This window comes from Macaca nemestrina, chromosome 19 (assembly GCF_043159975.1).
Source record: "Macaca nemestrina isolate mMacNem1 chromosome 19, mMacNem.hap1, whole genome shotgun sequence".
Taxonomy (NCBI): domain Eukaryota; kingdom Metazoa; phylum Chordata; class Mammalia; order Primates; family Cercopithecidae; genus Macaca; species Macaca nemestrina.
In genome coordinates this window covers 80,598,256-80,742,434 of record NC_092143.1, presented here as the reverse complement: position 1 = coordinate 80,742,434, position 144,179 = coordinate 80,598,256, and the positions used below count along the sequence as shown (strand labels likewise).

Genomic DNA, 144,179 nt, shown 5'->3' with positions numbered 1-144,179 from the left:
GCTTCATTTCCAAGTAAGAAGCAATGCTTGCTAAGTGAAAAAGACTTTAAACATCTCCCCATGGCTAGGGAAAAGGAAAAGATGGAAGCTGCTCCCGGGTGGCATAAAGAAAAGACAGCTAGAAAAAGACAAATCAACGAACATATATTCGTTACACACTCCTTAGGGGAATCCAGCATGCAGCCAGGTTGGGAACCTCCAGGTTTGAGCACATGTACTAAAACAAAGAGAATTCTGGCTGTGGTGTGGACTTAGCCATTCTTAACAAATCCTTCTTCTGCCTTCAAAGGACCCTGACTTCCTCATTCTTAATAAGAGAAAATAAAATCCAAAGTATATAAGAGTTACCTATCAGATTCCTCAATTACTAGATTGGCAAAACTTCAAAGATTTGACAAGCCACTCTGGGGAGGGTGTGGGAAAACAAGTGCACTCGTAGATGAGGGTGGAAATGTCAGAATGACAGAACACCTTCCCGGGCAACTTGGCAAATCTAGTATAATTTCACTGACTCTTTGACACGGTAATTCTACTTCTGGGAATTGACCCTACAGAAGTCACTGCACACATACAAAATGGCATATTGACAAAGTTATTCACTGCAGCATTGTTTGCAACAACAAAAGATTGGAAACAACCCGAGTATTCATCTATAGAAGATGGGTTTAATAAATTATGACACTCCTACATAATGAAATACCAGGCAGCTGTTAAGGAACAATGAGGACACAGTTTAAATAGGGATGTGGAAAGGTGTCAAAGACAAGCATAAAAGGAAAGGTGCAGACAGAATGTATTTGCTCATATTGACATCAAGGGACACTGGACTAATATTCAAGAAGCAAATAGAAGTAGTTACCTATAGGGAAGAAGTGATGGGGAGATAGAGAACAGGGTAGAAAAAAAGATGAGTGGTTGTCAGACTTCTCAGTCTGTACCTTTTTATATTTGACTTTTGAATCATGTGATTATATTAACCATTTCTCCTAAAATCATTTTTAAAAAAACCCTGAGGCACTCCCCACCACACACACACAGTGATCAAATACAGATTTTTACACTGGATGAGTCTGTTTTGATGATTACAGTCAAGATTCTGGTACCCAAAAAGTACAAAACAGTCATGAATGACCTTCAGAACTTGAAAAAAAGAAAACATCTTTGTTAAAGAGTATGCTATAAGCCAAGTTTTTTTTTTTTTTAATGGAATAGAAGTATTAAGATTCGTAAGAAGTTTAAGAATCAAAGAAATTTAGAAATCAATTGTCTCACTCATTTCTCCTTCAGATAAGGAAACACCGGTACAGAAGTTTTGGTCACTTGCCCAAGGTCACACGATTAGAGTCAGAGGCAGCCCTAGAATCTAGCCTTCCTGGTCCTAGGTCACTACTCTGTGTTCAGTCCCAGCTCCTCCGGCAATACTGGAGATGAACTCCAAGACCATCCTCAAAATGCTTAAAGCTCTAGACTAGAGACCCTATGAGGAAAGATGAGGCAAGAACTGAAATAGTCATAGTCTGGAGGGGTAAAAAGGGAGAAATGTAATAAAAGTGAACCTTATTTGATGCCTAATAAGTTGGAAGGAAACCATCTGTTTTCCATGTTTAGCGGAGAGGGAACTAGAATTTATACTAGAACGAGGTATGAGATAGAACGAGGAAATTCCTAATTTGTCTGGTTATGGACAAAGATATCAGCAAACAAGGCTCTGATGTTGCCTTCACTAGAGAGTTTTAAAGAAAGGGTTTTATTTCTTATCAGCATTTATTTCTAAATCATGTCTCATTTAACATAGCTTGATAATTTGGGAAGGACCTCAACCTCACCTAAGACACGATTACCCCCTCAATTGCCCAGTGCTGACTCTAGCAGCTATGTCTGCATTTCCAGCTCTTTGGGGGAGAGAGGTAGCGTGCTGTACTGAGAACAGTTCCCTACTAAATTTCTTTTTTTTTTTTTTTGACAGAATATTAAGGTCTTTTTTTTTTTTTCATTTAATAGCAAATATTTATTGAGTGCTTACTATGTGTCAGGTACCGTTCTTAGTAAATATCCCTGTTAGTTTTTTTCTTCTTCTTCTTCTTTTTTTATTATACTTTAAAGTTCTGGGATACATGTGCAGAATGTGTGGTTTGTTACATAGGTATACATGTGCCATGGTGGTTTGCTGCACCCATCATCTAGGGTTTTTGTTTTTGTTTTTGTTGCCCAGGCTGGAGTGCAGTGGTGCAATCTCAGCTCGCTGCAACCTCCGCCTCCCGGGTTTAAGTGGTTCTCCTGCTTCAGCCTCCCGAGTAACTGGGATTACAGGTGCTTGCCACCATGCCTGGCTAATTTTTTGTATTTTTAGTAGAGACGGGGTTTCACTGTGTTAGCCAGGATGGTCTCAATCTCCTGACCTCATGATCCGCCTGCCTCAGGTGTTAAGCCTTGCAAGCATTAGGTATGTCTCCTAATGCTATCCCTCCCCATTTTCCTCCACCCCTTGACAGGCCCCAGTGTGTGATGTTCCCCTCCCTATGTCCATGTGTTCTCATTGTTCACCTCCCACTTATGAGTGAGAACATGTGGTGTTTGGTTTTCTGTTCCTGTGTTAGTTTGCTGAGAATGATGGTTTCCAGCTTCATCCATGTCCCTGCAAAGGACACAAACCCATTCCTTTTTATGGCTGCATAGTATTCCATGGTGTATATGTGCCACATTTTCTTTATCCAGTCTATCATTGATGGTCATTTGGATTGGTTCTAAGTCTTTGCTATTGTAAATAGTGCTGCAATAAGCATACATGTGCATGTGTCTTTATAGTAGAATGATTTATTATCCTTTGGTAATCCCAGTAATGGGATTGCTGGGTCAAATGGTATTTCTAGTTCTAGATCCTTGAGGAATTGCCACACTGTCTTCCACAATGGTTGAACTAATTTACACTCCCACCAACAGTGTAAGAGCATACCTATTTCTCCACATCCTCTCCAGCATCCGTTGTGTCCTGACTTTTTAATGATCGCCATTCTAACTGGTGTGAGATGGTGTCTCACTGCAGTTTTGATCTGCATTTCTCCAATGACCAGTGACAATGAGCTTTTTTTCATATGTTTGTTGGTTGCATAAGTGTTTTCTTTTGAGAAGTGTCTGTTCATATCTTTTACCCACTTTTTGGTGGGATTGTTTTTTCTTGTAAATTTGTTTAAGTTCCTTGTAGATTCTGGATATTAGCCCTTTGTCAGATGGATAGATGGCAAAAATTTTCTCCCATTCTGTAGGTTGCCTGTTCACTCTGATGATCGTTTCTTTTGCTGTGCAGAAGCTCTTTTGTTTAATTAGATCCCATTTGTCAATTTTGGCTTTTGTTGCAATTGCTTTTGGTGTTTTAGTCATGAAGCCTTTGCCTATGTCCTGAATGGTATCGCCGAGGTTTTCTTCTAGGGTTTTTATGGTTTTAGGTCTTATGTTTAAGTCTTTAATCCATCTTGAGTTAATTTGTGTAAAAGGTGTAAGGAAGGGTCCAGTTTCAGTTTTCTGCATATGGCTAGCCAGTTTTCCCAACATCATTTATTAAATAGGGAATCCTTTCCACATTGCTTATTTCTGTCAGGTTTGTCAAAGATCAGATGGTTGTAGATGTGCGGTGTTATTTCTGAGGCCTCTTTTCTATTCCATTGGTCTATGTATCCATTTTGGTGCCAGTACCATACTGTTTTCATTACTGTAGCCTTGTAGTATAGTTTGAAGTCAGGTAGCATGATGCCTCCAGCTTTGTTCTTTTTGCTTAGGATTGTCTTGGCTATATGGGCTCTTTTTTGGTTCCATATGAAATTTAAAGTAGTTTTTTTCTAATTCTGTGAAGAAATTCAATGGTAACTTGATGGGAATAGCATTGAATCTATAAATTACTTTGGGTAGTATGGCCATTTTCATGATATTGATTCTTCCTATCCATGAGCATGTAATGTTTTCCATTTGTTTGTGTCCTGTCTTATTTCCTTGAGTGGTAGTTTGTAGTTCTCCTTGAAGAGGTCCTTCACATCCCTTGTAAGTTGTATTCCTAGGTATTTTATTCTCTTTGTAGCAATTGTGAATGGGAGTTCACGCATGATTTGGCTCTCTGTTTATCTATATTTACCAAGCAAATGGAAAGCAAACAAAAAGCAGGGGTTGCAATCCTAGTCTCTGATAAAAGAGACTTTAAACCAACAAAGATTTAAAAAAAGACAAAGAAAGGCATTACATAATGGTAAAGGGATCAATGTAACAAGAAGAGCTAATTATCCTAAATATATATGCACCCAATACAGGAGCACCCAGATTCATAAAGCAAGTTCTTAAAGACCTGCAAAGAGATTTAGACTCCCACACAATAATAGTGGGAGACTTTAACACCCCACTCTCAATATTAGACAGATCAATGAGACAGAAAATTAACAAGGATATTCAGGACTTGAACTCAGCTCTGGACGAAGCGGATCTAATAGACATCTACAAAACTCTCCACCCCAAATCAACAGAATATACATTCTTCTCAGCACCACATAGCACTCATTCTAAAACTGACCACATAACTGGAAGTAAACCCTCCTCAGCAAATGCAAAATAATGGAAATCATAACAGTCTCTCAGACCACAGTGCAATCAAATTAGAACTCAGGATTAAGAAACTCACTCAAAACCACACAACTACATGGAAACTGAACAACCTGCTCCTGAATGTCCACTGTGTAAATACGAAATTAAGGCAGAAATAAATAAGTTATTTGAAACCAATGAGAACAAAGATACAATATACCAGAATCTTTGGGACACAGATAAAGCAGTGTTTAGAGGTAAATTTATAGCACTAAGTGCCCACATCAGAAAGTGGGAAAGATCTAAAATCGACACCCTAACATCACAATTAAAAGAACTAGGGAAGCAAGAGCAAACAAATCCAAAAGCTAGCAGAAGACAAAAAATAACTAAGGTCAGCAGAACTGAAGGAGATAAAGACACAAAAAAAGGTTTAAAAAATCAATGAATCCAGGAGCCGGTTTTTGGGAGAAGATTAATAAACTAGATAGGCTGCTAACCAGACAATAAAGAAGAAAAGAGAGAAGAATCAAATAGAACAATAAAAAATGATAAAGGAGATATCACCACCGACCCCACAGAAATACAAACTACCATCAGAGAATACTATAAGCCCCTCTACACAAACAAACTAAAAAATCTAGAAGAAATGGATAAATTCCTGGACACATACACCATCCCAAGAGTAAACCAGGGAGAAGTCGAATTCCTGAATAGACCAATAACAAGTTCTGAAATTGAGGTAGTAATTAATAGCCTACCAACTGGAAAAAAAGCCGAAGACCAGACAGATTCACAGCTGAATTCTATTGGAGGTACAAAGAGGAGCTGGTACCATTCCTTCTGAAACTATTCCAAACAATAGAAAAGGAGGGACTCCTCTCTAACTCATTTTATGAGGCCAGCATCATCCTGATACCAAAACCTGGCAGAGACACACACACACAAAATTGCTGTCCAATATCCCTGATGAACATCAATGCAAAAATCCTCAATAAAATACTGGCAAACTGAATCCAGCAGCATATCGAAAAGCTTGTCCACCACGACCAAGTTGGCTTCATCCCTGGGATGCAAGGCTGGTTCAACATAAGCATATCAATAATCATAATCCATCACCCAAACAGTATCAATGCCAAAAACCACATGATTATCTCAATGGAAGCAGAAAAGGCCTTCAATAAAATTCAACACCTGTTCATGCTAAAAACAATAAACTAGGTATTGATAGAACATATTTCAAAATAATAAGAGCTATTTATGACAAACCCACAGCCAATATCATACTGAATGGTGATGAAAGCTGGAAGCATTCCATTTCAGAACCAGCATGAGTCAAGGACGCCCTCTCTCACCACTCCTGTTCAACATAGTATTGGAAGTTCTGGCCAGGGCAATCAGGTAAGAAAGAGAAATAAAGCGTATTCAAATAAGAAGAGAGGAAGTCAAATTGTCTCTACTTGCAGATGACATCATTGTATGTTTAGAAATCTCCATCATCTCAGCCCCAAAACCCCATAAGCTCAGAAGCAACTTCAGCAGAGTCTCAAGATACAAAATCAATGTGCAAAAATTCCTACTACATTTCTGAAGTGGTTAGAGTGTAGAACACAGCCTTCTATATGGTGGTGAAGATGGAACCTCTGGTACATCTGAAATCACACTGCCCCATTCTAACTCAGTTCTGCCACTCTTCAGCTGTGAAGCTGGGACAAGTGACTTAGCTCCCTGTGAAATGCAATAATCGAACCTGCCATGCCAAGCACAGTGCTTGGCACATATTTTGTTTTTTTGTTTGTTTGTTTTTTGAGACAGGGTCTCACTCTGTTGCCCAGGCTGGAGTGCAGTGGTGACATCTCGACTCACTGCAACCTCCACCTCCGGGGCTCAAGTGATTCTCCTGCCTCAGCCTCCTGACTCACTGGGATTACAGGTGTGCACCACCACACCCAGCTAATTTTTGTATTTTGGTAGAGATGGAGTTTTGCTATGTTGACCAGGATGGTCTCAAACTCCTATCCTCAAGTGATCCGCCCACCTCGGCCTCCTGGAATGCTGGGATTACAGGTGTGAGCCACCACACCTGGCCTTGGTTAGCTCTCAAGAAATGCTATGTTCTGTGGCAAAGCCTGCTGTATTCATCAAACTATGTCTCCTCTCCATCGCTGGCACACACTAGACTAGGTGTCCTCACATTTAGGTGGCTTGACCGTGCTTCCCAATGGGAAGTGGGTGGGAGTGATGTGTGATACTAAGCCAGGCCCTTGTAGACTTCCTGCACATCTTCCTTCATGCTCTTTCCCACTCTGGCTTGATGCAGATGAGCCTGGAGAACTTGAAAGCCCAGGAGTTTAAAAGGATGGTGCCATAGGAGGGAAAGGGCTGAAGTCTGAATAATTGCATAGAGGAGAGTTAGTCACTGACCAGGAAAGCCCATTTGGGACTTTCACATGAGAGACAAGTCAACTCCATTCTGAGCCACTGGCATTTCATCTTCACAGCTTATAGCAGTGAGCCTCACCAAAACTTATATAAAGAACTCTTAAGGACAGTGGCCTTGCAGCTTTGCCACAGACATCAGCTGTTTGGATCAGTTCCCTCTAGACCTCCTCTCATCATTGCAGTTGATTCTAAAATCTGAGCAGAACAGGAAAGAAGGAAGAGGGACCAGAAGGTAGACAACTTCAGCTTCTTCTCATTTGTTATTCTATTTCTGCTGATACTTGCTTCAGCCACTCTAAGTAGCTCTCTGGCTTTTAGAGAATCTCTGTGTATTTTCTCACCTTCATATCCAGGGACTCCTTGTGGGTGGTTTCTTTGGTCTAGCCTGAATTGACGTTTCTTTTCACACTCCAGGGTGGACACGAAAATCACTGGCCATTTTCCACATGACGTCAGCCTTGGTGAAGTAGCATGAGGTGCTCCATACAGCACAGAAAAAGTTCTCCTGCTATAAGTAAATATTTGTTGAGTGAATTAATGACCTTTATGCCAACTCTTATTGACATGAAAGGCTATGATTAATTATCTTATGAATAATTTGCCTTGTTTGACATATATTTTACTTGTATTAAATGCTCAATTGAATCAGCTAGTATTTCTTTCTCTGTGCACCATTTCTTATCAAATATTTTGGCATAGAGTTTATTATTAAATTAATAAATACAACAGATATTAACATTGACAAAGAGGTTGGTCTATTAAGTTGAAAATTCCCTTGTTTTCTAGCTGCCAAACCCCTGATTATTTGAGTTTTACAACTTCAGAAGCAATGGTTGAAGATGTGAGAAAGGCTTTTTTTTTTACTTGTTTCCCCTGCCACATGCCTTCTTCATGGTCATACGGCAGTCTCATGGGAAACCCACACTTGACCACTCTCTTTGATGCTCAGGCAGCTCACACATCATGAGCCTTTTTTATTTTCAGCTTTAAGCCAGCTTCTGACTCAATGTTCAACACATGAATCAATCATATGCTGAGCAGGCACGTTGGATTGGGGAGTCTTTGTCCTAATTCCTTGAAATTCATCTCTTTAATGAATATGTCATGCTCTATTTCCTTAAGAGAGTCACTTGTAACTTCCTATAGAACACATTTTTCTAAGACCAATTCAAAGATATCCTTCCCTCAACCCCTTCTCTTAATGATTAATAAATGAATAATTGGATGTTAAGATGAATGGATAGATGGATGTGGGTGAATAGATAGATGGATTCTGGTCTTCCAGTCTCTATACCTACTCTTCAGAAGAACCCTAGAAACCTCAGCATCAATGTGAATCTTTGGATATGGTCCTTCAGGTGCTTAGAATTTAGATCAGGTGGCCTTCCAAGTGGTCAACTGTGTTCCCTTGCCAATATTCTAAGGAGCCATATTGAAAAATTTAAACTACCCAGGCAAAAGCTAAACCATTTAGATCATTTTCTCATAAATATAGAGGTATTGGAAGAAAAATCAAATAATAAATCTTATGCAACTTTTGCCTTTTCTCTTCAGAAAAATCTAATCTGAAATTTAGTTTCCTTAGGTTTTATTAGCATCTTGAGTTTAACTATTATTTTCATGAGGAAAGTACAATTTTTCTACATTTTTTCTTCCCTCTGGCATAGTTACAGACATGTTGCCTGACTCTGCCTGTTTAACACCATTTATGACTGGTCTGTGATTGATTCAGAGAACATGTGCATGGCCTTTCTTAGAAGCAGCAGCATTCAAAGTTAGAATGACATTTGTTCATTCAAGCAGCAAGCTCCGCCAACTGGCAAAGACATCTCTGCAATAAAAATAGGAAGAAACAGCCTTTTTATCATCTAAGGTACCTGTAGCAGATTCACTGAGCAACTTTCTTCACTCTCTTATTCATTCATATTGTGTAGAATGCACTGGATTCTATCTTCTTATAGTCCTGTAGGGAGGAATCATGGTGGCTTTTACCCAGCAAGTCTTGGCAGGCTCCAGCTATACATTGTTATTTGATTAAGGATTTGGCATATGAGCTAAGGTAAGTCTTTTTATGGCATTATCCAGAATCAGCTTCCTAGTAAATGACATACTCCCCAAAGAATGTTTCTAAAGAGGCTGTTGTAAAGCTTTTCTGTGGGTAGAAATTTCACATGTAGCCTGCTTACTTTATTTCATAGACTGGCTAGAATACCACCAACTACTCCAGGATTTCTTAAACTGAAACTTGGAGTCCCTGGATGTGAAGGTGGGAAAATACATGGAGATTCTCTAAAAGCCAGAGAGCTACTTACAGTAATTGAAGCAAGTATCAACAGAAATAGAATAACAAATGAGAAAAAGCAGAAGTTCTCTATCTTCTGCTCCCTTCTCCTTCTTTCCTGTTCTGCCCAGATTTTAGAATCAACTGCAATGATGAGAGGAAGTCTAGAGGGAACTGATCCAAACAGCTGATGTCTGTGCAGGGCTGCAAGAAAAACTAAAAAAAAAAAGCCTTTTAGGGAACACTTATACCCTGCTGGTGGGAGTATAAATTAATTTAGCCATTGTGGAAAGCAGTGTGGTGATTTCTCAAATAACTTAAAACAGAATTACCATTCAACCTAGCAGTCCCACTACTGGGTATACCCACAGGAATATAAATCATTCTACCATAAAGATACACGCACACCTATGTTTGTCACAGTACTATTCACAATAGCAAAGACATGCAGTCAACCTAAATGCCCATCAGTGGTAGACTGGGTAAAGAAAACATGGTACATATACACCATGGAACACTACGGAGCCATTAAAAAGAATGAGATCCTGCCCTCTGCAGCAACATGGATGGAGATGGAGGCCTTTTTGCTAAGCTAACTAACACAGGAACAGAAAACAAAATACCACATGTTCTCACTTATAAATGGGCCCTAAACATTGAGGACACACGAACACAAAGAAGGGAACAACAGGCACTGGGACCTACTTGAGGATGGAGGCTGGGTGGAGGGTGAGGATGGAAAAACTACCTATCAGGTCCTGTGCTTGTTACCTGAGTGACAAAATAATCAGTATACCAAACCCCCAGGACACACAATTGACGTATGTAACAAATCTCCACATAGGCCCCTGAAATGGAAATAAAAGTTAAAAACTAAGATAAAATAACAACAGAAAATAATAAAAGAGCCTTTTGGGAAGTGGACAACTCTAGTGTGATGACAGCTCTGTGAAGTCAGGGGGCCCTGTCTCAAAGGGTACAGTGATGTTTAAGGACTCTGCCTTTCCAAGAGACGGACAAGTCATTTAAGTGGACTGAGTCAGCCCCAATGGTGATGCTCACTCCTTCTTCCAGGAGCCCTTGCTTCCCAGGAGGGTCTCAGTGCAGCCTCCTGAGCCAGTCACTGGAAGAGCCAGAGCCAGAAGACCAAGCTGCGAGTCTTGGCCTAAAACTCAAATCAGCTGGCTCTATTTTCTTTCCACATCTACCTTCACTGCACATTGCCCAAAATAGCTTTTGCATTTCAGTTAAAATGAGCACTGCATTTGAAATGCTCTGGTGATTTTGTTTAAATTTTTTAAATTATTTTTTCTCTCTTAGCTCCATCTTCCTTACCTCCACTTAACCTACACGCTGGCAATGGGAAATGGAGAGAAGAAAATTCATTTTCTGAAATTGTATTTATGAATTTTTGTCCTTGAACGATATTTTCGAAGTTTTGACAGATGGCTCAAGCTTCCCAAATCTCTACACACACACTGACTTGATTTTTAGAGTCACATTGGAAGTGTCCGGCAACAAGAAAGAATGTCTGAAATTAGTGGTATTCCAGCAAATGCAGGTGTGTGGTTTGGGAATTCTCTGCCTCTCATAGCGGTACATGTGGCTGTGGTCAGCCATGGCGTGGGGAAGAAGAACCTTAGCTGCACCTGTCTGCAGGGCACTGAGCACCGCTTCCCTGGGGCTCTCTGTGTCTCTCACCAGCTTTCTACCTGCATCATTTTCCAAATTCTCTGTTCTCTGGAGTGCCTAAAATCCTAGGCGGTGGGGCGATGCTGACCAGCCAGTGACTTTGTGCACTTTGCCTACATTCTCTTAACCTTTGTTTGCCAGGTACATACCAAAATAGCCAGCCACTCCCAGCCATTATGAATTTAGTGTTTCTGTACATTCTAAGCCAAGTGAGATGTAGGCACAGATATCAAAGATGGCAACATGAAAGGATTGTAGGTGAAGCTGGAATGGAGATCAAAGTAAAATTCCCAACTTCTTTTTCTTTTTTGAGATGGGATCTCCCTCTGTCACCCAGGCTGGAGTGCAGAGGCTCCAGCTCTGATTACTGCAACCTCTGCCTCTCCGGTTCAAGCAATTCTCCTGCCTCAGCCTCCCGAGTAGCTGGGATTACAGGTGCGTGCCACCATGCCCGGCTAATTTTTGTTTTGTTTTTAGCAGAGATGGGATGTCACCGCGTTAGCCAGGATGGTCTGGAACTCCTGACCTCGTGATCTGCCCGCCTCGGCCTCCCAAAGTGCTGGGATCACAGGCGTGAGCCACCGCGCCTGGCCAACTTCTTTTTCTTCAGCTGAGACTTTGTGATGCACTCAGGGTGAGGGACGGTGAGGGCTGCAGGACAGTCAGTTCCCCACCAGCCACAAGGACAACCGTGACCCGCCCTACCCCTCATCAAGCATAGAGTTCCCAGGAGCCTAGGAGAGAGGGCACTGAGCCTCCAGACCCTGGCCAGACCCTCCGCGAGGTTTGTCTCCCAGCTGGAAGCAGAGGTGGCAAAGGAAGTCTTATGGCTGGAAAGTATGTTCGAGATGAGAGAGAAAGAAAGAAACCTAGAGAGAGACAGGCAGAGACAGCGAGCACCAGGCCGTGCATAGAGGGGCCACTAACAGGGCAGACGCTCACGGCACAGGTGAGCAGGAGCACAGGGGGCCAGAGACGGGGCCCCTTCCCCTGCTGGCGGCCGTGTTCGCATTCTTGCTGTCTTGTGTGGCTGAGAGTACCCACACAACAGCCCTCAGCCAAGATGGCCTTTCCCTGTCTTCACACAGACGCAGGAACCCCCAGGGATGAGTGCTCAGGACGGGAGTGGACAGCAGAACCCTCCCCAGGATGCGGACCCTCTTAGGCAGGTGGCATTTGTCAGCCCGGGTTTCCTTCCTCCCCACCCTTTCCATCTTTCTCAGGCTCCTCCCAGCCTCTTCCACATTCCTCTCCCAGCCCCGTGCTGACACCCCAGCTGCTCTGGCAAGGATGGGCAGTGACAAGAGGAGCCCCGAGTAGGGAGGCGGCGGCCTGCAGTTCCACGCAGCTGTGAAGTGCACAGGACGGAGTCTGTAAAGTGCGGTGTGAAGCTGCAGCTGAGTCACGTGGGCTGAGGAATGGGAGAGGCGCAGCAGATGGGGCAGAGTCAGCCTCCCCAGGTAGTGCCTTCTCTTCAAAACCGCCTGGGAGGAGTGGGGGGTGCTGATGAGCCCCAGAATAAAATAGACATAAACATGTCAGAAAATGCTTCATTCTCGATGGCAAAGCCTTCTGTCTCAGACTTCTTATGCAGCAGCTAATTCGTCTAACTAATAAAGGAGGCATGGAGAGCAGTTCATGGAGAAGCTCCTGTCCCTCCGTGGTTAGGGGCTGCACCTGCTCTGTGCTCCCCAAATGCCATGCCATGTAGCCGAAAGCTTGCATTCCTCTCTAGAACCCTTCCAAAGCACTCGTTTCTCATTTGGCATCTCTGAGCCTCCGAAATCTCACTCTGAAAGTATCCACTAGGTTGGTTTTTCCCTTTCAAAACAAAAGCTTCTTCAAGCCACTGCAGTCCCACCAGAGGTTTTCTCAAGCGCGTTCCGCTCTGAAAAATAACTCATTGTGAGCCTGCTAGGAGCTTCTGCTTGGGCTGGGAGACGGGGAAGTAGGGAGCAGGCAAGTAGGGGAAGCCTTCAGTCCACACTCCATCTGGGATGAGCGGTTTGCAGGTGTTTTGGAAATCTTGGGCACAGGAAATGTGAATTTTAAAAAACACCACCACCACCACCACCACCACACACACACCCCCCAAACAACAGAAGAAAACGGCATTGTTATCAAAAAGTGACCTGAGTGGAATGGAACCACATGGGTCTTGTGGGCGCACGAGCCCCAGGCTGGCGTCCTTGTGGCTTGGCTGGGCAGTCCGCCCGTCTGTTCTGGCAGCTCTGGGCAGACCTCGCCACAGACCCAGCCCTCAGCCCCCTGGGGCCACCGCCCCTTTGTCCTCCCATCCAAGGAACCATGCGGTCCTGAGAGCCCTCCTTCACCTCACCATCAGTGCACGAGGGGCCTCGAAAGCACGGCTACATCACCCAGGAAAGCCTTAAGCCAGGGGTAGGGTTTGGGCGGGGAGGGGAGGAGCCCAGTTATCAGGCGGAGCAGCAGGTGGTGTTCATGAAAGCCGGAAATGCCCTCTGTAAAGCCAGCCCCTTAGCACTGCGGTATGAGCCTGAAGGGCTTCATCAGATCCTTCCTGTGACCGTCTCCATTCCCCAGTGCAAGCTGCCTCTGAATTTGGAGTCACCACTTTTACTTGGGATACCTGTGCCTGCAGTTCCTGTCTTGTCGCTGCCCTTTCCCAGTGGAATGCTGGAATTACAGACCATTAAAGCTGGGAGGAGCCTTGGACCTCACCAGGCCAGCCTCTCCATCCTACAGACAAGAAACCGCAGTCTGACCTAGGGGACAAATGGCCCTGGCACCGAGACTCTCCCAGGCCCCACCCAGGCACTGTCACTGGGCCCTGCCTCTCTTTGCAGCTGGCTTGCCTGAGTTATTTTCTGCTCCTTCTGTAATGATCCTATTGTCACAATGGGTCTCTCCCAGTAGAGCGCGCCCCACGCATCCCCTGAGGTCACCCATGTTCCCTGCACACAGAGTGCTTAATCAATGAGTCTTGATGGACAGGCGCTGCAGCCTGCAGAGACGTCATCTGTTGTCTCGGTCAGGCCAATCTGCCCTTCCCAGATGACCTTCTCTCCCATCCCTTAAAAGTGTCCTGTGATGCTCCCCAGATGTTCTGCAGAAGCATCCAGGAGAACCGAGCCCCCGGGGCAGAGCGGCAGTGTGCAGGCGCCAGGCCTTGCAAGCCCAGCATCTTGGAACTCTCTTTGCACAGAGTTGCCTTGAGCCAAATACAAGTTTCTAGAATCTGGACACACGACACAGTCTCGGCAAAGCTGATTATGGAGGAGTGTCAGCGAAGTTCTTGGAAAAAATATTTTCAGGAAAAGAGTGTTTGGCAGCTTCCCTGAGGGGTAAACAAGCCAACAGAAATTAAGCAGGAGAATCCAGGGGCACGTACCAGTAAAGCAGGGGCAGCTCATCCCAAAGCATTTGCGTGTTCTGTGTCTTCCTAATACATTAGCCAGGAGGGAGGAAGACCTGCATGCCGGCCAACAGAAACCATTTTGGAAGATAATGTGCGTGGAATCCAACCTCTTCGAAGTGACCTTTTTAGAAAATTTGGCCACTAACATCTCCCATGGAATTCTGAGATATGAAAAAAGCACCAGATGCGGCTGTTTGGCAGAGTCCTGTCCTGGCTATGGGACTCGTTCTGAACTGAAAGCTTCTAGTCAGCCTGTTCTCAGTACTGGCTGGATGAGGCCTGGAGTCAGGAGTCAAAAGCCCAGGTCTAATCAAGATTTGTCTACCTCTCTGTCACCTAAGCAGGATATGTGGCTAGCAGTTCATCTGTGGGTCCTCTCCTTCCTCACCTGTGGAATAGGATTTGCCCTGCCTGTCTCACACGCCTAGTGTGAAGACTGAACGAGGGGCACACGTTCATCAAGGATGAAGCGTGGTCAAATGTCAGGCAATACAATTCTATTAAACTGCACTGCTGATTGAAAAAAGCAACGCTCTCCTTACGTGAAAAATGACTAAACTCTCTTGATCAGCTGGGCTCATTGAGACAAACATACACACCCCTTGACAACTGTTCTAGAAGTTGCTCCTGGCTGACCAGCCATGAATGCTTAGCCCTTGCAAGAGTTTAGTAGCCACACAATTTCCTGTAATGGGGGCCAACCCACAGAAACCACCCCAGATATTTTAAGCAAGTTCTTAATACAGGAAATTGTGTGGCTACTAAACTCTTGCAAGGGCTAAGCGTTCATGGCTGGTCAGCCAGGAGCAACTTCTAGAACACTGCAGAAATGACATAAGAGAGGAGCTTGGGCCCCTGAGGTGCCCCCTGGAGCTCTGCTGCCTGCACCACAATGAACTCTGGGAGACCAGGACCCAGGACGCTGGAACGTGAATGCTGCAAGTGCCACTTGGCAAACACACAGCAAACAAATGCAATCTAATCTCTACTACATTGCTCCTGTTAAACAGCCAAAATGAAGCAGAAAAATAGCTCAGCCTCACTTCTCTCCTCCAAATCTCCCACCAGTACAATAACCTGATGGAATGTAATCCACATCTCGTACCTCAGCTGTAAGCCATAGTAGAAATGTCGTTTTTAGCTTTCCAAGCTCTGTAGCTGGAAGGAAGATGGGATGATGGCTGAGCAAACCAAGCCCCAATATCCACCCTCCTCAATGTTCACACAAACCTTGTACTAGTTGGAGAGCTTTGAAAGCTTAGCTGTGCCCTGTATTATCAGGGCATGAGCTAAGAAAGTTCCCCAAAGTAGTAATCATGAAATTCTCTGCTACCCAGATCACCTCACCTTGTCTTCTCCTGTCTCCTGGGCAAGAGAGGACTGTGTGTACCATGGATCCCTTCAACAGCTGGGAAAAGGCTATGGATCCAATTTCAGAATAATACTTTTAAGTGCATTAAGGTTAAACTCATAAGATTACACAGGAAACCAATGACATTAATAACTGTATTTCAATGAGATTAATTTCCTGTATAATCTTACGTGTTTAATTTTATGTGCTGCTTTACTAGCACATTAACAAGGTGTTGCAGCATGTCTAACAGCAGTTGTAATCTTGAAAATATGATGAGTGTAAACAACATTTCAGGATATTGGCAATAACTGGATTACACCATGAAATTATCTTAATTCTATTGGTGGTAAAAGTCACAGGTTCTGCTAACATCATAAAAGTCTACTGCCTACATCCAAGAATGAAAGAAATGGTAAACTTTAGATAGAGATCAGTGAAAGTAAAGAGGTATTTTTCCCAGCCAAGTTCATGAATGCTCAAAGGAATCCAGGTTAGGAGCCCCTAACTTGCGTGTCATTCCTTTCTGCATGGACGAGGCTGGCTAACAGGAACCTGCCTGACTGGGGCTTCCTTCCCTTCCTTTGAAGGATTGGAGTGACCTGCTCTCTGTACACTTCACTCCCACTCCTATCCTATTGGCCACACCCAGCTCCATGTATGCTGGGAAATGTAGTTTCTATCTGGGCAACCATATGCCCAGAAAAACCTTAGCCCTATTACTAAGAGAACAAAAGGGAGGATGAACATTGGGGAATAATTGGCCATGTATGCCACACTTGCTCACTTCATAAAAGTACAAACAATGAAAAGCTCAAATTAGTTGAACCCCTTTGCATGGGACTTAAGGCAATTTGCCTTCTTTGTTTGGAAAAGACTCTGCTGGCATTTCTCAGACATTCTTTAAAGGTACTAATTATTGAAATAGATCTCTATGGCTCTAGCAGCCAAAGAACAAAGCTCTATTGTGGATTCACGAGGGTCTAGCTGAGGCCTGATTTGGTTTTCTGGCCAACTGAGCTGCCTCCAGCTCTCAAGACTGCTTTGCCATCGGCATCCTAATCCAGACTCTACCGAATAACTTTTACGTTACAGCTGATGGCAAAATTTTCAATCCCCACCTTTTTTGAGACAGGGTCTCACTCTGTCACCCAGGCTGTTCAGTAGCATGATCTTGGCTCACTACAGCCTCGACCTCCTGGGCTCAAGCAATTCTCCTGCCTCAGCCTCCTGAGAGGCTGGGACTGCAGTCGTGCAGCACCATGCCCCACTCATTTTTTATTTATTTTTTGTTGAGATGCAGTCTCACTGTGTTGCCTGGTCTTGAACTCCTGAGTTCAGGTGAGTTCAATTGATCCTCCCACCTCAGCCTCCCAAAGCGCTGGGGTTACAGGTGTGAGACACCATGCTGGGCTTCAGTCCTGTTATTTAAATTCCTCCAGAGAAGAAATGCTCCTTATATGGTCTGATAAATAAGCTGTGATGCTCTGGAGGAAATCCACATTCTCCACCCCTCTGCATGTATCTTTCGGACATGGATACGTGTTGAACCCCTGTGTGTGTTGGATGACTTCATGCATTTTGGGTTCCTCTGTTTTGATGTGGGGGCCCTTCAGAGGCTCAAAGTTAAGCTGCTCACCCCTGTGTTGGTTAGCCGGGCTTCAGGAAGGGAGGGAATTCCAGAGACAGGGATGTGCTCATCTCTATACTTTGATTTTCTTCTATGAAACCTCAACTTTTAATCCAGTCTCCTTAAATGTTACACCCTGTTCTCTGCCATACCACTGGGAATTAAGAAGAGTGTCTGTGCCCATATTCCCCAGAAAGAGGTCAGGTGGGTAACATTCCCTAAGGCCATGATGTGGCCACAGCAATGAGGAGAGAGCTATATAACGGAAGGAGAATCTTGGAGGCATCAACCTCAGAGCTACCACTGCCCCTTCCTTCATAGCCAACCTGGAGGATCTGGGAGAAACTCTTCTAAGATAACCTGAAGGTTTTCGTGTAACCCATTGCACCGCAATGTTTAGCAACATCTCAAAAATCTATGAGTTTAGAAGGAATATTTAATTATTTCTACCATCACTATCACTCCAGAGATTGGAATGACTCGACGCTGCCTCTTGGCTGTGCACATCTTTCATCATAAGCTCAGAAACTCTACGCAATGGCGGGTCACACCGTAAAGTCAAGAAGAGGTTTTACCGAACAGAATTCTTCTAATTTAATGAAAATTCCAAATAAGCACGCAGCTCAGCTTTTGGTCTTGTGTTTTCTTTCTCCTCTTTTCCACAGCTCCATCGTGGATTGCCTTAAAGGACATTCTTCCCATGCTTTGCAAGGGACTCCTGCCAAAGACCCAGTTTTAACTTTGGGAGGTCCAACTCCACCTTCATGGTGTGATTTCTGAGCTTACTGGTCATGTGTTGGTTTGAGGTGCCCTCGATGTATGTGTTCTCTGTGCTTTGTCTGGAAGATGCAGTTGAAATGTTAAATTGTGACTTTCAGCACCTACTCCCCAGGTGCGCTCTGCCAGGGAGCCGGCTCCCCCAGGGCAGACCAAGCACATTTTTAAGATGCCAAGTGTCAGAATCCAAGTCTCTGATAGAGGGTTAGAGAAGGACAGACTTTAGATGACTAATTGTTTTTATTTTTTAAGGACCATATTGGAAAAATCTATTTATTCATGGCTCAAACCACCTAATAACGTTTCCTAGGAGTAATAATGGTAAAGACATTACCCCTGTTATTGGCCAAGCATCGTACTGTGCATTTTATGTGTTTTTTATCAATGCATCCTCGTACTACCCCATGATATATTTTATCCATTTTATAAATGAGGAAAATAAAGTTTAAATGATTTCCCATGGTTTCATAGGTAATAAATGGCAGAGCCAAGATTCCAATCCAGTTCCATCTCATTCTAAGGCCCATGCTCTAATGACTGTTTTTTGTTTTTTGTTGGTTTTTTTTTTGCTTATGAATCTGCACCAACCCCTCTGCTGGTCGATAGTTTGCAAATACAGAGGGCCACCCAGATCAGTCCTGGCTTCACACAGTGTGTTACTTCTCTTTTGTCTGGTTGAGAGTGATGTCTAAGAAAATGTCTCCGAAGATTGGAGGCAAATGAGACAAACCACGTGCTGTACCTAGACCAGTACTCAGCTCAAGCAAGCATCCAGCGGAGCTACTTTTATTATTTATATTATAATTTCAGCCCTCCCAGTAACCCCCAATCCCAACCAATGCCATTTGCAAGGAAGATCGGCCTGCAACAAATGCTGCATGCCTGGCTGTCCTCTTCATGGACTTTCCAAATTGTTTTTTTCTAGCTTTTTTAGAGCAAGATTCTGAGACTCCTAGATGTAAGGTTAAACTGAATTGGGTTTTTAAGAGATGTCCATAATCCGGAGACACAGGAGAATGGAGACATGGGCCACTGTGTGTCACATGCCTCTTGCATTTCTGCATCCTGCTGCCTAACCAGGTGACATTTGTCAGGCTGATGTCCCTGAGGAGATTTCTCTGAGAAGGGCTGGCTGTGAGGCTCACCAATGGGGCCAGAACTTCTACTGAGACACTGAAAATTGTCCCTGTGGGGTTAAGTCCACTGGGTTAAAGCTTAAGTCAAATTTCCAACCTACTTTTTATAGGAAATGGTAGCCATAGGAAAGAGGAAATGCAGAGGATGTCTTTTAAAATTGTAGCTAAATCATTGAGCATGCAAGTATGTGATTAGCCGTGAAGATAAGATTCAAATATGCATTCTCTCAGCTCCCTCCTCTCTCTCTTTTCTCCTCTGCTCCTGTCTACGGAAAGAAGAAAGCCGAAGAGCTGACCAGGCATTGAAAAATGCAGCATGCACACAGAGAAATCATAAAGGATCTTGCTAGCACTGAATAGCTGAGCAGAAATTCAAATGCTGTTGACTTAACAGAAACCAACTGTGTGTTTTTATGAACAAATCTAAATCATACCAGATACTTCAGGGCTGGATTTGCAAAGAGGCTCCAAGACCTTTTTTTTTTGACAGAGTCATGGTTTCTCCATGCACAGGCACAGCCTGCACGGTGTGTTCCTGCCTATGGCTGCCGCCACCCTGCCCCAGAACGCAACACCAGGGCTTGCGTTAAACAGTTCCCCAGGTGTTTGCTTAACGTGTTTTCTTCTTTTGCTCCTCTAAGGAACGAATGCACACTTTAATTTCTGCACTTACCTCAACTGGCTTGGTAGGTCTGGACTGCAGAAACCAGACCAGGTTAGTACTTGTTTGGAAGATACACAGCCAGTGTAGAAAACCCGCGTGGGGCAAAGAGTGGCTGGACTCTCAGGCCCCTGACTCAGGGTCTCCATGGGCCCCGGAACTGTCAGGGCCTAATAGCAGCAAACAGAAAATAGTTACATGGGATGCTGCTCTGGCACGGCTTTCGGGACTGGCAGGTAGCAGTCTATAGGGGTCAGGGGACTAAAGTTGCAGACACACGAAAGGGTCTCATTTCCCCTGAGAACCTTTGGAAGACCTGAAAACAATGTGATTTCCAAGTCTGACACCACAATAGAGGCGTGGTTTTTAGTTCACGCAGAAACAAGCCTAAGGTTGAAACCATTCTAAGAAAGACCTGGCACGGAGCTTGTGACTCATCTCAACTGCACACAAGGTCGAGTGACCAGATACGCTGCCCTCCCACCTGGCAGGGCCGTCTGGCGGCCGGGTCCCGAGAACCTCTCGCAGATTCCACATTCTTTCCAGAGTGGACCGGCCCTGCGTGCTGCTGGGGGAACCTCCTGCTTACCAAACAATCTGACTGTTGCCAGATGTGGGCACCTGGCCAGCTTTTACACAATTCAGGCTTTTCCATGCTCAAGATGGTACAATTTAAAGGAGCCTTAGAAGTTGTGTTTTTATCTCCTCTCTACCTCCTCCCCACCGCCCTTCCTGCTTTTCTTCATCTCAGTCGCAAACTCGCCCAAATATGTGGAAAAACACGATTGCGTGTGGTGTACATCAGTACCTATGGCTGGAGATAACAAGACCATGCATTTCGCTTACGCTTGCTAAAAATAAAAATTAAAATGACTCTGAGGATGGCTGCCTGCCTCCTGCTGCCCGGGCCTTGTCTTCCAGACACGTCTCCCCAGGTTTTCAGTTCTGAAGGAGCCCATCGGGAAGCCCGTGCTCAGGAATGCGAGACGGAGGATGCAGAGCTCAGCACGATGCAAGCTGATAGATTTTCTTGTCATCAGAAGTCATCTTTTATCAGGGAAAGTTACTCTTCTCCTGTAAGAAGATCAAAGCCCTGCACAAGGGCCCAGTCACTGAACACCAATGAATTCATATTTTGAAGCCAGGGCTAAGGTGGGACTTTCTTACTGACAAAACAGGGTCCTAGGTTCTGAGAATTTTAATTCCCATTTAATTTCTTCACTCTTGTGAGGCAATCACGTTGCTTTTCATGTCTTCAAACCATGCCTGCTCTTGTCATCTGGAAGACTGCTGGGCAATGGAAGCAACGGCTAGGCTTTGAGACAGTCACGCTTGCTAGAGCACACATGTTCAGAGATCTTAGCGGATGGCAGACTCAGTCTTTCTCTCTTTCTCACTCTCTTTGATACACACACACACACACACACACACACACACACACACACACCACCCCTACCTGTTGGTTCAGCCTCTCCCAGTTAGAATGAAATGTCAAAACTCCTGTTGTTGCTTCAACTTTCCATCCTTGTAGGTGTCCTCCAGCTGGAAGTAGCCATCAGAATGTGCCACCAATACATGGGAAACAGCCCGTGTGGGGCCCTTGGCTCAGCAGGAAGAGAGAGTCACAGGGCCAGGGGGGGAAGGCTAAGGCATTGGGGGCAGGTGCCCAGAGTGGGGGTGTGGAGAGCAAGGAGCCCAGGTCCCAGCCCCACTTCCGCCTCTCACTGAGCAGATTCCCACCACCCTGCACCCCTCCTCCTGGTCTGCAGGGAATGCCGCTGTTCCTCACAGGGCTGACCCACCATGGTGCTGCTCAGAGGAAAGGGCTTGATAAATACTGCCCTTCTTGTGGCTGCTGGTCATGACCATCGTGGCTGTCTCACCATGGCTCTGCCACTGCTGTTACTGGTTTGGGCAACTCACAACATCCTTCAAGCCTCTCCCTTCTCCTCTAGAAGAGAAGAGTAATAATATGGCCTCAGCCAGTCCTTGTGAGTCTATAATGAGGTCTGGAAGACAGCATGCTTTGCAGGCTCTGAAGTGCTCCCCCCATGCGAGGGAGGGCTCATCATGCTAATCCCAGATGGGCAAACCTGAAGGCCTCTGGCCTCTTCAAAGCATGAGCACACAGTCCGCACTTACCTAGTATGCACCCCACACCTAACACTGGCCATGAACTTTTCTTTGACTTATTTTACTGTTGATAAATAATTGCACTGATAAGTCTGCGTCTCATTGTGACGATTTCCCTCAGTTTGGTCAAGATTAAAACCATCTCTTGACCTTCTTTCAAAAACCCAGGCACATTTTAGGAAGCTGAAGAGTCTTCAGAAAAATTGTCTCTGGGTCTGCGTTTCTGGAGCGTGTGTATCTGAGCATCTACTTCTGGAGCAGGCCTAGAAGCTGGAGGGACAGGCTTCCTTCCAGGGCTTCCAGACTGACCACCAGCGTGAAGGCTGAGGACCAGCCCCAAGATGACTCAGCTTGATTTAACAGGGTAGTTTCAGACTGTATGCAGTGGGGTGTGTTTGCATTCAGGATAATTCTACTATGGAGGTCGATCAAGCACAGGAAGAAAGGAAAAGGATCACGTCCAGAAGCCAGTCCACAGACCGGCCTCAGTCAATGCTGCCATATTGAAAAGCCACAATGGCCACTCCATACTGATAAGCACATTTCCTTAGTCAAATGTCTCCTGTTTACAGATCCAGATTTACCAGAACAAGTGGCCACAAGTGGACACTGTGGTAGGCTCGTGCTCTCTCATTTAACCCTTAGGGCCACCCAGGGAAACTGCAGTGGTTATTTCCCATCTACAGACAGAAGGATGACCTAGCATTGGGCTGGAGGCTTCCTTTAGCAGGTGGGTGTATGTGCCATCCTTCCACGCCTAGCTCCGAGAATGGGGGGGGGGGGCCCTGCTTTCTGGCCCCACTCCTTGCTTCTTCAAAATCACCTTTTGGGAAAGTCTAAGGGAAATTCCAAACTTCTCAAAGTGTGGTGACAATTTCTCCACCATTTCTCCTTGAATCCACCCAAGAGTCCAACCTCTATGCTGAGCCTGGTGTCCAGGGTAACCCTGCGTTAACCTGGAGAGGAAGATTGAGACACGGCTACCTGAAAAGAGAACCTGGATTTGCTTTGCCAACAGAGGCAGAATTTAGATGAAGCAATGCATGCCTCTCTAAAAGCATCTTGGGAGACACAGGGTGTGAGAGAAGGAACGTAGATGTGAGCCCTGGATGGCCTAAGCATTGAGCCTGGGTCACCGCTCACTGACTACACCATCCCGAGCTGCGACCTGTGCAATGCAGATAACACCAACCCCTGAAGCGACTGGAAGGTTTAAAGGTGGTAATGTGTGTAAAGTTCCTGGATCATAATAAGCCATCAAAAATCGTGATTTTTATTACCTATTTTAAAAATACTGGAGGCTGTGGTATGTTATAGTGACTTGAATTTGGGGATTCAGTTTGTTCTAACCAGAAAATACAGGCTGTTTCCATCTTCCATGTGAAAGATGTGTCTAAAATGTATGCATGCTTTTATTTGCCCTCCATAGAACTGAAGAAAATCGAGTTTTTCTGTAATGGTGAAGGATGTTTCTGCAGCCGGGGGCAATCATCCTGAAATTGCAGCATTGTCACAGACCAGCATTCAGAGCACACCTGGGGACCATGTGGACCCAAGGATGGGCATCAACCCCTGCAAGGAAGCAGGTTTTGTTTTAAAGAAATCTCTGATGTCAGAGTATTTTGCTAGGGTTTGCCTTTTACTTATCAAACCAGATCGGAACTCTGTGCAGGGGCTGGCTGGGTTCCCAGTGAGGGGCTGGCTCCCAGGTAATCAAGCTTTGTTTATTCTTCATTTATGAGGCACATTCATCTTCCCCAAGCAGAGGGAAAGCAGTGCCAATGGCAGAAGCCCAACTTCAGCTGAACCCAAGACCAGGTTGGACCTTTGTAATCCGACTGAAGTCAGAATTCCTTAAAGTCATCTGTCTCCCCAAATTTATTTGCAACCCTGAGCACTTGAATTATTCTAAGGGAAATGGAAGTGGAGAGGTAGGAGGGGGTGAAATTAGCCCCTGTTTTTCTCATTAACTCCTTATGAGGATTTAGAGATTTGCCACCAATCTTAGGAAAAATAGATACATTTCGTTGGGTTCAAGACAATACGTTTCTGAGTTTACACATTGAGAGAAGGAGTCTTGGTTTGACTGTGGATGATTAAGCTCTGTGTTAAGACCAGCCCCCAAGTGCCCCACACCTCCCAAAGTTCATGGCAGTGTCCTCAAGTCCCTGGAACACCAGTGGCCCTTAGCAAGCAGCAGTCTGATGAGTGAAGTGTAAAGGAGTCAGAAACATACGGATCGCATTTCCCTGAGAAAATAGATCACTTGAAAAAAGAAGGGGCAAAGTGCTTGGGAAAATACATTATGGATTTTGTCGAGGCCAAAAAAGATGTAAACTACTTCAGATATTCTCTAAATGCCACATGTGAGCAGGCATTTCAAGCAATGCACTCTGTGTGGGAGTGTATATAGGATTGTGCAAGCCTTGGGAACTTCACCAAGACGATGTCCATTTGTGCATCCTCGAAGGCCCTCTAAGTGGTTTTGCAAACAGTCAAAAAGAATATACACAGACAAGACAAGTGCTATTATCAAAGGGGGAAACTGGAATTTCACTCATTGTGCTTTGTAGGAAAGATGCCCTGCCCTTTTTTCTAATGTTCTGAGTTGAAAAATATCAAATGGGACAATCAATGCAAAGGTTTTCTATAGACTTTTGGCTGATTTTTAAAGATGCTTAAAATTGTGTGGCTGCAAACACATCCTGCTTTAATCAGGATGCATTTTAGCAATCTTCCTAAAGATTGTTGTCAAAACGGATGAAAGAAGAGCCCCAAAGCATATTCTTCACAGCCAGCTTGCCCAGACACGAGGAGATGACACAACTTAGCACAGAGACCCCCAGTTCCCCCCAAGGCTGTGCGCCACCTCCCAGCCAGGACTCCCAGAAGCCAGGAAGCCTTCCTGTCAACCTACCAGGCTGGTCCTGACCCAGGCCCTCATCATCTTCTGGGCAGTGAATCACCCACAGCATCATACTCAGGCCTTGGCAGAGCCTACAGGGTGAGGAACCTGGGAAAGCAAACCAGACATGCAGGTGAAGCACAAGCACCTTCAGCCCGCCTGTCCCAGCCAGGTCTTCCCAACCCGCCGGAACAGGTTCACCTGTTCCTATTGCTTGTTCGCCCAGGAAGTCCCATCTCCCTCTGCCCTCTCAATCTCTCTCTACATTTCTCTCTCTCTTTCTCTAACTCTCTCTATCTCTATGTCTCTATATCTTTTCTATCTTTATCTGTCTACATCTCTATCTCTTTCTCTTTATGTCTTTCTGTCTCTCTGTATCTTTATCTCTACCTCTCTTTACTCCTCCTTCTCTCTACTCCTCTCTCTCTCTCTCCTGCCATGCAGTGTGGCCTGAGTCAGGATGGGTGCGGACCTGTTCTAGGAGTCAGTGTGAGGACTCTTCAGCACCTGCTTTGTGGGTAACATAGGTGGCCTTTCATCCTCCGTCAGCTGACTGTCACGTCTCACTCTTCCACTGGATCAAAAATTGGGTAGGAACAAGGGGTAACAATTCATGAGATTCCCTCAAAGGCCCCTGGAATCTTCATCCTTGAAAATCTCAGCTCTACACCCCAAAACCTCCCGAAAAGGCCTCCACTGAGGTTTGCAGCCAATCCTGACTTCTCAAGTCCCTGCTCTTCCCATTCTTTTAGATCACTGATATCCAGTTCTCCTTCTCCCACCGGCACATGTGAAGATGTTGCCTCCCCACACAGTTGAAACTGGGCCTTGGTCATGCACGTCTGCTAGAACGCAAGCAGAGCAGAGCATCTTCTGCGGCGCAGCACACCCCGGCCCCTGCAGCGTGAACGATGCACTGGCAGGAGGGCGGCATGCAGGTGGCACAGAGCAGGAACCACACACTCTTTCTTTAAAGTGCCAGACACTGAAGGTTTTGGGCTTTAGGGTCATCTGGTCTCTGTCACAACCAACCAACTCTGCCATTGCAACGTGAAGGCAGCCATTGACAATGCATGAGCAAAGGAGCATCAGTTCCAATAAAACTGCATTTACAAAAGCAGGCCATGAGGCAGATGGCCCCTGAGATGATTCCTGACATAGGCAGTGGCTGCCCTAGAGTCACCCAGGCCACAGTGGAATTTCCATACATTAGAAAGAAACCCTCACGGCTTTCAGGCACTGAAATCAGGGGGCTGTTTGTTATCACAGCATAACCCAGCCTGTCCTGACTTACACAAATTCCTCTTTTGTCTCACTCAACCCTAAATTTCTGCATTTCAACTCTGGTGTCATTTGTTTAAAATTCACACATCTTTATTTGTTACCTATTTCTTCTCCAGCCTCTCTTGCTCTCTTAAGATCCATTTTTTTTCTTAATTATAGACATGGGTCTATAATTTATGGTTAACGTAAATAAATTGCATTTTTTCCAGTAAAGATCAGAGAACATAATTTGAAGAAGGTAACATTAAACACAGATATAAGAGAAATACTTTATGTACAACATGGTGACTATAGTTAATAATGATGCATTGTATTAATAAAATAATGTTTATTATTAAACATTGCTAAGAGAGTAGACTTTAAGTGTTCTCACCACAACAAAAGGATGTCAGGCAATATTATGTCAATCAGCTCAATTTAGCCATTCCACAATGTATACCTATTTCAAAGCAACATGTTATAGACATTAAACATATGTAATCTTTGTCAACTAAAATAAATAAGAGGCATAAGAACAAAAAATACTTTAAGTCCAAGAGTCTAAAATGCTTTAAGTCTAGAGTAAAGGATAAACAATGTGTTTTTATTCATCTTAGGTATTAGAAGGAAAGGGGTGTTTACAACTGCTTAATAAGTCTGAAATACAAGTCCATGGAAGAGAAGGGTGGACAGATTTCTGAAAGAATTGGAAAGAATACCAAACTATCTGTAGCCTTAAATCTTGAGCTTCTCAATTTGTAAGAAAAGAAATAGGAGGAGAGAAAATACTGTATCTCAGAAGTTATTTTGAAAGTCAGATCTTCCTCTTGAAAACCATACAGCTCAGAAACAAGCGAGAGGTTTCAGGGAAGAAAAAAAATCCCCCTCCTTTTCAATGCAATAACCTTAAATTCCCAGCAGGACACAAACCACATGTTGGTGTCGTGAATAAATTCTGAAAAGCATCTGAGGGTAAGTGTTTAATTATACTTGGCATGGCTACACCTTTTTACTCTCAAGACAGGAAATCCCCGGACTGTTAAGTAGGTTCAACCCCTCGGCAGAACAGATGAGAGACTTTCTGGCTGCCCTTCCAGGATGGTGAGACCCAACTTCATTTCTAGGGCAACAGTAGCACAAGGATCCCAAACATCTAGTTACAGGGTTCCCTGCAGTCCCAGACCAAGTGAGCACCCCAGAAAGTCTTCAACGGCACCAAAAAAGTAAACCTATTTCAGGCCAGGCTCCACATCTGCCTTGGAGTGTTTAAAGCAGCCTAAGATTGCCTGCCCCAGGTTTCCTTCCAGACGTTCTGAAATTCTTCCCTGGGTAACACTGTGGTCTCTGCATGAGAGGCAGGGGGCAATGATTATAGGTCCAGACCCAGGCAGATTATGAAGTAGCTACAACATAGTGTCTCAAATTCTTTTTAACACATGCTTCCTGCATGTGACTCAAAATCTCATTTCCTCCTTCAAAGTGTATCAAAAATCAAAACAAATTTTATGAATAAAAACCCACTCAAGCCATGATAAAGTTCCAATCTGAGTTTTTGGCCACTATCTCACTATCCCGTTCTTGAGAATCACTGAGCTAGAATTTCTGGTTCCTCTCTTATTAATGGTTTTCACTTCATACATCTGTTTTCCAAATCAACCTGTATTGATTCTCACACTGCTACAAAGAACTCTCACACTGCTATGGCGAAGCAGGAGAGAGAGAGCGAGCCAAGGGGAAAGTGCCACACAATTTTAAACCATCAGATCTCATGAGAACTCACTCACTATCATGAGAATAGCGAGGGGGAAATTTGCCCCCGTGATCCAATCACCTCCCACCAGGTCCCATCTCAAATTTGACATGAGATTTGGGTGGGGACACAAATCCAAACCATATCACTACCCATCTATATTATATCCATTTATTCATGCAACAAACAAGTATCAAGTGCCCACCACCTGCTAAGCTGGGTACTAGGTGTTAGGGAGATAAAGAGAGATAAACCATGACCCTTGCTCTAGAAGAATATAAAGAGACAATTTTAATATACTATGGAAGATTCTACGTTGAAGTCATGTGAAGGGTGAGAATCAAGAGAGTCACATGTATCCCAAAAGTGGTGGAGTGGGGTGGGCCTCACCCAAACGAACAAAAGTCCATCCCTCTCTCTACCTCCTATGCAAACTTGCTCACCAACCCCTCATTCAAATAAAAGTAAAAATTCAAAAGTTTCACAAACGCATTGAAGCTTATGTATCTCCATTGTTTAATCCAGTTTACCCAAATTTACAATAGAGAAAGTTGAGGTTTGTAAAGATCAGTAACATGCCCACAATTACATGGCTGCTTCAGTAAAACAGGGATAAAAGAAAGTATGATGGACCGGGCACGGTGGCTCATGCATGTGGTCCCAGCACTTTGAGAGGCTGAGGCGGGCAGATCACTAGGTCAGGAGATCAAGACCATCCTGGCCAACATGGTGAAATCCTGTCTCTACTAAAAATACAAAAATTAGCTGGGTGTGGTGGCACATGCCTGTAATCCCAGCTACTCTGGAGGCTGAGGCAGGAGAGTTGCTTGAACCCAGGAGACAGAGGCTGCAGTGAGCTGAGATTGCACCACTGCACTCCAGCCTGGCGACATAGTGAAACTCTGTCTAAAAAAAAAAAAAGAATATATGCTGAATAACTGCTTTCCCCATTCCAATTATCCTTTCTGCATAACAAACCACCACTTATTTTGCTCATAAATCTGTGATCTGGGCTGCCTGGCAAGAACAGCTTATTTCTAATCTATGTGGTATCAGCTGGGATGACTCACAGGAACTGGTAGAGTCATGTCCCAGACAGCTCCCTCTAATGGCCAGTAAGACTGTGCCTGCTGTTGGCTAGGAAGCTCAGCTGGGGATTTGGGCTGCATGCCTGGGCTCCTCCCCATTTGGGCCGCTCCACAGAGCTTCTTGGGTTTCCTCAAAGCATGGCAGCTGAAATCCACATTCAGATTCATGAGACAGGAAACAGAAGCTGGAAAGTTTCTTAAGGCCTGGTCTCAGAACCAGGCACAGCATCGCTCTTGCTGTATTCTCTATATCAACGCAGCACAAAGATTCACGGTGTAGGAACATAGGCCTCACCTCTCAGTGGGTGGAATGGCGCAAATTCTTTTTTCAATTCACTGCATCTTCCCAAGCAATTTTGCATTTTGATGGACCTCAAAGATTTAGTTCAAAGAAACAGAAATGAAGTGCGGGAATAATGGCCTTTTGCGTCTGTGCTCTGTGTGCTGTGGGCTACTGTAATCTTCTGAGGGGTTTTAGGCAGAAGCCCACTGAGGAAAGCAGAAGTGGAGGGGCAGAAAGAGACGGGCCATTTCCAGTCAATGAAGTCACCCACACACCCCTCAGAGCCGTGGTGCCCACACTTTGCTGCAAATTAGAATAACCTGGCCCCTTCAGGAACATGCAGAAACCCAGAGCCACCCCACATCTGTTAACTCGCCATTCCCAGAGGTGCTCAGGAAACTGTTTTTAAGAAAGCCCCCAGAGGATTGTGAAGCTGCTCTGCAGCCAGCACCTGTCTGCAAATGCAGACTTCGGAACCTGCTCTCAAGATTGCTGGCACTGCACTGAATCTTTTTACAGACATTGAAAAAAAGAAAATTGAGTTCCAGCCCTCTCCCCTCCCCCAGTTATGAATTCCACTGCGGTTGTGGGTAATGGTCATAAGATACAGAACTTACAGAAATGTATGGTTGTTTCTTGTCCAAGAGCTCTGTGGTGGGAAATACCCAGACAATTGAGGCACACTGAGAGCCCAAGAGAGACCAGCACAGATTTGGGCTCCAGGTCCTCTGTGCTCTGTCAGCCTCCTCACTGACCAGGATCTGAGGCCCGGCATGGTAATCCCAGCACACTGGGAAGCTGAGACAAGATGATCACTTGAGGGCAGGCATTCCAGACCAGCCTGGACAACCCAGCAAGACCCTGTTTCTATAAAAAATACAAAAATTAGCTGGGTGCAGTGGTACCCCCTGTAGTCCCAGCTAATTGGGGGGCTGAGGTGGGATGATTACTTAAGCCCAGGAGTTTGAGGCTGCAGTGAGCCATGATCTCATTACTGTACTCCAGCCTGGGCAACAGAGTGAGACCCTGTCTAGGAAGGCAGGCAGGCAGGAAGGAAAGAGTGTCTGACCATCACCTGTCCCTCAACAGTGATAGCTATCATTACACTGTTCTCAAGTGACATGAATTTTTGCCTCTACTTCCCCTGATTTACAACTGCAGCCCCCTCAGCACTTTGCTTCCTTGCCCACGCAGGCAAGGAAGAGCTCTATCCCAGTGTTTCCACCTGAGAAGGTGGAGCAGGCAAGTGCATTTAACCGGGCAAGCTCCATCCCAGTGTTTCCACCTGAGAAGGTGAAGCAGGCAAGTGCACTTAACCAGGCGAGCTCTATCCCAGTGTTTCCACCTGATAAGGTGGGGCAGGCAAGTGCATTTAACCAGGGGAGCTCCATCCCAGTGTTTCCACCTGAGAAGGTGGAGCAGGCAAGTGCGTTTAACCAGGCGAGCGCTATCCCAGCGTTTCCACCTGAGAAGGTGGAGCAGGCAAGTGCATTTAACCAAGCTGAGAACAGCGAATCCCTAAGCAGATCAGAGATAGGATAAGCTGCACTGGTCAGACGCCTCCTTCAGGGATCTGAGGCCAGGAGAAGGCACAAAGGAGTGGTTAGCAGGGCAGGAGGGGACACAGCAGGCAGCCTCCATGGACCCAGGCAAGGGGAGGCTCTGGATGAGGGCTCTTCAGCTTTTGCCAAGGGTCAACACCTTACACAGATGATCATTAAGACAGCTGGGCCCTAGGCCAAGAATTTATAGATGAAGACATGGAAGGAATGTCATATTCCATAAACAGACCATATGTCAATAGCATTTCAAGTTGAGGGACAGAGGAATTATTCAATAACGAATCCTGGGATAACTGGAGAGTCATTTGAAGAAGAAAAAATAACCCTAGTCCCTATACCCAAATAAAGTATAGATCAAACTTTTTTTTTAATTTTTAAATCTTAAATTTTTAAATTTTTTTGAAATGGAGTCTTGCTCCGTCACCCAGGCTGGAGTGCAGTGGTGCCATCTTGGCTCACTGCAACCTCCACTTCAGTTCAAGCGATTCTTCTCCCTCAGCCTCCCAAGTAGCTGGAATTACAGGCATGTGCTACCACGCCCAGCTAATTTTTGTATTTTTAGTAGAGATGAGGTTTCGCCATGTTGGCTAGGCTGGTCTGAAACTCCTGACCTCAGGTGATCCACCTGCCTCAGCCTCCCAAAGTGCTGGGATTACAGGTGTGAGTCACTGCACCAGGCCGAGATCAAAGTTATAAATGTAAAACAAAACCAAACAATGAAGAAAAATGTAGATTTCAAAGTAATTTTGGATTCTGGAAGCGCTTTGTAAGCATAACACAAGGCCTAAAGGCCGTGGAGAGAAACAGTGATAAATAATTTGTACAAAAATGCCAAACATCTGCACAACAAATTATGATGATGGTGACAGTGACTTTAATGCTGAAAACAAAGTGTGAAGAAACTCAACGGGCTGCGAAAATATTTGCAACACCTATGTCAAGGTACTGACTTCCAATAGACGTATGCAAATCTGTATTTTGTAAATACATATAAAATTTGTGAAGGACATAAACAAATATCAACATTAGCAAGTTTTGCTCTTCTGAAAGAGACCAAGAATGAGGTTGAATTTAATGTTTTTTTTTTTTTTTAAATTTCTGTCTTTCCAAACTAACTGCTGATTTTCTGTTACCTCTGTAATTAAAAAACAATAACAAGCAGTTCCCTAAAAGCCTTTAGCTGCTGGAGTAAAGTTGCAGTGGTAACTTTCTAGGCTCCTGGTAGCTGGGTGGGAACAGCATTTTGAAGGAGAGACCACTTTCCCACACTGCTGAAATCACAACTTGTAGGCAATCACACCTTTCCAGCGTCGAAGAAAAAATCCTTTGAAAGACTTCAGGTAACGATTTCATTCAAACACATTGAATGAAAAAACAGCTGGCACAACCTGGAGAAAGATGCGTATTCCAAGGTTTTCAGTCTTCCAGAATTACTTTCTTTTTAAAGCCATCTGAAGCAGCTCAGGTCTCATATGCAGGAACACAGCAGGTCCCACCCTTCTCAAGTCCCATGGCTGTCCCCACTCCAGCTCCTTACTGCCCCAGGACTGTCCCCACCCCCATTCTGGCCTTCTCTCAGATGTCACCCTCTCCCCAGCTGCTCCATAGCCTGGCCACACTCTCCTCTCTGGCGTACAGGGCGCAGGTTACCTGTGATCACCTGTGACTGTGTGCCTTCCCTCACCTCTGCTGGTGATCAAAATCACCCTTGGAACTTTGGAAAATGGAGACCCACTCTCTGGGAGAAAAAAGGAGGTTAAAGGCAAGCCCTTTTTATGATTTATAAACTTTATTTGGGTGTGATTGATGTATAACGAACTGCACGTCTTTAAAGATTATAATTTGATTGATATATACATATGTATATATACACACATATACACACACACACATATACACCCATGAAATTATCACCACAATTGAAGACTTTTTTTTTTTTTTTTTTTATAAAAACACCCTGAGAGTTTCCTTGTGTATTCTCTGTTCTCTGGTCATCTCTGACATGCTTTCCGTCACTATAGATTAGTTTGCATTTACTAGAAATTTACAAAAATGTAACTATCCTCTTTAGCCAGGTCCTTTTCAGTGCCTGGCTTCTCTCTCTGAGCATAATTATTTTGAAATTCATTCACATTGTTGAATAAACCAATCATTCATTCTTTCTTATTGCTGAGCAGCATTTGATGGTATGAGCAGAAAACAATGTGTTTATTTATTCACCCACTGGTGTTGTTCAAGAAATAAAACAATCTGGACAGAAAAAGATCCCTCCATACCAATAGAAGAGGGAAAAAAAGACATTTCATTATTGAGTAAGTATTACCATGTTTACACGTATTTGAGGTAGCCTGAAAATGACTACAAAGCTAGGGTGGGGGCGGTGGAGGGCAGTTAAATCTGGCACTTTTTCTAGAGCAAGTGAGATGAAAGAACAGTAAGTTCTCTTGTCTTCAAGACTAAATGACCACTCTGCACACAGTATCCTGCAGATTTCCTGCAAGAAAGCCTTGAGCTAATTCGCAAGATTCATTTATTTGTCTGGACCTGAGAAGCAGCCTCACATTGAAAACACTGGTGCTGGGGATAGGCCCCCCAATCTGGCCATAAACTGGCCCCAAAACTGGCCATAAACAAAATCTCTGCAGCACTGTGACATGTTCATGATGGCCATGATGCCCACAGTGAAGGTTGTGGGTTTACTGAAATGAAGGCAAGGAACAACTGGCCCACCCAGGGTGGAAAATTGCTTAAAGACATTCCTAAGCCACAAACAATAGCATGAGCGATCTGTGCCTTAAGGACATGCTCCTGCTGCAGATAACTAGCCAGAGCCCATCCCTTTGTTTCCCACAAGGAATACTTTTAGTAAATCTATAATCTATAGAAACAATGCTTATCACTGGCTTGCTGTCAATAAATATGTGGGTAAATCTCTCTTTGGGGTTCTCAGCTCTGAAGGTTGTGAGACCCCTGATTTCCCACTCCATACCCTATACTTCTGTGTGTGTGTCTTTAATTCCTCTAGCACCACTGGGTTAGGCTCTCCATGACTGAGCTGGTCTTGGCACACTGGAGATTGGGCTCAATCCCTAAGAGGTATCTCTCTATTCCAAAGTTCAGAAAAAGGACTCCAGTTCACTATGTCTCCAAGAAGACATTCTAAGAAAAGAAGGGAAAGGAAAGCAGTCTCTTTACATGTTACAAATAGAGAAAATAATTTTCATTTACCCTTACAGAGAACATTTGGGTGACTCCCTATTTGGGGCTACTTCAAGAAAAGCTGCTATGAACATCCATGCCCAAGTCTTTGTCCCAACAGGTTTTTGTTTCTCTTGAAAAGACTTAGGAATGGAAGGACTGGGTGGATCAGATCATAGGGTAGATATTTGTAACTTTTAAAGAAACTGCCACAGTGTTTTCCAAAGCGATTGTACCATTTTACATTTCTACCAGAAGTGCATGAGAGTTCCAGTTGCTCTACACCCTCATCAGCACTTAGCATGCTCAGTTTCTTTCATTGCAGCCAATCTAATGAGTGCTTAGTGGTAGTTCATCTTACATTTCATTGATCTTTACCTGATACAAATTATGTTCAGCATCACCTCATGTGCTTGCTAGGCATCTGTAAGTGTCTTACAAACCTTCTTCTCTAAGTGTCCAGATAGTTTTCTTTTGAGTTGCTTGTATTTTTATAATTGACATACAGGAATTCTAATATATTCTCTACACAAAACCTTTGTTTGATATTTCTCCTACTCTGAAGGAGACTTTTGCATGCCCGTAATAGTGTCTTTGTAAGAAAGAAAATAATGTTGATGAAGTACAATTAGTAAAAATTAAAATTGATATCTAACAATTAAGAAAAATTACATTTTTCTTTGGAAGAAAAAAAGTAATGTTGATGAAGTACAATTAATAAAAATTAAAATTAAACTTCTGACTTCCAGAACTTTGAGAAAATAAATTTCTGTCATTTTAAGCCACCAAGTTTGTGGCAATTTTACAACAGCTGCAGAAATGTAGTACACTGTTACACTAGCCAGTTTGGGTCTGTCCTTTGCATGGGTAGTTCAAGGGTGAGGCTGTGTGGATTTGTACGCAGAATTAGAAGGGGTCCTCTTGGTTTTTTTCCTCTGCAATTATCTGCTCCCTTTTTAATCTTTGGGGGTTCCCTTTTCTAGTTCCTCTAGCAAGAAGGATGGAGTTTCCATTAAAGTTTTAGGGACTCCATGACTGGGACCCACTGCTGTGTGAGGTCATTTCTCCAAGTTTTGACTCCACTCTGCAATCTGCCTGTTCTTGTTTACTTCTCAAAATCCTCAAATCATTGTTTTGTATTTTGCCCAGTTCTTAGTTGTAATTACCAGTTGGGGGCAGGGGTATAGTGGGCTTATCTGCCTGATGGAACAGGAGCCTCCCTCCTCTTTCAGCCTGTCAAGGTGAGCATCTTGCTGTAGAATATGTGCCAGAGTCTGTCTAGAGCAAACCTTTGTGCAAGTTGTTCAGCTCTGCGGCCTTTTTTGAAATTCTTAGCTCGGGAGAGATGAAGAACAAGTGGGGAAAATGTCAGATTCAACCAATGCAATGATAATTATAAGTCCTTTGTTGTTTTTATCAATATGCAATGTACAACAATACTTCTGCTCACAACTGACTAATCAAGAAAATAGCAGACTATTTTGGAGTAAGAATGACTAACCTTGAACAGCAATTCATTCCACAAATCCTGTGCCCCAGGCAGTGTGCTTGGTGCTGAAGATTGAAATGAAAACATGCCATGATCTTTGTCCAAGAAGGGTTTATGATAGAATAAACAAGTTCATATGGAATTCCCTTCCATAATTCCCTGTGATAAAAAGTGATATATAGGAAATGGTCTGGAAACACAGATTAAGGAGAGATTAATTCTTACAGCAGTTGAGGTGAAAAATCCACAGGGAGGAAACATTGTAGATTGACTTTAAAGGATGTTCAAATTTCAACAAATGGAGGGCTGACCAGGGCATTCCAGGTAAAGAGAATAGTGTAAGCAAGGCTCAGAGGTTGACATGCCAGCACAATGCCAGAGGGGCAGCGACCAGGCATGGTGACAGCATAGGATAAGGTACGAACACTCACACAGACCCATCACCAATGCTTCAAATGCCTGGAGTAAGAAGGCCAAGGCTGTAGTTCCACTGCTACCACCCCAACCTGACCCAGCAACAAAATAGCAGCAAGATACCCTTTGAGTCAGGACCCATATGTGGTTCCTCCAAAGACACCTACTCTTCTTTTCCTTTAATACTGAGATTGTAAATGGCAGGCACTGAGCCTGGTTTATTAAGATAGTGCTAAAGAAGGGTTGTCTTAGTTCATTTTGTGTTGCTATAACAGAATGCCTGAGACTGGGTCACTTATAAATAAAAGTGTTCATTTGGCTCATGATTCTGGAGGCTGGGAAGTCCAAGATCAGGCAGCTCATCTATTAGGACCCCATACTGCTTCAACTCGCGGTAGGAGACAGAAGAGGAAGGGGGTGCCTGCCAAGACAGCAAACATGAGAAGGCACAACCCACTCTCACATTAACTAATCCAGTCTCACAAGAGTGAGAACTCACTCCCCAAAAGAGGGCATTACTCTATTCATGCACGATCCACCCTCATGACCCAAACATCTCCCACTATACCCCACCTCCAATGCCACCACACTGGGGATCAAATGTCAACATGAGTTTTGGTGGGGATGAACAACTCATATGTAAACTGTAACAGGGTCTACATAGGCAGAACTATGGATCGACAGGCATCTCTTTCTTCTACCCCACTGCCATTCTGCCTTCTTTCCTCCCTCTCATTTCCCATTTCTCTGTCCAAATTTCTCAACCAGACAAACCGGGGCAGAGTTCTGACACGTGGCAAGTCACCCCAGAGGGAAAAAATGTTTTGCTATAACAAAGAGAAAACAGCATGTGAGGCGCCTGAGTGCCAACTGATGTTTCAAAATAGCAGTAAACACTGCTGGCAATTGTCCACAGCCTAAGACAAGCTTCAGAGTTTGGGCTGATCCATCCCACACAGGGTAAGTGCCCAGCTGTGATTTGCTGGCGCCATGTTCTTGGGCAGTGAAGGGTCTGGGTCACCAGGCTGTTTTGAAACATAATGTGAGCTTACAGCTGCAGCAACATGCTACCGTGAGTTTTGAAAAGAGAGAAAAAAATGAATTAAATGTTCTAGAACTTAATCTTTTGGGTCATCCTATTCACCTACTCAAAAGAAAAGAAAAGATTACCCTTTTGAATATATTCCTAATTCTAGTGGTTTCCAACAGTAATAAATAGTTTAAGCCTTTGGGGACTGGAGACTCAAAGCCATTCTGATCTGATGTGCAATAAAATTGAAGAGAAAATGGTTATTGCCACATGATTCCTAGTAGATGTTTATAGGGATATAGATAGATAAATATAGGTATAGACATAAATATAAATGTAGATATAGATATAACCTACTTTAGTCAAATATCAAAGAGACACTCAGATACAAATACACAATTAAAACTTAAATGTTGCACTTTAAAAAGATTATGTTTGATGTTTTCTGTAGAAGCCACTTCTATAGTACAAACCAGATGGGAAATGTCCAGTGGACCACTGAATGCCATGGCCAGCTACAGGGAGGTTCCATCTTAGAAAGAAAATCAGTCCCATCCTTCCTGGACTCCTCCAGGGCGTCTTTTTCACCTTTAGGGCCCTCCAAGAGCCCAAGACATATTCCACAGTAACAGCCTTTGCAAGTTCTTCTTTCTTGTCTTTTCTACCTGCAAATGACCCTCATTCCCGGATATATTTGTACATCGGGGTTCTAAGACCCCGTACTTTGCTGTACCTGCTCTACCCTCACACTTTCCTTCACACTCTCTCAGCCTGGCCCCTCCACCACCACCACTGCTCAGTCCATTAAGGAAATGGGACACCCATCGTCCATCCTGCTCAACATGAGGCCTGTCCTCCAGACTTCCATTCCTTCCCTTCTACTAACTCCTCAAGCTCTGGCTCTGTGGGAAGTTGCACAGATGGATATGATCATCCCTTTGTCCTTAAAGACCTTATGATCTGACATGAGAAAGTCACCTATCTCACCACCTCTTATGTGGCTCAACCATCTCTATGAACAAAGTATAGGCAGAACAAATCCATTCATTCTGACCCAGTGAGGGGATAGGAGTGGGGACACATCAGAAGGTGAGGTGTGAGCTGCATTATGTACACTGATGGGAATTCTACCAGGTGAGAAGAAGGAAACAGGCATCAGAGATACCCTGGGAGAAGAAGTGGCCTGAGCAAAGCTCAGAGAGGAGGGAACGACCCAATGTGACTGAGACAATGTCCATGGAGGCTGGGGGCAGCAGGTGGCTCAAAAGGTCTCCTGCACCTGGATCCTGACATGCTAAGAAGTTTGCTGTTTATCTTGTGGGCAACAGAGAGCCAGAGAAGGCTTTGTAAACAGGAATGTGACAAACACATCTAGTGACAGTGGGAGCACAAACTGGAGAGGGAGCCCGTTTCCTCTCCCTCCTTCCCCATACCTAATTAGAATCCAATTTAAAACACAGTCTCATCTGTCCCTACCCTCTCCTACACATCTGCAGCAGCAGCCTCACAGGTCTTGCCTCCTTAGTCTCTCCCTACCCTGAGTTACCTCCACGTATACCTTCATTAACTCCCTAAAACACAAATACCACCCTATCTGTCCTAAAAACACCCTGTAACCCATGTAAATATCACCTTACCCCTGTATTCTGCACCTGTAAAGCCAAGTGGTGACTTCCCTGGCCATCCTAACACAGATGAAGCCCAAACCGACAGGAGGCCCAGAAGCCCAGGTCAGAGGAGGAAAGCCGAGAGCCTCCTTTGACCTGGGAAATTATTCTTCACCCATATGTTGGTTACTTGTTCTATGTCAAGCACTCTGCTGAAGGTTCTTCCTGAAATGAATTATTCGATCATCACAATTTGAAAGTTGGTAGCACTTCTGTACCTGTCACAGATCAGAACATGAAAGCACAGAGTCCAAAGAACTCTTCTCAGGTCACACACCCTAGAGGTGATAGGACCGGGGCCTGCTGTGGCTGACTTGCCAGGATCACACACTAGTAAGGGTCAGAAGTACAACAAAACCCAGGTCCCCCATTTCATTCCTACGCCAAGACTTCTTGAAGGTCATCTTTCATAGGCTATGACATTGGGTTTCTTTTTCTTTCTTTTCTAACATGACCTTCTGGGTTTTTTCTGCTGGTGTGAAGATAAACTCTAGAAGTTAACAGCATCTCAGCCTCCTTTCTTATAAAGAATTTTTGCTGGCTGATTTCTGAGACCTCACATGACTTCAGCTGAATACCTTTTAATTATTGGGGTCACACTTTAAACCTTGACTAGTCTCAAAACTTCTCATGGAGGCATATAATGCATCTTCTACGTAAGTATTTTTAATTGATTTAGAATTTAGCTGTAACATTTGTTTGATGGAAATGATTATAAAATACATTCTATTTTAAAAAATGAAATTTATTTTTATTTATAGTATAAACGCAAATGATAGGAAAATATTTTAGAGCTTTGAAAAATGCCGAGTGACACTGACACAGGAGAATCATAAAGCAAGAGAGCTACAATAAATTAACACAAAAATCACTTCAATAGTTACGCACAGCCATTAAAAATGGTTTCACTGTATCTTGGATTTTGAAATATTTCACTTCTGTGGAAGACAATTCTGTTGAAGGTATGATAAATAATGAATTTAATTAATGAGTGCTGATAACCACAGATCTAGTTCTCTTAGGAGGGAGATGAGAAAGATGTCCATAAGTTCTGTGCACATGTAGGAGTGTGCACAATTTTCTGAATCCAGCCTTAGCTCAAGGTTTCTGAGATTATTTTCATTATTATTTTAAGCTTCCACAGGTACTTTTTTGGGAAGGGGAAGGAGAATATTTCACAAGACTGTTTTTATCCCCTGCTCCTGAGAAGCTGGTGTATTCCTGATGCTTCCCAGGCGCTGAGGACAGGCTCCAGGTGAATAAGCTCCATAGGGCAACCACATGGTTTTGTGTTTCTCAAGGGTCTTCTGTAGGCTATGATTTCCCTGTTGTAGTACACTCAGCCAGAAATCACATGTCACATACTCTATCAATAACGGTTAGAAATAGGAAGTGGAACCAAGCAGCTTTGCCTCTTAAGCATCAGGATTGTTTCACGTTGGTTTTGTGTTTTTAAGTGGCTTTGGAATTCTTGTGTGTTTTCTGAAGGGTGCAGTTTGGGGCTGAGTGATATCTAAGAATTTAGCTTTTCTTTAGAGCAAACAGAAAAATCATTAATTCAGATCACTACCTTTCTTGGTTTTATCAGTCTTCTTTTGTTTGACAAATGCCACATAATCTTAAATTGTTTCTGAATAACTATTAAAGGTATAGTAACTGAGAAAGCTGAATTATTCATTGCAAGGAACAAAAAACTGCCATTACTGTAGAATTCCTGGGAGGACATGAAAATAGTCCATACAAACCTTTGATGAATTCGTATCCATTGCAATGAGTTTATCTGTGTTAATACTCCAAAGTATTCTAAAAATCATGGGCCACTTAAAATCTTCAAAACTTTTTATTGAAAAAAAAATAGAAACCTGATTTTGAAAGTTTGGTTCTGAAGAGTTGGATATTAAAAAAACTACTATAATTGAGTTGCATTTTGCCTTTATAAATATGAACCATGTTCACCATCTGGTAAATTTTGTTTACTCAAGATCTTCATAAATAATTTGAACACACCTGGAAGCCAGTAAACGTTAATTTGGTGAATATATAATTAAAAAGTCAGAAGATTAACTTTAAAATAATGGTTTTATATTTTCCAAAAGAAGGGATATATATATATACACACATACATTTCTTTTATATATCCACATACATGTAGAGAGTATATAAATGAATGTGTCTTAATTTTTATTTTGGAGACAGTGCCTCACGCTGTCATCCAAGCTAGAGTACAGTGGTGTGATCACAGCTCACTGCAGCTTCAACCTCCCAAGATCAAGCAATCCTCCTACCTCAGCTTCCCAAGTAGCTGGGACTACAGGTGTGCACCACCATGCCTGGTTAAGTTTTGTTTTTGTAGAGACAGGGTCTCACTATGTTACCCAGGCTGGTCTCAAACCCCTAAGCTCAAGTGGTCCTTCTGCCTTACCCTCCCAATGCTCTGAGCTTACAGGTGTAAACCATCACGCCTGGCCTGTTACCTCTTTTAATTCAAAAAATGCTCTTATTGATGGTGGCAACAGGCATTTTTCAATTCCAAATTGAATGTACATATTTCTTTAACATGTGTCAGAGGATTTGACATGAGTCTGTCACTAGCGACGTATTTTTTCTTGATTCACTTTAATCATGAATTTATAACTTATTCATTCATTTATGCATTTATTTCAACAATTCATGAATAGAAAAATGTCTTGGCTTTCTTAATCAAGTCTTCCTTTAACAAAACCCATCAGGGTAATTTCGATATAGATACCTGGATAAAGAAGACCCTGTTTGACCTCAGAAACTGAAATTCTAGGATCCTAATTAGACACACACACAGATAAGCAATAGCCCCTCACTGCTTTACCTGAAAAGGGTGTTGTTTTGTTTTGTATTTTGCTGTCTGGGTCAGCTATATGTTAGGGGAAGAGATGAAAAGACAGACTTCCGGAGACACTCACACAGGGTCTAGAAAAAGTTATCACCAGCGAGAAAGGAAGGAGAAACCATTTCAACAGGGCGGAATAGAATGTGGAACAGGATTTGATATAAAAGGACAGCACGTTGGAGAAGAGCTGGCATGGAGACAGGTTGGATGCTGGCTTGGGAGTGAGATCACCAGCTAAGAAGCCTGGGCTGGGCTCTACAGTTGATGAGGACTCACAGGAGGTTAAACAGGGACTGAGAACAGATATGGTAGTGATACATGAAGGGTAAGTGGGAGAAGGATGAGACCAGAGGCAAGAACCACCATTCAACCTGCTATAGGCAGAAGGAGGGTCACTACAAATATGGCAGAAAGAGCCCTGCTCTGTGATGGCGGCCTCTTCCCCAGTGGGAAAGCTGCTCTCGCTATTTTATGTTTTCTTTTTCTCTTTCTTTCTTTCTCCCATTGCTAATGTGTGGGATGGGAAAAAGACACTGAGGTTGAGGGCCTGGCCCAAGATGAAAACTAATGTTTTTATCTGCGAAGTTGGGAAGGTTAGACACACATGGAAGATTTTCACTCCTTCCTCTCCTGACATTCATTGTTTAATTGTGTCTAGAAGTCTGGAAAGTGCCAGATACAAATTTGACTTCATGAAGAAAGAGGCACAGAGCAAAAGAACATGATATCTGGACTTCAGAATAAACTGCAGGTCTGAAGATATTTGGAAACCTTTTATTGGTTCCATACACACAGCTGCTATGGTTGCATCAGAAGAATAATTAAAGCAGACAGACATACTACGCAGAAAGAAATAACGTACAATGCGGTCTGAGTCTGTATCATCACCCTTCTTCCTCTTCAGCGTTTTCTTCCACGCTGCTTTATTAATCGAACCGAAAGTGTGTTTTTGGTCTCTCTGCTCAACAAAGTGAAATGATTACTGGCCTGTGATAATAGTTCCCAAAGAGCGTTTCCAATTGGACCTTTCTAAACCCGTATTTATGAAAGGAAATCTGGCATGTTTGTTTTTTATCTTTTTATGTGCCTTACTGAATGCTGTTTACTTCATTACAGTTTGTTTGTTGTTTGTTTCTGAAGAATGTTTAGAGCCCTGGATAGGAAAAGACAAAAGAATAAGAACAGAAGAGCAGCAATGTGGCCTCTTGGCTTAAGACACAATGATGGCTTCTTAATGAATCCAGATCATGAACTGAGAATTAAACAATCGGGCTGAGGCCTTCTTAATGGGCCTATCAATGGTTTATGACAGTTTGAAATAAAAGGAACCCCCACTTGCAGTTGTAATTCATGGGTTGAGCTTGTTAGTCTCTGCTGAGCCATCATGTTGTCATTGGAATCCATCTCATTTCTCCTCTTACCCTAGCTATCCCTGCCCAGCAAAGATGTGGAACTGACAGCTCATCGTATCACACATTCTGGCCCCAAGGACTTCCGAATACCTAGGTTGCCTTTCATTTAGCAAAAAGAAAGTGTGGGTGGGGGTAGAGGGTGAGAGGAAGAATTCCCACTTCAAGGGACCACCCTGAGGACTCTTGTTTTCTGGAGTGGCTCCACACTGGCATTCCTTCCTTCAGACAGAAAATGGGTAAGAAACAGCCACTGTATGCACCACTCCGTGCTGGGAAGGCAGGCAGGAATGAAGCACAACCCATGCTTTTAGCAGTAGCCCTGCGGACAGACACAAAGAATCGCACCAGAATGGAGGCGTGAAGTAAGCGTGGGGGCTGCCCGGGGGAGGTGGGACTAACTCTGCCGGAAGAGTATTGAACCATAACAAATCAGGCAATGGGCTTGTCTTAAAAAAAAAAAAAAAAAAAAAAAAAAAAAAAGCCTCTAAATTCAAGACTATATGAGCAACCAACTGGAAAATTCAGTATAAGCCTTCTGGTACCCACCCAGGCAGAATTAATCCAAGGGTCTTCTCTCTTAGCACTTTGTTCTTTTCATTAAGTAGAGCCCTACCACATTGTACAATAGGAAGCCGGTTATCTGCCTGGCTGCCTCCATGTTCCCCTTCACAGGGCCAAACTCCGGGTTGGTCTTAATGCCTATTGGCACTGAGTAAATGATCAAATGATCTAACGAAGGAAGCCACTGCTACCTGTGTCTTCTGTGTGTCTCTCCACGCATTAGTATGGAGGGATCGTGAAACTTTTCACAAATTAAACTCAACCTCTTTCTCCCATCCCCAGCCCCACTCTCAACTTAGAAGCTCAGAGCCTGGCTCTAAGTCGTGTTTCTTCTGCATTCCTTGACAGCTATTTGTTATAATCGTTTTAGGCACTTTGAGGTTATCTAATAAATGCTGGCAATTTGACTGACAGATGAAATGTGTAGAGGTGTTACACATTTGAAGTACAAACAGGAAATGTTTATTAAATAGAAGCTTGAAATAATTGTTCAAGATAGGACAATATAGATTTTTCTAAACCGCTTACTGTATGCAAGATGGGTTAGATGGAGTCCTTGGATGAATTAGTTTCTTGAGTTTTTTCCAAATATTTCTTGTTCTCTTTTCATTGGGGCATATATTTCCCACCTTTGGCACAAGACTGAAAAGCCCTGGTGGTCCCACTTCTTTCTGTATGTACAGAGCAGTGACTTACTGTGTGGCCAACTTGTCTGGACAAGTCTGAAGGGAGATCAGGGATGTGTATGTGTGTGTGTGTGTGTGTGCAAGGGTGCATGTGTGTCTGCACATGCATACGCCCAACCTGTATATAGTTATAGGCCAATTCAGATAATTAACATTCTTTCTCCTGCTATAGAAAAATAATATTACTTATACATTCAAACATTCACTTCCCAAAAGCCAAAAGAAAAAGAAAATAAACTTTTTGTTAAAGACACTGTTGGTAGGTGGTTTGGGGATTGCAAATTATTGTTCTCGACTGCGTCTTTTGGAAAATATAACCAGTAAAAATTGAGAATCGCTTCTCAGCCTTTTGGCTGAGTGTAGTAAAAATTGAGATTATTGTATTAGAGAATTCACCCTTTTGGTTTCTCTTATTATTTGAACTACAGAAAATAATGCATATTTGGAGACTTTGTTTTTATTTTTTTGTCCTTCATCTTTATTTCTTATTAAGAATATTATTTTGGTAATATTTTGACTTATTTGTCTTTATATACACTGATTTATCTTTTCCTTACTCGTTTTGTGACCTATTTAAGTGGTATTGATGACAAGAATGATGTTAATAATGAAGGTAAAAACCAGGCAAGGTACTAGAGTCTTTTACATAGTATTATATAGTCATGTGCCACACAACATTTTGGTCAATGACAGATCACATATATGTCAGTGGTCCCTTAAAATAATAATACCACAAGTATACTGTGTCTTTTCTATTTTGAGGTATGTTTAGATACACAAACTTTTACCATTGTGTCCCCACTGCCTGCAGTATTCAGGGTAGTAACCTGCTGTACAGATTTGTAGCTAGGGTCAATGGGCCATACCCTGTAGCCTAGGTGGGTAGTCGGCTGCACCATCTAGGTTTGTGTAAGGAAGTGCATCCTACGATATTCACACAGTGATGAAATAGACTAATGATGCATTTCTCAGAACATATCCCCATCATTAAGGATTCATGACCGTACTTGAGTTTCCCCTTAGAAATTCATGTTGAAATTTAACCCCCAGTATGGCAGTGTTGGGAGGTGGAGCATAGTAGGAGGTGTTTGGCTCACGGGACACCACGCCCGTGGGCAGATCAACACTATCTCATGGGAGTGAGTGGGTTCTCCCTCCTTCAGAACTAGAGTAGCTCCCAACAGTGGGTTGTTACAAATCGAGCCCAGCCTCCTGTGTGTGTCTCTTTGAACATACCCACCTGCCTTTCTGCTCAGCACAGTGGCCCTTACCAGAAGTCGAGCAGATAACAGCATCATGCTCTGGAACTTTCCAGCCACCATAATTGTGAGGAAAACAATCCCCTTTTCTTTGTAAATTACCCAGTCTCAAGTATTTCATTAGAGTAACACGACATGGACTAAGACAGTTTATGACATGTGTTTCCTGATTCCCCATTTTACAGATGGGAGACTAAAGCTAAGAGAAATTACATGATTTGCTCAAATTCACCTAGAAAGCTGGGTTCTACCCTGGACTACTACTCCTCTTTCACTGTACCTAGTGTGCCTTAGAAAATTCAGCCACATTGCATGGTTTCAATTGCTACAAAAATATACTGATGATTTCAGCCTGCATATCCCTGCCAAACTTCAGACTTAAATACCCAGCTGCCAATTGGCTCTCTCCACCTTCACATTACAAAGATAACAAGTCCAAATCTGGATTCGTCATCAACACAACACCAGAGCGTTCCCTACTCCTGTGTTCTCTGTTTAGTTGATGTTTCCACCTTGGAGGCTAGGATTGTCAGATTTAAATGGGGAAATGATTTTATTTTGTATAGTTGGTTTCAAATATCACATGTGGTATACTTACACTGTTTATCTGAAATACAGATTTAACTGAGTGTTTTCTGTTTTATTTGTCATCCTACCAGAAATTCAAGCAATAAGTGTGGGAGTAGTCTTTGAATCCTCTCTCATCCTCTCCAGCAATATCATCAATCAAATCCTGCTGATTTCACCTTTTTCTTTCTTTCTTTTTTTTTTTTTTTTTTTTTTTTTGAGATGGACTTTTGCTCATCTCCCAGGCCAGAGTGCAATGGCATGATCTCGGCTCACTGCAACCTCTGCCAAGCGATTCTCCTTTCTCAGCCTCCTGAGTAGCTGGAATTACAGGCACCTGTCGCCACGCCCAGCTAATTTTGTATTTTTAGTAGAGATGGGGTTTCGTCACATTGGCCAGGCTGGTCACGAACTCCTGACCGCAGGTTATCTGCCCACCTTGGCCTCCCAGAGTGCTGGGATTACAGTTGTGAGCCACTGCGCCTGGCCTGAGTTTACCTCTTGAATATTTCTCAAATATTCCTGCCTATTCCTGGAACTGTTGCCCTAAATCAGGCCCTTGTAATCTCAAGTTGTCCATGCCTGCGGACAATGGTTTCCTAAATGTGTTCCCTTATATTGCTACCCGCCGCTCCACCTTTCCTTCAGACTTCCATTAGAAAGTCGCTTCTGTGCTTCAGAGCTGACCGTGCTGTGCCTTTACCAGAAACTCGAAAACTCTTTAATGGCCTCCCAGTTCCCACAGCGGCAGTTCTCAACTGTGAGTACACCTCAGTTACCCAGGGAGCTTAAAAAACAAACAACACGGCCTCGACCAGTGCCATTAACTCAGGACCTTTTGTAGTAGGGCTTGAATGTTAATCGTTTTTTAAAACTCTCTATTGAATACCAATATTCAGCCACAGCGAAACCATTAACCTGCTTCACAGAGCTCCCGCGCATGCTGCACAGGCCCTCTGCGCATCTGACCTCATTTACTGCTGTTTCCCGCTCACGCCTTGCACTCCAGGGACACAGCCTCGTTCGCTGTTCCTCCTGCACAGAGGCTGCTCCTCATCTTCACTCCTCTGCCCGGACTTTGGATCACTCCCCTCCCACTCTTTTCCTACCCTCCTCTTAACTCCTAGCCTCAGTCAGGTTTACAACTCAGGTCAGGAACCATCTTCTCGAAGTCACTGGCTTCACCACCTGCCTTCACATAGGCTCTGTGAAGCACCCCCTCCCCATCGCCTCGTGTCTATCTGCACATCACTGCACTTCTGCACTTGCGGTCTTTAAGGGCAAATGTTATGTCTTAGCTAATTTTAGCCTCTGCAGTACCAAGCATATTATGTATTAGAATGAATGAATGATGAATGAATGGTGTCACAGAGCTATGATTCTAACCCAAGTCTGTTTAAATCCAAAATCTGTGCATCCTCTTACCCTACATTCGGGCGAATCACGAGGTCAGGAGATCGAGACCATCCTGGCTAATACGGTGAAACCCCGTCTCTACTAAAAAATACAAAAAAAACTAGCCGGGCGACGTGGCGGGCGCCTGTAGTCCCAGCTACTCGGGAGGCTGAGGCAGGAGAATGGCGTAAACCCAGGAGGCGCAGCTTGCAGTGAGCTGAGATCCGGCCACTGCACTGCAGCCCGGGCGACAGAGCCAGACTTGGTCTTAAAAAAAAAAAAAAAAAAAAAAAAAAATTATGTTGTCATTTAATACATTGGAATTCTATGCTCTACCTTTGCAACAGAGAAAATGATCACGTACGATCGCGTATGCTCAGGGCGACGGTTCTGAAGCCAGTTACCGAATACACCAGGCCCCTTCTTGTTTCACATTTTTGTGTACGTTGCTCTCTCAGCCTGAAATATTCACTCCCTGTGCTGCGCCTGCTGACGTCCCAGTCATTCTTCAGCATTCAGCGAAAATATCATGACCTCAAAGTCGTCCCTGCCCTCCAGCCCCCTCTGTTCCTATAGAATTGGTGAACAGTGCAACTGTAGTCCTAATTGTTTGGGAGCGTGCTTGTTCAAATGTCTGTCTCCCCACCGGACTAAAAGCTCTTGGCAGTCTTGTGAAGCTCTGAGGTTACTCAAAGCACAATGAGGTCACTCAACAGGTTTTTGTTTCTGAGTGATTATATTCCATAGATTAAGTATATTTTATACTATTCTAATTCTTTGAAAAATAGGTTAGATTATCCCATTCTGTGGCCCTGCTAAACAACTAAGAATTTACACTGCTTTGATTGATCACTGTTTTTTTATTTTAAGCAGTTTTTACTGTTTGGTCAGGGATTCTTTCACTTCTCAGTGAAATCCCCAAGAACTTACTATAAAGGAACCTCTGAAAATTTTTTCACTATCCACTACCTACCTACCTGCCTGTCACCAGTTGTAATTGGATTGGGTAAAGCTGGGAAAACAGTTTTTGTCCTCCACAACAGGATTCCTCCAATCCTTTTGCCGTGGTTAATTTTATACAGCTCCAAAAGCATGCCATTGAGGCCAGATCTGGGAAGAAGCAGTGCACACTTCCCTGCGAGTCTTTGATGTGAAGTTTTGGCTCCAATCCATCTCTTCCCTGGCGAGAGCCACAGCTGGTCACCATGTGCAAAGGCAGAGGTGGGGAGGGAGCCGGCGTTCCCCGAGCCAAATGTGGGCTCCGCAGCTGAAGTGGAAAATCCACATCCTTAGTCTGATAAGTGTACAGTGAGGTCATAACCACAGTCAGTCAGTCCTGGGTAAAATCTGACTCTCTAGGACTCGAATCCTGCTTGGTCACCTATTAGCAGTGATCTTCAGCAAAGTCCTCGAGTTGCCGCAACTGGGATCCCTCTCATCTATAAAATGGACTCAATTTTCTCTACTTCAAGTGATGCTATGAGGATACACGACGGAATCACAGGGAAAGTCCCTATAACACCTAAATCCTGGTAGAAACTTGATTAATGTGAGTGCCATGTCCGTTCTTTGCCCTTTCAATTGGAACTGTGGGGGGAAAAATGCAATCAACAAAAGCCTCTTCTTCCCTCAGGATGTCCTGTAAGTCACTTCAGTCTTGGCGAGCTGCACCTGTGCCCTTCACATCTGAAAGCAGTCATGTCAAGTCCCCTTCCTTCCTCTTCAGGTTTTTGCCATGACAGAGAGAACCTACAGAAGCCTAGAAAGTCTCACTCGAGGCCGGGTGCAGTGGCTCACACCTGCAATCCCAACACTTTGGGAGGCTGAGGTGAGCAGATCATTTGAAGTCAGGAGTTCAAGACCAGCCTGGCCAACATGGTGAAACTCCATCTCTACTAAAAATACAAAAATTAGCCGGGCGTCGTGGTTGGTGCCTGTAATCTCAGCTAGTTGGGAGGCTGAGGCAGGAGAATTGCTTGAGCCCAGGAGGCGGAGGTTGCAGTAAGCAGAGATTGCACCATTGCACTCCAGCTTGGGTGACAGAGCGAGACTCCGTCTCAGGAGAGAAAAAAAAAGAAAGTCTCACTCAAAGAGCCCGTGGATGCAACCTTCCCCGCTACTTCATTCCACTCATGAAAACCAGCATGATCAGGGCAGTCATGAGTTATGGGACCTCGTACAATGCCACGTTTTGTTACGACCGTAATGTCAAATGAATTCCTCCAACCTTTTTACCAAGAGACTTTAGGAGTCTAAAGTTTCCGAAAGACAAGCTGTCATGAGCAATAGTTAGAAATAACCATGTCGACGCATGTTTGCGTCTTTCCAAAATGCCAGGCTTTTACTGATACTATTTTAATCACAAAAGCCACAGGCTACGTGGAGTTCCCAAGGAGGCATTTTCCTCAGTAGGCCCCGCTTACTCGGGAGCCAGAGCCGTGGGCACACAGGCTCAAGCCACTCCACAGGTCAGTCAATATTGCAAACTATACATCATAGTATTCTTAATCAATATATAAATGTTATAGGTTAAACATTCCAAAACAAAGTAACACTTAACATCAAGAGGAAAAAGAAATAGGAGAAAGAATTCATGAAGCAGTCCAGGGGGGGTGAGGAAGACCACAAGAGTCCTGGCCTGGGCCTCGTGGTCCATTGGTCTTGCAAGGAAGAGTCTCTGAAGTGGCAGCGTCTCCCGAGGTAAATGCCCGTCGTGCTCTCATCATGGGGGACTGCAAGATGGCGTCAGTGAGGATGGCCGTTCCAGGCCACTGAAGGCCTGACCCTAATGGCCACAGAGTCCTCTGGTAAGGACTGCTGGAGGAAGAGTGTGCTTGCTCATGTCCTTAAGTGATTGGATGCAGTCTTTATTTTTTATTTATTAAACACATCATCTTATCCTTGTTGGCAAAATGCCCTGTGAAAAAAATGAAATGGAGTCTTTTCTAAGATGGAGTTAGTTATATCAAAGGTGCTGTATACATAAGCCCTCTGACACCCCAGCATCGAGTGCCAGGTAGGTCGGTCTTCACTCTTTGACCTACCCAGTCTAGGAAGCGCACCAGCCTTCCAAGAAAAAAGCCGGGCTCTAACCCCTGTGCTGTGTGCTGCTAGCGCTCTGCCTGCCTGATTATCTGGATGGAAGGAGGGGTCAGGAGCAGCCAGGGTTCCACAAGAGAGCAAAGGGAGGGGGCCAAATCCGAGGGAGAGGAGGGGCTTCTCCCTCCCCCTCCCCACCTCTCAACAATAGGATTGTCTGCCCGGCAGCTGCTGTAGAAGTTTTGGAAATACAGGTCCTTAGTAAACCCTCAAGGTCTCAGGAGAGAGTAAAATCCAGGCCTTTCAACACAGGATACTCAAGTTAATCTGGAGGTCTAATCCACTTAGAGCGTTGCTTTTAACTCCCATTTGAAGTGACAGAGAGGCCAGCACTAAGACGGATAAGTCCTTCCTTCTCAGTAGGGGCTCAGCCACACCAGCACCCTACGGGGAACCTTTCCGAGGCTTGTCCAGTTACATTACATGCCATGTTGTGATTTATATTTTAGCCCCGAGGACAAAGCCCAAGAACTGTCTCTCTGTGAGGTAGGGCCCTCTGGCTTTCCTTTCATCACTGGAAACCAGGGGCACCTCAGAGGCCCCAGGCTGAACAGAAAAAAATGCTATTGGGGCACTCTGGATCCTTCTTTATGGATGCGGGGAGCCAAAGCCTCTGGGCTGACGTGGACCACATTGTCAGAAAAATAATGACCACACTCTAAAAACAAATAGATGACTCCAGGGCTATGGGTTTCTGGCAGATGTTCATTCGAATGCAGACAGCAAACAGTGCTCTCCCCGCAGCTCCTCCAGACAGGTCCATCCTGAGTGCCTTCTGTGGACGGCCAGGCAGGCACAGCCAAAAAACAAGCTGATGAATAAATAAAACAAAAACAAACTGACAGAGTTATTATTGTCAAAGACATAATAGAACATGGACAACGGAGACATTAACTCATAGGAAAGAGAAATAGATATTTAAGTCATTTCCTCTTCTGTCCCACCTGACTTTTAAATTGATCTCCAGTTTATTTTTAGGAACTTGAGTGATTCTAAGAAAACAAAATATTTCAGATACTTTAAGTCACTGTACTATAGTACCTGCCTTCCCTTCTAAGGATATAAGAGTTGGAGATGACACTCCTTTTTCCAATTTCCCTTTTATTTGTAAAACTAAAAGGATGCTGCACATATTTACATGTGTGCGCATGCAAGTGTTGAGGGGAGGCGGTGGGTGTGTGCATGTGTGCCTGTTGTATCCTTCCTCCCACCATGACCTCTGTCAACTGGTGACCTTCCTCTGGCCCTTGAGATGATGCAGAAAGTGCAATTTGTAATCATAACGTCTGAGGTGGGTTTACGATGCAATCATATCTTGCTTTCCCCAAAGCCTGCACCTATCCACACTGCTGGGAGATTCTGCATGTGCCTGGGACCTATCTAGATCCCAGTTTCCTCATCCACACCACAAACCAATCGGAGTGGAAGACATTGAAAGTCACTCTCCTATTAAATCCTATGAGGCTGGAAAAGTTCAGTTTTACCCAAAGGATGTGCTAAGGGCTCATTTTCTTTTCCAAAGGACTGGCAGGCAGAATGCCTTATGCAGAAGACCTCTGGATAGATTGTATTTCAGGATCAAGAGTCCCCATCCCAGCCCTCATGCTGACAGATGACCCAACCTGCCAAAACTCCATTCACACTTCTCTTTTTACGAGCATGTGGATAACAGTCATCTTAGAAGGAAGTTGCTGAAAATCATTTTAGACTCAGTAGGATAAGAAGTCAGAACAATTAAAAATTAAAAATGGCAGTTTGCTTATTAAAATGTGAGATCCTGGGCTCTTTGCAGCCCTAGACCGTTCCTGCACATCTCAGTTCCCCTTGGCGTGGGCCCTGGATTTAAAGGATTCCGGAGATGTTTATGACTTGAATTGAGGCCACTACCAAGTCAAGGGTGAGAAACAGTCATCAGCAAATATTATGGCACCAAACTCGAGAATGGCTGGTGCCCTTTCATAAGAGTTCATTGCTCTTTGGGGGGGATTAAAGCATTTCATATAAATCCTGTTTATGTTTTCCCAAGAATGTGTTTAAAGTATTCAGACACAAGTAAATGTGCCTGGCCTCCTAATGTCACCGCAGAAGATAAAAGAAACGTTTCTCTTTTGAAGTGAGTAGGTAGCAGCTCCATTTGTTCTTCTAAATTTCCCTGGAAAGGGTAGACCGAGTTGAAGGTGTTGGAATGGGGAAGCAGAAACCAGAGAAGCCAAAACCATCACCCCCACATCCCCTCAAGGGCCTCTCTGTTTCTCAGCTGTGGACCTGATACCCTCGCTGAGTGGGTTCGTACCTTGCTATTCTGAGCTGGCAAAGCGCAGACACCCCGTCTACATCCTCATAGGTCCAGAGCTGCCTTGGAGATCTGAACCCAACAGGACCATCTCAGAGTCCACAGCCAGCCTGAGTCAACGCCGGACTCTGTACTGTGAAGGGTATGAGCTCTACCGGGATCTTGGTCAGGCAAGGATTCTTGGAGAGAACCCAGGCTTCTCAGAGACGCTGGACTCATTCAGAAACCTACAGGGCAGTAAACCTCACTCTCCAGAACTTCCAAGGCATCGTCCCTTTCCACACACCCTCCCCATGCTGGAAGTTTCGAATCCTTGGTACTGGGAACTCATTAATTTATATTTGCATCAAGCTTACATAATGACTATGGGCTGTTTAAGAATCATCTCGATAGGAAAACTAGAGGAGAAGTGATCATTTCAGCTCCCAAAGTGGAGATGGAGAACAGAATCGCGGAGGGGCAGACTGAATGTGCCAGCAACAGGTGCCACTGACTTTCCAACTCTGCCCCCTGGACTGGTCATCCTGGGACACCCTGGAGCCCAAGGCCCTCTAAGGACTGTGTTCATTCAGCTCACTGGAGATCAGCACTGAGGGTCAAGAAAGGCCACAAGACCTAACCTCAGGGCAATGAGAAGGACTCTCCCTGGCAGGATGAAAGTGTGGTCCTGCACCTGCTCCCCATCTCCTTAGAAGCCCTCAGCCCTGTGTGCTCTGCCCCCTCTGCATCCAGTCTGGTGAGGTACCCCAGGACACCTCGAGTGAGAGCAGCAGCCTTCGTTCAATGCACACAGCCCCAATCCAGCAAAACAGCTGCTTGTTCATTTCCCTGACTCAGCTAAAATAAAATTGTTTATTCATATTTGATGCTCTTTTCCCCTGTGATCTTAAAAAACAAATGGTATCCTTCACCTGTGGCCTACTGATACACTGTTTCTAGTTCCCAGGTTTTCTTGGAAACACAATGACCTGGTTTATGTTTCAAGAGCGAACAACCAATTCTCAATACCTGTGAGTTTTGGCCTACCTGTTCTGCTCGTCATTCAAGAAATTATCATTGGACTTGCATAAGCTATCTTCATTTGAACTCTTTAGCCACGGATACAATTCTCATTTGTATTCTCTAGGAAGAATGTTTTTCCATGAAAATCTTGTGTCTTCTGCATAAATATAAGACTAGAATAAAAGAAATAGGCTTTTCCCCCATTATTAAAAGCAACTGACTAAAGCACTTGCCCATCCTGATCACAGGTACAAGTCATGCTCTCACCAGTAAGCAGTGAAGTTGGTTCTATGCTGTGGCTCTTCCAATATTTGGGAGGAATCACCATTTAAACTCCTCTCACTGTATTCAGAACTCGCTCTTCTTCCTTTGGTTTCTGTGGTTCCAAGTCATCTTCCTTACAGCTTCATAAAGACTGAGTATGAACGTGATCACTCAGATTCTGGGCCTCAGTTCCATCACTCTTTAGAATGAATTGCCTAATGAGCTCCAAATCACTTTGACGTTATTACTATTTATTGACAGAGAAAATGTCTTTCTGGAGCTATTTAGAGATTATGTACACATGATACATGCTGAACTAGAACGTCCTGGGATGTACATGGAACATGTTGCACTTCTTTGAAAACTCAGCCTGGGAACATGACATGAATCAGTGTTTGTAGCAAGAAGTAGTTTCATTAGAAATTATCGGAAATAAAAGAATATCTGGAATTATGATTGGAGTTTACTACTTCATGACTGCTATGGTCTCAATGTTTGTATTCCACCATTCATATGTTGAAACCCAGATCCCACTGTGATGATATTAAGAGGTGGGGTTGTTGGGAGGTGATTAGGCCAGGAACTTGAAGCCTCATGAATGGGATTACAGTAGTCCCCCCATTAGGGTTTCAGTTACCCATGGTCAACCACAGTCCAAAAATATTGAAAGAAAAATTACAGAAATAAATAATTCCTAAGTTTTCAATCGAGCACCTTTCTGAGTGCATGATGAAATCTCACACCATCCCTCCAGACATGAATCCTCCCTCTGTCTACTGTGTCTACACTGTAGGCAATTCCAGACCATGGGTCACTTAGTAGCAGTCTCCATTATCAGACTGACTGTCACAGTACTGCAGTGCTTCTGTTCAGATCACCTTTATTTTACTTGATCATGGCTCCAAAGCCCAAGAGCAATGATGCCGGCAATTCAGACAAGCCAAAGCGAAGCCATCAAGTGCTTCCTTCAAATGAAGAGGTAAAAGTTCTCGACTTAAGGAAAGATTAAAAATCCGTATGTAGAGGTTGCTAAATTCTATGGTAAGAACGATCCTTCTGCCCAGGAAATTGTGAAGAAGGAAAAAGAAATTCATGCTGGTTTTGCTGCCACACTAGAAGCTGCAAAAGTGACCGAAGTGTGTGATAAGTGCTTAGTGACGAGGAAAAAGGCATTACATGTGTGGGTGGAAGACATGAACAGAAACGTGTTCCAACTGACGGCAACGTGTTGCACCAGAAAGCATGCGGGCTACACAAAGACTTCAGCAAGGGATCCCTGAAATGAGTAACATTGAGCCATTTACTCCAAGTTCAGGACAGTTACACAGATTCAGGGATGCAGAAGGTCAATAGTAGCCAACGCTACATCTCAAGGCCTCACTTTCTCTCATCCCACAGTCATTCTATCACCTCACATCATCACAAGGAGAAAGGTGTGTACAGTATGGTAAGATATTTTGAGAGAGAGAGAGACCACATTCACATAACTTTTGTTATACTGTAACAATTATGTTGTTATAATTGTTGTATTTTATTATTAGTTATAGTTAATCTTTGGCTGTGTCTAACTTATAAATTAAGCTTTACCATCGGTATATGTACATAGGGAAAAACTGTGTGTGTATAGGCTTTGGTACTATCTGAGGTTTAAGGCATCCACTGGGGGTGTTGGACCGTAACCCCCATGGATAAGGAAGGGCTGCTGCAGTGGCCTTATGAAAGAGGCCTGAGAGAGTAGCCTTGCCCCTTCTACCACATGAGGACACAGAGAGAAGGCACCATCTATGAACCAGAAAGCCAGGCCTCACTAGACACTCGATTTGTTTGAACCTTAATCTTGGACTTCTCAGCCTCTAGAACTGTGAGAAATAAATTTCTGTCATTTATAAGCTATCCATTTCATGGTATTTTGTTATAGCAGCCAAAATAGACTAAGACAATGTCCTACTTTATAGAAAAAGATAAAAATGATTGACCTGAAGGAAATTTGGGAATATGTTTCCACTGATTTGCTGAAGTCAAATATCTCAGCCACCACCTCCTTTGGCTTATATTCAGGGACATACAGTAGGTGCTTACAATATCTTCTCTTACTCTACATATCTTGCCCCTCCACCTTCTTCTAGAAAAATATAAGACAACTGACGTGGATAGCGTTTTTTCTTACCAGGACATTGCTAGACAGACCTGGGGATTCAACGCAGCAGTTCTTCCCTGATCAAGCACCAGTTTGCCTCATAGTGTCTCCAAGACACCAAAGAACAAGGTAGGAAAAGATGTCCAGGAAGTTCCCATTCATCATATTGTAGAAATAAAAGTAAACTTAGAATGAAAACTGGCTGTGAAGGTCTGAATGTGTGTTACTGGGAAGGTCACCAGTAAGGATCAATTCACTGTAAGTCAACTCAAGAACAACCCTGTGAAGTGGGTTCATGTCTCCAATTACTCTAGAGAAAGCCAGCTGCCTGCCGGCGTGAAGCTCTGCAGGCAGAGAGGTGGCCTTGGTGGAGTGTGCGTTAACCGTCCACTCCTCCTGCCCACATTCCAGCTGACTCCAAGGCCAAGGGAGGGGAAGGAAACGGATCTAATTCTCCACGAGGGTGTGGACCATGGAAACGCCCTTCCACTTCTCCTTGGGAGGCCCAGAATGGTGACCAAGGGTGGGAGGGGAAGCTTGCCAGGGCCCGTCTTTTGTCTTATTTTGGATCTGTTCTTTAAGTGCCTAAGTCAGACGGAAGAGAAGCTTGGTCAAGAGCCTTCAGGGACAGGGTACAGGGAATGTTTGCTCACCAAATCGAGTCACCTTGCAGACTGGCAGGAGAGACCCATCCAGTGCAAGGGCAGCCAGCCACATGGCTCATGATGATTTGTCAGGTCAAAACAGTGGAGCAGAAGTAACTGAACAAAAGACTGTTCAGTGGAACAATGACCTGCTCACTTGAATGGTATGAGAGTTAAATAAGACAAGGCAGGAGTTCCCACTCTTTTCAAGCTTGAAGATTCCACTTAAACAACAAATATGCTTGTACCCTCTCCATGGTGGGAGTTCTACCTCTAGGGTGCACTGACTGAAGATGTATAGGATGACGCTAACAACAAAAAGTCATTATGAACTCAGTAGATGTTCATTTAATTTGTATTTATCAATTACAACAGTGCCTATATATATTTGAAGTTCAATATGAGAACTATCATTTGTGAAGTCTCCAAATAAGGGATGTGTACATAAGGATTCATCCCTAGGGGCCACTGCTCATGTGTGGGGCAGTCAGGACTCCACAGAGTTCACAGAATCGAATGTGGTAGTCAAACTTCCTTTAGCCTATATAAATATATATATACACACACACATATATATATATATAGAGAGAGAGAGAGAGAGGTGTGTGTGTGTGCGCGCGCTCGTGTGTATTAGGTAAGAACTGATTTGCCCTGATTAAAGGGAGTACGGGGAGGTGAAACCCCAAAGCACCTTCCCCCATCCACCCCTGTATTGTCTTCAGAACCCACTTGGGCACTGCCTGTGGCTCCCAGCCCCACTGGGACAGGTTGCTATTTGCAGAAGGTTTGTGCATAGGATTTGGTACTATCTGAGGTTTCAGGGATCCACTGGGGGTGTTGGAACATAACCCCCATGGATAAGGAGGGACTATTGCAATGCCCTTATGAAAGAGGCCTGAGAGAGTGGCCTTGCCCTTTCTTGAGGACACAGAGAAATGGCACCATCTATGAACCAGAAAGCTAGGCCTCACCAGACACCCGATCTGGCCCATCAGTCCCTCTGCCTTCACCATTGAAGGGAAATCCTGCTCTGACCCTGGCACATTCGGGGTGCTTGTATAAAGAGCTGCCACCCACGTGACAGATGAATACAGGAACTTCCACTGTGGAAACACCTTAGATTTTAGAGAATGCTCTGAGTGCTTGTTCCTTCATAGATGAATATCTGTGCCTTTGAAGATTAAGGTGAGACAGCAACACTCATTTTTTTCTAATACAAAAGCATATTCCTAATATATTTTCAACCCTAAGTATTCCATTAGGAATTGGACTCTGGCCAGGTTAGGTAACCAAGGTGTTAATTACCATGACTCCTCTTGCAAGAATGCACATTAATAGTAGGGGAAGACTAGAAGACCGTAATGGAACCAAAACCAGGTTGTCATATTACAAGGGACATAATCACAGATTTAGCCAAAGACAGTGCAATAATGAGGCAAAACTGAGTTTACTCAGTAATGAATAAATTAGGATCTAATTCAATACCAAGAATGTAATCATGACTTGCAGCTAGCCGCCTGCCACAGCAAGAACCTGGGGTTATGGTGTTCTTAATGATGGGGTGTGAAGGGGGTGAGTTGACTACACCCGGATTCCGATATTTCTTGGCTATCTAATTTGCACTGCAATGAGGTAAATCTAAATATCTGTTTTAATAAATGGAGGCCAACTCTCCTGATACAAATGCCCTGAATGAAACAGGCTTAGAGCAGGCTTCCCCTCGTAAGGTGAAAGCAGTAGAGCTGGTGGACCCAGAATTAGTGAGCCTTCTGCAAATATGCACTTGTCCAAGCATGGCTGGGGCTGCGGGAGGGAGGCCTGCTAAGGTTCCTGTGCAAGAAGGACCAAGGAGCATCTCATTAAAGACCAAGGGCTGGTCCCAGCCCCCAAGTCTAAAAACACTTAGCTGCTAGGGTCAAGGTGGGTCCTTGCCCTTCTCCACCTTGCAGAGAGCAGGGAAAACCACATGTTCACTTGAGGACTAGGACTGGAGCTGGGGACAAGAACTCCCTGAGTGTCCCAGGATGTTGCCCCACCCCCGTTTGGACCCAACCTGGAGTCCTCAGGCAGAGGTGCATCAGAGCATGGGTTAACAAGGAGCTTTGGCACCAGGATTTACACAGCACTGTCATCTGCCTAATAGCAGAGGGTATCCGTGAGGAGAGGAGAGAAAGACAACTTCCCCCAGCCCAGTGGTGCAAGGACCACTAAAGTGGAAGGGAAGGACAGCCCTGCAGAGAGGACGGCTGGCTGATTCGAGTCCTCAGAGCACGTGGAGCAAACTGCAAACTGCACGGATTCACCTCTGGGGGCAGCCTGAGGCTGAATCTGATCTGATCTGTGACTGATCTGAAAGCCACAGAGGGGAGGAACCATTGAGATGATGTGGAGAAAGTTGCATGCTCCTAGATGCTGGTAAGAGGACCCCAGGTAAGGAGATGCCAGTCTAGGTTGAGATCTTCTGGGCTGGCCTGGACTAGTGGCTACGTCGGAAGAAGCAATCCACTCTGTGTAACAAGGAAAAGAATTGGAAAAAAGAGAAAGGCAAGCAGGATGGCCAATGCTGTCAGCTAACTTCTCCTCTTGGCTGGTACCCCAATTCTAAGAAAATCTATTGTAAATTTCTCCATGGCCTCTAAAGATTTTGAATTATATTTTCAACAATGATAGTAGCTAACAGTCATGATACACTTACTAGGTCAGGCCCTGTACTAAATGCTTCATATATTTATCCTAGTAACAGCTTAGGAGGGAACTCCTAACTTGTGTGATTATTTCTATTTTACAGATGAGGAAAGTGAGGCTTGGAGAGGTCATGTAACCTCCTCAAGGTCATGTAGCCTCCTCAAGGTCATGTAACCACCTCAAGATCATGTAACCTCCTCGAGGTCATGTAACCTCCTCGAGATCATGTAACCTCCTCAAGATCATGTAACCTCCTCGAGGTCATGTAACCTCCTCCAGATCATGTAACCACCTCAAGGTCATGTAACTTCCTCAAGGTCATGAAGCTCAGGAGATGCCAAGCAGACTTTGACTGCAGATTCTTTAATCACTAGGCCCTTCTTCACTAGATCACTCCAGTAATGATATCATCCTTGTTCAGATTTGGACACTGGGCACCAGGCTGTGAACAACAGATAATATCACCTAAACTTCTGAATCCAGCCCTAAGCCTTCTGGAAGTGAGACGCAATTAGCAAATCAAAAGGAGCTGAGGCATCTGGGAAACGAATTTGGAAGATATGACAAGGCAACGTCTGTGAAACAGAAATTACAATTCTTTAGACTGTCCTATGGGAGGATCTAACCATCATGGCAGCATGAAGAGAGAGGCTCACCTAATGATACAGAGCCACAAGAAAATTAATCAGAATAAGGACAATTTTTCCTAAAAGGGAAACCTTTTGGGTTTCTGGCCACTTTTGCCAACATCAGGTTATGGAAAGCTCATTAGCTGATTCACTTAGGATGGAACCAGACAAAATGTTCACAAACACCCGGGAGCAATCCTGTCACATCGGACAAAATGACCTAATTGATCTTCTCATCTCTGATTGTAATGACTCTTCATTTTTCCACACAAAACTCCCCCATCAGTTCATCATCATTTCCTCTCTTTTGAATTCATAAAAGTATGAAGCTAGAATATTATGATTCCCCCAAAAATTAAAATACTGCTCTGTCATCCAGGCTGGAGTGCAATGGCACCATTTCAGCTCACTGAAACTTCCGCCTCCTGGGTTCAAGTGATTCTCCCCGCTCAGCCTCTCTAGTAGCTGGGATTACAGGTGCGCACCACCACGCCAGGCTAATTTTTGTATTTTTGTAGAGATGGGTTTTCACCATGTTGGCCAAGGCCAGTCGTGAACTCCTGACCTCAGGTGATCCACCCACCTTGGCCTCCCAAAGTGCTGGGATTACAGGCATGAGCCATAGTGCCCAGCCAAGAAGTAATTTTCGAAATTCAAGTGCATGTAAAAACAATTTCATGGACCTATTCTTAATGGTGTAGCATAGTGAAATATAAAATGCCTTATGGAGAACCATCGTCCTGCTAAGATGCCTACCTGTCATTTATAAAAATCCAGGGCAACAAAGTGAAACAAAGACCTTCTTCTTCCTGTTGCCACAGATAGCATGGAAATAGCTTGGAGGTGGCAGTCCCATGGTAATAAGCCAATAATACCGCCAGCTATTTAGTACTTACCACGTGCCATCCAGGCCTCATAGCAACCTGTGAGGCAGGTGTTATTGAACTGGAAACAGACAGGACAAGGTTCAGAGGTCTCAGAGCTGGGCCGGGGGGGCAGGATCAGGGCCTTGGTCTGGCTCCAGAGCCAAGAGCTCGAGCTTCACACCACAGCCTCCCATCCAGGGCAGCGGGTTCTGGGACGGCCACACAAAGAGTGAGGTCTGCATGTTTCCTGGGGCTGCCATAAGAAGTTACCATACACTAGATGGCTTAAAACGACCCCAAGGTATTCTCCGCCCGTCCTGCAGGACAGAAGTCCAAAGCCAAGGTGTGGCAGGCTGCTTCCTTCTGGGGCTCCGAGGGAGTCTGCTCCTGCTTTCAGTGGCTTCTGGCATCTTTGGCAGTCCTTGAGAAAGCCTGGCTTCTGGTCGCCTCACTCTAGTCTCCACCTCTGTCTCCACGCGGCCTTCTCTCTCTGCGTTGATGTCTTCTCCCCTCCCTTTTCTCTCATAAGGACACCATAGAAGTCGCCCTAAATCTACAATCATCTTGTTCCAAGATCCTGAACTTCATTACACCTGCAAAGACCCTACTTCCAGGTAATGTCCAAGGTCCCAGGGGTTAGGAGGCAGATATATTTCTTTATGGGGCACTATTGAGCCATGACAGGCTCCCTCCCTACTGAGAAGTTCAGTAACGTATCCAGAGCCGCACAAGGCTTCCAGGTAGGGTTTCAGCAGGATTCACACTGGCTTTTACCAACAAGTGTGTTCCCCCTTGTCTCCTCTCTCTCAGACTACAGCCTCAGTGGTACTGCGAGGTGAAGTCAGCTGGACTTCCTGGGTGGAGTGGGGACTTGGAAAACTTTTCTGTCTTCCAAGAGGATTGTAAAATGCACCAATCAGCACTCTGTAGCTAGCAAGGGGGTTGTAAAATGCACCAATCAGCGGTCTGTAGCTAGCAAGAGGATTATAAAATGCACCAATCAGCACTCTGTAAAATGCACCAATCAGTGCTCTGTGACATGCACCAATCAGCAGGATCCTAAAAGTAGCCAATCGCAGGGAGGATTGAAAAAAGGGCACTCTGATAGGACAGAAATGTAACATGGGCGGGGACAAATAAGGGAATAAAAGCTGGCCACCCCCAACCAGCAGCAGCAACCTGCTGGGGTATCCTTCCCGGCTGTAGAAGCTTTGTTCTTTTGGTACTGCTCTGGGTCAGTGCCATCTTTTTTTGTGTGTGTTTTGTTTTTTTTTTTGAGATGGAGTCTGGCTCTGTCACCAGGCTGGAGTGCTGTGGTGCGATCTCGGCTCACTGCAACCTCCGCCTCCCGGGTTCAGGTCGTTCTCCTGCCTCAGCCTCCCGAGTAGCTGGGACTACAGGCGCCCACCACCACACCCGGCTAATATCTTGTATTTTTTGTATTTTTGGTAGAGACAGGGTTTCACTGTGTTAGCCAGGATAGTCTGGATCTCCTGACATCATGATCGGCTGGCCTCGGCCTCCCAAAGTGCTGGGATTACAGGCGTGAGCCACCGAGGCTGGCTGGTCAGTGCCATCTTTAAGAGCTATAATACTCAGGGAGAAGCAGCTTCATTCTTGAAGTCAGCAAGACCACAACTCACCAGCAGGAACCAACTCCCCATGCAGTACCACAACTCAGGCCACAGGAGAAACAGCACGGTGCACTAGCCTGCTGAGGCTATTGTAACAGCACCACAGCCTGCGCACCTTAAACAACAGAAAAGTATTTCTCAATTCTGGAAGCTGAGGTTTGAGATCAAGGCGTTGGCAGGACTGGTTTCTCCCCAGGCCTCTGTCCTTGGCTTGCAGATGGCCGTCTCCTCCCTGTGTCCTGCCACGGTCTTCCCTCTGTGTGTGTCTCTGTCTAGTAAGGTCACCAATCCTATCAGACTAGGGCCCACCCATGGACCTCATTTTAATTTGATTAGCTCTTCAAAGGCCCTGTCTCCAAAACAGCCACATTCTGAGGTATTGGGGGCTAGAACTTTCTCACATGAATGGAGGGTCAGAGGCACCATGCGGCTCACAACAAGCAGAGGAAGACTTGGAACCAGGAGCGAGCAAGGCATCGGGAAAGGGAATCCAGACAGCGTCCCTCAGAGGGAGTGGTGGGTTGACTTGTGGAGCGGAGTTATCACAAGGAGGAACCACTTTCTCCCACAGAAAGCATGGCAGACACAGCGTGTTCCAACAACTCCTTTTGAGGGAAAACCATAGGGCCACTCTCCTGCCATTGCAAATCCCCATACAGTGTGACATAGGCCCACGCAGACTCGCAGGGAGTGCAGCTCCCCTGAGAAAGGATCCTTTGCAGAATCAAGAGGAAATATTCCAGCTCTTCTGTGGTAAGATGAATCAGAAGTCAGTTATTTCCCTTGCCTTGTCCACACCTACAGAAACTAAATTAATTTTGATGCATTTCTTCCAGGGGTTCCTGTCTTCTGTGAACATGAGTGTAATTAAGGCTTCACATTGCATAGTTCTTTGCTGCTGACCACTCATTGTCGTCTGCATCGCCTCCCTTTGTTGATATTCAGAACCACACTGAGATCCTGGTGTTACTTCTCTTATCCAGACTTTACAAATGGATCAGCTGGGAGAAATTACTCATTCAGTTGTTCACCCAGTAAGTGGGACATGTGAGATTTGAACCCAGGGCTTCTAACTTTCTCCCACATGGCACAGGCTTGCACAAGGCATGTGGGCCGAAAGCTAGAAACCTCTGAAACGTGTGTCCCCGACCTCACCTCCCCTTGCTCTCCTTGGGCGGTCCCACTCAGAGGCCAGTCCATGTCTGGTTCTAGGAGGCAGCCTCAGCCCACAAGCAGACAGCCATAACCCTGATCCCACAGTCTTGATGGGTGTGGATGGAGACAGGGTTGGCAACCTTGGGTTAAAGTGGCAAGGGTGAGTCATCAGTGCATGTGTCCCTGAGAACACCCATTCTCAGCTGCCCCCATCCCCAGTCCCCATCTGGCCTGTAGTAACGTCATCCACAAGACACAACTCTGCCCATGTTCTCTCTCTTGTACTTCTATTGGCCCTGAGCCCATCTGAGGCTGTGTTCTCTGTCCAGGCCCCAGAGGCCTTGCTTCAATGCCAGTCTCGGCACCTAAGGAAAAGCCTCTTGCCAGTCTCCTCTTGCTCCCCATCTGCCCCTCACAGCTGAAGCCCATCAGGCCTCCAAGCCCATTGGAGGCTGCACAGACAGCGCTGCATTCAGAGCTCTGCTCCAGTGTCCCGTCTTCAGAGGGGACCCGGGAGCAGCCCAGCTGGCATTCCTCCCCGCACTTCCTCTCTGGCCCCTCTGCTCACCCACAAAGCCACTCTAATTCTAGGACCTTCTTACAGCACTAATCACTGCAGGAATTATTTGATTCAGGTTCTCTCTGGGTTTGCTAGCATCTGGAGCTCCAGTGTGACAGCAGGCCTGGCCCACACATCAGTGTGAAGAAGTACATGTGTGAATGAGTCCACAGCGCTAGCCCTCTGGACGCTGGCACAGCCTGGGCCCCGGTCACAGTCTCATTTGGTAGAGAAACTCGCTATCAGCCTGTTGGGAGCCTGCTTGTGAGACTCAGTATGGTCCCAATAAGGATGGATGGAAATGGACCTCTGTGCCATTGAGACTCTTGTCATCAGGCCCTTTGCTTCGAGTCTGATTGTCGGGATTGTTTTCTTTCCTACAGCCAGCTCCTGGTAGTGCGAGGAAGGCAGATCCTGACACAGGACAAAGCAGGCATCAGCAACTTTTGTGGCCATTGGAATTCCCCTTCTTTCTTCCCCCCTCCTATTCTTCCTCTCATCATCTCTCCACCTTCTCCCACTGGACAATGCAACTTATACATCCAGACTTGTTTAATTTGCACCAAGTAAATAGAGAGGTTCTATTAGCCAAACTGCGCATTTGTGAAACATCCAGAATCTCTTTCCCCATGAGATGTCCCTGAGCCAGGATGAGCTGGGCTTTAAGGCTGGCCAAGTGGGGCCATTAACTCTGGTGTTGCAGTGACAACCCACCCCTCTCCTAGAGGAGGATAAAGGGAAGAGGATGGGGAGGGGGGAAGGAAGGGAGGGTGGGCATCCGGGTGATGACTTATCAGGGTAAAATTCCCATTTTCTCCCAATGATTGTGGAGTCCATACTTAATCATTGCCCTAGGAGCTTTGCCCAGTATCAAAGCCAAACTCTTTACCTTGGTGGACTTAAATGTTTAAAGTGCATTTCCTCGTAGCTGGGGTTCAGAGAGAACATCAGAGTCCAAGACTTTATCACCCATTATCTTAAGTTTTCTTTTTTGCTGTGTTCTTATTTGGTATGGGGATCAGGGTTATACTAGCTTTGTAGAATGAGTCTAGAAGAATTCCAACTCTTTCCATTTTTTGGAAGAGTTTGAGAAGAATTGGTATCAGTTCTTCAAACATTTGGTAGAACTCAGCAGTGAAGCCGTTTGGTCCTGGGATGTTCTTTGTTGAGAGACTTTTTATTATTGATTCAGCCTTGTTACTGGTTATTGGTCTGTTGAGGTTTTCTACTTATTCTGAGTTCAATCTTGGTAGGTTGTATGTATCCAAGGATTTATCCATTTCTTATTTATTTATTTATTTAGACAGAGTCTCCCTCTGTTGCCCAGGCTGGAGTGCAATGGCGCGATCTTTGCTCACTGCAAGCTCTGCCTCCCAGGTTCACCCCATTCTCCTGCCTCAGCCTCCTGAACACCTGGGACTACAGGCACCCACCACCACGCCCAGCTAATTTTTTTGTAATTTTTTTTATTAGTGACAGGGTTTCACTGTGTTAGCCAGGATGGTCTCGATCTCCTGACCTCGTGATCCACCCGCCTCCGCCTCCCAAAGTGCCGGGATTACAGGCATGAGCCACCGTGCCTGGCCGAATGTATCCACTTCTAATAGGTTTTCAAATTTACTGGAGTATAGTTGTTTATAATAGTGTCTAGTGATCCTTTGTATTTCCACGGTATCAGTCATGACATCTCCTTTTTCATTCCTGATTTTATTTATTTGAGTCTGAGAAGAAGTTATTTCTAATATATTTAACTATCAGCTGAGGGCTCTGGAGATCCACCAAACATGGTCTCGAGAGAGGGTTATTGGGAGATACTGGTCACCAAAACTTGGCATCACCCCTCGCGCGCACACACACACACACCCCACAGGCAATCCACTGACCGCAGCTAAGAGTCCCCAAGCACAATCTTAGCCCCTCTCTGTCCTCACTTAGACAAAGTCCTGGTGCTAACATAGTGGAAACGCTTTTACCTCAGGTGTGAAAACACAAGTGGCCACTGTGTCGATTCACTTGATCGGGTATTGCCTTCCGGTAGGCGCCTAAAAGCTTCGATGTGAGAGCCAGCCTGTTCACACCTTGACTCCATCACCGCCAGCTCGGCCACACTGGGTCAACTGCTAAGCTCTTTAGGCCACAGGTGTGGTGATAGTGCCCCACCTGACAGTGAATCACACTAGCCACAGGATTCAATCAGGAAAGAGCTTAGAACAGTGCCCAGGCCACAGTCAACACAGCAAAAATGTGCAACAGCCAGACATTATTCTTAAAAGGCCAGCATGTGTGAGAAGAATCTTATACAGTGTTATATCACAGGTTCTTGATGTCCTATTTTTGAATCTTTTTGATGCCGCTTTATTGAACACTAAGTGCACTAAGAATAAATGATAAACAAGCCGGACTGTGCCCTCAGAAGCTCACATTCTAGAAGCGGGGAGAATAAGTAAGCCAGTGATGTAAATTCTGCAACAAGGGGGAGCTTGGGGCACTTCATTCCTCATAGGCAGTGTCCCTAACTCAGCCTTAGAGGCCAGAGACAGCTTTCCCTATAGGAGCTGAGTCCTACAGGTACGTCCACAATTTCCACGCGCTTTCTCTCCTATCAAGTGTACGTCCATAATTTCCACGCGCTTTCTCTCCTATCAAGTGCAGCAGGTTTTGTGTGCAGTGGGATTGTAGTTATAGGTAAAAAGGAAGCTCATAGATTTTCCATGTTCAAGACAGCGTGCTTCTGCCATTTAATGCTCTAATAACTTGAAGGCCAGACTGCTATTAATGTAGAGTCTCAGAGACTGTTGGGTTGTAGTAGAAAGAAATTGGAATGTAAGTCAAGAGACTTGGCCTTCAGTGTTTGCTGTCTACTGTTAAATTTGGTTAACAGTAATATATAAACTACCTCCTTATATATTTTAAATTCAGCCTAACATTTCTCCGTACATAGTGAACTATAACCTAACTGCGTGTGTAAACAGGCGTAACTTGCTGTTGTAACAAAGAGCCAAGTCTCAGCCAATCACAGAAGCCAGACTTCAATCATTCACAGGTGGCCAACTATTTAAACCATATTCAAATAAGGCAAACACCAAGCTGTAACCAATCCAGCTGTTTCTGTACCCCACTTCCATTTTCTGCACATCACTTTCCTCTTTCTGTCCATAAATCATTTCCAACCACACAGCACTGCCAGAGTCTCCCGAGCCTATTCTAGTTAGTTGGGTGGGGCGGGGAGGGCGGGAGGGGGGAGCAGCGATGGGGAGTGGGTGCTGCCTGACTTGTGAATCATTCATTATTCAATTAAACTGTTAAATTTAATTTGTCTAACAAATGGTGTCAGAAGCGAGACTTGAAAGACAACTTCCAGCGACCCTCAGGAGCATCGAGCGACCGAGTGAGGCACTCAGCAGACCCACGGTGCTTTCTCACAGAAGCTGGGAATCACGGGTCAGTTCGTTCTGAAGCTCCTTGGATCTGTGTTTTCAGCTCCTTGAGTTTGAACAAATTTTTTACTCAAACTGGGCTGAAAAGTCCCACAAAAACTGAACTGAGTCCAGGATGGGCTAGATCTGGTAATTAACTGGCTTAGATCCATGTAGAAGCCTGAGATGTCCGCCTGGGCCAGACAGAAACTGGCAGTGAATAATAAAACTGGGCTTGGGGGGGCTTTCACAGGGGTGTTTGTGTTCTATTTCCCACCCCTCTTTTTTTCTTGCATGGTTAGATAGAGAAAAATCACTGGCTAAGTTAATAAAGGGGATCTGAGAGCCAAAGCCAAAATTCAATGTAAAATGAGAACTTTAAATTCTAAAAAACAAAACGCCCCGCTTCCAGCTACAACTACCCACACATGTATGAGCATTAGACCCCAAAACAAGAAACGCTTACAAAAAAGACAAAATCTGACTACAAATAATTTAATATTACAATGCAATATTCCAAATAAACAATACTACACTTTAAAAAATACATTTAAACATAAGGGTTCTTAAATTAGGCTGATGCAAAGATGTTTACTAATGTGTAGAAGTTTCTAAAATTTTTTCAATATTTTTATTGCCCCTTTTAAAAGACTATAAAGAACAAATTAAAATCTTAATTGACTAATTAATTTTAAAACTTAAATCTATGAACCTTTTGGCTTAATTACTATCCTTCTATAAAGGCTTTTTAAAAGGCTATTCTAGATAAAATATTTATAAGAGATAGACTCTCAGGTTAAAAGAGGCTTACTTCTTTTTCTAGACTCTCAGGTTAAAAGAGGCTTACTTCTTTTTCAGATTTATCCATACTGAGTCCAGACACAGAAAATATTTTCTTTGCCCTATTCTTTAATGGGTTCCACCTTAAACTCAATAATTTTGGCTAAAAAATAATAACAAAGTTAAAAAGACCACCTATTAAACTAAATCTGTCTCCAAAATACAGCTGACAACATTAAGCTGGCCATTTTCACACCTTTTTTTTTTTAAATTCACATGTATAAAAAAATTCAGTGATAAAGATATCTGCCTCTCTGCATCGAAAAGAGAGGAAGGAATGAGTCACTAAAACCTCTCACCGTTAGTTTAAGTTTACATAACTAGTCTTACTTTTACTTGAGGTATTTTTCTTTGACATATTGTCTTACCTGGGCCTTTACCTATACCCTCATTCCTTAGTTTGAACAAATTATAATACAACATTTGAGCCTAACATCTCAGCCCTGTACTTTTGAGATAAACATTTTCTGCCTTTGTATTTGGCTGTTCTTACATTCCTATAAAGGAATATCTGAGGCTTTCATTCCTATAAAGGAGTGATTTATAAAGAAAGAAAGTTGAATTGGTTCACAGTTCTGCAGAACGCACAAGCATGGCACCAATGTCTGCTCAGCTTCTGGTGAGGGTTTCAGGAAGCGGGCAATCATGGAGGAAGGTGAAGGGGGATGCCAGCATAACACATGGTGAGAGAGAGAGCAAGAGAGAGAGAAGGGAAAGTCCCAGATATTTTTTGAACAACCAAATCTCATGTGAGCTACCTAAGCAAGAACTCACTTATCACCAACGGGATGGTGCCAAGCCATTCATAAGGGATCCACCCCTAGGATCCAATCACCTCCCACCAAGCCCCATCAACATTAAAAATCACCATACTTCAACATGAGATTCAGAGCAAGCAAACATCTAAACCATATCAACTTTGTTTCACTTAAGAGTCATTCCTTTAAAAACACAAATTTAGGGTTGCTTGCTAACAAATACTTAAGATGATAAAATGTATAAGGAGTTATAGTCTAAATAGAAAGAAAAAAAAAACTATCCGCTGGGTGCAGTGGCTCGTGCCTGCAATCCCAGCACTTTGGGAGGCCAAGGAGGACGGATCACGAGGTCAGGCATTCAAGACCAGCCTGGACAACATGGTGAAATCCCATCTCTACTAAAAATACAAAACTTAGCTAGGCGTGGTGGTGGGTGCCTGTAATGACAGCTACTTAGGAGGCTGAGGCAGGAGAATCACTTGAACCCAGGAGACAGAGGTTACAGTGAGCTGAAATGACATCACTGCACTCCAGCCTGGGTGACAGAGCAAGACTCAGTCTCAAAAAAAAAAAAAAAAAGAAAAGAAAAAGAAAAAAACTATTTAAAAGACAAATAAAAATTCTCTATAAAAGCTGTAAGATCTGATTCTGCCTGTCTTTATTATGAGGTGTGTGTGTGTATGTGTGTGTGTATGATAGTTATATCACATTCATATATACTTAATAAATACAGCTAATTTAAAATTTTAAATGTTTTAAATTCTAATAAAATAAAAATGGCTTCAAATTTGTCAGTTAAATATAATCAAAATATTTTTGCGTGGTTCTATGGGTTAAACAGGTTTATACTGTCCCCTCTACATATTTTTTTTTTTTTTTTTTTTTTTTTTTTTTGAGACGGAGTCTCGCTCTGTCGCCCGGGCTGTAGTGGCCGGATCTCAGCTCACTGCAAGCTCCGCCTCCCAGGTTCACGCCATTTTCCTGGGTTCACGCCATTCTCCTGCCTCAGCCTCCCGAGTAGCTGGGATTACAGGCGCCCGCCACCTCGCCCAGCTAGTTTTTTGTATTTTTTTAGTAGAGACGGGGTTTCACCGTATTAGCAAGGATGGTCTCGATCTCCTGACCTCGTGATCCACCCGTCTCGGCCTCCCAAAGTGCTGGGATTACAGGCTTGAGCCACCGCGCCCGGCCCCCCTCTACATATTTTAAGGTAATAAAACTGCTGCTTCTAGAATATTGTTGATGCTTAATTTGTTCACTAAAGAGAAAGACTGACTGCTAGACACCCCAGAGCCTTACACACATCATACTGTGAGCTTGTCTTTAGTTTGAGGTTATAAATTCTAGGATCTAGACAGGTGGCCATAATGAGGCCTAGAGACATGTCCTCAGCACCTTGACCACCAGCTGCAAGGCAAAGTCAAACCCAATATGTCCCCTTTCCCCCTGGCCCAACTTTGCCTCCTGGCCATACTGAGAGAGTCAAATCTTCTAGACATCCTCTTTACAGCTTTGTCCTCGCTCTTAAGTTCTATACCTGGTATATAAATTCGCACCCAGAAGGGCTCTGTCATTCATAGCCATCCTGGGTGCCACATGGGTACTCAGGACCTGGGATGACTGGGGAAAACATTAGGGAGGGTACCTGTGTCATAGTTTCAAAATTCTGTCCAATGATTTAAAATATTAAAGTCATGTTATGTTAAATTAAGTAATACATAATCATAAAACATCTGAGTTATTTCTAAGTTAAAATACTGAAACATTAATAATTAACATAAGTTTAAGTGTATATACTTTAGCATCTTACTTTTACATAGTATAGAAAAACCAAATATATTTAGATCTATTAATAAGCAAAAAATTTTTAAAAACACATCCTTCTAAAAAAATTAGGAAATTGTTTTTAATATATAAATACTAATATGAAACAGTTCAAAATTACTTACTTCCTAGGTTTTCATTAGAAATTTAGAGAGTTACTATCATTTCTTGGCCTTTTTGCTAACATCAAGTGTAGAAATTAGAGTTACTAAGAGTTAAAATTATAGTTGATATGAATAATTAAAACTACTAGATATAAAAAAATTCTGTATACAGAGTGTATTTAAAAGGCAATATGTGTTATTGGCAAAAAAAAATTATAAAGGCATAGAAGTGAGTGTTGAAAAATGTAATTTTGTCGAATTTAGAAGTTATTTAATAGTTCTTTCAAGTAAGAAAATTAAAAAAAGATCATGGCTGACTAGAGGCAGGACTAGATTGCAGCTCCAGACAGAGCAGCGTGCAGAGGCTCACACTGTGAATTTTTACTCCAGATACCCAAAGAATTATAAATCATGCTACTATAAAGACACATGCACACGTACATTTATTGCAGCACTATTCACAATAGCAAAGACTTGGAACCAACCCAACTGTCCACCAGTGACAGACTGGATTAAGAAAATGTGGCACATATACACCATGGAATACTATGTAGCCATAAAAAAGGATGAGTTCATGTCCTTTGCAGGAACATGGATGAAGATGGAAACCATCATTCTGAGCAAACTATCACAAGGACAGAAAACCAAACACCTCATGTTCTCAGTCATAGGTGGAAACTCAACAGTGAGATCACCTGGACATAGGGTGGGGAACATCACACACCAGGGCCTGTCAGGGGTGGAGGACTGGGGGAGGGATAGCACTAGGAGAAATACCTAATGTAAATGACGAGTTGATGGGTGCAGCAAACCAACATGGCACATGTATACTTAGGCATCAAGCCTGCACATTGTGCACATGTATCCCAGAACTTCAAGTATAATAAAAAATTTAAAAATTAAAAAAAACTCCATGGACCAAGTCAAATGGCCTGTAATAACCCATTTAATGAATAGTGCCATACATATAAATTTAAAAACCAAAATTAATATTTTAAAAGATATAATTCAAATATTAACTGTAGATTCATGGAAAGTCTAGATGGCCATCTGGTCCTTAAAACTTCCATTATTAAAAGCTCTACACTCTGTGACTTATCATGAAAAAAATCCAAATTATATATATTGGATTATATATTACATAATATATATTACATATATATATTGGATTATATATTATATATATATTAGTAAAACAACTTTTATAAATTATTAAAATGGTTTAGGACCAATATTTGGTTTGTCAAACTCATAATCCTAAAAAGATAATCAAAACTTCAGATATAATACATTTCTGCTACCTAATGCGTGATTTAAACACTTGTAGAAAGATTTCACTCAATTGCCATTTTCAATACATGTTTTCTAATTATATAGAGGCTTTCCCATAAAAAAAGGCTAATGATAAAACAATATCTATAAGGTTATTAGAACATATGTTTCCCTCATGAGGCATTCCAAAAAAACCCTTCAACAATAAAGGCTTATTTCACTAGACAAGTTGTAAAACAGTTAAATAACATATTACAGCTACAAAAATATTAGACATAAGGAACTAAATCAACTAAGTTGCCTTAGTCAAAGATATCACAGATTGATGACAATCAAATCCACTTCCAAATAAATGGACCCTTTATAAGACAGTCACTAAAAGGCCTATGCCCCTAATAATAGAACATCGTGTATCTTTTGCTCCTGAATTCTGATATGACTAAATGTTGCAAGCCTTTAATAGGTTATGCCAAAATATATTTTCAGATTAAAGAAAGCTGTTCTTAATCCACCAACTAAATATAATCAAACCCTTCACGATCCAGAACCCAAAGATAGAGTCTTCTAAAAACGGCATCAGAGAAAAACTGCCCTTACCACCCACACTACAACAAAACTTTGAGACTTCAAACCTTGGGTTCATGATCTCACAACTCAGAAGGGTCCCTCCAGATGCTTAAAACTCTATGCCTGTTAGAACCCTTAAGGTAAACCTAACCAAAGAAGTTTCTCCCCAACAATGGACAGCATCTTACACATAGCTTCCCCAAGATGACAGATCAAGACTCCTCTGCCATCATGAGACTCTGACCTCTCATTTCTTTTCTTACTTATGCCTCTATAAATAACAAAACTAAAGAACAGTCATGTGCACCCGTGAAATATACTTTTATTTATAAAAGATTTTACAGCCAGTCTTATTCATAGACAAACTTATGCCTTGATAGATAAAAAATAAAGGTCCAATATTGACTAAAGGTTTTAATAATACCTTTGTTACTCCATAGTGGAAAACAAAACATTAGTGCACTCCTCTTAACCTACATCACAGGTTTAAAAAAAATTGCCAGAAAGCCTTCACCTTTCTAGATAGACATCATTTTACATCCCTTCCTCCATGGTTTACAAAAAATAAAACAATGATTAAAAATGTATCCCCCATACTGGGCTCTGTAACAGATTTTACTACAAAGGCTAAGATTACACAACAGACTTCTTAAATTTTCTTGCTAAAGTTACACTAAATAATAAAACTACCTTAAATTACCTACTGACGAAACAGAAAAATAATATAAGTACAATTGCTGACATTTCTTTTTACACATAGATAAAATACATCAGATATTACAGAAATTCAATTATAAGAGATTAACAGACTACTTAATTAAAACAAATAGGTTCTTCATTTGTCTCATTCTTTTTTTTTTTTTTTTTGAGATGGAGTCTCGCTCTGTCACCCAGGCTGGAGCGCACTGGCACAATCTTGGCTCACCGCAAGCTCTGCCTCGCGGGTTCAAGTGGCTCTCCTGCCTCAGCCTCCTATGTAGCTGGGGTTACAGGCACCCGCCACCACACCCAGCTAGCTTTTGTTATTTTTAATTTTTAGGAGAAGCAGAGTTTTACCATGTTGGCCAGGCTGGTCTCGAACTCCTGACCTTCAGTGATCTGTCAGCCTCAGCCTTGGCCTCCCAAAGTGCTGGGATAATAGGCGTGAGCCACCACGCCCAGTCTCATTCTTTATTTAATTTTAGTTACATAGTTTATGAAGAACCTGGCTTAAAAAAATACTTTCAACTCCTCATATTATCCTTACATATCCTGCCTCCTTACATATTTTAAGTTCCTAATAGGAGTCTCTCTGATGTGCTATATTTTGTGAAAAATTTTAAGTATTTACATGCAGCCATCCATAAAATATCAAATGGCCTTTCTTCAACAAAAACAATAAAAACTCAAAAAAATACGTGATCATAGACACCATAACCTATAATGACCTATGGAGACCAAGAACCCAAAATAATAAGTAAAAACAGTGCTAAAGCCCCAGGTGTTGGTCACAGGTCACATTCTCATCTAAATAAAAATCTGACCAAAAAAAATTGTTAAACAAAATTATGAGGCCATTATTTTAGACAGAGTTCATATACTGGACCTCAATAGACCAGACCAAATTAAAGCAAAATAGAGTCACTCATACAAACTAAAACTTTATTTTAAAAAACACCAGATAAATCCCAACACAGACCAGATTTTTTCTCTCCTAAAAACAAGAAATTCCAACATAAAGAGATCCCCTCTACTCTAACCCTTACCAAAAAATAACCTAGAGTTCTTATTCTCACCTTATATAACCTACCATCCTACCACTTCCCGGTGAACTTTGAGATCAAATAAACACATTTACAAAGGTGACAAAGTGATATCAATGCTGAATGTTTTGGTCAACCTCTCAAAATTGGGAGGTTGACCAACAGGGGGAAATTGTTAAATTAAGTTTAGCCTAAAGCTATCACCTTCATATTTCAAGTTCAGCCAAATGGTTTGTCCATTCACAGGAAACTGTAGCCTAACTGGATGCATAGACAGACGTAACCCACTCTTGTAACAATAGCTAAGTCTCAGTCAAACACAGCAACCAGACTTCAACCACTCACAGGCAGCCAGCTGTACAAACAAGTTCCACTAAGGCAAAACTGAGCTTCAACCAGTCTGGCTGTTTCTGTGCCTCACGTCTGTTTTCTGTGCCTCACTTTCCTTCTTCCATCCATAAATCTTTTCCAACCACTCAGCAGCACCGGCGTTGCTCCAAACCTATTCTGACTCCGAAGGCTGCCCAATTTGCAAATCGTTCTTTACCCAAGTAAACTCTGCTAAATTTAATTTGTCTAAAGTCTGTCTTTTAATGCTGCCCATCTCGGGCCTGTAACTTAATGGCAGCATCCTCCCTTAGCTGCAAAATGAGCACAACATTACCTGTCCTATCTGTCTTGCTGTGCTGTAGCACAGGGTATAATAAGTTAATGTTGATTGAAACACATTGCAGGAACCACGAGAAGTTGCACATGTAAAGTGACATTGCTGTTAGCAGCAGCAGCAGCAGCAGCATCAGGTTGATCATAATAAAGCAAGGTTATTATCTTTATGCGAGGAGATTTGGTAAGCTCTCCTGGTTTTACAGCTCAAGGTCCCACATCTGGGAAAACCCCTCAATGTCAGGCCAGTAGGGCTGGTTGGTCACCCTCCAACAGTGACGGCAAGTCAGACCTTAAGTTCTGATTCCTCATTTGCCCCAAACCTACCCTTCAGGCCTGGGTTAGCCAATTAACTTTCCAGCACTTCAGGCTTGCACCTCGCTTTGTCTAACAAAGAACTAGGAGAATGAAGAACACGGATTGTGTACCCTGGCTGCGTATTAGAACCACTCTAGAAAGTTTTGATAATTTTCCATTTTGGGGACCTACCCCAGAGCAATTAACTAGTAAATCACAACCTAAATATTACATCACAATTGCTTATTGTTAATTATTAAATCACAGTCTCTGGAGAGTGGTGCCCGGTCATCAGTGTTTTGTTTGCTGTTGTTTTTGTTGTTACTGTTGTGTGTCCCGTAGGTGATTTCTGTACCCAGCCAGGAGTAAGAGCCCTGCATCCGAGCTGTGTTCTTCCTGCCTCACAGGCAGTCTATGATGGGTCATGAGACCGTATTTATGTAGAGCAGGGCAATCTGCACATGAATGTGCCCTGGCTGCTTGGCCTCTCTTCTTGTACATTTGCTGTAATTGTTGGCAAGAGCTGAAGTGCACTCATATATTACGGTTGTTATTATTGGCATGAGAGGAAGGAATGCTTATGGCTTTTATCAGCAAACCATGTATTTGCATTACTCACTGTATGGCTAATGACAAGCAGCATATGCATTTTTGGAAATGCCAAGTAAGTACCCAAATAAGATGAAAGAGCTGGAGGGCACATTGTACTGTCAGCAAAGCGCATCATCTATCAGATGGATCAGATCTGAGCAGCACTCCCCCTTCCCCACCTGCCCCTCCTGCCAGGCGTGTGCCCAATGAGGCAGAGGATCTAGGGCTCTGGCACACCCCTCACCAGCTCACGTGGGAGCCGCTGGCCTGGGCAGGCTTGTGTGGAGACAGAAGGCTTCTTTCCTCACTTTAAGGACAAAGCTCTTAGGTAGGCGTGAGTAGGGAGGCAAACTGTTCTTTAGAACTTTTTGCTAGAAGGAGATACGAAAACACATTAAAAGTAATGGCAAAACCACAATTAGTTTTGCACCAACCTAATACATAGAGACAATTTGGGAATAAAATATAACTGAAGTCCAAATAAAAAGACTGACTTTAATTCATATTTTCATATCTCAAAATGATGTGGCCCCTGATAACTAAAAGTGAAATCCGGAGGGTGGGCTTTGTGGCAGAAGAGAAGTCAGTTCTGGATATTCATAAGATTTAGCAGATGAGGTCTGTGCTCACAGGGAGGGTCTGTGCACTGACAGAGTGAGAATTTACCAGGGCTGCTGCTGGCAACACCTTATGTAGCCGGGTGTCTTCCCAGTGAGTGACCTTGTCCTCTGCCCAAGTCCTCTTAATGTAAATGGGAAGGTTCCAAACCATGCAGTGAAATAAATCAAACCTTTGAGTGACCAAGCGACCCTCTGAGGTGCTGGCTCTGAAAAGCCACCTGTCTCTTACTCAGCAGGTGGTACCCAGCAGGGCAGGACTGTGCCAACCTTTATGTGTCCTAGTGTAACCCTGGTTACCTACACAATGTGCCTTCTGAGTGCCATCCTGGTTCCCAGCACATGGCCCTCCCCAGGCCCCTGCCCTCTGCTCCTCCAGGCCCAGAACATCCTCTGACCTCCCTACCTCAGTTATCCAGGGCCTGCCATCTCTCAAGCCCAGCTGACATCCCTCCATCTCCCTAAGGCCTGGGGCCACCCTGCCTCCACTATCCCAGTACACAGTGATAAGAACAGAACCCACCCATAGTCCTTTTGCCACAAGTCTGAAATTTACAACGCTCTGAAAAACAAACATTTTTCATACCTCATTTGGCAGCAAAACCTTACCTGAATTGCCATGAGGCCTAAATGCTGGATGCCACCTGGCTCCACCGCCATTTTGGCCTTTCCCTGGATGCACTGCCTTGGGACATCTAAAGATGGGTTTCCACCCTAGAGCTAACTTTCAACACTTTTTCTAAACAGAACAGAGAGGGCATATAAGCCGCTGGTCCCTGGAGCAAATCTGCAGCAGGGAATGAGTGTCTTAGGTTGGCAGGCTGGGCCAGAGGAAGAGTTAACAGAGTGAGTAAAAGCAGTGCAGTGGTGGGCACCCGGGACCTGTGAGCCGAGAGGCAGGGAGGAGGTCTGAGGTTCCAAGGGCAGGAGGAAGAGCACGTGGAGAACTCTAGGCACCATGTCCCGGGGTGAGGCAATGCTGTTCTCAGACAGGAGATGCCTTTCTGTTCAAGGTAAGATACACTTAATTTGCTCTTAATCAAAAACAAAGAAGAAACGAAAGAAAGAAGCTAGAGATTTTCAGCAAGTAGGAAGCGGGCAGGAGATGTGAGGCAGTCCAGGGCAGAATGGGGAGTCTGTCACTCTGTCATAGGCAAGACCTTGAAGATAAAGCAAGGCCCTGAAGATAAAGCAAGTGCACTTCCCAGGGACAAATGAGGGATGGAGGAACCTGTACCTTTTCCTGCTCCTGGGGTCCAGCTGTTGGCTGTCCTGAACCAAGCATCACCCCCAAGCATCAACCCCAACCTGAGCACAGTTTGTTTGTGTAAGACAGGGTGTCACTCTGTCACCCAGGCTGGAGTGCAGTGGCACGATCTCAGCTCACTGCAGCCCCAACTGCCCAGGCTCAAGCCATCCTTTGCCTCAACCTCCAGGGGCATGCCGCCACACCTGGCTAATTTTTAAAAATTATTTGAAGAGATGAGGTCTCACTATGTTGTCCAGGCTGCACAGTTTTGCCACACACCGTAGCCTTGGTTCCACTTGCTTCGGGACCTATAGGAACAGGGCTGTGTCCCCACAAAATTGGCACTGAGAAAACAATCATCGCATAAGGCAGATTGTGAAAGTGATCAGGAGTTCACAGGGACAAGAAATCAAAGTGAGAGAAGGTGACGAGATCAAACGGTCTTAAAATGTTTCACAAATGTGGAGGAGACAAACCTCAATTTGTTGCTAAAGACCCAGGCGTCAGGCCAGGCCTGATGGCACCCTGTTGTCCCAGCTACTCGGGAGAATCCTTTTAGACTGGGGGTCGAGGCTTCAGTGAGCCATAATCTCACCACCGAACTCCAGCCTGGGCAACAGAGCAACACCCTGTTTAAAACATAAAACAATAATAATAATAATAATTAAAAAAAAAAAAAAACAGGGACATTTAGGCCAGTGACATTGCACGTGTATTTCTTTTTTCAGCCTCACAGGGATAATTCAAACTGTGTCTGACCCCAGAGCCTGTTTTCAGACACAGGTCGGACTGCCGTGGTTGAAGAAGGGACCTGGGGCTGAAGCACCCCGAGCACAGGCCTTTCCCCTTAAGCCCAGGGGGACTGCCCTCGTGCCCTTCCGCAGGGCCTGGCGCAAGGGTTTTTGGTGAAGTCTGCTCCTTCTCTCCTGCACCCTTGCTCCATCCTGCCCTTCTTAGGGCCGTGAGCACGGGCCTGTGGACACCAGCCTCACACGGCCAAACTCCATTCCCTCTGGCAGACACATACCCAGCCAGGCTGTCCCCTCCAGGCCCAAATGAGGGCACCCCTCTGGTGGCTCGGTGGAAGGAGGACCACACACAGCCTGGCAGCAGCTCGGAGGACCTGGGTGCAGGGGCATGGGGACCCCTTGCCTCGGGCCCTAAATAGGCTCTCCCAAGTGTAAACCAGACCACGTCTCAGCCCCTCCACAGATCCCCATGACATACAAAGCCTGGCCCAGCTTCCTGAACACGATCCCCGCTGGCTCGGAGACCTCCTGACGCCCCCTCCTTTTCCCCAGGCTGCAGGAGCAGTCCTCTCGGCGACCCTGCTGGGTCCAGCCTCTGCACCTCGGCTCATGCGGTACCCCTGTTAGACCCACTAGGTCTTCGTTGTCCTGGCTTCCCTCCCAGCTAGGCGATCCTTCCGTGCTAGTGTCCATGCCCGTCTCTGGGCATAGAAACTCCACCTCTGTAGCTGCTCGCCTCGGCCTGCACTAGCCCTCATCACCTGCTCCAGGCCCTGCGCGCATTCACCTTGGGCCTGAAGTCCCCAGCAGGGAGCTTGCGCAGGATGGGGCCTCGCTGGGAGGTGCGGGGCAAAATTAAACCGATTTGGCAGGTAACCCCCAGTGCACAGAAACCCGGCCCTCAGAGACACTGATTCAGAGGAGAAGAGAGACCTCTGTGAGGGACGGGAATCCCCCGGCCCTCCGTGGAGACGATCTCAAGCCACAGTCCTGCCTGGATGAAGATGTCATTCCAGCGCCTGATGAGTCTGGGCCTGTGACTCCCAGTGTGCAGAGCCCTCGGGGCCTTCAGCAGCGCTGTGCTGACTTCAGGCGGGTTCTCAGTGGCGGGCACCTGGGGCCCCTCCCAGCGGCTTTTCCCTGCCCCTGGAGAAGGTGGATCTGAGCACGTGTGCCCCAGGCCTCAGGTGCTAGACTCTTTACACCTGGGGAGTCTCCCTCAGTAAGAGACTCCGTCCGGATTCCCCCACAGCTGCTGGCCAGGAGGGATAATTCAGAGGCAGAGTTTAATACCATTTCCCAACGTGTTCTCACTCTACCTGGGATTAGGCTCCGGTTATCACTGCTAACGGGCTTCACAGCGCATCTTCTGTTGGCTGCCTCCCTTCCTTGTCATCATTTACCCATTCCCTTCTGGCCCTTCCCTGTACATTCCAAAATATACGATTTGAATTCAAACCCTCCTCTCAGGGTCTGCCCTGAGAAAAACTCCAGCCAAGACACCGTGATACCAAACTCAAGGACACTTATGAAATAATTGCTGCTTTAACTTTTTTATTTTTGGCTGGAATCAATACACCTTATAAAAAATAACATTGATATTTTTGTTTGTTTTTAAGAAAAATAAAATCCTTATTTCATTAGAAAATGGTCCACATATAGTATAGTTGCTTGCAGTCCTTGTTTCCCTCAGATCAGTGTCTCCAAGATACGTGCTGAGCGGATGTAACTGGACTGAGAAAGGGCCCATCTGCATGGGATGGAAATAAGGAATCCTGGGCCATTCCCGCTAGGGCTTTCGGATATCCCTTACAGAGCTACTGAAGGACCTCCTTCCTGAGCCCCTGCCCTAGCGAAAAACAGCGTCTAGCGCCAAGTCAGATACTCTCCACTGGACTTGCTTTTCTTTTTCCCTTGAGTGAAGGGAACGGCTCAGGAAATGAATCTCATCAGCTCTTAGAAAGCTGGTCCATGCTTCAACAGGCAAAGTGTCAAAATAGCAGCACTGGCTGGAAGGATTAGCAAGGAAAACCAAACCTGACGTGTTCTGGCTCTTCCAACAATAACGGGAAGAGGCAGCTGAGCCGGAACCTGGCAGACTGCAGCTGCCGAGCCTTGGGTGGGCAGGGGGTCCGCACCGCAGCTGAGCTTCTCTAAGCCTGGAAGCGCATGGAGTCACTGCTTAGGGTGTGATTTGCTGCAGAAACATATTGGGACCTCTGCATTTATAACAAAATACTTACGCATTTCAAGAGAGCATGAAGTCGCTCAGTGGAAGCTCAGTGGCCACACACACCGCTGCCTGTGATGTTCTGGGAAAGCGTCTATTGCACCAGGTGTGGGCTAAAGATGTTCCCTCCCCTACACCTGCCACCACATGGTCTGCTGAATACTTTTTCATTCAGGCACTGAAGCAGCACTGAAATTCAGATGTAGCCAGCTCAGGGGCTCACGCCTGTAATCCCAGCACTTTCGGAAGCTGAGGCAGGTGAATCACCTGAGGTCAGGAGTTTGAGACCAGCCTGGCCAATATGGTGAAACCCCGTCTCTACTAAAAATACAAAACTGGTGGTGCACGCCTGTAATCCCAGCTACTCGGGAGGATGAGGCAGGAGAATCACTTGAACCCGGCAGGCGGAGGTTGCAGTGAGCCAAGATTGCGCCACTACACTCAAGCTTGGGCAACAGAGCTAGACTCTGTCTCAAAAACCAAACAAGCAAACAGAAACAAACAAACAAACAAAAAAATCAAGTAATGTTTGAAAGATAAGTCACTTCTGACAATGATACCCTGTGACCCCAAAAAGATAACATGATCACAAACCAGTATGATTGCCTCCCAAAAGCAAAAGGGTTCAGGATTATGAAAAAGCTGACAAACCCATAATCACATGCCTCTCTGAGAAATTAATAGACAAAGTTAGGTAAGCTATAAACGCTTGAAGCAATGAAATTTGAAAGCTTGATCTAATATTGTAAATAAATATAAATATCATTTACCCAAGGAAGAAAAATATATTCTTTTCAATTACACATCAAGGAGTTGAAAAAGAGACCACACATTAAATACAAAAGAAGTGTTAATAAATACCAGAAAATTTCCTCTGACAAACTTGCAATTGTATTAGAAATCCACAAGTAAAGATTGTTTAAATAAATATAGTTGGAAACACCAACATCGCACTTTTATATAATTCCAGGTTAAGAGAAACCTGTTGTAGAAATTACAAATTACTTAGAACAGAAATGAAAGTACTCCAATACCTATTACAAGTGGCACATAGAAGAAAATTTATTGCCTTAAGTGTTTATTATAAAAGCAAAATGAGTGCATTTATATCAATGAATTAACTGATCAATTCAAAAAAGCTTGAACGAAACGAAAAGTAAATCTAAAAGAAGATGTAGGATGTAAATAATAAAGATAAGAGCAGGTATTGATGAACTAGGAAACAAAGATTTAATAGAGAAGATCAACAGAAACAAAAGCTGATCCTTTGAAAATGCTAAATAGGATAAACAACTAGTCAGACCCACTGAGACAAAGAGAAAAAAACCACAACTAATATTAGCAATGTAAACATGGATACCATAAAGATTTTCAAAATCACAAGAAGATACCTTAAATAACTTTCTGCCAACAAACTTAAAATATTGGAATAAATGAATACTTTTCTAAAAAATATAAAGTTATACATAAATTTAAGTTAAATATAAACATAAATGTAAAGTTTGTTCAGGAAGATACAGAAAACCCAAGAGAACACATAACTATGGCAAAAACTGTTCTAGAAAAAAAAAATATTGCTCCCAAAAGACACCAAACCCTCAGTGACTTTACAGGGAAGTATAATGCAAAAAATTACAGTCCAATTTCATTTATGAAACTATGCAAAAGACTCAAAATACTGGCAAATTGAGTTCAACAGTAGGAGAAAACTGAATAGGTTGTTAAAATGTTGCAGTTGATGCAGGAATACAAGAATGGCTTTGAATCAGTCTTTGAAAAAGGGTCAAAGTAGTTGCCTATTCCAGGTCACAGTTGCAGGGAAAGAGGAACAGGTCTTACATAGCATATAAAGGAAAAGTTTAGAAAAACTTGCCTGTAGGGAATATGAAGGTCAGAAGATGATACAATTGCTAGAGGGAAAACCATAAAATGATGAAGGAACTAAAAGAATGTTGCAATTTTAAAATAGTATTTATGTTAGGGACAGCATCCTACTGTGCCACTCAGGCTGGAGCCCAGTGGTACCATCATAGCTCACTGTAACCTTGTACCACTGGGCTCAAGTGATCCTCCTGCCTCAGTCTCCAGAGTACCTAAAACAACAGGTACCCTTCACCATGCTCAACTAATATTTTTATTTTTATTTTTTAGAAATGGAGTTTCACTGTCTTGTCTGGGCCGGTGTCAAATTCCTGGCCTCAAGCAATCTTCCTGCCTCAGCCTTCCAAAGCACTGGGATTACAGGTGTGAGCCACCACGCTTGTCCTAAAATAGTGTATTTTTTAGCTATCTTTTTAACCTAATAGTAATCCTACAGAGGGTTCATTTGTAAGTTTCTTTTCATTCAATTTGCAGGTATGGGAGAGATCTATGTTAAATATGTTCTAATTAGTTAGAATATAATTAAAGCTTATAATTTAATCAAAAGACCTAGTTGTTTCCTGAAACATATGTAGTTTGCAAGTGCTGTTGTTTCTGTTCCCTATATGGTATGGGGCTGTAAAATGCCACATGGCATACAAAGCTAGCGGAAAGAGATGGGAAGTTTCAGTCTGGGCCCAGAGAAGACCCATAAGTTGAGGCAAACAGCATCACGGCTGCAACGCGCACACCAGAGGGAACGGGGAGTCTGCACCACGAGTTGCTCCCCTAATGAGGCCTGGACAGAAACCAGGCCATGGGAGACCCAGCTTCAGACCCAACCTTCCTTATCTGGATGGCCTGGAGTTCTTTCCAGGGTAGTCCTGATGGACATCTGGCACCTATGTCCCAGTTTGCTGAGGAGCTTTCACTGCCCAAAGAAGGAGGCAGCATCTCCTTGCAGTGGTTCCTACAGAAAAATGTGGAGACGGCACTCCACCCGCTGCCCTGAGCACGTAGGTGAAGCTATTCGGACCAGGAATGCGTTTAACAGGAAGCCTGGGACAGTCACAACCTAAGTGCTGAGAAATGCGGCCAAGAGCATCCATCCACCTCCCTCAGCAGACAGTCCAGCGGCGTGTGAAGGAAAGCTGCTTTCTGGGACCTCCAGAGGGTGAAGCGTTGACATCATCTACATTGGTGATGTTAACCAACTTCATTGATCACGGGGCATCCATGTTCCATGTCTCCAGCCTTAGTGTCCTCAGCAGCTTGTGCAAAGTCTTCTCAGAGACTTTGAGAAAAAACATATTAATAGATAATTGAATAAGTAAAAGTGTAACAAAACACAGTGTTTAAAAATCACAAGTGTTGTGTGATTTATAGGATTAAAAATTGAATTAAGGCCCTGTGAGTTTTCCAGTAGCCTTCTCCTCCCACGCTGCACCAGCCATTCCAGACCTTTGAAGGAAGCATCTTGGTGTTTCCCCCAGGGGACTCTCCCCTCCCCAAGGACCTCAGAACCCCACCAGGATGAGGGTCACCGCAAGCTCCAGACTAGCAACGATGGGCGGCCACTGGGGGTGTTGCTGGGGTCGACCCACTGGGAGGTGAGCTGCCCACTACTCCAAGCACTGGGAAGAAGAGAGAACACAGCCAAGTGATTTGAAAGTCTCTATCAGTTCACATGGGAAAGCAGCCGGCAGAAACAGGGGAGCACAGGCCCAAGGCTCCCCAGAAGCATTTCTCAGGGATCGCTCTGCAGTCGGCTGATCACTGGCATGCGGGCTCTTGGTGTTCTAGACGGGACCCCAGCGGGCTGGCAGCAGGCTAGCCCCGTGATCATTTTATAACTGTTCTTCCCACCTCTGTTTTATCAGTTTATAAACCTTTTCAAAGTGAGTTTTCAGCTCTTGACCCAGGAGTAACGGTCTGTGGTAGACAGCTGAGGGAGTTTAATTTTCATTTGTATTTCCTCTGAAAAGTTTCCTCTTTCAAGTTTAGGTTTGTATACTAAAAATAAATTCCTAAGCTCCCCCATCACCTGAATGGACCCCTCTTTGCCTGCGGAACCCTGGAAAAACCTTAAAACTGAGTTCCTGGCCATGACAGGACAGGAGGTCAGACATGTCTCATTATACCCCTCCCTCTAGTGGTTTAGACACAACAGCCGACCAGCATGAATGTTAAAGTCAAGATCATAAGACACACACAAGGGACCCTTTGTGGCAATAAGATACCAAATTCCAAATAAGACCGAAGGCCATGCCAGGCAAGGGTGGAGTCACACACCCCTACACTTCAAGAACAAACGTGTTCTAAATGCCACAAGGGTTTTCTTTCTCTCTGGCAGCTGAAAATGCACTCGCCTGGAGAGATAAGCAATATTCTAACGGGGACCAGCGCAGTGGCTCATGCCTGTGATCCCAGCACTTTGGGAGGCCATGGCGGGCTGATCACCTGAGGTCACGAGTTCTAGACCAGCCTCGCCAACATGGTGAAACCCTGTCTCTACTAAAAATACAAAAATTAGCTCGGTGTGGTGGCAGGCGCCTATAATCCCAGCTACTCGAGAGGCTGAGGCAGGAGAATCGCTTGAACCCAGGAGGCGGAGGTTGCAGTGAGCTGAGATGGTACCACTGCACTCCAGTCTGGGTGACAGAGCAAGAGTCCATCTCAAAAAAAACAAAAAAAATCTAACACTTGTAGCTCACCAACAGACACTAACTGACCCCTTGTTCCACCAGCCATCACTACAGCTTTGATTGGACAAGACACCAATTTCAGCAACGTTCTCCAGATAAGACCACTGACCACGCCCTCGTTCTGGCCGGTTTACAGAGGCTGCACACTTGCGTTCCTTCATGTCCTGAAAATACCTTTTGACATATAGGACCTAACTGTAACACATTTAAATGTTAAGTCTCCACCCCAAAGTGAACATGGGTCGTATGTTACATACATGTTTGTTCAATTTGCATGTCTCAGGACTACCTTTATGAACATTCACAGCTCTTCCTGTAATCTGTTGAATGTATATGTTTAGCCAGCCTGTCCAGCATAAAGCTCCAACTCCCACTCCTCCTCCATCCAAGTGCTCTGGTCTTTGTAGAAGGCTACACTTCCCAGCCCATGGAATGGCCACCTGGTAGGCTGTAACCCTTTAGAAGTAACAAAGTCTCTTTCTCCAAATGTATAAAGATCTCCTGATGTTTCAAAAGTTAACAGATCTGATTATGAGTTGGTTGGTGACAGCGCACCTGGGTGACCATCCAAGTGTTTTTCCTCATTGACTCCATGGCCATCCTGGGCCATAGCTGCAGAACAGCCCCTCCACAAGAACCGGAGGCAGCCCATGTGATCCTGTCCTATCTCCAGTGAGACCACCGGCAGGCTTTTCCAAGAGACCTGGGCAACAAATGAAAAAGAGTGTCTGTGTTACTGCTGCTTTAAAGGGCATAAAACAAATGAAGGAAGTAGAAAGGGGGAGGGATTAAAGATGAGCAGACAGACAAGAAATCCACACAGTGATTGTTGGCTGTCTTTCGAGAAATTTCTTAAAGGATTGGTGTCTTAAATACCTTTGTGTCACTGCAATATTCAAATTATTAAAAACAGTTACTGTTCACTGATCACTGTGGTATTTGATGCCTGATTCACTCAACATTTGACATAATTTTCCAATCATTAAATTTCTGTTTACATTATAATAGGGAAAATGGAAACATTAATAAACACTATAAATTTGTCCCTGGTTAGTTCATATTATTCCACTGATATAAATGGAGATTATTCACACCAATATCACCCCCTGAAGAAGAATTCCAAAGTGGGCCTGCAACATGAATGGAGTTGCTGGGCTCCTGAAGTCGAGTGCTCAGGTGTAGAGGGGGAAAGAGAAAGGAGAGCCCCCCCCCTTGCACTTCTTGCTCTCCATCTATCTGAATAATCAAAATAATTCCATCATTTTCATACACAGTCCCGAGACACCAATAAGGTAAGACCATTTCCTTGAGGAACAGATAATCCTTCTTCTCTCTCTTAGTGCATATCCATTCTCTGGTCTTTTTGTGAAGAGACTAAATCTGTCACCTCTAAATGTTTATTTACAAAAATAACAATAATGATTTTATATGCAAGCTGCAATAATCCATATCTGCCCATCACACAATAACATATAGCATTTGAATGTCTTTTACCCCATGTCCTATTCAAGGTGCAAAGGTGTAATATACTAAAGAATATACCTGGTCTTTTCCCGTAGATTCTGGCCTGGAGCTTCAAAACCCTTGGAATTTCCTGATAAAAGTCTCTTTTGTTAGTCATAATGAGCCCTTTCAGAAATGTCTGAGTAATTTTTGTTTTTGTTTTTTGGTTTATTGAGTTTTTCTTGAGATGGAGTTTTGCTCTTGTTGCCCAGGCTGGAGTGCAATGGCGTGATCTCGGCTCACTGCAAACTCCACCTCCTGGGTTCAGGTGATTCTCCTGCCTCAGCCTCCCGAGTAGCTGGGACTACAGGCACATGCCACCATGCCTGGCTAATTTTTTTTTTTTTTTTTTTTTTTTGTATTTTTAGTAGAGACAGAGTTTCATTATGTTGGCCAGGCTGGTCTCAAACTCCTAGTCTCAGATAATCCACTCATCTTGGCCTCCCAAAGTGCTGGGATTACAAGCATGAGCCACTGCACCTGGCCCACGTCTGAGTTTATACTAATGAGGTGGTGGCTCAGGGTGAACCTTTAAATAATTCCAAGGGAGGGATTGACCATGCCGGAGAAACCAAGCATGCCCTGCCCTCTGACTTCTGCAGAGGATGGGAGGACCGGAGATTAAGTTCAGTCATGCAGCCAATAATTTAATCAATCATGCCTATGTAAGAAAACCTTGTTAATGACTCTGGACATCGAGGCTCAGCTGAGCTTCTGGGTTGTAAACACCTCAATGTACCAGGAGGGTAGCGCTGCACAGAACAGAGAGGCTCAGGCTCCCAGAACTTGCTGCCATCTGCACCTCTTCATTTTGTTATTCCTTTGACCTCTACACAATAAAATGCTGACCATAAAGATGGCCCTTTCCTGAGCTCTGTAAGTTATTCTAGCAAATTACCTAAATTTTGGGGGAGATGAGTTGTGAGAATTCACAAATTTGTAGCCAAGTTAGACAGAAGTTTGGGTAGCCTGGGGGCCCCACTTGGAGATGGAATGTAAGGTAAAGACACTCTTTTGGGGGCTTTGCCCTTCAACGTGTAGATCTAATGCTAAGTCTAATGCTAGGCAGTTAGTGTCAGAGTTGACCTGAACTGTAAGATACCCAGCTGGTGTCAGAGAGTTGGTGTTGAAATGCAAAAAGGAAATAAAAATATAGAAATAATACTTCCAGTCATAAGTCTCTTCCAAACTAATTATGACAGTAAGCCATCAACCCATATAAAGAGATGATAATATAATGCAGTAACTAATTGTCTCAGTCTGTTTTGTGCTGCTATAACAAAATACTTCAGACTGGGTAATTTGTAAACAACAGGCATTTATCTCTCATGGTTCTGGAGGCTGGGAAGTCCAAAATCAAGGTGCCAGCAGTTTCAGTGTCTGGTGAGAGCTATATCCTCTGGAGGGGAGAAACACCCTACCTTCAAATGGCAGAGGGCAGAAGGGCAAGAGGGACAAAGTCTCTCTGTCAATCTTTTTATGAGGATACCTAATGCCATTCATGAAGGAAGATCCCTCATGGCCTAACCATCTCCAAAGACCGCACCTCCCAATACTGGTTACGCTGACTACACTAACAAAAGACCAGGAGTGAAGATCTCTTAGGCAGACAGCTACACTCTTTTCTCAAAAAGGACGCTGTGAACAAAATTTGTGTTTGCTTGGTTTTTCAGTCCTCCTATTGGAAACAGCCCACTCGACTTCATGCTTCTTAAAAACAACAAAAGCTTTTTACACCTTCATTTGATTGCTACGCCATCACACACACAATCAGAAAATGCAGTTATGACTTCTGCACATTTCTAGTGCTGTTGTATTCCTAACAGTGGCACCACTGACATACTGTGATATGCTTTCTAATCACAGCTTTGTGTTGGCAAACAATTGAATTTGGGTTGGTCTCTTAACCCAGTTCCTGGGCAATCCTCCTCAGTATGGAGACATAAGAGCACACATTTCATACCCAGAATAGCCAGGCTTCTTCCTTTCACTCAGAAGCTGCAGGCCCACCTCCCTGGTCTTTGAGGAGCACCTGGTGGCAGCATTCTTCTTTGGAAGGAAATGTGGTAAGGAAATGGAGTAGGAAGAATTACACGTTAAACTCGCATCTTACCCCTTGGCTCTAACTCCAAAGTATACAAGAAATTCCAAGTAAATTTTCTAAATGGGTGGGAAGAGGCAAAGCAAAATCCATTAGGAGGATTATAACAGATTTACTTTGTTTGAAATTGGTCTCTAATGACTCTAGAAAGTGATACCTACACAGAAGGCCAATTACATCTTCAGCCTGGAGATGCCAACACTATTTCCAAGGAGTTAATCTGCAATATCCCTAGACATTCTGATTTTCTTAGCATTTTTCACACCGCTTGTAAACTGCTTACTTGGGGGATCACACTTTGGAATATGACCCAATCAGCTCTGTAAATTTTCTGTCACCCTATTAATGTCCAAGAAAAGATGAGATGGACTTAGATTGTGCCATTTGATTTTTATTAAACAGTTAATTGTACCTCTCACTTTTTTTCAAACACTTTCCACAGATTTCCAATTTTCAGCCAAGCTCATCTTCCCTAGACTATGACAAGCCATCAAAAATCTGTTTTAAACGTGCTTTTCCAAAATTCATCACAGTATAGAGTAAAACAGGAAAAAAAACCGGGGATCATTTCATTTTGTTAATCAGAAAATATATTCATTAGTCAGGGGAGGATGGCTTATGCTGCTGCAACAAATCCCAAACCTCAATGGCTTAACACAACAATAGTTTGTTTTCCTCCATGAAAATTCTGCTGTAGATCCACGCAACTTTCCAGGGCATCTCCCCTCCATGCAGTGACTCAGTCCTACAGGCTGAGAGGCGATTGCTCTGCAGTCAGCATAGCAGAGAATGCAAGAGTGGCAGCAGGTCTCTCATTAATTAAACGCTTGGCTCAGAAGTAACCCACTTACTTCCTCTCATAACCCCATTGACTTAAACTAGTCTTATCACTACAGCGTGGAATTGTCGTCCTACTGCATGTCTGGAGGAAGAGAAAGATATGTGGCAGGGCACTAGGAACCACTGCCACATACAGATTCTTAGATTATGTATAGACAAGAGAATGGTGCCCTCTCTCAAAAGGGGTCCTTCTAGTGATCTTAAACAACACTCACTATTCAACAGAAATGTACTCCAAGTCATAACTGTGAGCCACGTAAATAACTTTGAACTTCTTAAGTAGCCACCAAAAAATGTAAAAAGAAATGAGTAAAATTAATCTTAATAATATATTGTATTTACTCAAATATATACAAATATTAGTTTGTCATCCGATCAAACTATATATATATATATATATATTTTTTTTTTTTTTTGAAATGGAGTCTCGCTCTGTCACCCAGGCTGGAGTGCAGTGGCACAATCTCAGATCACTGCAACCTCCACCTCCAAGGTTCAAGTGATTCTCCTGCCTCAGCTCCTGAGTAGCTGGGATTACAGGCACCTGCCACCACACCCTGTTAATTTTTGTATTTTCAGTAGAGATGGGGTTTCACCACGTTGGTCAGGCTGGTCTCAAACTCCAAACCTCGTGATTCACCTGTCCCGGCCTCCCAAAGTGCTGCGATTACCAGTGTGAGCCACCACGCCTGACCCCAATCAATATTTTAAAATTGATTATTTTGCATTTTTGGTACTAAATCTTCAAAACTCAGTGTGTATTCTATACTGACAGCACATTTTAATTTGGACTAGCCACATTTCAACTATTCAGTCACCACACGTGACTGACAGATCTGGAAGCTACTCTGAGTCATAGAGGAATTCATGATTGTGCTTGTTCAGCACTGATTTGCCATACATTAGCATATGCAAATTATTTCTATAATTAAAACTAAGGCACTAAGGAGATGTGCCTAGAGATTAAGTTGAATCATACAGTCAATAATTTGGGAGAAGTCAAATAAAACACCGAGGTCACATGGCCCTTAAGGGATTGAGCCAGTATTCAAAACTGTGTAACCCCAAAGCCTGTGCTTTTTCAACATCCTGTCACATAGAACTTTAGAGCTGAAAAGAACAGATCAGAAACTGAAGGACTATTTAGTGAGCAATGATATCCTGCCTTAAAGCTTCATCATTTTTCTTCTCCTTAGAGAAGAGCTTAATTGTATGCCCTCTATAATTAGGACTTTACAGAACCAGTACTTCATTTTGTACCTTAGAAAACAAATCATTCTCTAGCTCCTTAAATGTGTTGCTTCTCAGGAATAGATGTGCAGGGGAGGAGAAGGAGGGAAGAGAAACAGGGCAGGCCAGGCAGAAGTTAAGAGCAGCCAAAGGAAGGAGGCCAAAGTTTAGTGGCTTAAAACAACTATTCCATTATAGCTCATAATTTTGTGGGTCAGAAATTCAGGAAGGGCTTGGATGATATTTTCTGTCCCACATGGAGGCCACTCAGGAATGATTAACCGGTCTGGAGGGTCCAGGGTGGCTTTGGGCAGGGATGATGGGAGACTGGCCCAGCCAGGACTGTCCAGCAGGGTGCCCCAGAGTCCCTTCCACCATGGCAGCCTCAGGGTAATGACGCTCAGGGACAACTCAGGGATCCAAAAGAGAGTGTCCCAAGATTCTGGTGGATGCTGCAAGGCTTTCTGTGGCCTAACCTCAGAAGTCCCAGAACACCACGTCCATCCCATTCTATCACTCAAACAAGTCATTTAGGTAGATTCGAGGCGAGCGGAATTGGATTTACCTTCTCAGTGGGAGGAGTAGCAAAGAATTTGGAGCCATCCTTAATCTACCATAACCAGAAAATAAAAGCAGTAGCTTGGCCAGATGCAGTGGCTTATGCCTGTAATCCCAGCACGCTGAAGCAGGAGGATCGCTTGAACCTAGGGGTTTGAGACCAGCCTGGGCAACATAGGGAAACCTCCATCCCTGTAAAAAAGTTTAAAAATTAGCCTGGCATGGTGACACTCACCTATAATCACAGCTACTCAGGAGGCTGAGGGAGGATCCCTTGAGCCTGGGAGGTTAAGACTGCAGTGAGCTATGTTCACACCACTGCACTGCAACCTGGGTGACAGAGTGAGACCCTGTCTCAAGAAAAAAAAATACGAACAGTAGCTTAAGCAAGGTAGACACTTATTTTTCTCTCATAAAAACCTGGTTAGAAGCAGTCCAGAGTGGATATGGAATTTCCGGGCACCTGGGTTCCTTCTGTCCTCTTGCTCTGCTTTGCTTGAGATATTAGTCTAGGACAAGAGTTGGCAAGCCACAAGCCCGTGAGCCAAGTTTGACCCATAGCCTCTTTTTGTAAATAAAGTTTTATTGGCAAACAACCATGTTTTCATTTAGGTACTTTCCATGACTCCTTAAAGAGGAGGACCTGCATCAGAGACTATGTAGCCTGCAAAACTTAAAATATTTACTATCCAGCCCATAACAGAAAAGGTTTGCTGTTCCCTGATGCAGGGTATGATCTGAAAATTGCCCATATTATGTCTGCACACATGGGAGCTGCAAGGGAGGGTGAGAAATATTTTTATTCTGGGGATCCATGTCCCATCAAAAATTGGAAGTTTTGCTACTATAGATAATGGGAAATGCATACACCAGAGTCGACTCGCAGACTCTACAACCCAGGCCCAGCTGCACGGTCAGTTTGGAAGTCTACACAAGCATGCAGAGGACCTGGCCACAAACAGGGCTAATTCAGGTGCCCAATTCATGTCCCAACTCTGTCCTGTCAGGCGACTAAGTCAGGGCACTGGGAATCCAGGGCCAGGTGGAATAACTCCTACACAGTCAGTGTGGGAGTCTCAACAGGTAGCTGGGTCCTGCCCGGACTCGTGTGGGATGGAGGGCTGGGTAAACTCATTGCTGCAATAAAAGGGACAGAATCTCAGTGCAAAAGAGACTAGAAAAAAAGTTAGGTTTCCAGGCTGGAATTCAGAGGGGAAGATGGAAGTCCATTTGATACAGTAGTGGTGAAGATGGAAACTGGTCCCTGCTGTGAGGAAGACACCTGAGCTATGAAGAGTGGAGTATAAGCTTGGAACCAGATGTGCACACACCCAGAGTTCATGTCCAACATATCTCAACATCTTTGCAAAGTCTGTGTGGATGCTTAAAAACTGGGGAGGGCAGAGCCAGCCGTGGTCAGGTGGCCCCCACCTGGAGGAATGAGATGATAGAGTCCAGGAGTGAGGCAGCGCCCTACAGTTTGTCCTCATCCTTCCATTCTTCACACTTCCAGTTTCCTTTCAACCACTTCAGAAAAAAAAAAAGTCCAGAAACTTCAATGTTGCCAAGTTTAGAAACCAAGTCATCATTAGTGTGAGTGGAATCAACGTTGATCACAGTCTGGTCCTTTTCAAGTTTCTTTGAGATCTTCAAAAGCCCAATCATCCCGTTCCATCTAGGACATAAAGGAAAATGCACCCAAAGAATAGTCTTTCAAGTGCATTGCCACTGTAGCTAGATGATTATTATCCTGACTATTAATTGCTATTATGGTTACTATTGGCATGATTTTTATGCTTTTCTGTGTGCCCATCCAATCACACATCCAGCCACCACAGCCACTGCTGGGTGTTTCCTGGGAACCAGATGCCCATGTGCTGATCTGGGCAGGCCCATACACCAAAGGCAGCCCATCCAAGCAGAGCTGAGTGTATTGGAAGACAACAGAACGGAGGAGCCACAGGTGAGCCACAGGTGAGCCACAGGTGAGCAGGTTTACAGCCCCCAAGAGGATTTGGATGCCCAGGCCTGGGAGCTTGCTGAAGAAGTGTGGTTTCATGAAAGCATTCATCCCAGTTATGATGAGCCTTGGAATAAAGAAAGCTCAGCCTTGGAATAAAGAGAAGCACGAAGAGTGCAATGAGGAAGAAAAAACAGCTCGAAAGAAGGACAAAGACACCAAGCCATCATCATAATCAGGAGACAGTATTAAGATAGCCCTCAAAGCAATCCAGCCAGAGGCCAGCAAGTGCACCTAGACCCCATCGGGAATGCCAAACACCTGGTAGTTTGGGGGTTCTGTTGGTTTCTCTTATACTGCTTCATTTAAATTTCCAGTGCTGAATTCTCTGCAATCCTCATGACTTTCAGATTCCTGGCACAGTCTTTTTCCCTCCTACTGGGTGGTGAGCTCCTCAAAGACAGGGCCTGGGTCTTCATCTGACTTCTCCCATGCCTAGAACCACACCTACATAACAGCAGACTTGAGTAAAAAATAATTGAATTGAATTAAGGACCAAAAGGAAAAATTTTAAGGACTCAGAGTTGCAATGAATAGGAACTGTAATGAAAGGAGCAGTTCAGCACAGATGGAGGAGGAGGGAGCCCAGGAAGGAGAGTGGCTGAAAAGGCCCACACAGAGAACGCACTTCCACATGGATGCAACACACACAGAACATGCTTCCACATGGATGCAGCACACAGAACACGCTTCCATATGGATTCAGCACACGCAGAACACGCTTCCACGTGAATGCAGCACACACAGAACACGCTTCCACATGGATGCAGCACACACAGAACACGCTTCCACATGGATGCAGCACACACAGAACATGCTTCCACATGGATGCAGCACACAGAACACGCTTCCATATGGATTCAGCACATGCAGAACACGCTTCCACGTGAATGCAGCACACACAGAACACGCTTCCACATGGATGCAGCACACACAGAACACGCTTCCACATGGATGCAGCACACACAGAACACGCTTCCACATGGATTCAGCACACAGAACACACTTCCACATGGATGCAGCACACACAGAACACACTTCCACATGGATGCAGCACACACAGAACACGCTTCCACATGGATGCAGCACACACAGAACACACTTCCACATGGATTCAGCACACAGAACACACTTCCACATGGATGCAGCACACACAGAACACACTTCCACATGGATGCAGCACACACAGAACACGCTTCCACATGGATGCAGCACACACAGAACACGCTTCCACATGGATGCAGCACACACAGAACACGCTTCCACATGGATGCAGCACACACAGAACACGCTTCCACATGGATGCAGCACACACAGAACACGCTTCCACATGGATGCAGCACACAGAACACGCTTCCACATGGATGCAGCACACACAGAACACGCTTCCACATGGATGCAGCACACAGAACACGCTTCCACATGGATGCAGCACACAGAACACGCTTCCACATGGATGCAGCACACACAGAACACGCTTCCACATGGATGCAGCACACACAGAACACGCTTCCACATGGATGCAGCACACACAGAACACGCTTCCACATGGATGCAGCACACACAGAACACGCTTCCACATGGATGCAGCACACAGAACACGCTTCCACATGGATGCAGCACACACAGAACACGCTTCCACATGGATGCAGCACACAGAACACACTTCCACATGGATGCAGCACACAGAACACACTTCCACATGGATGCAGCACACAGAACACGCTTCCACATGGATGCAGCACACACAGAACACGCTTCCACATGGATGCAGCGCACACAGAACACGCTTCCACATGGATGCAGCACACACAGAACACGCTTCCACATGGATGCAGCGCACACAGAACACGCTTCCACATGGATGCAGCGCACACAGAACACGCTTCCACATGGATGCAGCGCACACAGAACACGCTTCCATGTGGATGCAGCACACAGAACACGCTTCCATGTGGATGCAGCACACACAGAACACGCTTCCACGTGGATGCAGCACACATAGAACATGCTTCCACGTGGATGCAGCACACACAGAACATGCTTCCACATGGATGCAGCACACATAGAACATGCTTCCACGTGGATGCAGCACACACAGAACATGCTTCCACGTGGATGCAGCACACACAGAACGTGCTTCCACATGGATGCAGCACACACAGAACGTGCTTCCACATGGATGCAGCACACACAGAACGTGCTTCCACATGGATGCAGCACACACAGAACACGCTTCCACATGGATTCAGCACACACAGAACATGCTTCCACGTGGATGCAGCACACACAGAACATGCTTCACATGGATGCAGCACACATGGATCCAAACAGACTCAGAGCACGTCTCCACACATTCTCCAACCCTTCCACGCAGAGAGAGTCAACCCCTCCAGGGAAGGCTCCTTGCTGCCTATTAGAGTTCAGATGTCCCCTTCAGGGGTGAACATCGATTGATCTTGAGAGTTGGTAGGAAGTGGGTGGCACAGTGTCCATGTTAAGTGCCTGGGTGGAGGAGTTGCTGGAAGTTGGGAGCTCGGCCCATATGCCCATGGCAGCCGATGTCAGGGTTCAGAGGAGGCTGCAGGAAGGCCCCAGAGAACCCCAGAGACTATAGCCATAGAGGCACGCAGGCAGGCTGGGGCCACAACAGACATTCTGATGGAGGGAGACAAGCTCCAGAGTAGGGGATAGTATGGAATCTACAAGTCTGTTGCCAAAACAGATGGTACACAGTAAAAAAAAGATGTGGGGAGTACGAGTTCTCACGTATAGGCATTGAGGAAATCGGTCAAACCAAAGCAAAACCGAAGCTGCCGCAGAGGTGAGTGCACAGAGGATGGAGCTGCCTCAGTGCCTGGGAACCCCATGGAAGCCCATCCAGGGCCTGCAAGTGAGAAAAGGTAAGCAGTGGCCTCAGGTGACACTGGGGAGGGACAGGGCATGAATCAGGGTAGCCGATCTATTGTAATAAACAACCACCAGATCTTGGGAGTTTGACAAAATAAAAGTTGATTTTTTTCCCATATGAGTCAGTGGAGGAGGTGGGGGTGGGTTGGAGTAGCTCCTCTCATAGAAGCATCTGGGGACCAGGGACCTTCCCTCCTTCCACTTCTCATCTCCATCTTCTCCTCTTAGAGTCCTCCATTGGGTCCTCTGCATATAGCCAGCAAAAGAGGGAAGGAGAGAACATAGAAGATCACATTCAAGAAGGTTTTTAGAGTCTAGGCCCGCAGGTGGCGGGACATTGGCCAAGCTCGGCGACGCGGCCTACCCAACTGCAGGAAGAGTGTTGTCTTGTCTCTAAGTGTATGAGGAAAAGCACGTGGGGCTGGAAAAACACGTAGTTGGAGACAAATCAAAGCCGCTCCAAGAGAGCAGATGTGGCCAGAGAACACAAGACAATAAAGGCCCTGATGTGGGAAGAGGCATCGCGGGGCAGGAACAGGTCAAAGACCTTGACGCAGGGGGGCTCTGCTGTGCAGGGCTAATGGTTGTGACTTATTGGGCCACTCAGCAAATCACCTGCATGCCCCAGGAACGGGCAGGGCAGTGCTGTACATAATGTTAGAAGAATGAGGGCCAAGATGTTCTTGAAGGACCCAGTAAGCATGAAATAAAAATCAACAGAGAACAACAAACAGAGGACAGGGTGCAGTCCCCGGCACTATGGGCTCCTGTGTGTGGGGTCTGCATAGAGAGTCACAGGCAAGTCACAGCTGCTGCTGACTGGGGGCTCCCAGAAAAGGCCAAAAAGGAAGAGCTGATGGCTCCAGAGAGAGAGTGGAACAAACTTCCTGGCCACTTCCAAAACTCAACATTTGCAATCAAGACCGTAGAGACTGGGAGGTGGCACAAAAAGGTCTGTGCAGCCCTGGGGCCCACGAATCCGCAGACTCAGGCACCCGTCACCTTGCAGGGTGCCTCCCGGCAGTAATCTACATGTGTGTTGTGTGGTGCCTTCCTGTGCATAAACTCCTAATGTTGTTTTTCTCATAGTCTCAGAACGGCCTGGAAAGGATCAGGGCCGTGCCTAAAACTAATAACCTGAAGGAAGTAATGGAATATTGCAATTGCTCTGTCCATTTCTTGGGAAGGCTCAATTGGAAATAGACACATCATCCCCTTCTTGGAAAGTCGGTTGATCCAAATCACCTCAGATGGAAATGATTTCTCAGGATATGTGTACGGAACATTTTCTGTCTGCAGCATCTCAAAAGTCCCAGGTAATTCAGGGGCAATTAACAGAATCTTCCCTCTGATTCTAGTCCAAATCTTAAAGCTCGTCTCATCCAATGTGGAAAACAGAACTTCCAAAATCCAGTTGTCAGAAGTTTCCATGTGGGTAACAGTGGCCAAATCAAGACAACATCTTGAAACCTGAGGAAGACACTAAGCTTTGTTTGTCTGCCAGCCAGCGTGCTGTGCCTTCAGGGAGAGTGGGGCTAAAAGCCCCTGTGCACCACAGGCTTCTAGCCTTTTGGAGTGGCATCGTGCTCTAAAGGCACTTAAAGAGGGCTGGGCCTCTGGGGTTTTGTTTGTTTGTGGTTCCGATTCTCATGAAAGCTGTTTCTTCTTCAGCTACCATCATGCTATCATCGCTCCACAAAATGAGATTCCAGAAGTGGGCAGGCGAGATCCAGTTTCCAGAATGAATTCCCATCTCACTCATTCGCAATCTGCAGAGCTCATAGGAGCTAAACAGCACGAAATAAGACACACTCCTGGTCTACACGCCAGTGGCTGTCAGCTGCAGGCAACCTTGGCAATGTCTGGACATTTTTATTTGTCACTGTTGAGGGGATGCTACTGGCATCTAGTGGGGATTATCACTCCCAGTGACTCACTGGGGGAATTTTTGCTTCCAAGGCCCACAACACTGGGCTCTACAGGGTCAGAGGCACTGGTTCCCCAAAAGGCATACTTTTCCTCCGGGGAGCAGAGCCAGGGTCTCATTGAGCTACAGCACAACAGCCACCTGGGCACTCTGAGGTCCTCCTGTGCAAGGAAAGGAGCCAGCATCCTTTCCATGATTGTCAGAGGGAGGTTGGGTTGCCATGATACACAATGGCAGGCATGAGTCTATGTGGGCTTCAGGGGACTCATGCTGGCACCTCCTGCACGCCCTTACCTAACTGTGACCATCCGTGGGCATGTACAGCAAACCCAGCTCAAGGAGATCATGGCAACCAGGACTTCAGGAATGAGGGTCTGAGTCACACCACCAAGTAGGACACCGAGACAGCAGGAGTGGTGTCTAGGGATGAGGGGACTCTGGACGGAGAGTGGATCTATGGCACTATGCTAGGACTGCCAGTTCAGTCCTGACACTCACTGCAGCAAAGGGGTGCAATGTGTCCCACTAATCTCCCTCTCTAAGCTTCCCCCCGAAAGAAAAGTGCACCCTAACAATGGAGGAGCTGGAGCTGCTCCCCGGGATGCATGGAGAAGTGTGGCACGTGGCCGCGAGGTGGACCATGCTAGGCCATCTGAGGCACAGGTCAGCCTTCAAGGAACGACTTGCTGCCCCATGGCAGGAAGGATGGTCCTCAGGCAGCTTTGGGTTCCACCTGGGCTGCAGAGAGCTGCCTCACCTGAGGTCATGCCCACATCACTGACTGAGCAAGGAAGGGTTGTAACATGCCCCATGATGGCTCTGGCAGTCAGCACTGGCTCTAGCGATCCCCGTCCGGTGAGCTGAGGCTTCCTGGGGCCTACATTGCCATTTAGCTTTTACTTCTGCTCAATCTCATTTCCTCACCATTCTTTCCACAGGAGTTAATCTTGCACCCCGAGCTCCATCTCAGCATCTGCTCCCAGATCACCCAACCTGAAGCACAAGCCACTTAAGTTTGCATGGGCTCTTTCTCCCCCAATAGCTTCTTATCAGGTGTGTGGGAATTGAGGAGGGGGATTCTATCTGCAATGCCCGCTGTGTCCCCAAAATTGCTATTTATTGACAATTAATGGTAACTAATCATCTAGGACAAGATAACAGAGGTGCCACAAAGCAGTCCGCAGCCTGAGATGCATTTATGGAAGGGCTACAGGACACCGAGGTGCCACAAAGCAGTCTGCAGCCTGAGATGCATTTATGGAAGGGCTACAGGACACCAGTCCTAAGGCACTGACGGTGGGGGGCTGTCACATTCTTTTCTGCAGAGGACTGGATAGTAAACATTGCCAGCTTTGCAGGCCACCTGGACTCTGTTGCCACTCTTCAACCCTGAGGCTGCAGCACAAAAGCAGCCACAGGCAACAGGCAAGGTGATGGCGGGGCTGTGTTCCCTGCAGCTTCACACACCCAAACAGGCAGCACACCAGATCCTGTCTGCAGAGTGTAGTTTGCTGAATCCCTGTCTCTGAACAACTGTTTAGACGGAGAAGATGCAGACCCACTGCATGAACATGAGCTCATCTTTTTCAACATTTGCTGCTGAGAGTCTTTCCTTCTCCTCTGTCTAGTGTCTCCTTCAGGGAACTTCCCATCTGGAAGAGCGTCCAGGCTCCTCGCTTTGTAGGATGCGGGCAGGAGAAGTCACTTGATTAAAACTCACGGTAAGAAATGCGCTTTGCTTTGCAACCCAGGACACACATACATGACTCAACATCTACAATATGATTTCAAAACGTTAGTGGACAATGTCCCCAATAGTTGAAATCAATTTGATAAAGTACATAATTGTAGTGTTTGAATGAATTAATTAGAGGAACAGAATAGAATACAATAGAGTTGAAAATATGCAAAATAGGTGGAAAAGGCAAGTACTATTTCATGAAATTTTTACTGAGGTTATATGCGTTTATGAAATGTGTGCATGCATTTTTATAAACACATGCGTTTGTGTGTGAGTATAATACCAGGGTAGGTTGTAAAATGTATTTCTTAGGTTAAGTCATAGTCAAAAGGCTTCACAAACACTAGCCTATGGCAATCACCCCCGATGTGCTGTGTCCCAGGGGTGACACTAACTAGGAGCAGATTTGCTTACAACCTGCACTTGAAGGATCCACACAGGCAACTGGATTGCCCATTATCCCACCGTACTTGTCAAGGCACCTTTTCAAAAAAAACTCCTCCTCTTCAAAACATTTTCTTATTCCTTTTGGGTTTTCTGACATTCTTTTCTGGCCTCTCTCAGTGGACTTTTATGACTTCAGTTGCCAATGGAGCGCTCAGGTATCAGCTGCAAGACCTGCTGTGATTTCATTCATGCCTAATTACTTCAAGCTGCCTGTTGCTTGCAAGCATTCCATGTGCTGGCCTGTGTGTCCATCCCCAGGGCTCAGGCCCCAGGGCTCAGGAGAGCCCTTTGGGTCACACTCCAAATGGAAGAGTCTCACACTGACTTCAGAGCCTTCCTTCCTTGCTGAAGTGTTCTCTCCCGACCCCTGACTTTGTCAGGCCAGGCCTGTGTCTGAGCAGATAAACAATAGCTGGAAAAGTGACTGTCACCTCCAGGCTCCGAAGGTCCTTCTGTGTGACTCCAGGCAGGGCACACTCGGGACAGTTCTCCACCCCAGTCCAAGGCTGGCAGATGTTTACACATACCCCGAGTGCCCCACACATGCCCTGGGGCATCAGCACATGGGCTCAGGGTTTACATCCACTGAAAATACTGCCTCCCTCCACTTCATCTCTGACCCTTGATCAATTCCTAAGCAATGACTTGCAAATGGGTGCTCATCGTGTCTGTGCATGTGGCAGGGATGAGGTGACCACTAGGGAACAAGCAAACTACCAGAGAAGGGTTTTTCCTCATCAAGCGTAGCTCTCAGATTCCCTCCCGAAAGGGCAGTGAATGGAACAGTTGGAATTTGCAGAACTGTTTGTGGCCTGGGTCCGTCTGATCACACCTTACTTGCCTGTGGTTAGTGTCATTTAAGTCAAGGGCTCCTTGTGTTGTTAATGAGCAAGAAGACATCTAAGAGCATAACCTAATTGACTTGAGCACATTTCAATTCCTACTGAGATGCCAGAGATCAGACAACATTACGTCACTCCCCCTTCCCTTATTTCAATAGGACATCAATTCAAACTGCCCAGAGCAGACATACTTAATCTCAATGTTCATTGCACGAAGTGGGATGCAAAGAGAGACTATCTGTGCCTCACCAGTTAAAGCAAGTGGTCCAATAACAGGAAAGCTATGAATAGGAGTTTCCAATGTTTCCAAGTTACCTTTGTTTCCCTCAAACTTATTGCTCAGGTTGGATCTTTTGATCTAAATACCAACTCATCATTAAAAATTGTCACAAAATGAGCTGGGCAGTGTCTCATGCCTGTAATCTCAGCACTTTGGGAGGCTGAGGCAGGTGGATCACTTGAGGTCAGGAGCTCAAGACCAGCTCGGGCAACATTGAGAAACCCCATCGCTACTAAAAATACAACATTTAGCCAGGTGTGGTGGTGCACACTTGTAATCCCAGCTACCTGGGAGGCTGAGGCAAGAGAATCACTTGAAACTGGGAGGTGGAGGTTGCAGTGAACCGAGATGACGCCACTACGCTCCAGACTGGGTGACAGAGTGAGACAAAAAAATTAAAAAGGCACAAAATGAAGTAAATAATGATTTTTCATGCAGGATGAGTTTGTTAGAGGCACAGACTCAACATTTGCATATTGTCTCCCTGAAACCCGACATAATGAGCCATCTGAGGAAGGACAGCAGGCGTGAAATCTCTCTTGCCCTCACAACAATGCCAGCACGCAGCACAGCATCCCTTCCTAGGTTAAGAGCTCGGTGCTTTTCCCATGAACAGGCAGCGGTCCAAATGGAAGCTCCGAGTGACCTCTGTGCCCAGATCTAAAAAGGAGAGATAGGCTGAAATTGATGCCTGAATATCCACTCCTGGCACACATACACAATCAACATCAGCAAACTTGCTGGGTTTTGGCAGGCTGCTGTCCAGGATTCACAGTTTTTAGATTCTGCAGTGAATCTTTAGGTCTTGTTCTTGGAAGTCAACAAGTGCCTGGCATCTAGATGTTTTTCTTCTTCGTTTTCCTAAGGGAAATTACAATATTAACATAATGAACCTTAGCAAAGCTAGTGACATTCCCTTCCCGTTCCACCAAAAATAATGTGCAATAATGTGAGGACTCGCCCTGGAGAGACACCAGAGTGGAAGGAGAATGACTGGTGGTGGGAGCAGCCCAGAGCTGCCTGATGCCTGTCCAGGGAACACAGAGGCAGCCATGTAGCCAGCTGGTCTTCATGGCACTTGTCTGTAGAACTGAGCCAAATGGCACTGGCAGGGAGAGGTCAGGGAAGGCACCTCTGCCTCCCTCCATGGCAGCACCAGGGCTCCACAGTCTCAAGGCCAAAGGACCACTGGCTCCAGTAATCACCTTGTGTGAACATCGGTGCCCCAGGTCTATCTTTTTCTTTTTTGAGACGGAGGTTCGCTCTTGTTGCCCAGGCTGGAGTGCAATGGCGCGATCTCGGCTCACTGCAGCCTTTGCCTCCCGGATTCAAGCAATTCTCCTGCCTTAGCCTCCAGAGTAGCTGGGATTACAGGCACCTGCCACCATGCCCTGTTAATTTTTTTTTTTTTTTTTTTTTTTTGTATTTTTAGTAGAGATGGAGTTTTACCACGTTGGTCAGGCTGGTCTTGAACTCCTGACCTTAGGTGATATGCCTGCCTTGGCCTCCCAAAATGCTGGCATTACAGGCATGAGCCATCATGCCTGTCCACCAGTTCTATCTTCTTAAAGCAGATTCCAGTCACTGGCGAGGTAATTCACATGGCAGGCCCTGCGAGGGCTGCTCAGGGCTTCTACAGCATGCACTATAGATGAGAATGATCATAATGACCTCATCACATTGTTGAAAGAGGAGTAAACGTGCACCTGGCACATAAAAAACATCCAATAGATGGGCAATCCTCCCATCTAGGAAACAGCACAGTCATTGGCATGTCCTTGTGAACTTGCTCATCAGGTGGCTTTCCGCTTTCACAGGAAGGTCTGTGCAGGACGAGAATGCTGACTTGGGGCTCAGAAGGGAGGTTGCTGGTGGCAGGAGAGGGGATGAGGGCATGTGGGCAGGGTCAGGGAACGTGGGGGATGAACTTGGCCTACTCTTGTTTTTTTCCTCTGCTGGCTTTGGGGAAGGGAGGGAGCAGGCTTCAGGAGGAGGGGTAGCAGGAACATAGCGTGGGGTAACCTAGCCTCAGAATTTTTCACAATTGGACTTGGGAGAGGGCACCAGTGTTATAAAGGGAAGAGGGCGCCAAATCGCATAGCTGGGCAGAGGCCAGGGAGGGGAGCCCTAAGTGCTGGGCCAACGTGGGGGTGAGGGCCAGGGCACCAGGAAGCAAGGGCTATGAGTCAGGGATATTTTCCAATCACAGACCTGGGAAAAAACAGCTGGAATGCACTTTAAAAATCACATAGCTCGATTTTTATTTTGCACAGAAACTGAAGCCAGTGGTCCCGTCTCACAAGGAAAAGTTAGAACTCACACTCAGTTGCGTCCATTTAAATCTAACAACCCACAACTTGTTCATAAATTATTAGTTAATTAATTAAACAAAATATAAATTATCCAGACAAAAATTTGAGTCACAGCTTATTTTCCAGCTTTCAGCCACACAGTCAAGAACAAAGTGAGTTTGAATCTGAACATGAGGTTCCACTATTGGGTACTGAAATCATCACGCCCTTTATGGCTTCGTCATCTGTCAGGGAGCGGCCACAGAAACAGGAAAAGTGAGTTATTTGTAGCTGCTCCATTATCTGAAAAATATCAGCACATAAGTCACGTTGGGCTCTAAGGGTTTTACTTTCCACAAGGAGAGAATGCTGGTAAACAGTTTGAAAATAAGAATTATCTGGGCTTCCTAAACACAATGGCTGCTGTTAAGTTGAATTTATTTATCAGATCACGGTGGTGAAAATGAAGAATCAGGAACTAAAGAAAGTAAACAATAGGGAAGAGAAACACTCCTGTCATAAAATCAGTCTGTGTCTTTTAGACGATTTGTGGGAGGTGGGAAATTGAATTTTTCACATGCTCAGTGTGCAGATTTAAACTGTTGATACCTCTTTCGATGTCACAAGGTGGGGGACTTGGAGTATGTGAAAGCTGATGCTCTCCCCAGGGCCCGTGGAGAACAAATGCCCAGGCAGAAGGGCGTGCCTCGGGGAACTCCAGGAACATGCGGAGGATCCCTTGGCATGACTTTTGGATAAAGCCAACTCTTTGTGAACTCAAAGAGACTTGCTGGTTTCCGCAGAGCACGGCTGGCCCCCAAGGGTGTCTTCCTAGCAATGGCTTGCATCATGCTGTGATAAGGGCTTCTGTCACTCTACAGATGTGAAAGCTCTCCCCTAACTCAAACGTCAGCCAAACACCCCGAGCCACCCTGCAGGGTCAGCACCTCGGATGTGTGAGGAGTTGCCCCGGCTGGATCAACCAAATCAGGAAGAGACTTTGGCCGTTTCAAAACTAAACTTCTGGGCCGGGCGCGGTGGCTCACGCCTGTAATCCCAGCACTTTGGGAGGCCGAGGTGGGCGGATCACCTGAGGTCGGGAGTTTGAGACCAGCCTAACCAACACGGAGAAACCCCGTCCCTACTAAAAATACAAAACTAGCCGGGTGTGGTTGCGCATGCCTGTCATCCCAGCTACTCGGGAGGCTGAGGCAGGAGAATCGCTTGAACCTGGGAGGCGGAGGTTGCGGTGAGCCGAGATAGAGCCATTGCACTCCAGCCTGGGCAACAAGAGCAAGACTCCGTCTCAGAAAACAAAATAAAAATAAAAAAAATAAACTTCTCTGGCCACCTCAGTTCATTCGGCTGAAACAGACCGGGGTGAGTCTCAGTGTCTTCTTCTATTTGGCACCTTTAGCCTGGGGGACTCACACAGGTCAACCCTTCTGAACACATGAAAATCATTCCCATTTAGGCAACCTCAGTTTCTCTTTTATAATCCCCGCAAAGTCAATACAGACTTTCAGGCTAGATTCTACCCAGCTCCCACATTCAACACATCACTCACCTGGTGTGAAAGGAGTCCAGGTCAATATCTAGCTAATGCTGAATCTGCCCTATGACTAAGTCTTTTATGGGCTTGCTTCTTGTGAGCAGAAAACTAAACAGAAACTATTTGCAAAGCCCGGGGGCCTGAATGGGTGGTTCTCTCAGCAGGAGGTGGGGCCTCACCAAGCTTGGGACGGGGTTGTCAGCTCAGGCCCGTTTAGATTTCCCTGACGGCCACTGTCAGCCTTCTCCGGCTTTTGCACCAATTCTGTATTCCACTGACTGTAGCCTCCCAGTCTCCCGGCCTCAAATCACTTTGGGAAGTTCTACAAAGACTCATCTCTGTCCTGGGTCCTTGTTGTTATTTCCTGCATGAAAATGGGGGTAGAGGAAAAAAAGAGAGACTTTTGTTTTACTGTGTCAGGGTTTGTAAAGTGACACTTGAGTAAGTCTGTGGGGTTAGAGTTATTCAGAGCAAAGGCATACTGTGAAGGACGCATTTTACAACAGATTGGGTAACAAATCCTGGCCCTGTGTCTTCAGGGCTGATTTTTCACCTGAAACTAAGAGCTGCAGCTCCGCTTCCTCCTGGGCACCTCCACTTCAGTTCAACAAGCCCAAAGCCACCCTGACCACCTGCCTTCCTAGGGCCCCTCTCACTCCTACATGAGTCTGCCATTGGCCCAGTGCTTCAAACCCAGAGTCTGCCTCCTCTCCCATCAGTCACCCAATCTCACCAAGTCGGCTTCCCTCCTGCTGCTCACCCCTTTCCACCCTCCCACCACCCTGCTGCTGCCAGTGTGGATGGGCCCGTAACCTCTCCCCCTGCACTACAGTAACAGTCCCCTCGCAGGGGCCCCTGCTTCCAGTTCATCCCTCCAATCCTTGCTCCACACTGCAGTCAAGGGTGAGCTTTCTGAAGCAAAAACTCTTCTCAAGTCATTCCCTCCTTGCAGGGCTGCCAGGCCTGCAGCGAACATTGTCCAGTTTTCTAGGAGAGCAACTGAGTCAGGGGTGGGGATTCTGGAGGAGGCTGAGGTTTGAGAACTGTGAGTCAGCTCCAGACAAGCTGAGTTTGAAGTGGCTTGAATCATCCTGGAAAAAACGTCATATGGGAAGTAGATAATCTGTCTAAAGCTCGAAAGAGACGCAGCGGCTGGAGACGGGCCCTGGCAACACAGACCTTATTTCTGGCCCTGTCCTCCATGGACCCCGCTGTCCTGTACCACGCTGCAGACACACCGGCCTCCTTGCAGTTCCACACACCCTTCATGCCCTCGTCTCCTGGAGCTTTACAGATGGAGACCCACATTCGGAAACACTCTCTCCAGCCTTCTCACACACTTTGCCTGCCGATCCTCTACTTGTCCTTCAGGACTTGTTTTCAACAGCAACCAACAAGATGTGCTCCCAGAACACCTGCCCCTGCCCCCAGGGTCCCAGTGATCCTTCACGCCGAGATCAACTATTTCCTGTCTTCTCCCACCACTAGCCTCCAAGATCCGGGGTATGCGCTCAGTAAATATCTGTTAAGCAAAAGAATGACTAATTGTTTAATTATTTATCTACAGGATCAAGAAGTTCTGTAAGCCCCAGGAAAGATAAATATAAAGAAATGCACACCTAGACATATCATCATAAAACTGCAAAAAAAAAAAAAAAAAAAAAAGACAAAAAGCAGCCAGAGGAAAAAAGTTCAAGTACCTTCAAGTGAGCAGTAGATTGACAGCTAATGTTCCACAAAAAAACAAACAAAAAAACAACAGAAGGCAGCAAACAATGCGATGGTATGTACCTACAAAGGACAGAAGGAAATTAGCTGCCAACCTAGTAATACACTGTGCATGGGGAAAACATGCTTCAAGAATGAAAGTTAAAGAAAGAGGCCGGGCACGGTGGCTCACACCTGTAATTCCAACACTTTGGGAGGCCAAGGTGGGTGGATCACCTAAGGTCAGGAGTTCAAGACCAGCCTGGGCAACATGGTGAAATCCTGTCTCTACTAAAAATATAAAAATTAGCCAGGCCTGGTGGCTTGCAACTGTCATCCCAGCTACTTGGGAGGCTGAGGCAGCCTCCTGAGGCAGGAGAATCACTTGAACCTGGGAGGCGGAGGTTGCAGTGAGTTGAAATGACACCACTGCACTCCGACCTGGGCAATCATAGCGAGACTCCGTCTCAAAAAATAAATGAATACATAGAAAGTTAAAGCAAGACAATTCTATACCAATGGAAGCTAACATTTGCAAGTTGCAAGCTGACTCATACTAAGTGAAATCCTTACAGGCTTTCTTAGATGAAACGCCAGAGATCGTGTATACGGGCGCACAAAGTGAATGTTGGATGTATAAAATAGCACTTGTTTATATCTGAGCAGAAGGGAAGAGAGGCAGTTCTCTTTAGTCAGAAGAGATAGGCATTAGTTATGAAGATTGGAAAAGAAAGGGGAAAAGAAAAACGCATTTATTGAGAAATTACTATTTTCCAGATTTTTCTACCACCTGACTACTATTTCTAAGGGACGGGACTTCAGTTTCCAAGAGTTTTTAATACACTGTAACCTTACAAGACAAATTCCTACTAAATCCTACCGATTCTTAAACCCATTGATTCTACATGGAGGGAAAGTCAACCACAGGCCTCCCGGCCAGCCCTGAATCCCCAGTGGCGTTTTCTCTCCCCTTCCTTCCTCCTGGAGGAGGAGGCGGATCCCTTCCAGGGAGACTGGAAACTGAGAGGAGTCTGACTACTTGGTCTCCTGCTTTTCCTTGGATCTTGCAAGCTTTCTGCTCCACAATTTTTCATTTTTCATTTCTTCCCCAGTGTCAATATTCACAGTATATCTATCCACAGTGCCTTCACCGTAGGAGGGACCCTCACAGTCCCCTGTTTTCACTCTTTTCATAGAGCAGGAAACTTAGCCTCAGCGAGGTGAGTGCTTCAGGTCACTGATGAAGTTACTGTTAGGATCTAGGCTAATACCAATAACAGCTGTGGTTAGCTATTATGTGTCCGAGGTGCTTAATATGCATATCTCATTCATTCTCTCTCCACTGTGTAATCAGAATATGGTAGGTCATGCTGGAAACAACCATTAAATCTCAATGGCTTCACACCACAAAAGTTTATTTCCCACCCATGCAAAGTACCCTAGAGGTCTGGGTGACTCTCCACAGCTGCTATCCTTCATGGGATGGCTCAGGGATCCAGGCTTAGGGCACCTCCACGTCTCCTGAGCTCCCATCATTCCCATGGCAAGAGAAGAGAAAGGTGTAGACACGGCACCAGCAATAAAACACTTTTTGGTTAGCCTGAAGGAGTCACGTGGTCATGTATACTTCAGAGCGGTGGGAAAATGGCTTCCTTAAAGTCTAGGAGCTAAGGGGCTGCAAGGCAGTTCTCCAGTCCAGGATGACCCAGTGTTGATGCTGACTTTAATCATCTTGACATTCAGCATTCTGAAGGTATTGTCCCTAAATTATTGCCAACACCACTAAAAAATAAAATACATTTTTATGAAAAAACTCACTAATACCTACAAGTTTATAAACCTGAAATCTATCCTTGACTCCTCTCTCTCTCTCCCCTTCACTACACACATCTGATTCACGAAAACACCACCCCATCTCCTGAGTCCTCTGGAGTGTGTCCCCTTCCCCTGCTGTAGCCGCCCTGGCCAGGCCCTCTCTCCTGGACTCATCACCTGCCCTGATCCCGGCTGCAGGTCTAGGTCCATTCTCTACACTGACTCCAGATTGGTCTTTCTGAATACCTGAGTTGGTTACATCCCCTCTTATGCCCTCCCTGACTTCCCACAGCCTCCGAGATGAAACCCCACACAGCACAAAGGTGCCCCATGAGCTGGCTCTTTTCTTCCTCTACCCTCATCATCACCTTCCCATCCCCGCCCTCGCCATGCCTCGGCATCCCAGACACTTGTTACCCAAACCCCAATGCTCGGAGAAACACATTCCCTCACATTCACATGCCTGCCCCGGGTCCCACCTGCCTGGTGAGCTCCTGCTCATTAAGTAAGCGGCAGCTCAAAGTTCCCTCCGTGGAGCCAGCGCCACCCTCTCCCCATCTCCTGCTTTATCTGAAGACCTGAGTCCTATTCAATAAAGCATCCTTGGGGTCTAGCTGAGTATTTTACAATACTTATTGGCAGAATAACAAATGAATACTAACTCTTCCGCTTGGCAATCAGAGGCTGTGTCCCCAAGAATATGGGTCTTTAACAGGTGTTAATAAAATAGTCATAAAAAGTTAATAAATATTAGTCATAACACCTAATAAAAATAGGTGTTAATAAAAATAGCACCATGCATATGGTGCTTATCTTTTGCCAGGTACTAGTCTAAGCGCACTGGCATGTACTAACTCATTTAATCCTCCTAACAGCCCCGAAGGGAAGCACTGGTCATTCTCCCTCTGTTCTGAATGAGGAAACTAAGCACTGATTGGCAAAAGTGACTTGCTCCAGGTTACACTGCTAGTAAGTGGCCAAGCTGAGATATTACCTCATGCATTTCACCTTCCTGGCTCTAGGAAGAGTCAGGGTCTGTGCTCTGATGGCCTCTCAGGGTCCACAGAGAAGAACCTCTGCTGGAGGCACTCCATGTTCCACACTGCACCTTAGCCTGTACTTGTCTCCTGGAAACAGGGGCTGGTGAGTGCCCTCCAAGTCATGTGCTATTCCCTCTAAACCCAGAAGGGACAATGGTGGTGTATTTGGCTATAGAAGACTGTCTTACCCTATCAACTCTTAGGTTAACCATAGGGCATGCCAAGGAGATATTTAAAGTTCCCGAGAAGGCTGGGCGCCGTGGCTCATGCCTATAATCCCAGAACTTTGGAAGGCTGAGGTGGGTGGATCACTTGAGGTCAGGAGTTCGAGACCAGCCTGGCCAACATGGTGAAAACCCGTCTCTACTAAAAATACAAAAATTAGCTAGGCGTGGTGGCACGCATCTGTAGTCTCAGCTACTAGGGAGGCTGAGGCAGGAGAATCGCTTGAACCAGGGAGGCAGAGATTGCAGTGAGCCAAGATAGCGCCACTGCACTCCAGCCTGGGCAACAGAGCAAGACTCTGTCTCAATAAATAAATAAATAAAAATAAAGTTCACAAGAAAAGGATTCAGCCTCCATCTAGTAATAATAACTAACACTGGAGTAATAACTATGCAGCAGAGAGTCCTCTGAGGACGTACATGCATTAATTCACATAATCTTTACAAAAACTGCTCAGGAGTAGTTGCTACTGCTCGCCCCATTTCAGTGGTAAAGGAGATAATTCAGATAACACATGACCTTACCCAAGGTCACCTTGTTACTAGTGGAGGGCCTTGACTACAAGTCGTACAGATTCTTGGCATTTTGAACAGAGAATTGGACAAAACACACAAAGCAATGTAAAAATGAAGCAATGAAAGCAGATTTATTGAAACAAAAGTACACTCTACAGAGTGGGTGCAGGTGCAAGTGAGCCCCTCAAGAGTGCTGGTTACAGAATTTTCTGGGAAACCTCCAGAGGTTTCCCATTGGTTACTTGGTTACACTCTATGCAAACGAAGACTTAGGCCCACGATCAGTCTGATTGGTTGCAGGAGAGAATCAATCAAAGGTACCTTCCAGTTTTCATCTGACTTGCAGTGGAAATGGGGGTGGTTGCAAAGGGAGTACCTCTGATCCTTTTGTTACCTGGGTGTGGAGGGGTGAGGTTTTACCTTTTGATTCAGTTCTAGGAAGTCAGCGTGAATCATCCTTAGGTTCCCTGCCTCCAGACTCTATTTTCCCGCCTCAGCTTGACACCTTACTAGGAAGCCAGGGATTCCAACCCAGACATTAGGCTGCAGAGGGTGCAGGTGGAATCTGGCCTCTCCAGGACATTGGGCTGGATCACTGGTGGCTGCCTGTGGGCCACTTTTCAGATCCAGTGAGGCCACACTTTCTGGCTCACCATCTGGGCCTTAGAGCATCCATTCTCCTTTCCATTTGAAGCTCAGAGATTTGTGGGCCTTATACCTCCTCCAGTCAGTCATGTCCCAGCTTCTCTATGCATACACTCCGTAGGCAATCAGTCCCCCTTGTTATAAAGCAAACCAAGTCTGCATTATCTGATTACTTACATTGGGCCCATTCAGATGGCCTTTCCAGGGATTACTGGTCGAAGAGGCTAGCTGTCTTCCTAAGGTCATCAGAAATAAGGCTGGAGATCGAGAGTTACCCCAGCCTGTATCCAAGGAACCACCTCTAGTCCATTTATGCCAAACTGATATGATTTGAAAGGATCTGTCAAAGCACACATTTGGTTTTCATTAACTGGCTCCCTAGAATGGAGGAGTGAGTCAGGGGCAAGTCCTTCACTGGGTACTTACCCCATGGGTTAGAACTCCCCAGCTTTCCTTTAACTGGGAAGGGTGGCATCTGGAAATAGTCCACTCTGCATTTTATTAGAACACTCAGTCACCTTGTTAAAGGCCCCAGAAAGACAGGGAGAGTGGATGGTAGTTATCGGGCCCATCCACATTGATCCCGGGCCATCTGTATCCATCTTAATATGCCATCCTGGCCCTTAATACAGCTGATGACTAAACAGACTTGAAATGAATTTTAACACTGTTTTCCAGCACTTATGGAAGATATGAATCATAATCCTATTTTCTTGTTGTTATCTCTGGCCAAGTAGATATAGAAGAAACCAGTTATGTCAAATAACCCCCAAGTTTTCATGATCTTTTGGGAAACATGACTAACAGTAGTTAGAACCATGTGCTTTTTCTCTAACAAGAGATGATCAGGTGATGCTGGGATGCCCTTGAGCACCCAAGGTAAAATGGGAAACAGAAAATGGGAATCACAGCACCTCAGTTACACTTTAACACAGAAGCAAGTCTAATTTCTTATTCCTCTTAACCCATAATGTCACATCAAATCGTAAGTTAGAAATAATATGAACGTGGGCTACTACCTCTCACGGTCACAAAAGAATATAGGAGACTGGATCGTTTTCCATAAAGTACCACCCCTGCCTCGAGACATGACAATTTCTGTTTTAGGACTACTTTGTTCACATTTGTTTTGGGAACAGGTAGAAGAGAAAGAAGCTTCCGAAAAGAGAGCTATCCCTTCAATAAGTGGAGTTACTATAAAAATCCTCTAGAGGGAGTGTCTCTTCTCAGGTATTTAGAGGCAAGAGCCTCTCCTTGGGAGTCCCCACATTCTTTATCTTGCCAGCCCGCATCTTCATACACAAAGCGAGCCTGTCTGCCAAGCCTTCCCGCTGGATATGGAGAATGGTAAAAGAGGATATTGGCAGGACTTGGACAAACATCATTGTAATATTTTTTTGTTAAAGCTCACCAATAGGTGTGGTTAGTTAACTCACCTCTAGATTCAGAGGCACACAAAAAGTTCATTATGCAAAACATATTGATACGGAAGTGGGGGAAGGGAAGTGCTGGGTAGAGAAGGGCTGTCCCTGGCTAGGGCTCCGCCCCCCCGACCTACGTGATGACAGGCATTTCCTGCCCAAATGTTTCATTTCCCAAGACCACCCTGGCCTGTCACGCCCCCATCCTGGGCCTATAAAAACCTGAGACCCTAGCTGGCAGACACAGCAACGACTGGACATCGTGAGAAGCGCATCGGCGGAAAGAGACACAAGCGGCTGATCGTTGCCTGGTTGTGGAGAGCCCACCAGCAGAAGAGCCACTGGCGGGCTGGCAGGCCATTGACTGGTGGAAGGACGTGTAGTTTGGACGGAGCAGTCAGAGAAGAGCTAGAAGAGCTGGGCCGCTGAGCAGCCCGACTCCAGGGGAAAACCATCTACCTTCTGCCTCTCCCATCTGCTGAGAGCCACTTCTACTCAATAAAACCTTGCACTTATTCTCTAAAGTCACATATGATCGCATTCTTCCGGTACACCAAGGCAAGAAACCATGAGATACAGAAATCCCTCTGTCCTTGTTATAAGGAAGTCTAATGGAGCTGATTACCCCAAGCCAACTACAGAGGGCAACCTAAAATAGCACCTGTAACACACGCCCACTGGGGCTTCAGCTGTAAACATTCACCCCTAGACACTGGGGTGGGGTCGGAGTCCCACAGTCTGCCTGTCTGTATGCTCTCCTAGAGGTCTGAGCAGCCAGGCACTGCAGAAGCGAGCCACATCACCACCGCATGCCCTGTGAGGGGGACAAGGGAACCGGCCCCGTTTCAATAAAAGATACATCTTTTACCATATTTTGTTTTGCAAGCAATCTTGATTTCACTCTAATAATTATAGGAAGGTGTTTTGGAAGAACCAGTAGTTTTAAGTGCCATCATATGGTAGAAGAAAGATATTTGGTCTTTGTCTCCAGTTGCTGGCACAGAGCTCTAAGCCCCTTGGAGTTTCCTGTGTGGTAGGAGTGTCTTCTGTTATTCAAGAACCCCTTTCCCTCACACGGGTGTTTATGCTGAGGAGGTGACTTAGGGTGGGGACCCTAGATAGCTTCAGGATAAAGCTGGTGGCCAGAAAGACCATGTGATCAGAGGGATGGGACTTTCAGCCCCATCCACCAACCTCCCACAAGAGGAGTGGGGCTGAAGATTAACCTCTGTCAAGCTCTTGAGCAACGGAGGTTTGATGAGCGTTTAGGTTGATGAACGTCTTCAGGCACTGTGGGGGTGGCACACCCACAGGACATGGAGGCTCTGAGACCGTTCCCCAATCCTTGCCCACTGCATCTCTTTGGCTGTTCATCCGTACCCTTTGCAATACACACACACACACACACACACATATCCCAGAAATCACTGCTGCCATCTGTCCTGCTCACGGTGAATTGTATGGCTCCCTGACCTATTGCTGTGTCTTCTATTTCAGGCATCAGGCAAGAGCCTACCAAAGAGTTTGTGAGTTTTTAAAAAGGTTTTGACTTCAAGCGACAAGGTCAGCAATAGAACATTCTCACACCATTAGGATCCTTACTGGTTAAAAGCCTTACAGTGATATTCAGAAGTCACCTTTCAGAAGAAACCAACCAACAGCAAATGAAATCAGATGTCTTCTTTGAGGAGAGCCCTGGGAGGCAGGTGGATTGATGGTAAATGGTCAACTTTGCAACAGATACAAGAGGGTGGATTTTGTCTGATAATCAGCAAGCCTGTATTTTCAAAACCAGATCAATCGCTCAACATTCCACGTCTCATGTGAGACTGTATCCTGGATGTGGCATAAGCTCACTAGCAAGTGTATCTTCCCCCCACTTCCTCTTTCCGGGATGAATTCCTACTTTATGTAGACCAACCCAAGAGTCATCGGGGGACCCCCAGAGCTGAAACAACCAGACCTTTCATCTGAGAAAATACATCCCAATCTCTTCTATGAAAATTATATAGATCCAAAATGCTTTTTTTTTTAAATTACATTTTGTACTTTTTCACCAGTTGGAATATACTTTACACCTTTCCTAAATGGCTTGAACAGTTGATTTTTTTAAAATTTAAAACAATAGTACTAAAATTGAATTTTAAAATTAAAGATGAAAGAAAATAAGAAAAACTGGTCAAAGCAAAGCCTGCGTTGGAAGCAGTCTACCAGAAAATCCTGCAGCGTTGTTCAGGCGTCTCAAACCCCACTCTGCTTATGTCAAACCAGAGGAATGGAATCCTTTACACAACTAGCAGATTTTGATTCCATTCACGCAAAAAAAAAATGGCCAGCACTGACTCCGGAATGCGTCCCTCCCAGGGCAGCAGCCCTACGTAGGGGGCCTCTAAACATCCTTTAATAAGGCCCTGCCCCAGGGGGAGTGAAAGGGCAGAGGGTGGGGTGGCCCCTGGGCCGCAGCGGGAGAGTCTGGCCCAGTTCACGCCGCCTGGAGCCAGCAGGTGACCTCACCCAGCGTGGCTCCGGCCTTTTAACGTTTTCATTAAAGAGGCCATTTTTCACCGGGACATCTATGAGGAGAGAGGACAAGAAGGCCCATTCTTTCAGGTTGCCAAGGACGCTCTGCAGAGCGCGTGGGGGCCGCGGCGGAGCGGGCGGGGCGGCAGCAGCTGCCGGGGAGAGGCCAGCGCGCCCCAGGGACAGGTGTGGGCGGCCCGGCCGGCCCGAGGGACTGCCCTGCGCGGCTCCTCCAGACCCCGCCCTTGCGCATGCGGGGAGCAGGGGAGCCGGGGAGCCGGGGCTGGCTCGAAACCTGCCCGGACAAGGGGCTGCTATTGAGGGGCAGCGTGGGGGCGCTAGGGCGGCAGGTGCGCCCCAGACAGCGCTTCACCCCGCAGTAAATTCCATAATTACAGGTCACCGAGTGGGCGCCCCTTTGAAGTGAGAGACTTTCTTGTTGTTCCTGCAGCGGATACAATTTGGCTGAGATATCAAATGCAGATAGTAAAAATTTAATTAACAAATCAAAGCCTTTATCTGCAGTTTTCAGAACTGTGGCCAACAGTTTTCTTCCATCTCAAGAGCTCCAGTCAGACGAAGAGAAGAAAACAGCGCCTTTGTAGCACATAAAACGGACTCTCCCTGATGATCGCTCTCACAGATAAGGCTTCCAGTGACTGCAAGAGGCTTGGAGGCCCCTGCCATGGCTGCGTGTTTGAAAGCCCTTTGACGCGGGGGCCCTGGTTAACCCTTTATCTTCAGAACTCAGGATGACTCTCACAAGCCAGGCTGGGAGAGAAGAGGAGCCCCTTGTGTGGGGTTACATCCCCGGGACCAAACAAAAGTAAACAACCCAGATCTTCTTTTTAGGTACCTAATGTGGACTCAGTTTCATGAGAGACACAGAGATCAAGTTATACTAGGTTGGTGCAAAAGTGACTGCGGTTTTTTTCCATTAAAAGTAGTGGCTAATATTACAGCTGCCATCCACTTAATGGCAGACTCAAAAGGGTTAAGAATGTGTCCAGACTCCTAATGCAGACAAAACTCTCATGAACAAAGCAAGAGGAAATTATGCAGGCAACATGTAATTAACATCCAATCAGAACACCAGAATCCAAATGTGTGGGCATCTGTACTACATACATACCTACCCTTGTTTAAAACTATCAAGATGCCATCTGACTATGATTAAAGGTGGTTTTATTTTCATTTTTTGTGCTTAGCTCTAGTTTTCAGGGTTCCTGAAATTAACATGTGTGAAATGTATAATAACAAATTACTACATCAGTTAATGGCGCTCCTGAGGACAGAGAACAAGCGCAGGGGTGGCTCCCAGTGCTGGCCAGCATGTGGTTTGGATTGGCTGGACTAGACTAGGTTGAATGGGATGGACCAAGAAGGGATAAAGTTCTCTCAAGGCTGTAGGCCTAGGGTAGGAAGGGAGCCGCCCAAAAGGAGAATGCAAAGATCAGGAAGCCAACTGGAGGAAGTGTCTGCAACGTCACCAAGGCAGGAATGACGCTTGGCCAGAGGAAATGAGGAATCTCTCCTTCATATCACCCCATTTCCCTATTTCCAGGGGAATGTGCATACGCTGGAGGATTCTAACATTGTCCCGTAGTCAACTGCTGTGTGTCAAGTGGACCCCATGAACTGGGCAAAAGTGGAAGAGATAAGGAAGCCCAAAGGGAAGAGAGGAGGCCCCTAAAACCTGAGGCATGAGAGCAGCAAATCTATTCATCAAATTTGATAGGAAGCCTATCTCACAGGCTATAATTTCAACATGAGGCTTTTTGGGGGGTGGTGATGGGGAGACACAGGCAGGCTGAGGACTAATCAAAGTTAAAATGGCCAATCCAGAGGTACCTTGGCACCGTGGGGCCAAGAATGTGACACTCAGAGCGCAGGGCCCAGGGTGCTGAGTGGAAGCCAGAACATCCACTAAGAGGGAAGAAGAGCAGGTGCTGCCCCCGCTCGGTGGTCTCTGGGATATTCCTGCATCCTAACCTGTCACTTCAGAAAGGCAAAGAAATATGGGAACCAGGGAGACAGATGGAGAAAGGGAAGCATCACCAAATACGTTTCATCCTTACCGAGTCTTGGAAACGTGACCCCTGTCTGGGAACGTTTCAGCGTTGCAAAGCCATCTTGTGCAGCTTGTCCCCGGAAGTGAAGTGCCTGACTACTTACGACCACTGTACCAGAGGCCAGTGGAGGGACCTTACTTCGAGAAGGTTGGGAGCAGCTGACCAAGAGTTCCCACCCAACTGCATTCTGTAACTATAAACGCCACATTTACCATCAAACCCCTGGGCGGTTTCCGTTCTAGCTGCTTGAATGTTCCATTTCTAAGCATGAATATCATCTAAGATGCATTTGACAATTAAAGCTATTTAAAGCTATTGATTGCTGTCACTCGTTCAGGTGATCATCTTACTGGAAAAGCAAGCTAATACCCCTGTGACACTGTCAGGATGAGTGCAGGTCATAAGTGAATCTCTAAGAAGATGCTGTCACGTTTATTACATCCCACGGTTTCAAAACATATTTCCTCCCTGAGGTTCAAAGAGAAAAAAAATTTTAAGAGCTTTGAAAACAACAGAATTGCAGGCCTTCATTTATTTTTACAATTCACTGGGTCTGTAATGTATTAAACATGAGAGGCTCCTCTAGGCCGGCCTGTTTTTAATAAGTGTGGCTTGCTAATTCCCCTGCATTTGCTTAATGAACATGAGAGCTGCAGAGCAGAATCAGATCTAGGATATTCTTGAACCACATGCAGCTAAACACATGCTCACTTAGGTGTCTGATGAATGCAAAGCTGACATTTAGGGTACACCCTGAGGGAGATGTCCAAAATTACAGATGTTCCTATTAATTTATTAATGCAATTAATTAGTCAACAAATAGTTATTAACTATAGTTACTATTTATTGGGAACTTGTTATGGGCCAAGCCTATGCTAAAACGTTGTTTAATCATCACCGAATTCCTGAGAAGCAGGAACCATTATCTCTACTTTCCCAAGGCACGATAACAATCAGAGACAAGATTTGACTCCAGACCTGTTTTACCACAAAGCCTCTGCTCTAAATCAGTCTCATACTGATTTAGAGCCACGAAATTACAGGGAAATTCCCTGTTGGAGAATATAAAACCATATATCCATGGCCCCTACCTGCTTGCTATAAGTTTATGGTATCTTCATGTACTAGGGCATACACATAAACTGTTAACCAGTGACTCGGGACAGCCTGTCAGCTCCCAGTGATGGCAAGGAAAGTAAATGCTGTAGCATTCAAGGGTGCGTGTGATCCTGTCCTGGAGTTACCAAGAATGTTTCCAAAGGGGAAGATCATGAACAGGCTTTCTGGTAGTGGTTTTGGGAGAGGGAGACTTGCAGGCAGCCCAGGCTAATGTTTTTTCACAAATTCTGAGTAGGCTAGAAGGTGAGAGCAGTCAGTCTAAAAGCACCTTTGCATGTGTTTGCAAAATCAAAGGAGAAGAGATTCATTTCCATGGGCACTGTAGTAGCTAACATGATTTAAATCTATGATAACACAGATTTTTCACATAGTTAGATAACATAGTATTTAACACAGTTTATATCTATGGTGACAAGCCTATAATAAAGCTAGTAATACTACCACCAACCACACTGTGATAAGTCTTTTGCAATTATCTCATTCTATATTCAAACAAGCCTAAATTCCTGTCACATCCTCATTTAACAGATGAGAAAACTGAGGCCGGAAGAGGTAGGCCAGTGGCTCATGTTCACACAGCCACTCAACGGCAGAGCTAGAGTAAAACCCGCTCTCTCTGATGCCAGCATGTCACTTCAGCACCTGGCTCTCCAGGTAGTAACATAGGAAGACGTGGATAATGATCCGAACTGACTCCAAAAAGAGATTCTTGGAAGTTGCACTGTGGAAGCAAAGAAGCAGCTTGTACTGGGAGTCAAGGAAACCCATAAGGGTGGAGAGGGAATGAAGTGAGAGATGGCATCCCCCAGAGGTGAAGAGCTGTCATTTCCCTTTCTCCAAAAGAAGCTCATCTGGCAAATAATCTCCATGCCAAGGACACAGCTAAGAGTGTGTCCATGTGGCCCAGGACAAGGCCCAGGACAAGGCCCAGACCCTCACCCTGAGTAACATGAGCAGCCACAGAGTGGGATCTGGCTGGCCTGTGGAATTTGGGATTGCAGGTGCAAACACTCACTTGATATTGACAGCATGTCATTTCCTCCCTGGGAGGCCCATATATAATAAGAGGCTGTGCATGGTCATATTGCCATGGTCTGGTACCCTTAGTAGAAAGTGGATGTGAGAATGCCCTAAGAGAAGGTCACTCGCTCTACAATTGACTTTTAGTTTGGCCAACATTGCAAAGGCTCAGCCAGCTGTGAGGGGTCATCAGCTGCTGGCCAGGCAGTCACTCGGCAGAGCAGGGTCTCTCAGGCTGAGATCAGGGCTTCAGGACAGGACCATGCCCTGAGGCCTGGAGCTACCAGGAGTCCTGCTGCACTCCAGCTCCTCTTCCTGCTGCCTCCACATCTACTTTTCATCCCTGTCGAGGATCTGCCCTCCCCTTCCTCAGTCCTGCAAAGCCAGCCTCAGAGGTGATGCAGAAAACATGGCCTCAAGGAAGAGCCTGGACCAGGTGGCAGGGTCCCAGGTTCAAGCCTTGGCTTTGCCCAAAACCTACTGTGTGCTCTTGGGCAAATCACATATATATATAAACCCTGCTTGAAGGACACTACGAGCCCCCAGAACAAGGAGGATTTGCCTGTCCAGAAGAAGAGGGAAGCCAACAACGAGGAACCCTGGGCTTGGCGGCCATTGTTCCCCATGGGACAGAATCCCAAAACCTAGAGCAGCGACTGAGGAGGAGCAGAGTGGAGCTTTCTGCAGACTCACCACGCTAGAGGGGCAAGATTTGGAGTTTGGGGCTCAGCAAAAAGAAGAGTCCCTGACAAATAGTCGAAAGAGTTCAGGTTCTCATGAGAATCCTGAAGGCTCCCCTAGGAATGAGTGAACCAGAGATGGACCAGCCCTCACAGGACAGAAGTCTAGCCTCGCCCTTGAATAGTCCCAACCCCTGGTTGGGTTCAGATGACCAGAGCCTTCCAGAAGCACAAGTGCATCCTTCAGGGACAAAGAATGAACCCCAGTCAGTAACATGAGGTGTTGGAGTGAACAAAGAGCAGTGAGTATGTGGGTGAATAGAACTGAATGCTAACTATCCCATACAGTTACCATGTCCTGGAGGGTTCTAAATATATGTAAAATTAAAGCACATGTAGCAATAGCACAAAAGGAGGAAGGGAGGGAAATGGAGTTAAACTGTTCTAAGGTCTCTTCATTCAGAAAGCGGTGAAAGAACTAATTTTATTAGACTTAAGAGAGTCAAGGAAAGATATTATAATTTCTATGATAATCACTAAAAGAACTGTAAAAAGAGGGTATAACTAACAAACTAATATGAGAGAGGAATGAATTTTTTAAATAACTAACCTAAAAAGCACAAAAAGAAGGGAAAAGGAATGTAGACAGGGTGGAGGGGTGCAATGAGAAAACAATAAAATAATAAACTTTAGTAATTACAATAAATGTAAATGAATATTGCAATTAAAAGACAAAGGTTATCAGACTGTAGTGGAAAAAACTAACTGAGGCTTACTAGAGTCATACCTCAAATATAAGAGTAAAGGAAGTTTGAAAGGATGGGAAAAAATATAGCACGCAAAATAACCAAAGAAAAGATGGTCTAGCTATATACTACTATCAGATACTTTAAGGCAGAAAACATTCCTAGAGACAAAGAATAACACCTCATCATTATTTATCTAATAGAAAATAATAATTTTACCACTTCCTTGACAATGTGTCAGTAAGGAATGAGCCAAGCCATAGAATGGGAGAAGCTTTTCGTCGTACATCTATCTGACAAAGGACTCTCAAAATCAGAGTAAAGAGAGAATTCTTATAAGAAAAAATAAGATAGTACAATTTCTTAATGGGCAAAATTTAAACAGGCACTTTATAAAAAAGGATATCCAAATGGTCAACAGACCTACAAAAAGTGCTCAATTATATTAGTCATCAAGGAAATCTCAAATTAAAGCACAATGGAATGAGGGTTCACACCCCACATAATAGCTAAAATTTAAAAGACAGCACCAAGTGTTGGCAAGGATGTGGCACAAATGGAGTTCTCATAACCGTGGTGAATATATATATTGGTATAAACTCTCTAAGAGCTATTCAACAGTATATACCAAAGGTGGCCATACACCTACCTCACGACCAAGCAATTGCCCTCTTAGGTATACAGCCAACAGAAATATGGACACATGTGCACCATAGACATGCTCACAGCAACTTTACTCATAATATTCCAAAAGAGAGAGCAATCAAAATGCCCATTAATTTTAGAATGGATAAAATGGTGTCTACAGTATGTCGCATGATGGAATTCTTTATAAATAAATAATGAAATGACATGAAAATGAAAGAACTTCCGTAATCGGCAGCAACCTTGCTAAACCCCAACACCACACAGGAATCACACAAACAGGATGCTGAGCAAAGGACACCAGACACAAAAGAACACCCACTGTATGGTCCCATTTATATAACGTTTAAAAACAGAACAAATGGATTTATGGAAGTAGAACTCACGCTTGTGGTTGCCTTGGGAGAAGGGGTAGTGGTTCAGGGGACACCAGGAGGCTCCTGGAAGGTTCCGTTTCTTGATCTGGGAGCTGGTTACATGGATGAGTCTGTAAGAAATCATCAGGCAGTACACATATTATCTGTGCACTTTTCTGTCTGGATGTTACTCTTCCACTTAAACACAATGTTTGTTTTTAGTTAGTAAGTCTATAATGATATCGCAACAGGCAGAATCTCTGAAATTCTGAGTCTTTCTCAGAATCTGTGTGAGCAACAAGCTAACTGGGATTGAACTTTCTTTCCTAGGCAACAGACATTCAGGAATTCCACCCTCCCAGCCACCCCCCAGCCTCCTCTTTTCAGTTTGGTCTGTGAGGAGCCAGTTTCTGTGTTGCCAATGCCCAGGCCAAGGCAGGGTCCTGGGGCAGCAGATCCGTCCCAGGCTGAGGAACATGCAGGGGTCAGTGGCCAAAGACTGGGACTTTGGGGCCAGCCCTACCCTATTTGTGTTGCCAAAATCACATTTTCTAATAAATGAAGCATTAATTTGATTGAGTTGCAACAGGCATGGATTAGGAAAATAACAATAGTGATTGTACCTGTTGGCAGAGTGTGCAGTGGCATTGGTATTCTTACACCACTTGCTGGCATTTGTTTCCTAAAGGAACAGCCAGTGAATGACCTCACGCCACTGAGCTGTGGACGGCATCAAGTTTGTTTTGAATCTCTGGCTGGCCAGGCCTGATGTGGCCCAGACAACAGGACAACCTGATTCTCTAAAACCAAATTGGCTGCTTTCCAGGTCTCAGAGTGAGGCTCTGGGGCCACACATGTCCTGCCTTCCTCCCCAGTGGCTCGCTGGGCAACCTGGTCTCTGACACTCAGTGAAATGTGTTGCTCCAGGAAGTTATCCTGTTGAGGATGCCCGAGACCAGCAAGTTGAAGACGCATGGGGGAGCAGAGGAAATGCAGGACCCCTCAGTTATGGGGACCTAGGCCCTGGCTTTCGGGGTGGGGGCAGTTAGAGCAGGAGGACTTTCTACAACCAAGGAGGGAAGAGTTGTGAAGGGAGCAGGGGGTTGATCAAGGAAGCAGCAAAAGGCAGAATGGAAGAGAGCTGAGCCAGGCATGGGAGGCTAGATGTGGGCTGGCAAAAGCAGCAAAGGGAGGTTGCAGAGCTGCGAATCAACCAGCTAATAAGCCATGTGCTATGCGAGCCTGCAGCCTCTCTGTCTTCCGCATGATCCGCAAATCAGTAATAAAGCTCTGGTTCAGCCGGGCAGGGGGGCTCACGCCTGTAATCCCAACACTTTTGGGAGGCCAAGGCAGGCAGATCACTTGAGGTCAGAAGTTTGAGACCAGCCTGGCCAACATGGTGAAACCCTGTCTATACTGAAAATTACAAAACTTAGCTGGGTGTTGTGGCAGGCCCTTGTAATCCCAGCTACTTGGGAGACTGAGGCAGGAGAGTCGCTTGAAACCTGAGTTTCAGTGAGCTGATATTGAGCCACCGCATTCCAGTCTGGGCAACAGAATGAGACTCCGTCTCAAAAAAAAAGAAAAAAAAAAAAAAAAGGCTCTGGCTCACTGGGCCCTGTGTCATTGATGCCTGGAAAGAGAAGGGAGATACAGATTTGGGTTGAGCAGCCAGAGAGGAGATGAAGCAACGGCCTCCCAGTGAAGGGTGGAGAAAGAGAATCCTGTCCATGTGGGATGGTGGAGCAATGGTGGCTGTGGAGGGAGAGGAGCCACGGGCCGGCAAGCTGGGCCGGGGGCAATAGACAAGCAGATGGCCAAGGCTCGGTGAGCCTGCCAGGCCACAGTCACACAGCAAAAGAAAGAAGCGACCACTGCACAGGCATGGCCGGAATTAAGGAGAAAACATACAAGAAGCGCTAACACAATGGCAGACTGTGATTATTATCTTGTTCCTTGAAAAAGTCTCCTTTTTTTCCCTTTTCTACCAAGTCCCAGATGACTGAGGAGCTGTCTTTCTTAATGTGCCCAGGGACAAGCTGGCCTCCCCTAACCTCTGTGCCCAGCCCTGCTCCTTCAGTAGGGCCCTATTTGTACCTCTGCAGTCTGCATTCAGACCTGGCCAGATTCTCCCCCGAGCCTAAGGCCTCTGCCGTGCAAGGAGAGCTGTGATTGTGAGGTTTGGTTATAGAATTAAAACGGTTAAGGGGGGCGTCGGAGCCAGAGGAAGTTTTGTCATTCAGGGCAATGCCTAATTAAGATGAGTAATCAGGAAACCTGCGAGAAAGGCGGTTTTCTTTCCGCAGTGCATCCTCAAGCCTTAGAGAGTTTGACGTCTTTTATTCCATCACCACTTTCTATTTCAACACTGCTCAACAAAGCATCCATAAAACTCAGAATATCCTCAGGTAGAGGCAAACCCTCCCCCTAGCCCTGGTCAATCTGGTTTTGTACTTTTCAGAAACCAGTTCTGTTCCCTAGATCAATACTTTATTAGATCGAAATCCACAGATGAAAAGCGTTGGCCGGGTTGTGTTGTTGCCTGCCAGGAAATCTGTGAAAACTATTTTCATCTTTGCTAAGAGGTAAAATATTTATGTCTTTAATAAGTACGGTGACTGACTGAGACGTCAGTGTGCTTATAAATCTCTACGGCAGAAGTGTGAGTGCACACACTTCTTACATAAAAGGAACTGGAGGCCTCACAAGTACCACTCTCTGGGCCCTCCCTAGCCTAAGGGGTAAAAGAGCCGTGACCACCAGTGACCACCAGCTTCCAAACAAGCCTGCCTCTTCGGTCAGGCCTCTCTTGTTAAGGTGAACACCAGCTTTTCACCATCCTATGATAGCTCTGGCTGTGTCAGACAAGAAAGTGGCAGCTGTAGCTCTCAGTTTCTTCCTGCGGGTAAACTAAGTGGTGGGGACTCAAGCTGGGGGATCAAGGGTGATCACCAGGCCTGAGTGTCAAGGACGGAGCTGATGGCATGTCAGGCTGTGATACCGGCTCCAGGTGCCCATCCGATGTTGGGGCATCCCCCAGGGCATTTCTGAACCCCTCGTACCAATTATAGCACTGTTCAAACACACACACCCAAACATGATTGTTCAGCTGACAGGTTACGATAAAGCAGTCATCTGACCATAACCACTAAACCACTCAGTGTAGGGAGCTCAGATTACAGGCACTGTGAAATCTGAAAAATTCTTGAAGGACCCAGGACACTTTCACCAGCCAATCTCCCTTCTTTACTGCACAGTTAAGAGCAATGGGAAAGAAAACATGTGTTGGCACAGAAACAGTTATGTGACCCAAATACCACAGGCTCAGCTCTGCAGACCACATCCGGGGTCACACGAGAAGTACATGGGACAGAGGGTGCTGAGGCTACTCGAGATACTTCTCTGCCGTGGAACAGTACATAAACACAGTTTACTAAAGAATGCATCGATGTCTACAATTATTTAGGAGACAGCAAAGTTGCAAAGCACTCTGGAAGAATTTTTGGCACTCAGTGTCTGCTCCACATGTGTGAGCACATCATCTTTCTGCAAAAGGCTTGGGTAAACCTAACAAAGCCTTGCAGTCCCCTGATTTATATAGAGGAGCCTTTACGCGGGCCTCCGTCCACACCCGGAAGTTAATCCTGCGACCTCTTATATGCTCTGGAGTGGAGTGAAGGGGTGATACAAAATAAACCCCACGCCAAACACACGCCTACTCTCCGAGAGTACACTAACACAGACCCTTCCATCGGCGGATCCTTCTGTGTCACACATATAGCAATGGTGCATGTTTCCACATGACCCTGGGGAATTTCATGTGCAAGTTTTTGATTGAAAATGTTTAGGGGAAGTTTTCAACATGGAAATACTACTAAAATATTCTCAAATGATACATAAGTCCAAAACGAAGTTATTGAAGAGTTTAATCAACTTGCGGGGTTTTTTTGTTTTTATTTATTTTATTTTTAAGTGACATAATAGTTGTATATATTTATGGGATGCAGTGAGATGTTATATGTATATATTGTAGAATGATTAAATCAGGCCAGTTAACATATCCATTGCCTCACATATTTATTTATGGTGAGACTATTTAAAATCTAGCATGTTAGCAATTTTGAAATATACATTATTATTGACTGCAGTCCCCATGCTATGCAATACATCACTAGAACATATTCCTCCTGTCTAACTAAAACTTTGTACTCTCTGACCAACATCTCCCCTTTCCCTGTCCACCTTCCACTTGGCCTTCTGCTCTCTGCTTCTATGAGTTTGACTGTTTTAGATTCCACGTATAAGTGATGTCATGCAGTATTTTTCTGTCTGGACTTAACTTATTTATTTAGCCTGTTGTCTTCCAAGTCTCAAATGAAAGAATTTCCTTCTTTTTTATGGCTTTATCCATCCATCTGTTGATGAACACAGGTTGATTCAATATCTTGGCTATTGTGATTAATGCTGTATCTGAGTCCATTTAGTGTTGCTATAAAGGGATACCTGAAGCTGGGTAATTTATACAGAAAAGAGGTTCACTAGGCTCACCATTCTGTAAGCTGTACAAGAAGCATGGTGCCAGCACGGCTTGGCTCCTGGTGAGGGCCTCAGGCTGCTTCCACTCAGGGCAGAAAACGAAAGGGAGCTGAGCATGCAGAGATCACATGGAGAGAGAGGCAGAAAGGCAGGGTGCGGTGGGAGCAGCAAGACTGGTTCAACAACCAGCTCCTGTGGGAACCAACAGAGTGAGAACTCACACTTGGGAATTGCATTAATCTATTCATGAGGGATGCACTCCCATGACCCAAATCCCTCCCAGGAGGCCCCACCTCCAATACTGGGGATCAGATTTCAACATGAGGCTTAGTTGTGTCAAACATGCAAACCATAGCATGCTGCAATGAACACGGGAGTGTAGATCTCTATGAGACACTGATTTCAGTTCCTTTGGATACATACCCAAAAGTAGGATTGCTAGGTCACATGGTAATTCTATTTTTAGTGTTTTGGGAACCCCCATATTGTTTTCCACAATGGCGACACTAATTTACATTCCCAACAACTGTATCTAAGGATTCCTTTGTCTCTGCATCCTCAATAGCTGTTGTAACATGTGATATCTTCTTATGGTTCTAGTTTGCATTTCCCTGATAATTAGTGATGTTGAAAGTATTTATATATCTGCTGACTATTTGTGTGTCCTCTTTAGAAAAATGTCTATTTGGGTCCTTTGCCCACTTTTAGTCATTGTTATTTGCTATCTTGGTACTGAGTTAAGTTCTTTATATATCTTAGCTATTACCCTCCTCTCAGATATGCAAATGTATTTCCTCAAGGCATGGGTTGTCTCTTCACACTATTAATTGTTTCCTTTGCTGTTCAGAAACATTTTAGTTGAATGTAATCCCATTGATCTCTTTTTGCTTTTCTTACCTAGGCTTTGTGGGTTATATCCAAGAAATCATTGCTCAGACCAACGTCACAGAGCTTTTCGTCTATGTTTTCTTCTGGTAATTTTATAATTTTAGGTATTACATTTAAGTATTTAATCTGTTTTGAGTTGACTTTTATGCATATGGTGTAAGATAAGGGTCCAACTCCAGTCTTCTGCATGTGGAATTCCAGTTTTCCCAGCATCATTTGTTGATGAGACTGTCCTTTGTCCATTGTTTGTTTTTGGCATCTTTGTCTAAAGTCAATTGATGATAAATGTGTGGGTTTATTTCTGGTCTTTCTATCCCGTTCTATTGGTCAATGCATCTGTTTTTATGCCAGTACCATGCTTTTTTGGTTAATATAGCTTTGTAATATATTCAGAAATCGATGGAGTGTGATGCCTCCAGCGTTGTTCTTTTTGTTCAAGATTTCTTTGGCTATTCGGGGTCTTTTACAGTTCCCTATGAAGTTTAGGGTTTTTTTTTGTTTTGTTTTGTTTTTTCCATTTCTATTTCTTTAAAGAATGACATTGGAATTTTGATAGAGATTATGTTAAGTCCACAGATAGGTACTATAAACATTTTGGGATCATATGGATACCCATATGAACTATGGGTACTATGAACATTTTAACAAAATTAATTCTTCCAATCTATGAACATGGGATAGTTTTCCATTTATGTGCATGTTCTTCAATTTTTTTCAACAATGTTTTATCATTCTCAATATACAAATCTTTCACTTGATTAAATTTGCTCCTTTTTATGCTATTGTAAATGGAATTGTTTTCTTAATTTCTGTTTCTGATAGTTCATTGTATAGAACCGTTACTTATTTCTTTATGTTGATTTCTATCCTACAATGTTACTAAATTCATTTATTGGTTCTAACAGTTTTTGGTGGAGTCTTTAGGATTTTCTGTATATAAGGTTATGTCATCAGCAAACAGAGAATTTAACTTCTTTCTTTCCTACCTGGGTGCCTTTTATTTCTTTTTCTCGCCTAATTGTTCTGGCTTGGACTTCCAATACCTTGTTGAGTAGCAATGGCAAGAGTGGATGTTTTTGTCTTATTCCTGGTCTTAGAAGAAAAGCTTTCAGCTTTTCAACCTTGAGTGTGAGGTTAGCGGTAGGCTTGTCCTATGTGACCTCTACCGTGTTGAGAGACATTTCTTCTCTACTGAATTTGTTGAAAGTTTTTATCATGTAAAGATGTTGGATATTTCTACAAATGTAAATGTAAAAATCCTCCACAAAACACCAGCAAGCCAAATTCAACAGCACATTAAAAGGGTCATTCACCATGATTAAGTAGCATTTATCCTTGGGATGCAAGGATGTTTCAGCATACACAGATTCATAAATGTGATTCATCATATTAACAGAATGAAGGACAAAAAGCATTTCATTATCTCAAAATGGAGAAAAGGCATTTGACCAAATTCAACATCATTTCCTGATAAAAAAAACTCTCCACAAATTAGGTATAGAAGGAATGTTCCTCATCTTGCATTTTAAACAGTATAAGAGGTGTTTATAATGATTCTACACATATTTCTAGGATCTTCCCTGTATATCCATAAAGTCACCGGGGGAGGGGGATTCTGGCTGTGCTGGTACACACGATGAGATCGGTAAGAAACCTAGTGACAGGTAGGGCCTGAGGGGAGCCAGGACGTGCTTTCCTGCAGCTTCACAGACACGGAAAACGCATGTGTAATGATCAGAAATGGGATAAAACTTTCAAAAGCGCAAAAAATGACTGCAAAAATTATAAAATGTAAGTCCGAATTCCATTGTTCTAGAACAATGAAAAGCAGACTCTTATCAACACAAGAAACCATAGCAGTGAGTCCTCTGGCACAAGTCAGCTGTCAACACCATGTCCTGCCATCCCCACTGCCATCTGCTCCAACACCCAGAGAACCCACAGCCTAGTCAACACTTGCACAGCCTCATTTCACTTGATAGACAAACAATTTACATTTTTTTAGCAATACGATCTTTCCATTATGGTCAACCGTAGTTTCTTTCTTGATGACTTGATATTGCATTATGTGAAATGCTGTCTGAATTTCTTCCTAGCAATCTTTCAGCGGCAATAGTTTCTGTGCAACACCCACCATTCTCTTCTGCTTCCTCCCCGTAACCTGGGTCTGAGTTTCTGAGAAAGCTGGACACAGGTCACCTGTAGACCATGGTTATAAGAAACAACACTGTCCCCAAATCCAAAAGTAACTCAGAACCATGGACAACAGGGCTCATATAGGAATGGCAGGGCATACCTGTGTGAACATTTAACTTGCATTTATATATTTAATGTAAGTTAAAATATATTTTTTCAATTTGTATTATTCCTGTGTCAATGTTTGAGTCTTCAGTAACTCAAAACAACGGTTATTTAGCTTTTGTTTGCTGAAATGACTGAATCTAAACTTCATCATTTATAAATTTAGTTAAAACTTACAATTGTTCTTTCCTTAAGAGAGGAAGATTTCTCCACATCCTCTCCAGCACCTGTTGTTTCCTGACTTTTTAATGATTGCCATTCTAACTGGTGTGAGATGGTATCTCATTGTGGTTTTGATTTGCATTTCTCTGATGGCCAGTGATGATGAGCATTTTTTCATGTGTCTGTTGGCTGTATGAATGTCTTCTTTTGAGAAATGTCTGTTCATATCCTTTGCCCACTTTTGGATGGGGTTGTTTGTTTTTTTCTTGTAAATTTGTTTGAGTTCTTTGTAGGTTCTGGATATTAGCCCTTTGTCAGATGAGTAGATTGCAAAAATTTTCTCCCATTCTGTAGGTTGCCTGTTCACTCTGATGGTAGTTTCTTTTGCTGTGCAGAAGCTCTTTAGTTTAATTAGATCCCATTTGTCAATTTTGGCTTTTGCTGCCATTGCTTTTGGTGTTTTAGACATGAAGTCTTTGCCCATGCCTATGTCCTGAATGGTACTACCTAGGTTTTCCTCTAGGATTTTTATGGTATTAGGTCTAACATTTAAGTCTCTAATCCATCTTGAATTAATTTTCGTATAAAGAGTAAGGAAAGGATCCAGTTTCAGCTTTCTACTTATGGCTAGCCAATTTTCCCAGCACCATTTATTAAATAGGGAATCCTTTCCCCATTTCTTGTTTCTCTCGGTGGGATTGTAAACTAGTTCAACCATTATGGAAAACAGTATGGCGATTCCTCAAGGATCTAGAACTAGATGTACCATATGACCCAGCCATCCCATTACTGGGTATATACCCAAAGGATTATAAATTATGCTGCTATAAAGACACATGCACACGTATGTTTATTGCAGCACTCTTCACAATAGCAAAGACTTGGAATCAACCCAAATGTCCATCAGTGACAGATTGGATTAAGAAAATGTGGCACATATACACCATGGAATACTATGCAGCCATAAAAAAGGATGAGTTTGAGTCCTTTGTAGGGATTTGGATGCAGCTGGAATCCATCATTCTTAGCAAACTATCACAAGAACAGAAAACCAAACACCGCATGTTCTCACTCATAGGTGGGAACTGAACAATGAGATCACTCGGACTCAGGAAGGGGAACATCACACACCGGGGCCTATCATGGGGGGGGGAGGGGGGAGGGATTGCATTGGGAGTTATACCTGATGTAAATGACGAGTTGATGGGTGCAGCACAGCAACATGGCACAAGTATACATATGTAACAAACCTGCACGTTATGCACATGTACCCTACAACTTAAAGTATAATAATAATAAATAAATTTTAAAAAAAAAGAGAGGAAGATCACTAGAATTATTCTTAAGCTTAACTACAAATTTGAATCAGAGAGACATTTTCCTACAATAAGAAACTGAAAGAGAATTGGAAGAGAACAAGGAAAAGGAGGATTTTATACGCACATTAGAAGCAAAGATTTTCTAACATTAAATGCATTTGTCTGTGGGAGATGAAAGACAGGAAAAAGCAGGTAGCTTGATGTATGTGTAATATTTCCAGAGGGAAGAGAAAAAACGGTGATCCTGACCTTGGTCAGAGAGTACCTCATGTCAGACACCGGATGGTTCATCTTCCCCAGGAAACTTGGGCAAAAATCACAATGATGAATCAATAATAAATCATGTTTACTGAGCACACATCATTTGTCAGGAACTTTGGGGAAAACCTCTCACATGTTACTTGATGTAGGAAAAAATGTGGACAGTCTCCAACTGGACAGAAAAGATCACTGGCAGTCTTTTCAGTGGAATCCTAGAGATGCCTCGGGGGTATGCTCCTCGCTTTGTCTTTGACTAGAGTGTTTTACAATTCTGTAGAGATGAAAGTTAACTTGTAGCAAACTGGGAGTGAGGCAACTTACTCCTATCTGTGGAAACGCAAATTGTGTCCAGTGGAATACAACTGACTATCACCCTGTAGAAACTGACCAGTTTTGCCTCCATTGCATATGTAAGATATGTAAGTTCATTTCGTCTGCCCTTTTTTTTTTTTTTTTTTTCTTTTTTTGGGATGGAGTCTCACTCTGTCGCCCAGGCTGGAGTGCAGAGGCGCCATCTCCGCTCACTGCAACCTCCGCCTCCCAGGTTCAAGCAATTCTCCTGCCTCAGCCTCCCGAGAAGCTGGGACTACAGGCACCCACCACCACTCCCGGCTAATTTTTGTATTTTTAGTAGAAACGAGGTCTCACCATGTTGACCAGTCCTTTTTTATCTGACTATAGATGGGTGGATCTTGAGTTCTCTTTTGAGCCAGTTGTAATATCGAGTGACTTCCTCATTAATTGAGTTAAATAAAATCCTTGGCACATGTTCATTTTATGATTGTGTGAGAGTCATGATTTTACTGTCTTCTAAAATTTAGTCTTTAACGCTCTTCTAATCTTCATGATAATACTATGAACAAGAGGAAGGTTTGCTGGGAATCTTCTAGCAAAAGGTAGAAGGTAGAAGAGAAGGCCTGGGCAACCCCTAGCCCACACATGGCTTCAAAGAAAGGGGCTTTCATATAATTTTATTTGAACTCCCTTTCAATATGTGAATAATTCTTCTCCAGCACCCCTACATTCATAAAGTGTCCAGCGCACAGGAGCTCACTACCTAACAGCAACTTCCACTCCAAAGTTGGAAAGCTGTAGTTCTTACATTGAAAGGAATTTCCCTCTCCTGAAATGTTAGCCATTCTCCCAGAAAAACAATCTACTCCCTTTTCTGCAAGAGTATTTTAACTCTTTGAAGGCCAACATCTCATATTCCCTCAGTCTTCTCCAGATAAAATCCGTTAGCTATTCCTTATTTGAGATAGTTTTAAGACCCCTCATCATCTTGCCTTTTCTTGGTGCTCTTGATTTCATGTCTCCCTAAAATTGAGGCACCAAAAATTGAATATAATTCTGACTCACCCAGAACACTGATCTCATGATCTAAATTTTAGAAATGTGTAGAGTGTTAATAACCCCATGTTCATAATTTGAGGGGTTGTCTATAATTTGCTTAGGTTCCTTTGTATATACGGAGCTGGCACCAGCTCTTTCTGCTTTTTTGTGTGTACTATTATACGACTCTTCCTAATGTATGTAAACTATGTCAGTTCTTTTTTAAATATGTATACCTACTTATTTCTAGTTAGATTCATTAAAACCGTTATGTCTAAAACAATCAGTTATCCCTTTTATTCTATTTTTATTGAAAAACATCTGCTGTCTTCTGTTTATATTAACAGATTAGTTCTGATGATTAAAAACATAAACTATCTGTTTGATGCAAGGCACCATGGTGGGGTTGTTGAAGCATGTGACAAATAACTCATTTTGACACTGTAAACTAACAATCAATCAATATTTACAGCTACCATTCATACTCCTTTAGGAATTCATGCTGGTGAATTCCACGTTTCTGATAGTTTCTCAGCTAGAAAGGTTGCCAGTTGTGGGAAGCCAGTGTGGTGATGACAAGCATCCTCCAGTTCCCTAAGCTGCTAACAAAGTTGCAGAAGGTTAACCAAAGGAAAGAAATATCCCAATACCCCTGGGCCTGTAATTAACGTGATCCACTACTCCTCCTGGCACTCCCCATCTTCCAGCCCCTGGCTGGCCAGAGCAGTCTGCGGAAGCCTAACCTGTAATCAGGCTGCAATAGATGAGAGAAAGAATCACAAAGCAGAGGAAGAGGAACTCTGGATGTCTTCTCTACCAGATGCTCCTCTGCATGCCCGAGGTTCCAAAACAGACGGAGCTTTAAACCTGGCTTCTCTCTTCACAGGGCTCCGTGCACCCTCCCTGTCGAGCTGTATTCATGGGCAAACAAACCCTCCATGAAGGTTAGCACTCCGTGGTGCCCTTGCTTTTCATACCATTATTAATTATGTACGTAGAGCATTTAGACATCATCTTATGTGGCCACAACAACTGTTGGATAAAAGAAAAATATAGTCATCCCACTAGTTCATTGACCTTCATGCTATCCAAACACTGATTTTTTAACACATCGATTAAAATAAAGGATATGTTGACATCCTGTGCAGACAGTGTCTGAATTCTTCAGTGCCCTTCAATATAAACACATTGCTCATCACATAAGTTCTTGATGACATGTGAAGGCCCCTTTGATATTGTATAACCATCAAAACCATGGGGAAACATATCAAAAGGGGAGGCAATAGGCCAAAGGTCAATGGCAAGGTCAAGGATGGAATTAAATTTAAGAGCAAACGTTTCAACTTCATTAGCCACTATTCCCTAGCGAGACTCCAGAACATCCTGTAAGAGCTTGTTGCTTCTATGTTCAAAGTTAATTTATATCATTAGCAATTAAGAAAATTACCTGAGGAACATCACAGAACCAAATTATCCATTTTGATTATTTGGGTATGGAAATGTGGGTCACTTTTTCAATGTCAGGCAACACTTGTAATGTTTCCCTTCAGTTAAACCTGGCAAACTCCTTAAATCTAGAATGAGTTCCTGGTTCACCATTGATGTCATTGCCTCAGGAGAGCCCGAGGAAGGACATACGGACAGTACTCTTTGACCCGCTGTTCCGCACAGCCAAACCTTCTCTTTCTGAGTGAACAGCATTTGTATCATGCGCCACTTCAGCGAGTGCCCTGAAACCCCTTCACACATACAAGGGAGCCTTGGGCAGGCAATAAAGATTTCATACGAACAGGAAGCCAGACTTGTACCACTTTATGCAACAATTTAGCAATAAAGTTAGAGCAATCATTTGGCTCTTCCAACGTGTTGGGAAGAGAAACAGGTGGAAGAATTGCAAGTGGCTTCCTATGAAGAGATGAATCTACAGCCACAGACAGTGCCCAAGAACTTTGGGAGAGCTCCCTGGAGACAGTGCTGTCTTCTGAACAGGGCTGGACCAATGGCAGCCTGGGCCATCCATCACCACCCCAGCCAACAGGACAAACACACCCCTGTTGCTCCAAGACGCTTGGGACAGGGCTCCCAGGGCAGGCACCAGCACACACAACACGAGCTGCTCCGAGCCAGCTGTGTCCAGGCCTCCCAGATCAAAGATTGGTTTGGGGCAAAAGGAAGTTTTGAATTTGACAGGATGTTCCTGCACACGTTCAAAACAGGAATAACGTGACAGGCAGGAGCAACAGACTCAACTGCATGCAACTCTTCAGGGCCACAAGGTTGCGTGTGTGGGGGCGAATCCTTCAGGGTCCAAGGTGGTGCCGGCTTAAAGAAAACACACAAGGATGAAAACTAGCCCTCCATACAGTAATCCACAAAGCCCGCGGTGAGCGAAGGGAAAGGAGGGAGGAGGGGAGGCAGATTAAAGTAAGCAAATGAATTCCTTGACATGGGCCTTATGAGTTTTGACACTTTGATAGGAAGAATCTGTTACTGTGCTTAAAAGTTCCAAGTCTCGCCCTGCAGGGTATGGGGGAAAGGAGCAAAGAGTTCAAAGTGAATAATTACCTGTTATTGATGTATTATATTTAAAGACCCTGGCTGAGGATTAAAGACACTCTCAAGGCTGTTAACAGCCTGCAGTAAACAAGTCATATATCAGAGAAGTGGGGGAGAAAAGAGTTTCAGAAGGATTTCCTCCATCATTCCGGAACCCTCTGTAGGAGAGACACAGGGTGGACATATGCATTACACAGAAGGACACATTTGAGACCAGGAAGAGAGTCATTAAATACTGACGGAGCTCTGTCTCAGTGCCTGGAAGCTCCTCAGTGCCTGGAACTTTGCTCTCTTAATACTTCGTTGATTAATCATGATATTCCGGGCACCACTGAAAGACTGGCAACTGGTGGGTGCATGACAAACTTCATTGGTTGGATGGTTGATCGGTTGGTTGGTTGAACCCAATTTCTTTCTTGCGTATAGTTTCAATAAACAAAAGAATAAAGATTTTAACCACTAAAGTAGGTGGCTCACCACACCCCATGCCCCTGCCCTGGGAATATGCCTAGAGAAGGAACAATTTTTCATCAGCAAAGTTCCCCCAAAAGCAGCCACTGAGCGTCTCCGTCTCCCTGGAGGATGGACTTGATGATCCCCAGTTCGCGTTTCCCCTTCTGTAGCATCTGATCCTGTGATCTCTCAGCTGAGGACTATTATACTAATGAAAAACACTTCCAGGAAATCAGTCCAAGACAGATTCAATTTGATGTGGAAAAGAATCCCAAACGCACATTCTACCCATCAGAAATTAGGATCAGCTTTAGGTTTCAAGTCCCCAGTTCTGAAGATGCCACAGTATGTTGAAGGAATGGAAGAGGAGTCCTTTTTGTTTTCGTCTTTTATTTCTTTTAAGGAACAATGAAGAAGAAAAAGAAGAGCCATCCTTCCCCCAGGGAAAAGACAGTTCTGATCAACATAATTACAACCCCTGACGGGCAGCGCCTGCCTAGCGCTGAAGCCACGAGGCTGGTGCCTGTGCAGGTCACGTGTGCCTCCCGCAAGCTGTCCAGGAAGAGTTCAGCTGCAGGGGAAAGAGAAAGTCAGGTTTTCTGGGTGCATAGGCTCAATTCAGCCACTGTCTCCAGGACAGGTCCCTGCCTCTCTACCTGGCAGTGCTGAGCTGAGAACCCAGTCCTCTCCAGCAAGACCCGAGCTCACTTTCCCAAGTCCAGCTCCACGTGTGCCCTCAACAAACCATGCCAGCCTCCAGGTGAGTTCGAGTCTTGTCTCTAGAAAACACTGTACCCAGTTTTCAGCCCTCTCTGCTCCTTCTACCCCAGAACGTCACAAAATGCCAGATACTTACAGCAAAAATGGGCCTGACCACCTCTGCAGCTGAATTTTAGCATACTAAAAATGAAAGTTCTCTCTTACAGGATAAGAAGGCAATGCTTCTCATCGCTTGGCTGCGCAAGACCAGCTCCAAAACCCTCCTTGTCTGTCTTTCCGATGTGCAGAACTTCAAGGACACACAGTTAAATCAAGCATGGTTCCTGGCCCAGAAACCGCATGCACATAGGTCTACAAGTATACTAGGATCCGTCATGGTAAATGTTATCCCTCCATTTATAGTTTTTTATTTCGGTGAAATATATGTAACTTAAATTTTCCCATTTTAATCGTGTCTAAATGTACAATTCAGCTGCATTAATTACATTCACAAGGTTGTGCAACCATCACTACTCTCTGGTTCCAAAACTTTTCACCACCCCAAACAGAATCTCTGTAACCATTTAGCAATAACTCCCTACTCCTCTCTCTCCACCCCAGGCACCTGACAACCTCTCATCTACTTTCTGACTCCATGAATTTGACTATTCCAGGTATTCTATATAAGTGAAATTATACAATACTTATCCTTTTGTGTCTGGCTTATTTCACCTAGCATAATGTCTTCAAGGTTCATCCATGCTGTAGCATGTTTCCTATTTTCATTCCTTTGTATGGCTGAGTAGCGTTCCATTGTATGCACACACCACACTGTGTTTTTCCACTCATGTGTTAATGGACACACTTGGGTTGCTCCCCTCTTTTGGCTATTGTGAATAGTGATGAACATTGGTGTTCAAGTCCCTGATTTCAGTTATCTGGGGTGTAAGTCTAGGGGTGGAATTCCTGGGTCATTCCTTTTATGTTTGATGAATGAAGCTGGGCATGGTGGCTCACACTTATAATCCCAGCACTTTAGGAGGCTGGGAGGATAGCTTGAGCCCAGGAATTCGAGGCCAATCTGGGCAACATTTTGTGCAACCTTGTGTCTACAAAAAATAAATGTAAAAAACTAGCCAGATAGAGTGTCATGCGCCTGCAGTCCCAGCTTCTTGGGAGGCTGCAGTGGGAGGATTGCTTGAATCCAGGAGTTCGAGGCTGCAGTGAGCCGCGATTGCACCACTGCACTCCCACCTGGGTGACAGAGTAAGACCCTGTCTCAAAAAAAAAAAGAAAAAAAAAAAAAGATGAATGAATGAGTACTTCCAGCAGAGACAAGAGTTTGTGCAAAGGCAGAGCCCACCTTGTGCAGCTCTGCACGGCCTGAAGCCATGTGGAAAGGTTGCCCTGAGGGACCCAGAGATGAGACCATGGGGGCAGGATCTCTCCTGACACTCCACCACCTCTATCTTCTGACTACATTTAATCCAACACTGACAAACTCCCAGGTATAGTCCAAAAAGTAACTGGTTCCAAAACTCTCCTCTACCTGGACACCCAGGCCAGAAGTCATTCAAAGATGTAGAATACTCCCATGGCCTGCCAACAAAGTGGTCTTAACTCCACTTCTCTCTCTTTCCCTCAAGAGCTCAAGCTAAAGGGACTTACATTTTTTCAGGAAAAGTTATTCTAGTATATTAGAAAAGACCAACCATTAGTGTTTCATTTTAACACCACTCTTATCCACCTTACAATCAATACAGACACAAGTGACGACGTGGAAAGGAAGATGGAAACATCTTCTGCAGCATCTATCTCATGGACCAACCCCACAATGGATCCACTGACTTTGTTGACAATCACAATTAGCCAGGACAGAAAATATGGGAAGAGGACTGGTATGGAAAGATGATGACTTTATTTTAGGATACAGACTGAGAGGTGGCCCCAGGGAGAGGATGGGCACAGTGGTCCAATCTCCAGAGAAAGGTCAGGCTAGTGAGAAAGATGTCAGAGGCACCAGCATTTAGGGTAAGACTGTCTGGCGGTGAACAAGGCTTTAGAAGAAAAGAGGACCAAGATCAGACTTCTGAAGAATTCCAACATCTAAGAGATAAGTCATCAGAGACTTGGAAGAACCAGCAAAATCTCGTAATAGTCAAGGGAAGCATTTCAAGGAGACGGTGATCAACAGTAACCAGCACCCCCAAGTCACGGTACCAGTGAAGGATTCTATTAAATCTGACAATTGGGAGGACCAAGAGGTCTTAGACCCATCTCAGGGGAGCAGTGGACAACACGTCCACGTTTGAACAGTGAAAGGGAAATAATGAAGTGGATTGGGAGTCATCTCCACATTTGGTAACAGACACAACACATGGTGGACACTCAAATGTTTACTGAATAACTGAATGAGAAAAGAAGTAAATGCTTGGGAAGGAACTATTGCAACTACCTACTACTGTTGAATATAGGACTGTCTCTATTAAGATTAGTAAAAGGCCATATTTATAATTGCTAATTTGTTGCAGAATGGTCTTGAGTTATTTTAGATTGAATGAGCACTAATGATATAACTATAGAGTTGTCCACATTTATAATGAATGCAATAAATCGGATCACTAAATACACTAGAAGGTGATTATAAGAGACTCGGCCTTTCAGAATTTGATGATCTGGAAGAGCAGAACTTGTTCTGACTTGAATGGAAGTTTCTTTTTCTTCTCTAGCTAAAGGCAGAACCAATGGTCTAAATACTATTGGACTATCTTCAATGTTTAAGAATTTGGACAGGCAGGGCACGGTGGCTCACACATGTAATCCCAGCACTTTGGGAGGCCAAGGCGGGCGGATCATGTGGTCAGGAGATCGAGACCATCCTGGCTAACACGATGAAACCCCGTTCTACTAAAAATACAAAAAATTAACCAGGCGTGATGGTGGGCGCCTGTAGTCCCAGCTACTCAGGAGGCTGAGGCAGGAAAATGGCATGAACCTGGGAGGTGGAGCTTGCAGTGAACCAAGATCACGCCACTGCACTCCAGCCTGGGCAACAGTGCGAGACTCAGAATATGGATGATAACAGGAGACAATGATGATAAATGGATCAGCCATCTGCATCATGGGCTGGCTTACAATAGGATATTAAACTCAGAATTCCCTCTCAACCCTGAGTCACCATGAGCTGAGAAGTATGATGAGCTCAACTCCACACACTTGAGGTCGAGAAATATCATGTAAAATGCAAAGAAATCTCCTACATCACAAGATGCAAACCCTCACATCCTTAGAGCCTGCTTTAGTGCAAAGAGAGGCTCTCACTAATATCATGGGAGAGCATGATTGGAAACACGAAAGTTAGAGCAGACAGAAGCAGCAGAATCTGTGTGCTCCATGTGTCATCATTTCAAAAGGGGTGAGGGGAGCACAAGATAGAAAATCCAAGCCAGTGCCTCAGTCCACAATTTCATCAATTTACTTTTCCTAATATACCGTTTCATCCTATCACACTATGGCTCAAAACTACTCAGTGAATCTTCTATTCTACTTTTTTTTTTAATTTCAAAATCTTTGAATTGGCATTCAAGATTCTCTAGACTCTGCCCTTGTCTTTCTTATGAGAATTCTCCAACCAAACTGGCCACCCATGGCCCCCAATACTCGCCACATGGTCATGCCCCAGGGACGTGTCCCACATGGGCCCCCCTCACTCATAGTCTGTGGTCTTATCCCTGACCTCCCTGCCCACAGGAAGATGCACATCTCATCAGCTATTGTCTTGTCATCTGAGCCATGCATTTATCTTCAAACCATTTTTTGGACTTTCTTTTTTCCAAAATAGATTTCTGTTTCTTAAGCATATGGGCTGAGAATTTGATTCATTTATATTTCCACAGTATGTGGTATAGTGCTTTTCACATAGGGGCTCAGCAAAGAAAAAAGCTGAATAAATGAACAGAGGAAGGGATGGATAAAATAAAATCCAAAGTCGCAACGATTCTGGAAAAATAGACGTATTAGTTGAGATACTTTTAATCTGCACTCAAACTGCCTTACACAATAGAGAAAGATTTTATTTCTTATTCTGACACATAACCAGAAGCCAAGAGGAAGGAACACTTCAGGTCTGGTTGGTCAGTGGCTCAGCAGTGCCATCAGAAATGCAAGTTTTCACTAATCCCACAGAAATACAAAAGATCCCCAGAGACTGTCATGAACACCTCTATGCACATAAACTAAAAAATCTAGAAGAAATGGATAAATTCCTGGAAACACAGAACTTGCAAGATTGAATCAGGAAGAAACTGAAGCCCTAAACAGAACAATATTGAGTTCTGAAAATAAAGCACTAATTAAAAACCTATTAACAATAAAAGCCCTGGACCAGATGGATTCATGGCCAAATTCTACCAGATGTACAAAGAAGAACTGGTACCAATTCTATTAAAACTGTTCTTAAAAATTGAGGAGGAGGGACTCCTCTCTAACTCATTCTGGGAAGCCAGTATCACCTTGATACCAAAACCTGGCAAAACAAACAAAAAAACAAACAAACAAACAAAAACAGAAAACTACAGGCCAGTATCCTAATGAACACAACAAACGCAAGATCCTCAACAAAATACTAGTAAACTGAATCCAACAGCAGATCAAAAAGTTAATTCCCCATAATAAAGTAGTCTTTATTCTGGAGATTCAAGATTGTTTCAACATATATGAATCTATAAATGTGATTAAATAAATCATTTTTGAAGTCAATAAACAGAATTAAAAACCATGTGATCTTCTCAATAGATGCAAAAATAGCTTTTGATAAAATCCAACATCCCTTCGTGATAAAAATCCTCAAGAAACCGACCATCAAAGGAACATACTTCAAAATAATGGGTCATCTCTGACAAACCCACAGGCAACATTATACTGAATGGGCAAAAACTTGAACCATCCCCTTGAGAACTAGAATAAGACAAGGATGCCCACTCTCACCACTCCTATTCAACATAGTACTGGAAGTGCTAGCTAGAGCAATCAAGCAAGAGAAAGAAATAAAAGGCATTTAAATAGGAAAAGAAGAAGTCAAGTCCTCTTCTTTCATGGATGATATGATTCTATACTTAGAAAACCCTGAAGACTCCACCAAAAGGCTCCTGGAACTGATAAATAACTTCAGTAAAGTTTCAGGATACAAAATAAATGTACGAAAATCAGCAGTATTTCTACACATCAATAATGTTCTAACTGAGAGCCAAATTAATAATGCAATTCTATTTACAATAGCCACAAAAAATAATAATATACCTAGAAATGCATCTAACCAAGGAGGTGAAAAATCTCTTCAAGGAGAACTATAAAACTGCTAAAAGAAATAACAGATGACACAAACAAATGAAAAAACATTTCATGCTCATGGATCAGAAGACTCAGTATCACTAAAATGGCCATACTGCCCAAATCAATGTATAGATTCAACACTATTCCTACCAAACTACCAATGTCATTTTTCACAGAACTAGAAAAACTATTCTAAAATTAATATGAAACCAAAAATTAGCCCAAATAGCCAGAGTAATCCTAAGCAAAAAGAAAAAAAGCTGGAAATGTCACATTACCTGACTTCAGGCTGTACTATAAGGCTACAGTAACCAAAACAGCATGGCACTGGTACAAAAACAGACTGTATTAGTCTGTTCCCACATTGGTATAAAAAACTACCTAATACTGGGTAGTTTATAAAGAAAAGAGGTTTAATTGACTCACAGTTACACAGGCTGTACAGGAGGCATGACTGGGGAGGCCTGGGAAACTTACAATCAGGGCAGAAGGCAAAAGGGAAGCAAGCACATATTCACATGGTGGGAGGAGAGAGAGAGAACAAAGGAGGAAGTGACATGCACTTTTAAACTGTCAGATCTCATGAGAAATCTATCACGAGACAGCACTAGGGGGACAGTTTTAACCCATTAGAAACCACCCCCACAATCCAATCATCTCCCACCAGGCCCCACCCCCAACACTGGGGGATTACAATTCAACATGAGATTTGACTGGGGACACAAAGCCAACCCATATTGTAGACACATAGGTCAATGGAACAGAATAGAGAACCCAGAAATAAAACCATGCACCTACAGCCATCTGATCTTTGACTAAAGGTTAAAAATAAGCAATAGGGAAAGGACTCCCTATGTCATCAATAATGCCTGGATAACTGACTAGTCACCTGCAGAAGAACAAAACTGTACCCCTAACTTTCACCATATACAAAAATTAACTTCAGATGGATTAAAGATATAAGACCTCAAACTATAAGAATTCTAGAAAAAAAAAAACCTTAAAAACACCATTATGGACTTTGGGCTTATAACTAAGTCCTCAAAAGCAATTGCAACAGAGACAACAATTGACAAGTGGGACCTGATTAAACATCTTCTGCACAGCAGAAAGAACTATCAACAGAGTAAATAGACAACCTACGGAGTAAGATAAAATATTCACAAACTATGCATCCAACAAAGGTCTAATATCCAGAATCTATAAGGAACATAAACAAATCAACAAACAAACAGAAAGAGAAAAAAAAAACACAAATAATTATGTTAAAAAATGGGCAAAAGACATGAACAGACACTTCTCAAAAGAAGACACACAAGTGGCCAACAAACATATGATAAAATGCTCCACATCACTAATCACCAGAGAAATGCAAATCAAAACCACAATGAGATACCATCTCACACCAGTCAGAATGGCTATTATCAAAAAGACAAAAAGTAACAGATGCTGATGAGACCGAGGAGAACAGGTAGAGCTTATATACTGTTGGTAGGAGTGTAAATTAGTTAAGACACTGTGAAAAGCAGTTTGGAGATTTCCCAGAGAACTTTAAAACAGAATCACCATCAAACTCAGCAATCCCACTACTAGGTATATACCCAAAAGAAAACAAATTGTTCTACCAAAAAGATACATGCACTCATATGTTCATCACTGTACCA

General features: G+C 44.4%; 1 long non-coding RNA gene across 1 annotated transcript; it reads right to left on the bottom strand.

Annotated features, from left to right (window-relative positions):
- Positions 1–80,191: 80,191 nt before the first annotated feature.
- Positions 80,192–127,619, bottom strand: LOC112426110 (uncharacterized). Its single transcript, XR_011617145.1, has 3 exons — positions 127,226–127,619; positions 122,708–122,808; positions 80,192–84,498 (listed from the first exon to the last, which is right to left on the bottom strand). It is a non-coding gene; the product is annotated as an uncharacterized lncRNA (long non-coding RNA).
- Between the last annotated feature and the right edge of the window lie 16,560 nt (positions 127,620–144,179).